The sequence below is a fragment of the Peromyscus eremicus genome, chromosome 12 (genome assembly GCF_949786415.1).
Source record: "Peromyscus eremicus chromosome 12, PerEre_H2_v1, whole genome shotgun sequence".
Taxonomy (NCBI): Eukaryota; Metazoa; Chordata; class Mammalia; order Rodentia; family Cricetidae; genus Peromyscus; species Peromyscus eremicus.
This window is the reverse complement of record NC_081428.1, coordinates 66,765,189-66,870,537: the sequence shown is the minus strand read 5'-3', so window position 1 is coordinate 66,870,537 and position 105,349 is coordinate 66,765,189. Positions and strand designations below refer to the sequence as shown.

Here is a 105,349-nt window from a genome sequence, read left to right as displayed (position 1 = left end):
CCCTATCCCCCCACCCTGCCCCAGTTTACCTAGGAGAGCTCTCTTATATTTCCCCTTCGCAGGGGAATCCATGCATCCTTCTTTGGGACCTCTTTGTTGTCTAGCCTCTCTGGGAGCTGTGGATTGTGGGTTGGTTATCCTATACTTTAATGCTAATATCCACTTATGGGTGAGTACATACCTTATTTGTCTTTCTGGGTCTGAGTTACTTTACTCAGAATAATTTTTGCTATTTCCATCCATTTGTCTGCAAATTTCACTGCTTTTTTTTTTCAGCTGAGTAATACTCCATTGTGTAAATGTACCACAGCTTCCTTATCCATTCTTTGGTTGAGGGGCATCTAGGTTGTTTCCAGGTTCTGGCTATTATGAATAATGCTCCTATAAACATAGTTGAGCAAATGTCCTCATGGTATGATTGAATATCCTTTGAATATAAGCCCAAGACTGATAAAGCTGGGTCTTTTTTTTTTTCTTTTTTTTTCGTTTTCCGAGACAGGGTTTCTCTGTGTAGTTTTGCGCCTTTCCTGGAACTCGCTTTGGAGACCAGGCTGGCCTCAAACTCACAGAGATCCGCCTGCCTCTGCCTTCCAAGTGCTGGGACTAAATGCGTGCGCCACCACCGCCCGGCAGCTGGGTCTTAAGGTAGATTGATTCCCATTTTTCTGAGAAATGACCATATTGATTTCCAATGTGGCTGTACAAATTTGCACTCCCGCCAGCAGCGAAGGAGTGTTCCACTTACCCTACATCCCCTCCCACATAAGCTGTCATTGGTGTTTTTTATCTTAGCCATTCTGACAGATGTAAGATGACATCTCAGAGTTGTTTTGATTTGCATTTCCCTGATGACTAAGGATGCTGAATAATTCGTTAAGCGTATTTTGGTCATTTGAGATTCTCCTGTGGAGAATTCTCTGTTTAGATTTCTAGCTCATTTTTTAATTGGGTTATTTGGTATTTTAATGTCTAGTTTCTTGTGTTCTTTATATATTTTTTGAGAACAGCCCTCTGTCAGATATGAGGTTGGTGAAGATATTTTCCCATTCTGTAGGCTGCTGTTTTATCTTATTGACAGTGTCCTTTGCCTTACAAAAGCCTTTCAGTTTTAGGAGGTCCCATTTATTAGTAGTCGATCTCAGTGTCTGTGTTACTGGTGTTTATTCAGGGAGTAGTCTTCTGTGCCAATGCATCTAAGGCTACGTTACACTTTCTCTTTTATGAAGTTCAGTGTAACTGGATTCATGTTGAGGTCTTTGATCCACTTAGACTTGAGGTTTTTTTTTTTTTTCAGGGAGATAGAGATGGATCTATTTGCATTCTTCTACATGCAGACATCCAGTTTAGCACTGCTTTCATAGTGTCCCATATTTGGGTATGTTGTGCATTCATTTTCATTAAAATTTAGGAAGTCTTTACTTTCTTTCTTTCTTTCTTCCTTGACCCAGTAGTAATTCAGTTGAGGTTTGTTCAGTTTCCATGAGTTTGCAGGCTTTCTATAGTCTGCATTGTTGTTGAATTATAAGTTTAACCCATGGAGATTTGATAAGATAAAGGGGGTTAGTCCGTTTTTTTTTTTTGTATCTGTTGAGATTTGCTTTGTGACCAAGCATATGTTCAACTTTAGAGAAAGTTCCATGAGGTGCTGAGAAGAAGGTATATTCTTCTGTGTTTGGGTGAAATGTTCTGTAGATGTCTGTTAAGTCCATTTGAGTCATAACATCTGTTAGTTTCCTTACTTCTCTGTTAAGTTTCTGTCTGGCAGACCTCTCCATTAGTGAGAATGGGGTGTTGAAGTCTCCCATTGTTAATGTGCAGGGTTTGATGTGTGATTTAAGCTTTAGTAATGTTTCTTTTAAAAATGTGGATGCCCTTATATTTGGGTCATAAATGTTCAGAATTTTTTCTGTGATGGATTTTTTCCTATGAATATGAAATGTCCTTCTCCATCTCTTTTGATTAATTTTAGTTTGAATTCTATTTTGTTAGAGATTAGTATAGCTACACCAGCTTGCTTCTTAGGTCCATTTGATTGGAAAATCTTTTCCAAACTCTTTACTCTGAAGTAATGTCTGTCTTGGAAGTTGAGATGTGTTTCTTGTAAGCAGCAGAAGGTTGAATTCTGTTTTCATATCCATTCTGTTAGCCTCTGTCTTTTTATAGGCAAATTGAGTCCATTTATACTAAAGGATATTATTGATCAGTGATTGTTAATTTCTGTTATATTTTGGTTTTGGTGGTGGTTGTGGTAGTGGTAGTGTGTTTTGTGTTTCCTTTCTTTGGGACTTGCTGGTGTGAGATTATCTATTGCCTGTGCTTTTGTGGGTGCAGCTACCTTCCTTAGGTTGGAATTTTCCTTCTAGTGCTTATTGTAGGGCTGGATTTGTGGATAGGTATTATTTACATTTGGTTTTGTCATGGAATATCTTTTTTTCTCCATCTATGGTGATTGAAAATTTTGCTGGATATGGTAGTCTGGGCTGGCATCCACGGTCTCTTAGTGTCTGCAAAATGCCTGTCCAGGAACTTCTGGCTTTTAGAACTCCATTGACAAATCAGGTATAATTCTAATAGGTTTGCCTTTATATGTTACTTGTCCTTTTTCCTTTCCAGCTCTTAATATTCTTTCATTATTCTGTATGTTTAGTGTTTTGATTATTATGTGGTGAGGGGACCTTTGTTTTGGTCCAGTCTATTTGGTGTTCTTCAGCTTTCTGTACCTCCATAGGCATGTCCTTCTTTAGGTTGGGAAAGTTTTTTTCTATGATTTTATTGAATGTATTTTCTTCACATTTTAGCTGGAATTCTTCTTCTTTTTCTATCCCTATTATTCTTAGGTTTGGTCTTTTCATAGTGTCCCAGATTTCTTAGATGTTTTGTGTTAATAATTTTTTGGATTTAACATTTTCTTTGAGCGATGAATCTACTTTCTCTATTGTACCTTCAATTCCTGAGATTCTCTCTTTCATCTCTTGTATTCTGCTGAAGATGCTTGCATCTGTACTTCCTGTTTGTTACCCATATTTTCCATTTCCAGAATGCCCTCAGTTTGTGTTATCTTTATTGACTCTATTTTGATTTTTATGTCTTGAACTGTCTCCTTCACCTGTTTGATTATTTTTTTCTTGGATTTCTTTAAGAGATTATTGATTTCCTCCAAGTTTTTGTTAGTCTTTTCCTCAATTTCCTTACGGGAATTTTTCATTTCATCTTTAAGGGCTTCTATCATCATCACAAAGTTATTTTTAAGGTTGTTTTCTTCTGCTTCATCTGTATTGGGATGTTCAGGTCTTGCTCTTGTAGGACCGCTGGGTTCTGGTGGTGCCATATTGCCCTTTATGTTGTTGGATGTGTTCTTAGGATGGATTTTTTAACCATCTGTGCTTTCACCTGGTGTAGATGGTGCCTGTGCCTATAGGGACTGCTGTATTTCCAGTTGGTGTGGGTGTTGTTTGTGACTATAAGGTCTGCTGATTGCCAGAGAGCGTTGTCCAGGGAGAGGATGCTGGGGTGGGTATGGCTGGGCAGCAGAGTGTGGCTTGAGGGAACAGAGTCCAGTGGGTGACAGAGGTGGTGGTGCTGCCTGCCTACAGTTCTCTCACCTGCTGGCTGGCTCGCCATACGTAAATTTTTAAACATATTTTATAGATATTTAAAATTATTTACATTCATAAATAAAAACATAAATATAAAAATAAAAGTGAATCTTACAGTTAAGTATAAAAAAGATTTTGTTCTAATCTTTAATGTAAAATTCACTGGAATCTCAATTCTCAAGGTGATTTTTGTTAATTTCCATTATTGTTGTTGCCTGTGTGAATATATGTATGAGGGTTTATGTATGTGTGTGTGTGTGCACATATGTGTTTGTGTGTGCGTGTGTATGTGTGTGTGTGCATGCGTGTGTTGCTGGATATCAAACCCACGGCTAAGTAACTAACCACTCTACCACTGAAATGCACCACAGCCTGTGAGCATGGTCTTGAAAGTTGCAAACTAATTTCGACTATGATGATTCACTTCTAAATGGATGGATTTTCTGCAGTTTTTTTGACAAACAAATATTTGATTTAGTAAGCTTAATGTAAACTCAACAATTCTTTTTTTCCTGTCTTATTTACAAGATATTGACAAAGTAAAGAAAAATAACTCTCAAGCTACATTTCATAGAGAGGAAAATGTTTTCCCAGATGCCTGAAGCCCGAGTAGGCTCATGACCATCAGATGCACAACAAACCATAAATGGAATTCATCACAATGAAAGGAAAGCATACAGATACATGGGGGTGAAAGTATGAAGTCACTATTATACAAGAAACTCACGTTCCTGGAGGTAGCATGACAATCCCTCACTATTCAACACAAAAGCACAGACAATAGCATTTGTGATAATAATTTTGACCATAATTTGTTAGATAAGACATGGTTTAAAAAACATTTAAAGTGGAACATCAGAAATATAATATAATCTGGCATGGTGTTGCATGCCTTTAGTCCCAGCACTCAGGAGGCCCACGCAGGGGGATCTCTGTGAATTAGTTCCAGCCTGGCCTTGTCTGCACACCAAGTTCCAGGCCAACCAGGGCTATACAGAGATAGAGAGACCCTGTTTCAAAAGGGGATGTGTGGTGAAAAGTGTGGTGGTTTTATTTCAAAGTTAAGTCCTAGTCATCTTAAAATAGCCTGTCATGACTATAAGATGCTGCAGGTAGCTCCTGTCATAACTACTAAATCTCTATAGCACATACCCAGGAGTTCAAGTGCTGAAGATTCATAGCACACCGCAAGGGAAAATGTTCTAATCACAGAGAAGACAAGAGAGCAAAAGAAATAAAAAAAGCTACAACACAGTTAAGATGATGACAGTGTGTGACAAGAAACCAGTCCTTTATAGTAACACCCCAAAAGTAAAGTACTTGAGTGGTCTTAACTAAGGAGGCAAAAGACCTGTACATACAAAATATAAAATATTCATTAAAGTTGATGAAGAAGACCTGTGAGGTCACAGTTTGGAAGTGTAAATGGCCACACTCTAAAGCAGTACATGGATTCAGTACAGCCCCTCAAAAGTCCAGTGACAGTTTTCTTATAAATAGTAAACAAACAACAGTGGGACAAAACAGCTGGATGTTCAGCTCATTAGGAGAAGGCTTGCCTGGCCTATGGACTTGGACTTCACACACACACACACACACACACACACACACACACACACACACACACCCACACCCACACACACAACCCAGAGGGGGCAGGAAGGAAGAAAGGAAGGAAAGGAAGGGAAGGAAGGAAAATTTATAAGGAAATTCAAAGCTCACCAAATAACCAAAGTGGTCCTGAGCATAAAGGACAAATGAGACATAACATTATCTGATTCAGAAAACTGCAAAACCCTATTAATATTAATATTAATAAATAGCCTGGGCTCTGGAGATGGCTCGGCAGGTTAGGGTGCTTTCAGATCTATTGATGGAAACACCTGGTAGGTAGATAAGAATAAAGCACAAAAACCTGTGTATTGGGTTCTGATGTTATCCGATGATTTTCTTAGCCTTGGGTTGGGTGGACACTGTTAGTCTGTTAGTGCACTCCAAAACAATTTACCTATTAGTCACACAGGAGTTAGGTCAAGCACAGAGATGGGGGATGAGCGGCTACTATAAGGGAGTACCTTTCCAATACAGGTGGCTTCGCAGTCACATGTTCTAGTCACCCTGCTAGAACTTATTTATTTAATCCATCACAGACTTACCCTCTCCTTTCCCTAGATGCTCTCCCGGTCTTCACTGCTGAGTTCATTCTTATCTAAGGGAAACTCCCTGGTTCTCTCCCATGTCACTTATCCCCATTTCTCAGTTCCTTCTTCTCTGGCCTTAAAAAGCCTGGACCTTCTCAGGCTTCAACTCTGTTCTCTTTTGATATTACCCTTCAGCCTGCTCTTAGGAGATCGTGCTTTGGATTTCTACCACCAGCCAGTGAAAACAGAATTTATTCTTCTTTTCTTACCTTTCTTTTGAGTAACAAAATTACATATCCCAAGAGGCTTGGCTACCTGGGTTGCTCATAAGCTTCTCAGTGATGCCTAAAACTGAATCTCATGCTTAGCTCCTAGTTTCTCTTTTCATTTTGTAATCACTGCTTTACTAAATAGGCCTTATTCACACGCACCATTAGAGAACCTCCGTTTTCCCATTACTGCTCATTTTCCAGTGTCACAGCATTTTCTCTTACACCTTCTAACTCTGTGAATCTTTTTATTCTCTTCTCTTTTCTTTTAAGAACCAGAAAGATAACATTTTACATTGGTACAAATAAAACACCCTCATTAACAAGTCTTCTCCTGCCTACAGTGCCTCCCGTCAATACATTTTCAAAGTCCCTGGAATAATCTTTGGGAAATGTAAATGCTCATCCATAATACATTTATTTAACACCTTTTGACATTTGTTTCATTGCCAATATGAAAGTGGTTCAATATGGACCAGAAGGTCTTGCGTTACAGTCTTCACCCACTTCTCCAATCTCATCCATGTCTATCTTTATTTGACATAACTCAACCACAGATGCGGTCTTTCATTTCTTCAAATTTTCCAAGCTTATTTCTGCCACAGAAAGTTTGCACCTGTGAGGAAGCCCCTCGCATTTCTGTCCATTTGTCTCTACATTCCTTTTTCTTTCCCTCTGCATTTTAAACTTCAGTGAAAGTGTTACTTCCTCAACCAAATCTCTTATTGATTCTTCACGATGAAGTTCATTACCCAGTCATAGCCTGTCACTGAAATGTCACTGAACCATGAGATTTTCCTGCAAATCACATATCCTCACTCTAAATCAAGTATCCGTATAGGATTTGGGTTTTTCCACAGTGTCATCTGCATTGCTTAATTTATAACTAAGTCTATCTAATGTATAACTAAATCTGTCTCAACAACCAGAATTGTTGGTCCCATCTGTCCCCCAGAGATAGGTAATGATTAAATGAATAGATCTGTGGATCTGTTTGTGCAGCACTCAAACATTACCTGTTGGACAGAATAAGTTTTCAACTATTCCATACACAGCAAGGGTATTCCAAGGAAAGTAAAAGGATAGATGTTTTCAAAATCATGCAGATCTGAAGCACTAAGTTCAGACCCAAAAAAGAAAAGGGTGATATATATATCTGTTAGCCTCCTACATAGAGGAATTATATGACCTTGGGTGAGTGAGATGGAGGGTAACTGAATGTAGTCATGATGATTGACATGGTATGACAAATAATGTTGATATCTGTGAGAAAGAACTCTATTGAGAGTTATCACAAAAGAAGATGGTAGGCCTCCCACAGAAACAGGGTCTGGAACTAAAGGAGGCTGTATAGGAAAAATCTTTTCTATGAAAATGCCATCAAATAATGAGCCTCCCTGTTAACTTGTGCACCCTTTCACCTTCTGTGTGACTTTTTGATTCGGACTACTGATTCATATAAAGCCTTTGTCCCTTCATAGAGTCTGACTCATGTGTAATGTGTCTGCACTTGGCCCCTTTCCTACCTCTATTAGATGCCGTTCTCTGGAGTCTTTTGTGCTCATCTTTAACCTCGATTTCAGCTGTTCCTTTTCTCTTGCTCAGACCTTGCCTTACCATGCAGAGCAGGTAAGAGAATGCTCTCAAGAGACCGTCCTGTGTTCCCACTATTTTTTTTTCCTAGAAAAATCCTCATCCTTTGCTCATTATGCCTAGAAAATTGATTATCTTTAATCAGGTCATACTTTCTAATTTACAAGATTCCTTGATTCTCCTTAGGGCAGAATTATTTGCTTCAACCTTCTCACACTTGCATCCTAACATCTGCTTGTCCACTTTTTGCATTCTATTAGTATTTCAGCCACTCAGCCAAACTCTGTCTCCCACTAAATTCTTGGTTATGTGAAAATAAAAATAGTAATTCCTCATTTTTCCTTGCACCATACTTCTTTCAGCTTGTCATGGAAATTACAGGGGAAATGGATGTAACATGGTGTAACATGGATTTAGCACAGTGCCTGGCAGATGGTATTGATGTGTTACCTTCCTTTCTTTGACTAATGTTCATTACTCCTTCTCTAGATGGACCCCACTCCTTTCTTGGTGGCCAACCAAGTGTAGGAACTCATGTTTTCCTTAGTCAGGCCAGAGGAAGAATTTGTCTCCTTATATCTGGAGACCCAAAGCTCTACAGGAAGTACAAGAGAGCAGCTCCAACCCAATGCATACAGAACGTTGATTTTGCTTGGTTCCAAGCTGTTCATGATGCCACCATGCTCCATAGATTCCATTTTGCCTTTGTGCCACAATATTTTTCAGGGTTTCCTATATAAAACCTTCAATGATATTGATATATTTATTAATACATGAAGTTATGTATTGAAAAATTCATATTAGTTTTATTAACAAAATTTTTAATATTTTCAGCAGTGCCTGTTTGAATGATAATGCATTAAGAAGAAATTGATGCCAGGCATGATGGCATGCACTTTAATCCCAGAAATTAGGAGTCAGAGGCAGGCAGGCAGATCTCTGGGAATTCAAGGCCAGCCTGGTCTACGAAAAAAGTTTCAGGACAGCCAGGGCTGTTCCACAGAGAAACCCTGTCTCAAAAAAACAAAGAAACAAAACAAAACAACAACAACAAAAATACTCTAATGAACAAACAAACAAAAAAGATGAGATTCCAGTTAAAAATGCCATTATTCCAACGAGATTTCTTCCTCTGAGAGAAACCATTAGAAGGAGTCCATATTCATGGAGACTTTATGCTGACTTATATAATTTGTAGTTCCTGCCTAGCTATGACTTCTCAGCTCAGCTGATCCTAAGTCCATTAATTACTGTAATGGAGTGAATTCAGATTTTTTGGCACTACAAAGAGCTTCGCTGACAGGTGGAGTTGAGAGGAATGGATTCCCTGAAAGACAGGGGTGGTAGAAACATGACAGGTGGAGTTGGGAGGAATGGATTCCCTGAAAGACAGGGGTTGTAGAAACATGACAGGTGGAGTTGGGAGGAATGGATTCCTGAAAGACAGGGGTTGTAGAAACATGACAGGTGGAGTTGGGAGGAATGGATTCCTGAAAGACAGGGGCTGTAGAAACATGACAGGTGGAGTTGGGATGGATTCCCTGAAAGCAGGGGTGGTAGAAACAATCAGTTTTGCTGGCAGTTGCAGCTCACATCTTCCTAGGGTTGAATCGACTCCTTTGAAACTTTCCTTTGTCTCTTAAGAAGGACTTGGTTCTTATCTTTCTTGAGTCTGTCTGCCCCTCCAATCTGTTGTCTCCTTTTAAGTGATCTCTCTTTCCCAGCTTGTCTCAAATCAGAGCGATTAAGGTTTACATAAACTGTCTCATGCTGAGAACTTTAAGTACTCCTCAAGCTCTGGAAGCAGGGGACCCCACAGAGCAAGACCGATCAGACCCCCACCTGGCTGGAATTGCTATACATAGCTCTTGTCTCCTCCACTCCCATACCCACATCTTTTTCCTTTCCCTGTGTAATACTGGAGCTAGTGTCAATGTGGGAAGAGACTTCTCTTAACGTGTTTAGGTGTCCCAGTTTGGGGAAGCGAAATCACTTCCTTTCCTGCTTGAGTGGGAAATGTCCTATCACAAGCTCCTGTGGTTGAGGGCCTGGTCCCCAGCTGGTGCTGCAGTTTGGGGAGGCTGTAAAACTATTAGTGGTTGAGGTCTGGTAGTGTAAGTAAGTGACTGTGTTTAGACCTGTGAGGGTCACAGCCTGTCCCACTCCTGGTCCTGAGCTCTGTTTCTGCCTAGATGCAGTGGGGCAGTTGGCTGCTGCACAGTCCTGCCACTGTAAGCAGGGCCAGTGTCTTCCCCACCACAGCAGGGTGTCACCCCTGACACCATAAGATCCCACCAAGGCAGAGTGTCACCCCTGACACCATAAGATCCCACCAAGGCAGAGTGTCACCCCTGACACCATAAGATCCTACCAAGGCAGTGTTACCTCTGACACCATAAGATCCTACCAAGGCAGAGTGTTACCCCTGACACCAAAAGATGATATGTATCTGCCTCCTCTTAAGTGGTTTTCTTAAGTATTTTGTCATATTTACTAGAAAAGTAACTCTTTCTTTCTCTCTCTCTTTATCTGACTCTTTCCCCTCCCCATTGGACTCTACAATGAAGATGCCCAAATCTGATATGAAATCCCCAGAATCAATCCTTTGGCCTGTAGCAGCTTTAGTATGAGAGAGACACTTCCAGCTCTATCCCTTACAGCCCAAGAACAGATCTTCTCTGTGAGCATCAGAATAAACATAGGAATGTGGCAGTAGTATCTAAGAATATATTACCTAAAAAGAAAAAAAAAAAAAACCTAGCAGTCCTTAAGCACCTGTTCAACCTGAAAGCATTAGCACCAGCAGCCCAAGGTTATAGAGGAGAAAATTATTGTCTGTTAATTTATCTCTTCTTGTTTTACCCTAACCAAAAAAAAAAAAAAGTATGAAACACACAATACTAACTGGATTCTGTATTAGTTCCAAACATTGCCTAATGCACTATCCTCATTAATAACAAAGTACAAAGGGCTTGGTTTGGGGTCCTTATGCTGCATGGACACCAGCCAGTCCTCTTGGAAGAGTGGGAAGGCAAGGAGGGATGATTCTCTTGCCTGTGGCTGCTGCCAGGCTTTTCACTAATTCCCTGCAGAAGCCTAATTCACTTCTGACCTTTGTCCCTCCTGACAGGGCAGAGGAGTTACTGGCAGGAGTGATGTAATTAAATGAAAGGTCCAGAAGGACTTGGGGAAGAGAGAGAACCAGCAACATCAGCTCCTCAGTTTAATTAGCTAATGAATGCCTGAGTCGTTTTTATTGATGTGAAGCCTTGTTCTTGCCACTCTGTCTGAATACATAACTGCGCATCATTGGAAGGAAGCAGGCTCTTAATCCTTAAGTCCACACTGAAAATTCTCCATGATCTGGATTTAACACAGCTATACAAAATTCTCACCAACTATGTTTCAATATGCCCTCTGCATTCTGGGTCACTCCACCTTAGCCTGAGTCTTTTAAGAGGAAACACCCTAGACAAAATTCCATACTGATGTTTTATTGAAGAATACAAAGGAATACAACACACACACACACACACACACACACACACACACACACACACACACACATATACAAAGGTGAGGAATGGATGGGAAACGGCAACCCCATGAGATGCTGTTTCACAGGAAAGTGCAGTCAGCAGTGAAGGGTAAATCTAGACTGCTGAAAGGAATGGTTCATTCACAGCGGGAAGGAGCACCAGGAGCTTTCTATTGCTCTACCGCTTCCATCATAACCTGGTGGTGTCAGCCACTCTGTTGTATTAACAAAACTGACATAGAGCCAATGAGAATGATGATGTCTATTGAACAGCTTATTGTGGTATTTCACCAAAAAAATGGAAAAAAATCAACATGCTCAGGGAACCTTAGGACTATATTACAAAATACAGTGGTAGCGGCATAGAGCCATGTAAAGGCCAACTGTATTTGTTCCTAATGAGATCACTGATTTGATAACAGCATAGCAAAGTTCCAGTGCTTAGCTCTTGTTCTTTAAGAGCGATACTATGTCTGCTGTTGGAGCCACTTTTCAGTGGCCAAGGTTCCCACCTATCTTGTGAGCAGAGGCATGGGTCCCCCTTTGCTCCAGACTATATTTTCAAGGATGTTTGAATTACAGTCAACCTCGAAAGGCAGAGTGCCTTCTCCTCAGACAAACAATAGGTTTATTTCTAGTTTAGAATAAGAAAGACAATATGCCTCACCAAGTCAAAGATCATGGAAGATAGGGCCCATTATAAAAGATTCAGGGTGCCTAAGCTTTAGGCTCCTCTCTTGTAACACATCCATTAAGTAGGTAGATACCTCCTGGCTGTCCTGCTATTACCCTTGGCGAATGAAGGCTGGGATGCTGATGGATGTTCGTTCTGACTATTGTTCTTTCTGTAAAAACAAAGCAAACAAGCAGAAATCACTCCATTTTGTCTCCTAACTCTGGAGTATTATATTTTCTGTCAACATTCATGAAATGTGGCACACTAGCTTACTGACTAGCAAGTGGAGACTTATCACAAATCCTTCACAGTCCTTGACACTTGACACAAGCGATTACGGAAGTTACAATGTGGTTGAAATTATACAAGTCTTCCCACATCTACTGTAGTCCAGTTGTTTGTTACAAAAATCACACAGGTGAATTGACTAGGAAAATTCTGGTTAACAATCCTGAGAATCGAAAGAGAAAAACCAGATCCACAATTTTGAGCCAAATTTAAAGCAAGCTTTAATTAAATACTGACCAGGATGGACTTTGGTCAGGACCACTCTCTGGAATTCCCAGTAAGTGGTAATGAGACACAGATACATGTGGTTGGGACTTTTAAGGTCTTGAAGAGACAACAGGCATAGTTGAGTCCTCGATGTGGTCTTTAATTTAGACTGTCTTCTTCTGGTAAGTGGCAAGGTCAGTTCCTCTGATAGGGATCCACTCTTTTCCTTTGTCACAAGAGGTCCATCAAGTTCACATTTATTTCTTTTCTGTAGCTCTCTCAATTTGATAATTACAATTACTGCCATAACATCAATTGTTGGCTTGCTTTGTGACAGAGATCTTACTATTTAGCTCAGGATGGCTTGAAACTCATTATACATCTGAAACTGTCCTTCAAACTTATGAAATCTCCTGCATCATCCTCCCAAGTGTTGGATTACAGGTTTGTGCTGCCATGCCAGGTTCTAAGCCAATCAACTAGAACAACCATTCACCTCTCAGTGGCTGTCCATCTGCAGTTCATTCTACTCAACCAAAAGTGAGTAATAATGGTGATTGTGCTTGCAAAGGGCCAGTCACGGCCACTTTGTTTAGGCAATAATTGGATGAATGAGTCCCTACAGCCAGAATGGGTACTGTAGTCTCAGTGTTTGAGTAATTTCTTCAGTTAACTGCCTGAAGCCAGGAGAAACCAGAAGCTGCAGAGCTTGATATACTGTAATACTGCATTGGGGAGCTTGAGGTTATTGGGAGTAAAGACACAGGACAGACAGGACAGAAAAGAGAGAAACATTAAAAGGTAATGGTTTTTTTCTTGCTGTCCATGTGCTTGCAGAATATATAGGACCATGGAGGTCAAGTATATTTAGTAGTAGGAACTGTCAAAGCCTTTCCTACAAAATCCTAGTTTCTTCAGTTGTTGCCAGGATGATCCTCTCATTGAATTACTTTGGCATCTTTATAAAACAATCTAATCAATTGAATGTCTACATAGTCTCTTTCATTCACTGACCCACTTCACCATGGCAACATGGCAGCCTTGAACACTGTAGATTTCTAGTAAAATAGGGAAGCTGTTTCTTTCCAGCGACTTTTTTATTTGTCCTTATTGTTTTTGATAAGTTTAGTGTTCACATATCTATATTAATTGTCAACTTCTACCCCAAACCCTAACTTTTAGTGGAACTGCACTGCATATACATACAGACATATATATATTTGTTGAGAAAATTGGCCTCTTAAAAATATTCATTTTTCAACTGGTGAACAAGGGACAATTCTCTACTTCAGATTGTCTTCAGTTTCTATGAGCAGTCTACAACGGTAATGCTCAGATTTGAAGCCTTGCTTACCTTTGACAAACTTCAGCCTAAAACATATGAGCCTTTTGACGCTACAATAAAGGGTGTCAATTTAAAAAAATTTCCAACTAATTGTGACTAGATGGAGATATAATTATTTATGTAGATTGACCTTAAACTTTGTTCTTGGCTTTTATTTCTAGTATTTTTTTGATTTCTTATAAGTTTATTGTTTAGACAATTATAGCATATACATAATAAAAATTACTGTTTTGAGAGATGCAATATAAAGTGTGGATAACAACTGGAAACTGGTAAGAGCTCCCTAGTACTGTCTTTCTCACAAGTGATTGATAGTATTACAGGTATGTGCCATCACACCCAACCACATTGCTTCTTATATTTTAAGCCATTTGTACACGTCTTGATTTGATTTGCTAATATTTTGTCCAAGACCTTTTTTTTATTTTTATGACATATATGGGTCACTGTTGTAATTTTTATACAATCTGTCAGGTTTTATACTTGACCTGGTACATGAAAAGAGAACTGTCCACGCTTTCTCCTCCTATGCAAATCTTCAACACTTCAACCATGGAAATTTAGTTTCATTAATGTCACTTGGTATTTGCTTTCATTATCATGAAATTTGCGTCTACATTCATTCAAATGTCTGTTCATGCCTTTTTATGTAGTTTTACTTCTGTATTGAGGTTCCCCAACCGAGAACTCACTAAGAGCATGTATTTCCCTTTAGGTCAACAATTTACATGTAATACTTGCTTATGATAATCTATTTATGTTCTTGCCTATTAAATCCAGAATTTGGGCCATCTCAGTCTCTGGACTCATTGATTCATTTTTTTTTTCACTTTTTTACATTTTTCTTTTGTGTCTACTTTTTTCACATCTAATAACTTTTAGTTCGATGTTGGGGATTATAAGGATATTTTTGTAAGAATACATTATGTGATTTTTGTAATAGACTTTCTTTTCATTTTTTTTTCTGCAGACAGGTGATTCTTCTAGATACTTTTCATTTTACCAAGCCTGGATTCAGGCTCTCAGACCATCTGCAAAGCATTCGTTGTAGAAGGCCTCTTTCTTACAAAAGCCTTGAATGTGTGGGTCATTGGTATAAAAGTTCTAGTAGTTTTCAACTTAAAGATTTTTTAAATTAAGATCTCCCTCCATACATAATTTTTAAAAGCACACAATCAAAAAAATCTTATGATTTTGGTAATAATTGCAAACAAAATTATATTTATTACTTGAACTCTCATGTTTATGTAAACATTTGAAACTTGTTTTATAAGAAATTTGTCACTTGTGAAGTCTTCAGATAGTTCTTTGTACACATATGAATTTGTGGAACTTTATTATAACAACTCTAGTCTAACAGAGATTGGAGAGCTTTACAATAGTCCTGCACCTGTAAATTATGGGGGGTCATTTTACCAATGCTTCTGTTTTCACAGTAACCTATGAGATTAATTATAAAGATCACCAAGGACCTTGGAAGTGTAAGACACGATGCCTCTTGGAAAAGGAAATTAATTTACCATGAAAATATGTATAATCAGTAGCAGATTATTTCTGTTTGTGATACTGCTATGAAAGTAACTCTGAGGAAGACTGGCAATTGGATCAAGTATATCAGTTAGGGAGAGATTATCACAATGTGATGCAGACTATAAACCAGTGAAGAAGGATGCTGGGGGGAGGGAGGAAAGTCAAGTGGGAGTAATTACAAAATGGGAGGCCAAATGGATTACAGGTTCTGGTGTGGTTGTAGAACAGTCAGAGTTGGGGTCCTAGTAACGGGAGAGACAGATGAAGGATTGTAGTATAAATAACATTGCTTCTAAATGGCTCTGGGAGTGTCTGGTTGAGGTCTGGGTGGGGTAGATCTTTGTAAGTGCTATTATGTTTGAATCCTTGCCCACTCTGTTGTGTTGTAGTTTAATCCCCACTGTGAGGATGGAAACAATCCAACTGCCTGGCTAACATGTCTAAAATATGGAGAGGTGGGAGGTTCTTAGGTTTTGATAAGGCTGTCAGGATAAAGGTCCTATGATTAAATAGTGTTGACTGCATAAGAACAAGGCGAGAAAGATACGTAAGCATGCATGTGTGTGTATGCGCACGTACACATATTCATATACATCTTACCTCTTGCCATGTGATGCTCTCCACTGCCTTGGGCTCTGTCAGCAGGAAGGTTACTATCGGATGCATCCATCTTATCTTGGATCAGATTGTAAGTGAAGTAAACCACTTTACTTTGTCCTTTACCCAGTCTGTGATGTTGTGCCGTTCGCAGCAGGGAACTGACAAAGATAGGAAGGTAGGAGATCAAAGATAAAGAGATGATGTTACCAGAAGGATTGTCTGTGGAGACACTCCTTCTGTCAGTGAGGTACAGGATGACAGGACAGTGAGAAAGGGCTATCAGTTTTGAGGGGTGAGAAGTTACCCAGAAGTACAGGTAACTGTCATGAGCGGTACAGTGAGAGATGAGTGTGAGCCTCAAAGATGCTGCAAGTACTTAAGAAGAGCTGTGGACCACATTCTGTAATAGACAATGGGGTGAAAAGAAGATCAAGAGGCACGTTTGGGTCCTTGGGTTACTGGTACTTAAATCATATGGTTACCAATTTAGGGAACTGATGTGGCTGCAAAATCTTTGGGTAACAGTCTTCATTAGGAATGGAAGGAAAAGGTGACATTCAACAGGGAGCCAAGAGGATTTTGGGGATAATGGCTGGTGGATTATACTGAAAGGGATTGGGTAGCAGGGCTACATGAAAGTCTGGTTAAGGCTCCTGAACTCCTGTTCAGTACTGTCACCAGCAGTGACAGAGGCACAGGTCCACTCCACTGTACACAGCAGCCTGAAGAGTTCACTTCTCCCTTCAAGACCTCTGTTCAGGCCAAACCAGTGACTTTGATGAAGGAAAGAATTTAAAGGAGAGCTGGAGATGAAGACATTTGTGACACAAATCTTTTTGGTTTTGTTTGTTTGTTTGTTTTGTTTTTGAGACAGGGTTTCTCTGTGTATCTTTGGATCCTTTCCTGGAACTCACTTTGTAGCCCAGGGTGGCCTCGAACTCACAGAGATCTGCCTGCCTCTGCCTTCTGAGTGCTGGGATTAAAGGCGTGCGCCACCACCGCCAGGCTTGTGACATAAATCTTAAGCACAGGGTTTAATAGAAAAAGAGGAATTCAGGAGAAGAATGAGATACTGCTGAACATGAGTATCGGCTTCTTCCAGAAGAGCTGTAATTAAGTAGTGACTTTGCAATGGTATGTGAAGGATTTGGGTGGCTCTCAAGTCACGTCTCTTATAGACTGCTAAGAACGCTTTCCACTTTATTTATTTCTTTACGGCAAAATATTTTATTTTATTTTTTAAATTATGTCTATATGTGTGCCTCTGTGTGGGTATGTACATATGAGTGCATGTGCCTGCAGAAGCCAGAAGAAGACTTAAGATCTTCCCCTAGAGCTGGGGACAGACAGCTGTGATCTGCTTGACATGGTTGCTGGAAACTGAACATAGGTCTCTGCACTTGAGATCGTGGTAGTATCTGTTCATACCTGAGTTGTGTATCTCCCCTAAAGACATATGCTGAATGGCTAACTCCGCGTACTTCCGAATGGGATTGTATTGGGGGGCAGGGCCTTTCACAGGCAATTAGGTTAAAATAAGAACGTAAGAGTGGGCTCACTCCTAACACGACTGATACTTGTGAATAAGAAAAAGAAATGTAGGCATAGAATAGACCTATTGGTTGCGTACACACGGAAAGGAGATTTCACGGGAACCCATGAATGAGGCAGACACCGGCAAGACAAAGAGGCAGAGGCTTCAGAAGAAACTAGATCTTTTATGCCTTTTGATACAGCAGGTCTAGCTTCTAAACTTGAAAAATATGTCCTTCATTTAACCCTCCTATTGTATACTGATATGGCGTCTGGGGGTGGAAGGAGGACACAGGATCTCCTTGATGTAGGTAGACTATCCTATTCACAGCATCGTTGTGGAGTAGCTCTCTTATCTCTTAGGTACATCCTCTTGATGAGGCAGGAAGAACTGATTGTCAAACAGGAGACGGGAGTCTTTTCTGCTCTGTATAACTCCATGTGCAGCCCTTCCTTCCTTCCTGTGTTGTCAAGGTCTAGAGTCATTAATTCGTTTGTCCGTGTTGTTTCCTGTTCGTCCCTTTCTATTTGTGAGGTTTGTTGATAATACAATTAGATAACCTTGTCCATTTCTAACCATAATAGTTACTGAATGCTTATTATGTATGAATGACTAGTCTAAGTATTAGTGAGGATAGTCAACACAACACATATGAGACTCTGCTGTCACAGAGTGTATTTTCTGATTGCTCCAATGTCTGTAGTCTTACGTTTTCCAAGTAGATTTCTAATGATCATTTTCTACACAGTCCAATAGGAGATTTTTTAATAATATAAAATTATTCTTGCCTTGCTCTTTTTTTTTGTGTGTGTGTGAGATGGGTACTGATAGCCCAGGCTGGTTTCAAATGTACAACCTGCTACCTCTATCTCCTGTATCTGAAATTGAATATGCCATCACACCAGCTAAGCTTCTTCAAGTTGAAAACCTATCACATCTTTTTTTAAAAAAGTAATTTTTGGTACCCATGCTTCTTCATAGATAAAAGTTCTTATGTGTTAGATTGGCATTCAAAACTGACATTTTAGGATACTAAAATACATAGTTCTGGGAATTAATCACACATTCATTCCTTATTAAATTCGTTTAAAAACATCTATTCCCTCATGTTGCTTTGAGTCCCCTGCTAAAGGTCCTCTAACCCTGAGCTTGAGTTGTTCAGATTTGGGGCAGATACAGTGTGGGTATGAGTCACTGATGGCAAGTTCAGTCAGGCCGGGGGTTTTTAAATCTTCAACTCTAGAATCTGGATGGGGAACCTAGTTCCTTTGCATTACTTTCTCTCTTAAAAAGGAGCTGATTCTTTAAGAATAGCCACGACTTTAACTTTTATGTTCGTTTCCATTTTCCTTCTGGCCAGAAATGTGGGTGTTTTAAAGGAAAGCAAAGCCATGGCCTTTTGAATACCTCACTGAATTAGTCAGCTTCTAGACAGGAAACATGTTACAATCAACACGATTTAACAGAAAAGAACACAACTGAGAGACTGTTCACAGGGGTGTTGGCAGGACCCAGGCAGCTAGCAACACTGGGAAACCATTCCACCCAAGCCCTGCAGGGCATTGGAAGGCAACATGATCATTAGAGACCTATGCCTCCCTGAAGCAATAAAAAAAGAAGCTGTCAGGCTCTGATTAAACCTGTCATTCTCATCCTCAGGCTCAATCTACAAGGCCATCCCTTAAATCCTTTTATGAATCCCAGACCACTGAGGACCCTCCCATCCTTCATCATCCCCCATCTCACCAGGGAACTACTACACACTAATTTGATAAGTCCAAATTTGTCTCCTATCTTGAGTCTCTCCTGCTCAGTGGGGGCCTCCAAAGACAAAGCAAATCAACACAAAATGAAACAAAGACCAAAACCCCAAGAAACTATCTCCTCTCCTATTTCCCCACTGCACAACCGGCTCACTCCTGCCTTTCTGCCCTTTCCCCCGGTTGGTAAAACCTTTTCCCTATGCCAAGCCTGCCGCTTTGCCTTCGTATATGCTGCTAGCTTTGCTAATCATTATTTAGAAGGACATATCCATAGTGCACCCTCTTTTACCTACCCAAAGAGAATCCTTATTTTGCTCTATATTTTTGGTCTTTGTGTCTTTCAATGGCTAATTGATCTTACTTCTTCCGAAATTAAACAAGAGTCTATGTTAGATGGCTATAAATATCTTCAGTATTAATCTGGACTTTGACCCACTCAAAACCTGCTTAACTGGGTTCCAACACCTCCTCACGTTCTCCTTTTATGGCATACCTTAACCTCATATGGGGGCAGCTGTGACTTTCACTTTTCTAACATACCATTAAAATCATCAACAACTTAGTGTTTTGTTTCTTTTTTATCTCCTGCCTCAATACTGAATGTGTCATATTTTCTTTGTGGGATCTAAACCTGTCTCTGCTGCCCAGCCAATAGAACTGAAATATGAATCTTGCCATCTATCCTCCTCAAAGTACATTTAAGGATAAGAGTATATACTCCTACAATTGTATACATCTCCAGCCCAAACAAAAAGACCAGAGGCTGTTGCAGTGTTAGTTTCTTTTGGCCTCATTTTAGCCATATAGGTACAAGAGTGGGGAGGCCTTATGAATGGCCAGAGCTCCCTAGAACTCACAAGGCAAATAACTACAATAGCCATGAACTTGCAGTAATATGGGACCAATTAGATTTACTTATAGCCATCATACTTTAGACCTGTCATGCTGTGGATTTACTTATAACTGCTTAAGCCAGAGCCTGTTTATAGACGAATGCATGAAAAACCTTTGCTTTTAAAGACAAAAAGTTTGAACAAGTACAACAAAATCTCCAAAAATATCATTAAAAACACCAGTGATTTTCAAAAGCAAGGAATAAAATGGAACCTTGGCTGGTGGGTTTTTAAAGATTTATTTTTATTGCATGTGTTAGTGTTTACCTGCATCTTTGTATGTATGTGCACCACATGTATGCTTAGAGCTCGTTGAAGCCTGAAGAGGGCATTGGATCCCCTGGAACCAGAGTTACAGACAATTGTGAGCCACCATGTGGGTGTTGGGAACCTAACCCAGATCTTCTGCAAAAGCAACTAACACTCTTAAAAACTAAAGCAACTCTCTGATCTTAACTGGTAAATTTTTAATAAATGTCTGTGGGCCTGTGAGATGGCTCAAAGTGTACAGGTGTTTGTCTCTGGTCCCTGGAAACCAGTGGGAGGAAAGAATGGGCCCTTGCAAGTTGTCTTCCAGCCCATCATATTTACATTTAGCATACAGGAAGAAGAATGTCATACAGACTCTGTCTTTTCTCTCTTCCTTCTGATTTTTATTACTTCTGGTCAAACTCAACCGAAAGCACAAACGAGTAGCGCCAAGTGGATACATCTATGGATGTCCGTCTCCCAGGGTAGAGCTTGGTAAAAAAGTTGAAATAATCTAAGGAGAAAAAAAGAAAAGAGGAAATACTGTCATTTTAAATGTTCCCTAGAACTACAGAAAATTCAAAACAGACCATATATGGCTGGGCAGCTAAAAATATCCCCAAGCCTGCTTTGCTATACTTTCCTACTTCACACTTAGTTTAAAAAGTGCTCTATTATAGGGATGTGCAAATTTGTCTTGTAAAGGCTTTGGTAGTACTTTAGACTTTGGACTTAAAAGGCAAAAATCATAAAAAGATTAGATATTTTTAGTTCTTTAAAATGTAGTATTTAAAAAAAATATAAAAATAATCACTCAAATTCAGTGCGCTGGATTTGACCTATGGGCAGCAGCTTTGTCAACCCCGACCTAATTTCTGCTCTAATTTCTGCTCTCTGATTTTAATGTCCTGACCTCTCACACTAGGATTCTGAGCTGAGGTGGAACACCAGCTCGTGCCAGTGGCTGAAGTGATCCAGTGGACTTTGAGAAGAGGCTGGGGCGAGATTGCAGAGTCTAGCAACCCTGGGAGCAAACCTCGAAGCTAGGAGGAGGAATTGTTGTGCTACCCGTGTTTCCATCAGAAAGTGCCCCTTTTCTTTGCTTTCTCCTATCCTTGGTTACACTCAGTTCAGTTTCCTTGTCTGCTAGTAAGAGTGACCTTCCACTCAGGAAGCAGAAGACTAATTTGCTACCCTGCCCTTAATGTAGCAAGCCCGGGGAAGCAGTCTGCTCCACCCGATTTGGTCTCACACCCTTTCTTTAATAAATATGCATGGCTTGTGGACTAATGGACTGAAAGATAAGAGCAGCGATGACACAAGTTTAGGGCAGGCATGTTCCCTTCAGATGAGACAGTTCCCAAAGGAAAGTGAATGCGTGTACCCACGGGGAAAAGCATATCCACACGAAAGCCGGCCCATTTCAGGGAAACACAAATGTCAGAATTACAGACCAGTGCGTGGCATGTTGGAACAGTGGGAAGCCAGGTACAAGTCACAATCTCGCCACCCCAATACCGAACATCAGATTTGGTAGACATTTATTGGTTATTGCTGAATGAAGATGACTCACTTCTCCCGGGTGGCTGTGAACACTTTTTTTTTTTTTTTTTTTTCTCAGAAGGGCCCAGAATTGTTATTAATTCTGTGTGCTTCAATTCAATGTGTGGTTCCCCCCCTTTTTTTTAAAGGTGCATATATATGCTCAAACCCTAGATACAAGAGAGGCGGCTTGGCACTCAGTAAGCATTTTATTTAAGTCTCCAATCTCAGAGAGGCTCTCAGACAGGACCGATCCCCTCGGGCTGGCAGGTGCAGCCTGCGGTCCGGTCCCGGGACCTCCAGGACAGGGAGCTGCTGCCGGCCGGCCGGGGCTGGGCGCGGCAGGCACACCAGCGAGGAGGAGGCGGTCTGGCTCGCACGCCTCTGCGTGCGGTGCAGCCCTGCAGCTCCCGCCCCCCCGCCGCTGCTGCCGCCGCCGCCGCCGCCGCCGCCGCCGCCACCGCCGCCGCCGCCGCCGCCGCCTTTCTGTCTCCTCTCTCCCTCCGTACTGGACTCCGGTGCATTTCCGGCCCGGGGGAATTTGGCTTCGACCCGGCCGGGGCGCGCGGGTGGCTGCGGCCGGCGGCCCGCGGGGTGGGCGTGCGCCGAGGTCTCCGTGCGCCCGGGGCCGAGCGGACGCCATGGCCGACGTGAGTGTGGATCAGTCCAAGCTGCCGGGCGTGAAGGAAGGTAGGCCGGGCCTGGCGGGTCCTGGGGAGCGCGGTGGCGCGGGGTGGCGCGGTGGCGCGGTGGCGCGGGGCGCGGGGCGCGGGGCTGGCCACGCGCGCGGCGACCCGGCCTGGCTCGCCCGGGGCTGCGGGAGGCCCACGGCCCGGGCCGCGCGCGCGGCCTTGTTCCGTCCAATGGACGCTTCATGTAGTAGAAACCACAGCCCAGCCAGGCTGGCCGGGGCCAGGGGGCGTTCAGAGTGGAGCCTTTGTTTTGAAACATGACCCTCTCCTTCTGCTCTTTCTGCTCTCCTCTTCTCCCTCCTTTCTTTCCTCCACTCCCTCCCTCCTTCCTTCCCTCCCTCCTCTTTCTTCGTCCTCCCCTCTCCCTCCTTTTCCTAGCCTAGTGTCTGGCTGGCTCTTTCTCACCTTCCGAAAGGTTTTAACATTGCAGGCTTGCAATGGCCTTCCATGGATGGACCCCCAACTCCTTATAAGCCTGTCAACCCTTCTTTTTAATGAAGACCAGAATGGAAGGGAGTGTTGTGACCCTCACTTTTCATGGCTCCCTACATTGAAGTCCAGGAAAATAAGATTGACTAGTCCTGGCCAGGCCTAGCACTGGAAATAGCCTTCATCACATGCCCTCGGGCCTAGCATTTTTTTTCTTTTCTTTTTTAATTATTTTGGTTACTGACTCACCTTAACCTCACTGGTTGGCTCACTAGTCTTAGGAAGCATTGAAGTTCCAGACTTAAGCATTTCAAAACCCAGACTGTTCAAGAGGGCTGTGGTAGAGCCAGAAGCTCTACAGGGGCCTTTGTTATGGATCCCATTTGTTTCTTCTGGGATCTGTGGCCAACCATGGGGAGTGTGGAAGTGATAAAGAGTTTGTTTTCTTGGGACTTGAGGTTTAATTGCTAACTTAATGTGACTCAAATGGTCTTGCTCAGGCCAACCTAGAAATCCCAAGACTATTAGTGACTGCTTGGCTGCATTTGCCCCAGAGTTTCAAAGGAGTCAGTGGCTGGTAGTCAATGATTTTATGTTCAAAGTGTAGTAGATTTGGATCTGCTCCTTTGTTTCTAAAGGGTAATAATGTCCTCAGGCTAAGCTTTTAGTGTTAGTATTTTTCCAGCGTTTAGGTTCCTAGCTTGACTTTGGTTATTACAGTTTTTAGTTCACCGAGACTGAAGAGCTGAATGTTGGGGAAGACAGATGGGTTCTTTACCATGATACCTGTCATAGAGCTTGTCTCTCAGAGGTTGTCTCTTGCCAGATAGGGGTTTTGTGTACAAGTGTGTTGGTTGGTTTTATGTCTGAAGAAAAAGTGTTCCCTTGGTAGTACTCTCATTGTTTGTGGGTGTGGGTAGTACTCTCACTGTTTGTGGATGTTGTGGAGGAGGATGAGACTTGGAGTTCAAACAAAGCCTGACACACCAAGTTTCATCTCCCTGGTGCTGTGTCTTCCCCAACCCTCCATCTTGTATCAGTGACCTGGAAAGAACTTAATGTTTGTGTGTGCTCTGAAACCCTGAGGTCTTCTGATTTCTTACTAAGACGTGCCTCATTCTTGCTAGTATCATATTTCTCCAGGAGTTCCACACTTTCCATCTAAAACTGTTTTTCATTCCCAAACACTAAGAGTTTTAATACATTCCAATTGGTTTTCCTTCTGGATAACATGCCTGGCAATCCTGTTTGTATACTCTGATAAATTGATGAGGGAATTTAGTGTGGCTCTTTCACATGTCTTTGTTAAATTAGAATTTGCTACTTGCTCCCTTGGAAGGAGTCAGAAGCTGTTGAGATCATTGTCCTTGGGAACACCTGCTTTTCTGGCTCTAAGATCATCAAAGGACATGATGGATTTACTAGGAGTACCCCCACAGCGGGGAGATTTTGATCTGGGAAGTAGTCAAGTCTAATAACTTGTATCTTCCTTTCATATAATTCTTAATTATGGCCCAGTTACCACCTAACAATATCTTCCCCCTAATTAAAGAGATCTCGAAGGTGCCCATGATGAAGCAGAGCATGCCCTGACTCTGTATAGCCTGAAAACTCTTAGCTAAGTCCAAGGGACTTAGCACTTTGCTTAATATTTTGGTTCAGGTTTTTGAATTTCATTAAGAAGATTTCTATCTGTGTTTTCCATTTATTTTTTTTTTGAGTTTAAACCTTGGTGAGTTTATGTACAATTATAGTTGACATCATGGGTGGTTCCAATAGAGGATGGGAAGAATGTGTGTGCCCTTCCCACTGCCCTTTCTTTAAGAGAGGGTAGGGCACTTTGATCTTTGATGTATCAAGAACAGAGATCAGGGTACCGGAATATTTCCAAGTCTTCTTTCCTAGGTTATGGTTTTATGGAGGTCAGAGCTTCCTTGGGAAGACCCTTTTTACACACAGCTTGGAAGTGTATATGCTCAAAACCAACAAATTAGGAGACAAAGACGTTTGAGTTTATACAGGTGAGAAGAGTTGAGTCAGCTAAACGTCAGTACATTCCTGTTTCCTAATCAAAGTAGATTTGGAACATCTATATACTTTTGTAATGGAAAACGACTCTTCTCTGTCAGTCTTCTGTTTTTCTTTCCATTCAGTGGTTCTCCAAATCTTGTTTTGTGTTCTTATTGTTCAGATGCAAGGCTCATCATTTGCCTTGTCCTTAATAATCTGCACTCTCCACCCCCTTGTGTGCATGTGAGTAGCAACATGCTTAACATCTAAAATCAGTGCACCCAGGAGTGACCTGTTTTTAGTGTATAGGCCCTGTTTATGAGCCAATGCTTTTTTATAATCAATAAAATTTAATACAGTTTTAGAAATAGCTATACAAAGAGTCATCCCTAGAAAGTGCTGGTTGATTTTCAGTCTAAGACTCCCAGGTGGCACAGTGGGGTAAATTAAATGAATGGTGTAACTTCAGAACTTCAGGAGGAAGATATTTAAAACAATCCCTGGCACGGTAAATTACCCTGTAGTTCCAGAGATCCAACACTTAAAGCGTGCCGTTTCGGCAGCTGATGTGGTATCAGCATTTGTCTGGTTCCAGGGTGCGTTTACCTTTCTTTTTCTTCAAAGATCCACAGCAGATTGTGCCATTTTTAATGAGACCCTGATTCGTCTGTTTGGAACTTTTTATTTATCTCACTGTATTCTCCTCATCTACATCTATGGCTTTTATGGAACCAGCAATTATTCAGGCAATATTTGAATATGTGATTGAATGAATAATTGAATGAGTACACATATTTTAGATGTTCCCTGTATGCTTAGAAAGTCTATGGTAACATAACTCTTTCAGATTCCTTCTCAGACTATAGGCTTCTAAAGCCATAGTTCCTTTTAGTTATATCACATACCAATAATGCCACCATTGAGTTTAGAAGGACACACACTTTTACATATACACGTGCATATATATACACATTTATGTACATATATATCTTGTAAGTAGAATTCATCTAATATAAACATGTAAAACATACAAAGAAGAAATTTCTTGCTTTATATTCTGGCTTTGGAAATAATATTGGAATAAAATTATACTAAAACCATTATTTTCTTAAGTACAAAGCAGTGTGACACAATTTGAGAGCTGTATGGACAGATTTAAAAAAAATCTTTTTTTTTTATTTTATGTATTTGGGTGTGTAGTCTGCATGTGTCTGCACTTTGTGGGTGCTTGGTGCTTGTGGAGCACAGAAGTAGGGCATTGGAACCCCTGGAACTGGCATTACAGAGGGTTATGAGCTGCCATTTGGGCTCTGGAAAATGAATACAGGGCTGCTGGAAGAGCACCCAGTGCTCTTAATATCTGAGCCATCTCTCCAGCCTCCAGATATAGATTTTTAAATAAATCTGCTCGTTGCCATATAAGGTGTGAGGGTAGCTCCATAATACAAGTGCCCTGGGCTACATGGCTGTGATCTTGACTGCATGCAGTTTATACTGCATGGAGTTACTTATGATTTTGAGTGCAGTTTATGCTTCATGGAGTTTTTTTTTTTTTCTTTTCTTTCTTTTTTTTTGAGACAGGGTTTCTCTGTGTAGTTTTGGTGCCTGTCCTGGAACTCACTCTGTAGACCAGGCTGGCCTTGAACTCACAGAAATCCGCCTGCTTCTGCCTTCCGAGTGCTGGGATTAAAGGCGTGCACCATCACCGCCCGGCACATGGAGTTGTTTGAAACAACCCCCAGATTGAGCTGTCTGTGCCATGCCTATAATCTCAACAAGCAGTGGGATTATACATTTGAGTCAGTCTTGAGCTATATAGTGAGACCTTTCTCAGAAACAAAACAAACTTGTACAAGTTACAGTCATATGTGTTCTAAAAATACCTCCTGCTTAAAGAGATAAAAAAAGCCCATCACTTTATTGCACTATGCAGGCAAGTAATAGAAAACAACAACAAACACACACACCCACAATCCTGCAGGTATAGAGTGTATAATTGCCATTTATAAAACATAAAGCTCACTGTCATTTTTTAAAAGATAGAATAGAAAGCACTACAAACTATGTATGCTGGCAAAGTATTCCTTTTCATTATGAAACTCCGGGAACCAGAGATGGGCAATGAGTAGTAGGACTGAACAAGTGATGTCATTAGTAGGATTTGCTGCTGTCAGTCATCCCCTCCTTCCCTCCCCTTCTTCCCTCCCCTCCTTCCCTCCTCTCCTTCCCACCCCTCCTCCCCATGTTTTCATTTGAATTGTTGTGTGGATGTGTAAGTTGAACTTCTGAAGTGCTTCCTGTAGTGTTATCATGTTTAAAAAGTGGAATGAAAATTATGCATGACTAGCCTGTTTCAGGGATTTTTCTGAGGAGTTATTTTGGGGTTAATTTTTCCTATGATGCTTTATAGCCTTTATTTTTTAAGTGAACATTTTTTTTTCATATTTGAGCAAATAAATTATTGCATGAGTTACTGAAAGTCACACTTCTGCCTCAGTGTTTCTCTGCTTGAAAAAACAAATACTTATATACTCAGCCTTCATGAAAGGGTTAATGTTTAAGGATATAAACTGTCTACAATTAAACTTTTTAAGGAAGTAAACTTAAGGGAAATCATAGTTCGTGGTCTTTTCTTACTTCCTATATGCATTTTCCAGATAAATGAATTTTACTTCAGTGACTGAAAGCACTTGGAAAGGTAGTCACTGTTAGTGCCATTGGATGGACCATTTTAACTGGTGACACACTTAAAGGTGTGCTTGCTTCATAAATAGACAATTAGGACACCTAGATCTCTGATAAGACCTACAAAGGATAATTGGTTTTATGTTCAGGAGGACTATATTCCAGAGATTATTTATATCCAGGAGATTATTCAGATGTTTGAAATATGAAACTAGTGTAAATGAGTGTTCAGATCCTTTTTTTTTTTAAACAGATGACAAATAAGAACTCTTCCTTTTGACACCATTTCATTTAAAAGCACATACACACTCACATACTCAGGAACATGAAGATGTGTGCACAGGGTAGTTGGTGACCATAGTGTCATGAAAACCTTACGGTTTACACGGTCCTTGTTTACATATTGCTCCTCTTCTTCCTTTTCCTTTGCTTCCTTTTTCAGTAGAGTTCATTGAGTTATGATTTACATACAGTAAAGTATCATTTGTTTTAGTATATGGTTGTGAATAGTTGTAGAGTCTATTTAAAAAGTTTGCCTAATTTTGTAAATAAACTTCTAATTGAAGTTGGACAATTCTCTATATATTCTGAATGTACATCAATACAATTTACAAATGAAGTCAGTTTTAAATTTTCATTTAATATCACAGCATTGTATGCAGCTTTATTAAATACCTATATGTAACCCTTTAAATCTAAGGTAGATCTCTTGGAGATGGTTCCAGGAAGTTGTCTTAATACACAAGACTACTTATATATTGAGCATTTGGAAAATGCAGATGGGGAATATTGTGGCAGCCACAGTCCAGGGATGCTTGAACGTTTAGAGCTTTTTCAGTGACCATATATGTGCTTTTCCAGCAAGTGAACAGAGGGTGCTTTCTGAGGTTTTAATGGTGCAAAAGAGAATTTGATTTATAAAAGCTGTAAATCGAAATTTCAGCAAGTAACATGTTGTAGGGGCAGTCATGGCAGAGATGGTTCTTTATAAAGTACAAACAAAAGATATCTTTAAGCTTAGCACGAACACTATTGTAACCTTACTTTGATATCAGACTCAGGGCTTTACACGTGCCAGGCAGGTGTTCTACCACTGACTTACAGACCTAGTCCCAGGAGACCCAGCTTTTAAAATAAATTTGCTCATTTCTCTTTTAGCTTATTGCTCAGAAATTGGCTGCTTTCAAAATCTCTTATGTGCATTTGCATAGGTGAAGTATTACTTCAGAGTCTGTGCCAGAGGTGTACCTAGACCAGTTTGCCACCAAACCTTGAAAGCTTTCCATCTGATAGACATTTGCAGAAGAAGCTCTTTAATGACAGATAGGACAGATAACCAGGGAGGACACCACTGGACTTTCATGCTTTGTCTTTGTACTGAGTCTTCAAGATGGGGTTAGTTTCCTTCAGTTTACTCTAGACATGAATATAGTAGAAGTGTGAATGGCATCGGTCTGTGCTTCCGTCCCTTCTGTCTCTGCGTCAACAGCCTAATCAGTCTTGTTTCCTGACTTGTAGAGGCACTCACATTTGCTAAGAATCACGTTCTCTAATTTTGAGGACACTGGGAAATGAGGCAGAGAAAGGACTCAGTTAAGGCTCTGTTAATTCCCTTTTGTGGTTCTCATTTGTCCTCACATCTGGGCTAGCAGCTCTTTTAGAAAGTGTCAGTGTCTTCATTTATAGGTCACATTCTGGCTTTGCCTACAAAACGTTCCTTGTTTCGTCAGTGATAGCAGGATTCTCAGTTGAAGTCTGCTTCTATTGTTTTCCCAGATGTCTGTTGTCTGGCTTCATTTTAAACGGGGCTGTATTGTATATGCAACTCATTCTTTTATTTTGTTGTTGTTTTCTCCTTTTATTGAAAATAGATTCTTTTCTCATATGTTATATCCCGGTTATAGTTTCCCCTCCCTCTACTTCTCCCAGCTCCTCTCCACTTCTCCTCCCCTCCAGACCCCTCCTTTCTGTCTGTCATTAGAAAAGAACAGGCTTCTAAGAGATAACAACCAAACGGGACAGAATAAAATATAATGAGATAAAGCAAAGAACATCACTTTGAAGCTGGACAGGGCAACCCAACAGGAGAAAGAGCCCCAAGAGCAGGCCCAGGAATGAGACACTCACTCGTTCTCACACCCTACCAAGTTAAAAGCTATAATATCTGTGTAGAGGACCTGGTGCAGACCCACGTAGGCCCTGTACTTGCTGCTTCAGTCTGAGTTCATATAGGACTTGCTTAGTTCTCCTGGTGTCCTCTATCCCCTCTGCTCTTACATTTTTTCTATCTCCTTTTCCTTGGGGTTCCCTGAGCTCTGAGGGGAGGGATTGGATAGAGAAATCCCAATTAGAACTGTGTGTTTCAAAATCTTTCTCTCTCTCTGTATAATATCTGGCTGTGGGTCTTGGCATCTCTTTCCATCTGCTGCTGGAGGAAGCTTCTCTGATGATGACAGAATAAGACACTGATCTATGAGTATAACAATATCATTCATTAGGAGTCATTTTATTGATACTTTTTTTTTTTTTTTTTTTAAAGACCAGTAGTGTTTGGTTTTCCGCTAGGTCTTTGGGCTCTCTAGTCTCTGGTTCCTGGTTACCATAGCAGTATTGGGTATGGGTTCCATCCCATAGAGAGGGTCTTAACTCAGATCAGACATTAGTTGGCCAATCCTACAAGTTCTGTGCCAGCCTTGCCCCAGCAGTTCTGCAGGCAGGATGGATTATAGATAGGTTCCCAGGTTTTGTGGTCAGGTTTGTATTTACGTTTCTCTGTTGGTAGCCTGCAGAGTACCTTCCCACACCAAAGTCACTACTTTTGGTTGCTGACATTAAAGGACTGTGGCCTCTAGGTTGCTGTTTCCTCCAAGGCTTCTGTGTTGTTCCCTCACCCATCCTTTGCTCTTGGGGCTCCAGCACCTGAGGCTGCTGCGCCCATGCATGCTGCCCATTCCCTTGCTTGCATGTGCTTTCCGGGTGGCTTGTGACGGCCTCCTTGTATCACATGGCAGGCATTCTGTATCAAGGTTTGTCGTCACTCATACCAGTTGGTGGGCCGTGCATGAGCAAGAAGATGTCCTTTGTTTTGTTGTTTTTACTGTTTCTCCATTAAAGCTCCATAGAGTTGATATGTGAAAGTTATCCACAGGAAGGGGTCATGGGATATGATGACGGAGTAGGATCCTTGCTAGAAACCCTTCCTGGCTGTGTAAATGCAAAGCTTCATTGGCTGGTAAAACCTGAAGGCTACGTGTCTCCCAAGACTGTTTTGATGGTCCTAATTTATTTTTAAGTTCATAGTTATTAATTGAAATATGAAGTGTGCACTAAAAAATGCAGTAGAAATGATTGAGACCTCATGCATTTAGTACCAGGTTTACGAAGACTTTCCTTGTCTTTAGTTAGCTCTCTGCTTGCTCTCTACTTATGGGTTTCCCTGTGTATTCCCTAAAAATGTGGCGAACAGATGGTGAACTGATTTCGCCACACAGGAGTGCTAAGAAATGTGTACGTTTCTGATTCCCCACAAGCAATATATAACTATCATTTTTCTTTTTGTTTTAAGATCAGGTGTAGGAGGCTACTCCTTTGCTGTACCCATCTCTGCTATATACTTTTCCTGTAACTGAGCCTCCCCTAGAATTACTTTGCAATATTTATTCCAATGTAACAGTAAATTCAATTTGACATCTGCTTGCAGTGTAAAATTTCAATTCTGTTGAGAAACTTCTTTGTAAAGGAAATTACCTTGTGCCTAGATCTGTAAGACCTGGTTTTGTCTTCTTTACGATTACTGTAGCAGTGTTCTCAACCTGTGGGTCATGACCCCTTTGTGGTCGAAGAACCTTTTCACAGGGGTTGCCTAAGACCATCAGAAAACACAGATATTTACACTACAATTCACAACAGTAGCAAAATTGCAATTATGGAGTAGCGATGAAAATAATCTTATGGTTGGGGGTCACCACAACATGAGGAACTATGTTAAAGGGTCACAGCATTGGGAAGGTTAAGAACTACTGCTCTAGCAACTCAGAAATGAGTCCTGTCTTCTGGTTCCCATTTCCTTATCTTTTCCTCAGAGCTGATGTTTCCTGGGACAAATCCATGAGCTTGCTGTGAGAGTTCTCCTAGAACTTGACATTTTGTGCAGTATAGTGGTGGACATTCTGGCTGTTACTGCTGTCCAGGTCACTTTGTAATCATGCCAGCATTGTTTCAGTGAGCCCTAATCGTAGCCCTCTGCCTGGAGTTGATGTCTCCACTTTGCAGATGGAGCCTTTCTCCATTCACAATCCCTAGCCTACCTAGCCTAGCTCAAGTGATTCTCTGGAAGTCTGAGCTGTCCCTTTCCCATATGTCTCCTGAGCCCCCTGTGAAGTACTTACTCCTGGAACAGCCTGCCTCATTCTCTGAGTGGTCTACTGGTCTGTTGACTAGGCCACAAGCTGACTGCTCTCACTAGGTTTTACAACTTTGTACCCTAGATAGTACTCTAGAAAATGTGTGTTTCCTGGGCAGGAAGATCTGGTGCAATAGAACTACTAGTAAGGCAAGAGCTAGGATCCTGCTCATGAATTCACTAGGGTAGCAGTGGGAACGAGGATTAAATCATGTTCACTTTTTCTTATATAAATTGTCTCATCTTTCAGATGTCTAAAGTTTTGTATTTGGGTTCATTCAAGGGAATAGTCTAACCTGTTTAAAGATTAATGTTAGCTTTGTGAGACCCTGGTAAAATATGTACATTATCCAGTAATTGATATGCCAGTTTCATTGTTGATACCAGAAAATATAGTTTTTTAGATGGTGTTGCATTTAAACTCAGAATTCTTATGTGTACTATTTTCTTCATTAGTATTATTTTCAGATAAAGGACATTAAAAAATAACATTTAAGGTAAATAGGTAAATTAAGTGCTTTTAGAAATAAAGGAAGATAATAGCAAATAATTTTGGAAGCTTTAGATAAGAACAAAAATTATGTGCAGGTTGTAAATTTATAATGGTTTATGATGAAAAGAAGGGGAAAATAATAATCCAAAGTAGCTCAAGGGTTTTTGCTTTAGTTATGTTTAATTTGTACTTATTTTAGGATGATCTCATTTAGTTTAAGTGGCAAAAGAAAACTTAGCTCTCCTTTAAAAACGCAAATGTTATAAATATATCCTTGAGAATTCCTTACATGAATACAGTGTATTTTGATCGAATCTGCTCCTTCCCCTTCAGCTCTTTTCAGATCCTCTTCCCTATCACATCCCCTCCCAACTTCATGCCTTCCTCCTCATTTCTCCTCTTCCTTTTTAAACTTGTTTCTTTTTAAAGAATTATTTTTTTATTACTTTTGACTCTGTGTATATGTGTGTGTCACTGTGTTGGTGTGTTTACATGAATACAGGTTCTGTGGAGGTCAGAGGCCTAAGGTATTTCTGGAGCTGGAGTTATAGGTGGTTATGAGCCTCCTAATGTGGGTGCCTGGAGCTGAATTTGGGTCTTCTGCCAAATCTCTTAACTGATAGCCCTCCCCTCAATGCCCTCTCCCCTTATAATAAGAGTCAAATTTCTTCTGCACTCATGTGCATGCAGGGGCAGACCAATATGTGTTGAGTAACCAATGTGTATTCATCTTTTTGCAGGGTGAGAGATGAGGATCAAGTTTCCTTCCTCTACACGTAGCTACTCAGTTTTCCGTGCATCATTTGTTGAAGGAGCTGTCTTTTCTTCAGTGTGTATTTTTGGTATCTTTGATGAAAAATGGCTGTAGATGTGTGTTCTTCTATCTGGTCCTTTGATCTGTATGTCTGGATTGTGGCTGTGCCAGGCTGTTTTTACTGCTGTAGTCGTATAGCTTGAAAACGGGGATGCAGACACTTCAAGCAGTGCTGTATTGCTCAGGATGGCTTTGGCTATCCTGGCTATCCTTTTGCTTCCCTATGGATGTAAGATTGTTTTTGTTTTGTTTTCTTTTGTGTTTGTTTGTTTTGTTTTTTATTTCTGTGAAGAGTTGTAGTTGGAATTTTGATGGATTTACGTGAAATCTGTAGTTTGCTTTTCACAATATTCTACCAATCCATAAAGATGGGAGATCATTCATCTTGTATTTTCTTCAGTTTCTTTTATTTTAAAGTTTTCATTTTATAGGTCTTTGATTTCCTTGTTAGGTTTATTCCAAAGTCTTTAATTTTATTTAGGGTATTGTGAATGGGATTATTTCCTTGATCTTGTTCTCAGTGATTTTTGTCTTTAGTATGCTAGTTTTTGTATCTGTCATTGTACTGAAAGTGTTTATCAGCTCTAGGAGTTTCTTTGGGGACCTTGGAATCTCTCACATACAGAATAGTATTATCTGCAAAGGGATACTTTGACTTCCTCCTCCTCCTCTATATCTAATCCCTTTTATTTTCTTCTCATTTTATTTCTGTAGCTGGGAATCCATGTGCTTTATTGAATAGAAGTGAATAGAGTGGACCCTTTGTCTTGTCCCTGATCTCAGTGGGAATGCTTTGATTTTTGCAATTACATGTGATAGTAGTCCTAAGTTTGTGGTATAAAGCCTTCATTGTGTTTAGATATGATTCTTGTGTTCCTAGTCTTCCCCAGGATTTTCTTTTATCATAAGTGGATGTTTTATTGTACCAAAGGTCTTTTCTGTGTCTGTGAGATAACTGTGTGATGATTTCTGTCCTTGATTTATATATATGAGTTACACCCATGTCCCTAACTTGGTCTTTTGGATGTGTACTTGAATTTGCTTTACAAACATTTTGTTGATAGTTTTGCATCTTTATTGATTGGGGAGATCATGTTACAACTGTTTAGGATGTGTCTTTACCTGGGTTGGTATTGGCTGATACTGGCTTTGTCAAAGGCTTGGAAGTGTGCCTCCCATTGCCATTTTACAGAATAAGGTTTGGAGTATTGACATTAAAGGTCTAGTAGACTTCTGTACTGAATTAATCTAGACCTGACTTTGTGTGTTAGGGAGATTTTTAATTACTGCTTTTACCTTATTGCATGTATAAATCTTTTTAAATGATTTACTTCATTCTGGTTTAGTTTTCATAGATCTCTTCCCATTTCTTTTAAATATTTCAGTATAGTGAAATGTAAAGTTTTAAAGTATGTCATTGTGATTTTTTGAAATTTTTTGGTGTCTTTTAATTTCTCCTGTTTCATTCCTGATTTTACTAGCTTATGCCTTCTCTCTGTCTTTCTTTTGGTTGATTTGTGCAAGGATTTGTCAATGTTTATCTTTTCAAAGAACCAGCTCTGATCTATTGATACTTTTTATTGTTTTCTATTTCATGAATTTCTGACCTTTTTAAAGTTTCTTTCTTGGTTCCTCAGTGTACCATTCATCTTTCCAGAGTGTTTCATTTAGTTTTCATGATTGTATACTTGCTATACTTTCTCTTGCTGTTCGTTTCTAGTTCTATCTCATTGTGGTCAGATAGAATACACGATGTTACTTCAATTTGTATGGATTTATAGAGACTTTGTTTTGTCCCATACATGATGTGCTTTAGAGGAAGTTCCATGGGTTCCTGAGAAGCATGGATTCCTTTTGTCTTCTGGTCCGGATTTTACCTTGGGCAAATTTGTTTTTGCCAGTCCTATACTTGTCTCTTTTGGGTTTCTAGCTCCATTTCTGTGTGGAGTTTTCATATGGAACACCTTGGCACAAACAACTGTGAGCTCGAGCTAGCAGATTGATGATAGTAGGGCCATCTGCCAGGATAGCTGTGTGGTGCCTAAAGAATTGTTGAGAGCATGTGTTTACTTCCCAAGGTTTTGTTATCCTTGTTGAGGCACTGTGATGACTGGCAGCAGTCACTGCAGCCCCATTTTGTAAGATCGACACTGCACTGCTTGGTAGATTGCATGGAAGCGCTCTTTTACCCACTGTGCAGTTAATTGCTAGCCTGAGTTTGCCAGGTTCTGCACCTGTGAGGCTGATGGATTTGGTGCATGCAGTCCCAGCAACAAGTAGGGTCCCTTGGTAGAGGACAGTTTTGGGTCTGGTGGCAGAGAAACTTCGTTGGGGCATTGGTCAAATGGATTCTGGGGACTAGAGAAGCAGCTGGTGGAGAGAAAATATTCCTGTTCCCTTTGTTTCCTAACAATAATCAGCCACTCATTCTGACATAGCTTCTAGTCCACTACCTTACCTGGAAAAAAATGTTATATTTCTAAGGAGAGATATAAGCCTTTTTAAGTCTCTAAATAATATTTATTTATTTTTGGTGCAGGGCATTGAACCATGGGCCTCTGTACATGCTGGGTAAACAGTGTACTGCTGACCTATCTATCAGTCCTTCCTCCAAATAATTCTTATCTTTTATGTAACAAATGACAGTGTAATTTAGTAGTAGAGTCTTGGCTCCAGTACATAAAACAGAACAAAATAAAAATACCTTTAATACTCACACTTGTACACACACACACACACACACACACACACACACACACACACACACACGGACCTGGACACAGACACACTCTAGAGCAATAAAAGTGAAGTCTATTCTCTGCATCAGAAAAGTATGTGGACATCTTGTCTTTCTGTTAAAGATGTAGGCAGCCCTTTTCTGTTCAAGATGCAGGCAGCTGGCTATTTTTGTGTCAGTTTGACACAAATTAGAGTCTTTGGGGAAGAGGGAGCTTCAACTGAGAAAATGCCCCCACCTGCCAGGCTGTTGGCAAGTGCCTTTAATCCCAGCATTCAGAAGGCAGAGGCAGGCAGATCTCTTAGTTCTAAGTCATGCTGGTCTACAGAGCAGATTCCAAAGCAACCTGGGCTATACAGAGAGACCCTGTCTCTAAAAACCCAAAAAGAAAAAAGAAGGAAAAAAGAAAATACCTTCACCAGATTGGTCTGCGGGCAGGCCTGTACTGCATTTCTTTAATTAGTGACTGATGTGTGGAGAAGGCCCAGCCCATTATAGGTGGGGCGTATAAGATGGCAGGTTGAGCAGGCCCTTAGGAATAAGGCAGTAAACAACACTCCTCTATGGCCTCTGCATTGGTTTCTGCCTCCAGGTTCCTGTCCCGACTTCCTTCAGTCATGGACTGTGTGTGACTTGAGAGTTTTTAAGAAGAAATAAACTCTTTCCTCCTCACTTCTTTTGATGATGGTGTTCATCACAATAGAAACCCTGACTAGGACACCTGTAGTGTAACTGAGCATCCAGCCCCAGGAAGCCTTTTAGCAAAAGGTGCAGTCTGCATTTGTAGTCACCAGACAGATGATGACTGATAACACGGTTTCCCTTTACCCTGATAGTGAATGCTTTGTGAGGATTGCTGGTTAGAACAGGAAAAGCTTACCAACAGAAGGTTATTTGAGGGGTCACTGGTGAATAAAAGCAAGTATTTGTTGCTTTGTTTACTGGAAATAGCTTCACAGCAGCAGTGTGGAAACAGTTATTTGATGCAGGACAAGGTTAGCACTTCAGTTAGTATATGTGGGCAGCCTTCATGTAGGCTGCAGTGGACAGATTTGTATCATTATATTGAATAACTTTGCTTCCTTCCATCTGTCTCTTGGATGAGTTCATGGGGCTACTGTAGACTTCCCTCCACAGCCGAGGCTCTTAAGAAGGAACCTGTCAGAATTCACTGTTGGTAGCTGCCAGAACTTAGACTAAAACTCTGCATGTTTTCTAGGAGCACATATACCTATGTGTTACAATAAGGTCATTTTATTTCTGCATATTGGCTAAACAATATCATGTTTCCTACAGTAAAAGATACCAAAATGGTATATAGATTATGTGGAAAGTTTCCATTATAAGCCAATTCAAAGTACAGAAATTAAGAAAATCTATCTAGTTTTAGTTATACGAAACTTTTTCCTGTACATTTTAATGTGTTACTTAGATTTTGCATAGCTGTGCTTCTCAGTATGCAATTGTAATTTATTTCAATTGTGATGCTTTGATGATTGACTATAACTGTGATTTTCATAGAGAATGTTGCATTACATTGTTAATCTTAAGCATTTGACTGTGAAAATTGGGAATGGTGAAACTAATCAAACATTTTAGACATTCTGTTTCCCCCTCAACTTACACTTACTGTTTTGGAAATGTGCTATCATTCTGTTGGGTGTTAGTTACAAAGAGGTTCTGCTTCTGTCCCCTCATAGTCATAACTGAGTGTCCAGCCTTCATTGAAAATAAAGAACTATCAAGCATCCACCCCTGGAGCTGGAGAGATGGCACAGCAGTTGGGAGCATTTCTGCAGATTATTAAAGGCCCAGAGTGACTACAAAGTCCAGTGTAGAAACCTAGATCTGAGTCACCAGTGAGTTAATAAGACCTGTCTAGAAGAGATACTTAATAGAAAAGAACTAATTATAAGACATTATTAACTTTGATGACTCCAACACTAATAATAGGCTTTATTGAATTACTTCTTGTAAAATGGCAAATATTTACTTTACCCTTCCTATGGCATAATTTATTTTAATAAAATGCCCCTATTTTAAAGAAAATATTTTGTGGGTAAAAAGATAAATAATTGTACATACTTATATCCTGTTGTTGTATACGTGGATACATAACATAATGCTTAAATCAGAGTAAACACCTGTGCAAATATTTATCAGAATCCTTTTAGCCTATGGAAATATTCATTTTATTGCCATTTTATGTGGAGTTGTACTATTCCATAATGCATCAGATTCCTGGTCCCTAGAACTTAGTACCCACTCAACTATATTTCCCAGATGAGACACAAAGCAATTAAAGGATTTGCTTAAGGTTTTTAGTTGATGAGTAAGTAATATGTGAATCCTGATCCATGTAGCTCCAAAGCTGATGTCTTGTCTTCCTTGGAAATAGTTCTGTGAAATAATAAACAAAATTCACAACATATCCATGTTGCCACTCAGTGTGCTGTTTACCTTGGATCTTAGCATCCTTACTGGAATCTATCTCTGTGAGTTTTGCTTTCTCCCTTCATAGTAATAGCTGACTTTCAGCTTTTGTTAAGAAAAGAAAGCTATCAAGACTCCACATGTGGGGCTGGAGAGATAGCTTAGCAGTTAAGAACACTAGGTACTCTTTCAGAGGACCTAGGTAGGATTCTTCTCACCCACATGGAATGGAAGCTCAGAACTATCTCCACCTTCAGTCCCAGGGGAGCCAAAGTCCTCATGGCCTACTTAGGCACAGTATACATGTATTGTATACATATTAGAAGCAATATACCCATACACATAAAAATAAGTAAAAATTTAAATAGTCATAGTAATTTGAATACCAATAAGATGAATAAGGTTTTCTTCCTCAAGAAATAAACAAAATATAAACAAAAATAAAAACTTAACCTCACTCAATTTACATAATCCCTTTCTAAAGAGCTTTGTGCATTCCCTCATTTTTTGAATTGCAGTGTTATGGTCATGCTGGGAAACATAGGCTAGTTTCTTCTTTGTAATTACTGCAGGGTCTCTATATAGACTTTATTTCTGGAGTAGAATATATAATTTTAAAGTAAGTCTCCTTGTCTGGCAGCTAGGAAAGTAGTTCTAATCTGTGTGGATACCTACATCATTGTGAGACTGAGTTGATTCTAGGAAGGTGCCAGTCTTAGGGTATCTTCTAGGTACATTTCTTATCCATGAATATGACCTATTTCTGAGATATGATGATATGTCAGAGTGAACTTGTGGGACTCTCAAGACTTGTTCATGTGTTTCTGACCTAATTTTTAATTTACGTATTCCAAAGTTACTGGAAACTTGTGTAGATTCTGAAAGTTACCAGAATGCAAATGTGAGTTTTACAGTTGATGGGAAACTTTTTTAGGGATATTTCACTGTGTTTATCTTATCATCTATATCTACACTAAGGTTGGAAGTTTTGAGTATTGGTTATTTATTTTTACTGAAATTAATTTATTAATGATAATAGGGGAAAGCATGTTATTCAAGTATATACTTCCAGAAGAGAAGTTGAGAGTATACAGTCTGGCTAAGGATTAAAAAAAAAAAAAAAAAATCTTGTAGGAGCTAGTACTTAAGGAAACTCTCTTGTTCTATGAAGCCACAACCCAATAGGGTTTTTCCCCCCTCTGGTAAGTTGGTTTGGATGTGATCTTTTGGGTTTTAATGAGCACCACTGGGTTTATTCTACAGAGGTTTTAGGAGATGAGTGGCTTTTCTTTCTAGGCTAAGGCAAACAGAGAACTAGTTGCCAAACCGTAAGAGGCCATAAAAGTGCCAGAGAAATACTCAGAGAGGGAAACAGATGGGTGGAGTTTCTTTCAAGATACATAAACTCAAAGTAGGATAAATAGATTCTTATTATCTGGATAATTTTAGAGGGAAAATGCTTTAAAAAAAAACTTTTGTATGTTACTGATTATATAATGTCGTATTCTTTTGAGGATGCCCTATAGCTAACAATAGTCTTATTTTTTAGACAATGTGACTGTTTCTATCAGAATGAATACCTTTAAAATAATGATGCTCTGTATTGCTTAAGTACTTACTGATGGTTACTTCTCTCATATTACAAATGAGCAAACTTGTGTTTACACTTAGGTGTTACCAGAACATTCAGTTAGAGAATCTAACTAACTAAAGAGGCGGTCTTGGTTAGCCCTTTCTGCTTCTTTGGGCATTGTGTATTCACTGAGTGCTTCATAGGACCAGTGTTGTGCAATATACTATGGAAGTATATGAGAGCTCCATCTTTTTTTTTTTTTTTCTTTTTTGGTTTTTCGAGACAGGGTTTCTCTGTGTAGCTTTGTGCCTTTCCTGGATCTCGCTCTGTAGACCAGGCTGGCCTTGAACTCACAAAGATCCACCTGCCTCTGCCTCCCAAGTGCTGGGATTAAAGGCTTGTGCCACCACTGCCTGGCAAGAGCTCCATCTTTTTATAAGGATGGTTAGGAAATTTCATGTTGATCTGAAAATAATGAACATTTTAAAGCAGAGATACTTCCATTTTAGTAATTATTATGATAGAATTATTTAGTTATTTTAAGTTCAAATATTTCTGAATTGTTACAAAGTAGATCAACCATATAAAATATAATTATGTGTACAGAATGCAGGGAAGACAATAACATTTAGGAGAATACTTTTTCAATTGTGATCACTTTGATTTTTCAAGGCATGTTGAAATTCATGAATATACACATTTGCTAATCTGATGTCAAGGTCCTTGGGTATGTCTTGATTGGAGCAGGCTGAGAGCCTTGCTGAGTGAGCTCCATTAACCATTAAGCTCCCTTTCCTGTTTGGGCATTGTTTACTTTAACTTTAGCTTTGTGGTTGTATGTGCACAGTGGTTGCCTTATAAATATAGAAGGACTCTTTTCCTTTTTACCCGTCTGAAGCCCAAACTATCATCCACTGCCAAGCTAAGGGACATGAGACGGGAGCAATCTCAGGGTACAAGCATCTGAAGCTAAGTTGGTGGCTAACACAAGAGCAACAATGTGCTCAAGACCCCTAATTGCTCGTAATTGCAAAGTGATTTAGCATTATTGATTAAAACAAGTGTACTCCCACATGTACCTGGATACACACATACTCACACATATCTGCACACTTGTGCACATACGTACACTTAAAGGTGGTATTGGTTTTAGACATTTATGTTGTGAAGCCTAATCCAGATTCAAGTGATCCATTTATCTAAATGAGTACTGTCCCATCTGTCCAGATATAATTATTATCTAGAACACTGTTAACACAAGAAAACTTATTTGATAGTGAAATTATTCTATATTCTGTATATTGTATGTATCATATACTATATATAGCTATTTAGTACCACCGGTCCCATGTAACAGTTTAGCACTGGAAACATGGTTCATGGAACTGAGAACTCAGTTTTAAAATTTTGATTATAATTAACCGAGGCTGAAAAGATCCATGTGACTAGTACAGTGTGAGACAGTATTGTGTCCCTAGGTCAGAGATAAATTGTACTTCAGTAGAGCCTTCAGCCTTTGGTCTTCACATGAGCTCTCACCTCATACTGTCTGCCCAGTGTTGGGCCGTGTAGACTGCACATCACTGCAGTGTTGAAGGAGCCCTGTGACTACTGGATGGACCAAAAGAAGGCAGAGCTCAGCCATCATTTTGGTGATCTTCTGATTGAACTCATCTCAGACTGTGGGTGTTCTACCAGGAGAAAGCACACGCTGTTGATACTGGAGTCTCAGTAGTTCTATCAGTCTGTGTGTCCTCATTTTCTGAGAGTAGACAGGATCTGAAATGTAGCTTGCTTAGGGTAGACTTAGGTTCATTTCTGCAACAAAGGAAGTTGATGGAGTTGTGTTTTCTAAACTCATAAGGGCAATTACCTTTGGAAAGTTGTCTTTAAAAAGTGTTACTAGTATGAGTAACAATTCTTCATCCCCCTGTTGCTTCCCCCAGAGTTTTCACTGCTGCTCTGAGCCCCAGTCGTTTTCCATCAGATGGAAATTCCTGACTCAGCGTTTTCTCTTTTAGTTCCTTACCCATTTTCTCTGTGGTCTTGATAATGAAGTAGATGGCTTGTGATATTAAAGTAGTACTTCTGATTTGATGACTTGTATCATCTCAGCATTTTCAGAACTGCTGGCCTATAATCTGCTGCGTCTGTGGTTAGCTATAGTCCTGCTTGCCAAGTAAGTGGTTGAAGTTACTGGTTTTACACTTAGCTTTGAATTTGGAGGGGGAAAAAAAAATCCCAAAACAGTGACTCAGAAATTTACTGTGATAAATTGCATAATAGTGAAAATGTTTGGATTAGATAAATTGTTTTACTTTAAAAACATCTCTCCTATTCTTAGCCTTGTGTGCGGTGTGTGTGTGTATGTGTGTGTGTGTGTGCGCGCGCGTCTGTCTCTTGGGCTTCAAGGTGTGTGTGTGTGTGTGTGCTTAGTGTGTGTGTCTTGTTTGTATCTATGTATGTATGTATGTTTTGTGTGTGTGTGTATGTGTCTTTGCATGTGTGCACATGTTTAAACTCATACATATTATCTTTCCATTTTATAATTTAAGTTCTAACATGAATTTACTTACATATTTTATGCTAATAAACGGTTTTTCCAAGTGAAGAACTAGCTTTAATTTTCTTTTCTGGTGATAAGAATGAACTACTCTTAATATTTTACCTTTGCTGCTTCAGAAACAATCAGAAAAATTTATGTAACTTTTATTTATTTGTGTTTTTTTATAAAACACAAAAGCTCTAATGGAGTAGTATATATTGAATCAATAAAACTTTCTACTGAGCTTGATTTTTTTTTCCTATTTGATGACTTACATTTAGATATTTAAATTACAGTAAAAACACATCTTATTATATGTCTATAAAACATTTTATTATAAAATGATTTGAAAGGATTATAGGTATCCCCTTTATGGAAAATAATTGGTAAATAGAAATGTCCCAAAAGGAAAGGAATTTCAGTTACATTGTAATCCTACAGTATATTACTAAGATTTTTATGCTTCCCCTTTCTGGAACGTTCTAAAAATTCTACTTAAGTTGAAAAGTCAGACATTCCTGTTTTAGTCAGAGTATTCTATAAGGCTCCCCAAGATCATTCTTGGGCTCTGCTTGTACCACAGAGAATAAATACTTGGTCTGTGCATTAGCCTCTTATAAGATACACTGATGGACATCCGTGTGGAGAATAAGCTGTAATTCATAGTGCCGGAGTGGTTCCATTGTGTGCTTTAGGGAATGTGGATGCCTTTGGGCTGAAACTGAGACCCCACTGTAGGCCAGAGGATTGTGTTTTTCTGAAGACCATTTTACTTAGTTACTTAACAGATTAGTTTGAAAGGAAGAAGGCTTCATGCAACAGAAGTATTTAAGAGGAATATAAATGATTGCTTGGATTGAACAGGGAAAGCCTTGATTTGACAACTACTGAAACCTTTTGTGATTATCACTGTTAATTAAAATTTGGTTGAGGTGATAAGTTATTTACACTTTTTTTGTGAATAATGACTGAATTTAAAAATATTGCAATGCATTCAGTCATCCAATACCTTTATTCTTGACGTTTTCTTGGGATTACAGGTTTCTGATAATTGATGCACTGGTGTTCTCACTGTGATGGTGACTCTCAGTTACATATGTGTTTGGAAGGACCTTGCCGAGGATGCTGATATAGAACCTTTGAGTACTAAAGTCGTTGTCTGTCTGTTGTCCTTATTGCAGGACTTTTACCTGTGAAGTGTCTTTTTATTACTAGATTTCTTTAAGAAATCTTTTGTTACTTTTCCTTTCTGTTTTTGTCTTGTGAACCTTGACTTGTTTTTGTTTTCCATTTGCTTTGTCTATATTTTCTAGCTTTAAGCGTATTTGGCAGCCAGCAACTTCTGAGGTCATAGGATAGATTTTCAAACCAGTGACTCAAGAAACTGGTCCGAAGTTTTGCAATTTCCTATCACTATCTTAGCACATATTACATTCTTTGCTTCAATGTGCCACCTACATCCTAAGTCTTGCTGCTTGCCATGCTTGCCTTAACGGACTTAACGACACACACACACACACACACACACACACACACACACACACACACACGGCTCTACATTTGGGCAGTATTACTATTTCATGATCTTGGAATATCAGGTTTATCATATTTTTTTTATACATTTAGTGGTATGTTTTATTATGGTCCAAGGAGACAAGTGTGGATCACTGAGTAGACCCTCTTTCTAGATGTCCTAGGATTCTGTCACATACAGCATACTGAATTTGGGTTGACAGAATTCGCTGTTGTTTGAAGAAGTGTTGATAGACATGCAGCTTCTTAACCCTGTTTTGAGTAAGGTAGAGAATGTGAATGGATATGGGTGGGAAAGTTTGTGTGTGTGTGTGTGTGTGTGTGTGTGTGTGTGTGTGTGTGTATGTGTGTAAAATGAAATCATCCTCCTTCTCTATTTAAAAAGCATTATCCAGGCATTGTTATAGAGTGGAAATAAAGTGACTCATAAGATATTCCTTCTCTTTCAGGGTTTACAACATATGCTGGAGACCGAGATGAGTGACAGTTGTGTCATGCATTAGTGCTGCAGTACCATCATATAAACCTCATGTTGATACAGCACTGAAAAAGAGCAAGCATGTCAGATGGGTGCTTAGGAGTGAGCTAGATGTGTTGGCATAAGTTTGGATTATTGGAAATGTGGTATTTGAAATGGATATTGAAAGCTGATTATGCTTTTTCTACCCAGTAGTAGTTGGTGCTTTGGCAAATAGGATAGACTTCTCCCTCCCACCATGTCCTCATCGCATATAATGATGTATGAGCTTTTCCAAACTTGCCGGGCCTTTCCTTTCTCTTTGTTCCATATATGCAGCAACCAGACCAATGAAAATGAGAACTCAAACAAGTAAGGATAGGAATCATTAATTAACCTTTTATTTTAGACTTTTAAAATTTTATATATATGACAGTTTTGTGTGTATTTATGTTTATGTACTGTATACATTCCTGGTACCTACAGAGACCAGAAGAGACACTGGATCCCCTGAAATTGGACTTACAGAGAGTTGTGAGCTTCCAGGTGGTTACTGGGAATGGAACCTGTGTCTTATACAAGAGCAATAAGCCCTCTTTAACCACCGAACCACCTCTCCAACACCAGTATCCTCAGTTTGACTATTGGTTAATATTACTTGATCCTTCAGTATACAGAAGTATACAGAAATAAAAGGTTTTAGTTTTTCTGATATTCACAAAGAAGTTTTAGAAGTCTTTTTGTGCTTTGTGAGTAGTTCAGTAGAGTATGATGACATACTAACATAGACAGATTTTTCTTTGAGCACCAGCTCACAAATAATGAGATGGAGACTTATTATTAATTATGAAAGCTTGGCCTACAGTTTATGATTTCTCCTAACTAGCTCTTATAACTTAAATTAACCCATTTCTATTAATCTACATTTTACCATGTGGCTTTTTGCCTTTCTTTCTGTATGTCAGACTCCCTCCATGTCTTCTTGTATCTTTCTTGCTCCTTGATTTACCTCCTATTTCTTCTCTCTTTGCCCGGAAGTCCCTCCTATACCTCCTGCTTAGCTATTGGCTGTTTGGCTCTTTATTACAACCAATCACAGCAACATATCTTCACACAGTGCACAAATATCCCACAACATACTAAGGATCATGTGTGACTCAATTATGGATAGATGTGATTGAATTACACACACACACACACACACACACACACACACACACACACACACACAATTATATTGTGGATCTTGGGCAGGAAGGATCATCTATTTCCCAGGCAGGTGGAGCAATATTGTAAAGAATAGGATTTGTAGAGTTGGTCAGAGAAACAGTATCCCTGACTTTGTTCTTTTGACCTGGAACAAATAATGCAAGATGGAGCACTTGTACATTTCATCTCTTCAGCACCTGCCAAAATTACTCGTTCCCTTCTTTCTAGCCTAACATAGTTTGAATTGGTTAGTTTTATGTGAAGGGATTTTTAGGCCACTAAAAGAGAGAATCAATGACTTCAATCACCCTCCATTCCACAGCACAATAATTGTTCAAACATCACTTAGACATTTCTTTGTTTTCAACTTTCTCTTGTCAGTTGTTAGAGAAACCAATTATCCAGAGTTTTATTTGCTATTTGAGGTTCAAAATTGGCCAGATGGTGAAGAGAGCAGTGGATGAAGGTCTCTTACGGTCTTCTGTTTCAGCCAGTGGTTGTACAGGTGATGGTGGGTTGGTGTGGATGTAGGTGCTGGCGATGCTGAAGTCATCTTGGTGTGTGTGTGTGTGTGTGTGTGTGTGTGTGTGTGTATACATACATATATACATACACATGTGATATATATCTTAGACCAGTGTTTTTCAACCTTCGTAATGTTGTGACCCTTTAATACAGTTCCTCATGTTGTGGTGACCCCCAACTATAAAATTATTTTCATCATTATTTCATAACTGTAATTTTGCTACTATTGTGACTCAATGTAAATATCTGTGTTTGGCAGTGATGTTAGGTGACCTCTGTGAAAGGGTTGTTCGATCTGCTGTCTTAGATATATTAGTCTAAAATTCTTTAGTACTATCTCTCCCCTGAGGGGAGATTCTTTGATGTGAAATGGAGGACCAGAGTGGAGGGGGCTGGGTTTGTAAGGTCCCATAAGGGAAATTATCCTTGATTTTTCTGCTCCAATAAAAAATGACTACAATGTTCTACTGTCGGTTTCCTAACAAGCATGGCAGATGCCTTAACGTTACTGCTTTTCCAGAGTGAATTAATTGAGGCGGAGTCTCGCTGGTGGTAGAAGCCTACTCCAAGTAAGCTTGGGAAAGTAAATTACCTCCCATTGGTTCTTCTGGGGCACTGTATGAGTAACATATACATACCATCTTTCCTGAAATTTAATTTCCTTCTTCATTCCAAAAACCACACATACATTTGTATTATTCTAACTAGCATTTAATACTACCACTCCTTTATGACATTCTGAAATGCATATTATTTATCTCAGTTCAAATTTTAGCACACTAATATTTGAGACCAGAAGAGGTGAATGTAATTAATAATGTTTGTTTGTTTGCTGGGGGATCTTCCTCAAGCCCCTTCTTTTTGTTTCAGTTTCTTCATAAATCAAAAGAACATGTTGATAAACCATGATATTTAGATGATTAGGAGAAATAAACAGGCAAGTCTTACAGATGTCAACTGTGACTGTCACACATTCTCCATACAGAATATGTTTGGAATATCCTCATTGAGTGAATAAAAGCAAACACAATGCCACACTCCTCTCTCTGAGGAATCAGTGAGTATTCCATCTGATGTTAATAATATTTACATGAAAAAGGACAGTACATAAAGTTCGACCATTTCATAAAAGGAGAGTTGAAGGAAATAGTCTCTAGTGAACACATTAGTACTCTAGGCATTTGTATATGGCAGTGCTTCTGGCTTGTGTTGGATAGCTTGATTAGTGCGCGCGCGCGCGCGCGCGCGCGCGCGCGCGCACACACACACACACACACACACACATTTACTATGTGTATATTAATTCTGTAGCTACACTGGAGTGAAAGGAAGAGTTCTTACCAAAAGAATATAGTTTAACTAAACATTTGAGTGGAATTAGTTTAGCAAAATGTTACTTTAAGCTTTTGAACCTTACTAAGACTTTTTCTTACAACTGTAAATAAACTGATGTTAAATGCTTGGTATTTGGCTAAAGTTTGAGAATGAGTTCATTTGTTGGAAAAGGAAACAGAATTTCTGCTTGCACTTGGATATGTTCATACATCTGTGCATGCTTGTAGAGGAGCTATGAGGGACACTTCTCTTTGTCTATACAAAAGGTAGGAGAATCCAATGACTTAGGCTCTGTCACTTCTAAATTTCTCAGTAATAAAAAAGGTTACATCCTCAAAACAAGTTTAAAGAGAGTACTTGGCTCACAAGCAACAAACATATTTTGAATGTGCTTTTTAAACCAACACTTTAAAACATTTTATGTAAAATACAGACTAATTTTTTTTCTTTTATTGGTAAAAAACTGAGGTGGTCATAATATGTTATTATTAATGACTAAGAAAGCATTTTAAAAATACTATTTTAAGACCTTACATTTGTTTTCTTTGGGTTGGAATTCTAATCATTGATAGTCAACTTTTCTAAGTTGTTGATAACTAAAGAATTATAGTTTCTCCTTTCCGACTGATTGGCAAGAAGAGGATGGATGGGGTGCTATTTGTGTAAGAAGTAGTTCTGTAATTATGTGTGTGGAAAGGCCCACAATTATTGTAGGGAGAATTGGGAGACAGGCAGTGTCTGAAGCTCAGAGGTGAAGCTGCTGAGCAGATCTGTTTGTAGGGACAAATGATGAGAAAACGTAAGAAACAACTTAGTGTTTGAAGAAGAGGAAAAGAAAGCCATAAAGGACAGTTTTGGATTGGCTAGTGGAGTCTGGTGTAAATAGCAGAGGTTTTTTTGATGCATTTCTTTTAGAAACTGCCCCGGGACTGCTGTGGGGTTTGCCGATGCATATGCTAGCATCCGTAGGGTCTTTGCAGCTCACTCCACTTGCTGTGATTCCTAGACTTCTGTACTTCAGGACACTGAACTTGAGGAGATCTGAAGCAATTTTGTGTTTTGCATTTGTTTTTATTAATTAGTTTTAACTTTCCTTTGACACCCATCTCTACATGTTAATTTAGAGTTCTTTGGTTTTATACACAGGAGTAGTATAGCTACTTTACATGACAGTACATTTTTAGTTTTCTGAGGAATTGCCACTTATTTATAGGCTGTACATACATTATTACATTCTTTTTCTGAATGAATCAATTTTTCATACACTATTCTAATCACAGTTTCCCCTCCCCTTTGGTCATTGACTCAACTAGATGTAACTCATTCCTGGCACTGGAGGTTTCATTTAGTGGTGAAAGATGTCTAGTTGGAGCATTGTCTTCCCTGGTCTTTGGTGACTCCATTCATAGTTATTCTTATATGTGTACATTATAAAAAGCTTCTACAGTAGTAGATTTCCATATCACCCCTCAAATGACCCTCATTGTTAGTTATCTTTCTTCATATTCACTTCCTTACCCTGTCGTGCATCTCCCTTCCCATTTAATCTTCTTATCCTTGTCACACCCCTCACCGCATCTCTCCAGTATGCTATTATCCTCTTCTTGGGGGATCCTCTTTCCCTCCTCGTTCCTTACTCATACCTAACCTTTGTGATTATATGGATTGAATCACGCTTATTGGAGACTTAAAAGCTAATATTCACATGTAAGAGAAAGTGTACAATATTTGTCTTTTGGGATCTGGGTTACCTTACTCAAGATGAGTTTTTCTAGCTCCACCCATTTACCTGCAAATTTAAAATTTTGTTTTTTCTTTAAACTGTTCACTAACATTCCATTGTGTAAATGTACCACATTTTTATTAGCCACTCATCAGTTGATGGACATCTAGGCTGTTTCCAGTTTCTGGTTCTTATGAATAGAGCAGCAGTGGACATGAATGAGCAAGTTTACATTCTTATTGACACAGTGATAGAAGATTATTTCTTGTCCCCATCTTCACCATCCTTTATCATTTGTTCTCTTGATGACAGCCATTCTGACAGGTGAGATGGGATCTCAGACACAATTACTTTACATGCCTGCTGGCTAAATAGTCAACAATGTTTCAGCTCTTTGTTTTCCTTTTAAAAGGCATCTGTTCAGTTCACTGGTTCACTGGTTTATTTATTGACCCGTTGACTTTTTTTTTTTTTTTTGTATTTGCTTATGTGTTTAGACATGATCTCGTGTACCATAGGCTTTCCTCAAACTCATGATGAAGCAGAAGATGACCTTGAATTTATTGATCATCCTACCTATATTTCTTGTGCTTGGATTACAGATGTATGCAGTGGATAGAATCCAACACTTGTGAATGCTAGGCAAGCACTCTACCAACTGAGTTCTACTGCGAGCCTTTTTGGTATTATTTGTCACTCTATCTATTCTGGACATTAATACCCTGCTTGAGGTATACTTGGTGGAACATTTTCTGTAGGCAGGGTTATGTTCTCCACTGTTTTCTGTTGTTTGCTCTTTTCAATTGTCACTGCCTACTTAGGGCAGTATTTCACTCTGGGGTGGTGGCAGGTTATTTTCATACACCTGACTTCTAGGTATATTCTGCTTTCAGGCTCCCACATCTCAGGATGGTGCCTACTCATGGACCTTGAAGTCACACAGTATGACAGAATAGTTCCTCTCCACTGCAGACCCATCCTTCAGTAGGATTTGAGTGTGTGACTGTTATGGGCTTGTTCTGAGTCTGGTCTCTTCACCAGGTCTCCAGGGCTAATCCTTTGGATGAGACTTTTATTTCCCTTGCTTCTGCCAGGGAACTAGCTGCTAGAGGTGTTTGGCTTGGCTGCTTTGGGCTGTGTTGCCTTTCTTATTTCCCACATATTTGAGCTATTGTGTCACTCACTGCCTGTGTGAATATTGGAAGCTCTTCCTCTTCTGTCTTTGGAATAGTCTGCTCTTTCTTACACTGATTTTATTAGCTGGATCATATGGAGTGCCTTCTAGTTAGCCATCTTTCCCAAAACTATCAACGTTTGCATTTAATCAGCATCCATTAGTTTTTCTGTGTGCATACATTGTGTAGAGAAGGTGTGGAGATAAGCCCCACAAAGTCCCTGCCCTTAAGATTTTGAAACACATGGAAATGCCTGGTGAGTGAAAGTGAACATAGCAGTGAAGAATAATTTGAGAAGTAGGTACATTAAATTCAGTTACCAATGCTTTGTCATGTGTGCCTTAAGATGAGCTAGAATGCTAACACTGCTCACTGGAGTAGGTTAGAGAAGGGTCAAAGGTCTCGTCCATCTGCTGAACTTGGCCAGGCTGTGAAGTGTTTTCTGCAATGCCATTCTGGTTACTGATTTACGAGGATGCCTGCATTTGTAATGCTTCAACTTGCTTTAGAGTAGTGATGCAGTGAACTCAGACGGAGGCCTTAAATAGAAATGCAGTTGATACAGAAGAGTTGTGCATCAGACTAATAATATTTCTGTCTAAATGAAATTATGTATTTGGAAGCTGTTAGAAAACTCAGTAAACTTCGGAATTTTATGTCAGTCAGTGTGTTTGACAGCATACACTTCCTATGATCGTCTTTCCCAGCCAAAGTCCTAATCATACTTTGTAGATACTGATTCAGCCTCTGCAGTAAAAAGACTTCAGGCCAGTTATCAGTGATTGAATATGCTTCAGTCCAGCAATTTTGATAATTGAAAAAATCATTAAAAAGAAACAGTATTCAGGTGAACGGTAATCCTTTGGACTGTTACAGGCCTAAGTATATCTTCATTTTTGAAGATCAGCAAATATATACTATCAAAATGAGTGAATTTAAAATTGTATTTAAAGAATCTGAAATTAAATATCTGAAGTATAAGAAATACATTACAAAAAATTTAAGAAATACAGAAACCAAGTATCTGGTACGTATAATTTAGGTACATGTATATTTATTTATATTTGTATCTGTAATACTGAAAAATAGTTTTTCCAAAGCCTAGTCCCATGTACTATGTATTATAGACTTTGTTTTTTGTTAATTATTATTCCTGCTTTTATATGGAATCCCACTGTGTACCTCATGCTGGCCTGAACGTTCAATCTTTCTTCATTAGCCGCTGAGTGCTGCGATTACAAACTTGCCATTCTTCCTGCACCCACTCTTCTCTTTTCAAAATACTTTCCTCAGATATAGTATTCAAAGAGTAATGTAAAAATCTGACTTATTTTAGGAGCGAAAATGTTTTCATTATTACTAGAGTAAAGGTCAGTAAATAAGGCTGTGCATTTGGTTATATTCGTCATTGGCAATACATTGAGAAAACTTGTTTCCTGTAAGTTGAAAGCACACATGGATTAGCCAAGAAAAATTCTGTATGAATTAGTTGAAGGGTTTTAGAGACTCCATGCTAATTAATATAGATTTTTTTTTTGCAGTCTTGTCTTTTTATAGTTTATTGGGATTAAGAAGGGCTGTCAAATTGTCAGGGAAAGAATGAGCTCTTACTGATTAACATTGACTTTAATTCCAGCTTTGCCACCAATGACCACATTGTAGAGTCCTAATGTGGTTCATCTGTTTGTCCCAAGACATAATCTGAAAGCACTTTCATTCTGTGAGCTAAAGAGTGACTCAGACTGGTCTTCAAGTCGTTAGAATTTTCTAAGAATATGCCTGATGAGAAGAACACATATTTTAATGGGAATTACTAGTTTAACAGTTACATTTGAAAAGGGATACGTGGATTATATTCAGTTTAACATGTTTATTGGGCAGAAGTGATTCCTGTGCTGTGAAACCGTTTCAAAATCATCTTGATAATCTCCAAGAACCCCCTACATGTTTTCACATGATCCATGGCTGTTAAATTAGGGGCAGATCCCTGGTCTCGAGGATTCCCGTTGTCTTTGGATTGCAGATTATTGGGGAGCAGCTCTTGGCTTACACAGAACTAGAGATTCCATTCTAACTTACGTGTACAGCCACTAATGAAGGTGACTATCCTCAGAGTAGAGATCTCCAACCCTGAGAAACTAACAAGGTGAGATTCCCCCCAACCTGCCCACCCCCCCACTGAAATAGGCACAACTCTGTAGAAGAGGATCCCTGAACTATAGGTTGAGGTGTAGTAAGATGCTGTGACTCTTGACCCTGCCAGAAACCAGCTTTTCCTTTGCAACAATGTGTAAAGCATTGTTGACTCTGGTTATTTTAACTGCACCCTACAGAGGTGGATGGGAATTTATAAGACCTTTGCGTTCTGAGGCAAGGGAGGAGACCTAACCATTGTTTTGTGGCACACTTCTTTCATGTTTAGCAGGCACAATTTTTTATTTTATGATTTCTTCATTTTCGTTTTCTGTGTATGAGTGTTTGTCTGCATTTATGAATGTGCAACACGTGGGTGCCTGGTGCCTGTGGAGCCTGAAGAATGGGTTGGATCCACTGTTGTAAGCTGATATATGAGTTGCTGGGATTCAAACCAAGGTCTTTTGCAAGAGCAATAATTGTTCTTAACCACTGAGCTATTTCTCCAGCCCCATCACTAGGAATTTTTGTGAATGATGAATTAATAATTTACTAGACATTTTATGCATTGCGATTTATTTAAACTAAAAAACTGCGAAATATTGAAATTGTTTTGAAGTACACAGAATTATTTTTATGTAGAAGTGCAGTAATACTAATAAGTTCTCCATTCTGTTCTTCTTCAGTGTGTCGAGATTTTGCTGTCCTGGAGGACCACACCCTGGCTCATAGCCTGCAGGAACAAGAGAGTGAGTACCAGTTCTAACTCATGAGCCTGCAGCTTTCTCTTTAGCGGCAGCTTGAGGCTGGTTTCTTCCTGTGAGGTAAGGAGAAAGTCAGTAAGTAGACCTCATATCTACCCTCAAGGATAGGTCTTGGCCAATGAGAAGGGTAAATAATGAATTCTGCATGTTTTGAAGTGAGTCAGGGTAAGAATAGTGTTTACTGTCTGGAGGAAAAGGACACACAATCCCTTCCTTAGGAGGGAGACAGTGGTTGTAAATATATCTGTAGTATGTCAGAGGCTTGCCTTTGGACTAGAAACAGGGACATTTTCCACAGGCAATACTAGTGTCTATGTTAAGTCACACTGTGGATTTGTTTGTTGTTTGAGATAGGGTCTCCTGTAGCCCAGGCTGATCTGAAACACCCTATGTAGTCTAGGGTGATCTTAGAAATCTGATCCTCCTGCCTCTGTGTCCCATGTGCTGGCATTACAGGCATGTAACACCACCCACCCAGTTGATGCCATGCTGAGGATAGGACCCAGGGCTTCCTGCATGCTAGGCATGCACTCTGCCAACAAAGGTGTAATCCCAACCCCACATGGGGAGTTTTTCTGAATACTTATTTAGTCTTTCAGTGGAAAGTAAAACTCAATTAGATGGCAATTTATGAATTCATGATTTGTGAGTTCTTGGAATGGCAAGAGAGTTTAGTAGAAAGATCAAAAAGAGCAGTGGCCAGCTTAGAGTGTCTATATAGACATCCTGGCATTGCTACTTTTATGTCACATGATCAAAGGCAGTGACTTACTCCTTTCGGTATTTTTATTCAGTGGAGTAATTTCTAAAGTGCTTTTATCTATTGTTAAAAGCATAAAATGGAGTGGTGGATATATGGCGAGGTTCTTCTTCAGTTAATTAGGAGTTTATTAACCCGTCAGCATGTTGTAACTCCTCTTTCAATGGTTCTGTCCAGTTGAGCATCACTTGGCATCAAACATTCAGCGGAACCGTCTGGTCCAGCATGACCTGCAGGTGGCTAAGCAGCTCCAAGAGGAAGACCTGAAAGCCCAGGCCCAGCTCCAGAAGCGCTACAGAGACCTGTGAGATCTGGGGACGGTGCTGAGATGAGGCCTGCCTATGGGGCCTGTGAGATCTGGGGAACGGTGCTGAGATGAGGCCTGCCTATGGGACCAGTGAGATCTGGGGAACGGTGCTGAGATGAGGCCTGCATATGGGACCAGTGAGATCTGGGGAATGGTGCTGAGATGAGGCCTGCCTATGGGACCAGTGAGATCTGGGGATGGTGCTGAGATGAGGCCTGCCTATGGGACCAGCAGATCTGGGGATGGTGCTGAGATGAGGCCTGCCTATGGGGCCAGCAGCTAGCCAAGGAGGGCCCTCCTGGCTCGGTTTCTTTTCTGGCTGCGATTACAAATTGGGTGGTGGCTGTCCGGAAATTTTCTTTGGAAATTTTTTTTGTTACTGAAGTATGCATTGGGTAGTGTTAGTCACAGTAGTCCCACTTTTAGCTCTATGACTTGGAGCTGATTGGTTGGTCTCTTTCAGTTGAGTCTTTGTACCCCTGTCATGAAGAAAATAGTCTCTTCTCTTCTGACTGTAAGCTTGTTTGGGGAAAGCACTGGAACAACGGGCACCAATTCCTTGTGTGCCGTCCTGGGCTCCGTTAGTTTTCGTCGCCATGTTTGCTGCCCCATCTTTCGTTGATTGCTTTGCTTTCCAAGACGCTCAATGTTCTAGAAAGCACTGAGTTGTAGTATGATAGGTTATAAGTGCTAAATGTGAGAAATGCCACATTTCTTCATGGGACCCCAAGGGTGGGGGCTCCTAGGAAGCTAGAAATAGTGACTTTCAGCCTTTGCTTCCTGGCTAGCTGGCACAGCAAACATTTTAATTAATGGTACCTTTCACTCTGATAGGGACCTTCAGCTACTTCTGAGCCAGGGTGACCAGTATTGACCTCTCTGTGCTCAGGTAGTCCTCCTTCCCCATGGCTCTGTATTTAGCCCACTGAGCCAGAAGTAGCCCTGCCTAGAAGCCGGCTTTGAAATTGTGAAGCTAAGCCTGAGCTACACTTTCATGTCTTCTGTGTCATTTGTGACCTTTGGAATTTTGATCGGCTTTCCACACTGTGCTTCTGCCTTCTTCATGTTCCTTATCACCTTGTTTAAGGTTATTCCTTTGTTTTCATGGGTAAGATCCTAACGTACTTGACCTGGAACATAAAAGTCTAACTCATTTTTTATAACTTCTTCAGTGGCATGAGAAGTCATGGCATAGCTCATGTCTGACCGAAGTCAGGTCTGTAGACTTTTCATTTAGGGATTGTTTCTTTGCTACCGTGTCTTAAAACAAAGTCTGATGTGAGCTCTTATACTCCATTGCTTGTTTTCTACTGCCTTTTGTGTGTATACACGTTAGTGTGTGTAGACACATTCCTACTTTTAGATACATCTACCAGTTTCCAAGATTATTCAAAACCAACATTTTGTGATATAATCAAAAATGATTTTTATCTCCTTGGGTTTGTTAGAATCCTTGGGTTTCGGTTGCTCCAGAGAAAGTTAAGGTTCCCCTGACAATTCTTTCTAATGTAACATGCTGACTCTGAGTATTGAGTATACAACCATGTCTGAGACTCAAAGAATATTCAAAGTTCAGTTATTAGAGGGAAAATGAGGAGAGATGTATTTTTTAGCAGTTGAACTGCACATTATAGTTTGAATTTTTTCTAGCTTGTTTTGAAGTAGTCATTTCTAAGCATAATTTTGTTCATCTTTCCTAGATGGTTACTTTGTACAAGAGATAACTGCCCAGAGTTATCACATTCTGGAATTTAAATACTCTCATTTTTCTTAAAACCTGAAATCAGAAGACTTTGTACCTAGGATCATACTTTATAGTTACTTCTGAGAGAATCAGACTTCTTCAGGATGCTAAGAGAGATGGCTCAGTGGTTAAGACAACTTGCTGCCCTGGGAGCAAGCTCACATCACCTTCTGTACCTCCATTTCCAGGGATCTGATGATGTCTTCTTGCCTCCTTGGGTACCAGACGTGTACGTGGTGCCTATTCACACATGCAGGCACTGAACACATACACATAAAATAAATGAATATATCTTAAAGGTGCTATTCTAAAGGTTCTTTTTCTCTTACCAAAACGATTGCCTTGCTTTCTCCCATCTGAATATATAAAAGACTTACTTTTTTTTTTGTTTCCTCTGTACTGAGCATCGTGTTGGGTCCATAGTAGTATTGCTTTAATTTTTGTTTTATGTATTAATATGAAAATCAAACAAATAAGCAGAAAACTTAAAAACAAGAAACAGTGATAGCAACAGTGTTTCTAATGTCCAAAGCATTGAGAAAACTGATATTTTCCAAAGAAGTCTCCAATGAGAACCACAGTTAAAGAATGCAAGCTCTTTTTGTCCTTTTAAATTTTAACACATCTTTTAGTGTTTATTTCTAAATTTAAAAATAATGCAGATCATGTTTATTTATACAGCACTTTTAAAATCATACTATTACCACTGATCACAAAATTATTGATGTTTTCATGAGCTTGCTCACATTCTTTTTCTGTGTGCTCTGTATTTGAATATTGGTGGGTATTGATCTCCCGGGCTATACAGCTTCTGTAGAATTCTGGAAGACCCTGTATCTTCTTGTACAGTGGCCCGGCCCAGTTGGCTGAAGCAATACAGCTTTCACTACAATATCTGAGGGAAATGGCAGTTTTTCACACAGTCAGTTTGTGACCCAGCTTTCTACTTGGTTCAGTTGGACATTGGTCCTTTTTGTCACTGTCACACAAATTGATTAAAATATGTAACAGCTTGCAATGAATATTCAGTAAACGTTTCTGCTTAACAACAGTGTTCCTTTGTGTTCTTTGTTTATATCACCTTTGCCTTTGTTTTATAGTGAACAGCATGATTGTGAAATTGCCCAGGAAATTCAGGAGAAGCTGACTATTGAGGCTGAGAGACGACGCCTTCAGGAGAAGAAGGATGAGGTATGACTTTGATGAGGGTCTACATCCATGGGAGGGGTTTAGCTCAGTGCAGCCTTTCTGGATGGTAGCAGGACTCTGGATTGCAGTAGGGCCTAGTTGTTGTTTTCTGTGGACCACTGTTTATGGCCTCTTGATGGCTTATGTTCCTGGGGAAGTCTTGTCGTAAAATCTGAGTTCGTTTTCTAGTACTTCTGAAAGAAGTTATTTCTAGCCTGATGACTTAACAGGATAGGAACTTACTCTCAAAAGCAGGAAGTCTGGCATGAGCTTCTCTGCCCACATCAGCCTCCATCATCATTGGCATAAGCATGAAGCCCATGACTGGTTCGAGGACCCTGTCGTATCCTACATTACCTTAAATGATTATATCACAAAGGCCTCCAACGGCCACATTCCCAGGCTCTGAGTAAGTGAAATGCTGGGAGCATTCCTCAGCTTGTTAAAACTGTGCATCTAGGTTGCAGCTTTTTCGAGCAAGCCTAGAGTGCAGCTCACACTAGAGTGAGGAGTCAGTTCTTGTGACCTGGCATTATTCTCCCGGCCTTTATATGCTGACCTAATGCATTTGATTCCTCCATCCTTTTTAAGTTTGTTTTTAAAGTTGCAATGAATACAGTTGACAATAGTGCTTCGACTATGAGAAGAAGGATTTAATTTGCACATGTTTGCTGTTGTATTGTTTATTTGTAATACTCTATCCTGAGAATTTCATTTGCACTAACTCTATGTCTACCTTCTTTAACACATCTTAGGCTGTTGATGGTCATTGTAATGACTTATAGCACTGTAGAAAACGATTGGTCAATTTTAATGGCAGGTTTATAGTCTGATTTGTTATATATCCAGAAACACCTTTCATAGCTACAGGGGGTGATGCTAATAATCACATACAGTGGGACTGTTCTGGGCTACTTGACATGTGTCACTTTAGATAGATCAGGGTCATTAGTAAATTAGCCTACATACAAAGAGTCACCTTTGCTTCTTCAGTATCGTTCAGTGTCACTGAGTGTGAGATATCTAAGTATATTTAGCTATTTGTTAAAGAAATAAATTATGATTATCTGATAAATATAGCTACAAGTAAGAATTAGGGTTGACTTCTTATCTACTCTGTTAGTATCACAAGAAACCTTTTTTTACTGCAGGATGCCAAGCCTCTTTATAGTAAATGCTTTCCTTTGGGATGAAACCAGGCTGAAATAAGTAATTGTATTTTATAGACAGGAAGCTTCTGTCTGTAAATTAGCAGATGGATTGACCTCTTATAAATGCTTACTTATATTCTCTGACCCTACCTCAATTCAGGAAACCTGGGATAGAAAGGAAAGCCAAACACTTGATTTTAAGTATGTGGGTTCAGGTAAGCAAGGTAGTAATTAATTCCAGTTTGCAGAGCAAGAAAGTGAGTCTTAAGCAGTGACTTGGTTCCAAGTTATAGTAAGAGGCAAGAGGAACGTGTTTGTTTTTCCTGTTTAGTTCTGACTGATATGACTGTGGCACAATATAAAACGTGGTTTAGAGTTGGGATGCTCAGGCCTAAAGTTTAGCTTTTTTAGCTTTTAACTGTTTGGTGTCCACCTGTTCAGTTAAGTCTGCAGTCTTAGGTTCCAGAGTGGCCCGTCATGTCAGTTGATAGACCTTTGCAACTGAAAGGCTGTGGTAGGGTTTCAGTGAGGTGGGATGTAAGAGGCCTCTGCTGCTTACCAAGTTGATAATTGCTTTCCTTCTAGCTTTTGGCTGGTTGGTTTTTCCACTTCCATCCCTTGTAACAATATAGACTCCCTTTCCAGAGTATATATGCAAAATTGGGGGAAATTAAATAAGTCTGTTCCATTGTGGTGTGATTTAAGGCTCTTCTTTTCAGACCTTCCACTTGCTTGCCCTCCACTACATTTTGACCTATCTCTCCCCTTACTCTAGTAGAGTCAAAAGTGAACTGAGAAACAGTTGGGGAGATTTCAGCAGCTAAGTCTTTATGATTAGAAATAAAAACAGCCTTCAGATTATTCACTGCTCAAACTCCTGCCTTAGATCAGGGTGGCTGCTGTGGAAAGAGAAAAGTGTGACTTAGTGATTACTGTGTCATCAGGAGTGAATGACCGGTTACATTATTGTCACTGGAGGATGGAACAGCATTCCTCAGAAGCAGAGCAGTAGTTCCAGGTCTCCAGCCTGGCTTTGACACATTTCCTGTCACTAATGAGCTGTCCTGTTTTGTTCTCCTCTCTCCTCCACTTCCCTTTGTCTTCCTGTGGAGTCTCTGAGTCTGCTTGGTTCATTTTTCAGTAGCGTGGCTATGGAAAACTAACTCCTCTTTGGATTTTCACCAGGAACTTTAGAGATATTGTGTCAACTCTCCTGAGTAGTCTGCCCCTCCTCAAAAAGTAGTAAGATCAAAGCCTCTTTCCTCTTGGATCAGAGATTTTTTTTTTTTTTTTTTTTTTTTTTGGTTTTTCGAGACAGGGTTTCTCTGTGTAGCTTTGTGCCTTTCCTGGAACTCACTTGGTAGCCCAGGCTGGCCTCAAACTCACAAGAGATCCTCCTGGCTCTGCCTCCCGAGTGCTGGGATTAAAGGCGTGCGTCACCACTGCCCAGGCAGAGATATTTTTCTAAATATTGCTGGTCATGAGACATAATAGAAGTATGCAATTTTGTGTATGTGAATGGACATTTTCAGCTCTTAGCGTGTTTATGACTGTTGGATGTGTTAGCAGAGCAGATGCAAGCACAGTAGCCACTGTGCAGGGAGACAGGTGGAGAAAGGAGGGGCAGGGAGGTTGCTGGTTAGTCTCCATTTCCCTCCCTCCTCCTCTTTTCCCTCCCTGTCCTGTGCATCCTCCTCCTCCATTTCCTCCTCTTCTCTCCACTCTTCCCCTCCCCACAGTCCTCATACTTTTTTCTTTTCTGTTTGAAAACAAAACTCTTAGGTCACATCTTAAATACACTAGTTGAGTTTTCCCTAGGTGCCCAATGGAAAGACTTGCAGCTTTGGGTTGTACTGCACTAGTAGGGTTTGAGGTTCAGGCATATGGGTTGGTTCCATGTCAGGGGGTATTATCACTTTGGTCACAGTAGGGGCATTTGTTGGTGTTTTTAAAATGAAGCAAAAGAATGTATATTTAGTTGACTTAACTTGGCAATTTTTATAACTCAGTGTGTATATTTGACATGTATGCTCTTCTCTGTCTCTCTCTGTCTCTCTCTGTCTCTCTCTGTCTCTCTCTCTGTGTGTGTGTGTGTGTGTGTGTGTGTGTGTGTGTGTGTGTGTGTGTAGAGGCATACCATATTTTGTGCATTTAAAGCTTGGTCCAGATACATGTGACGTGCAACTATTTTAGGCAAGATTTTTTTATTTATGTAAATATTAGCATGGCTAACCCTGTCATGCAAGATTATGGGTGTGGTCTAACAGTTTGAAGCCGTCTGTACTATGAACTGTTATAAACTTAGTAACCAATTTATAATCAAGACGAATCCAATGTGATGTGCGCTATCCATAGTACTGTCAGTGTATTGAGAGCCCATAAAAGTATATTTATATAAGTTTGTTATTTTGAGAACAGCTCAAATGGCAATAGATTTTGTTAGTATACTTTTCTGTGATTTGAACTGTAAACTCCTTTATACATACATAGCAATAAGGCTGGGAAGGGGTCTTCTAGTTGAGAAAACCCTGCTTTTTATATTTGCAGTTTTCCTAGCTTTAAAGGGTAATGCTTGGTATTATATCTGCTTTGTGATGCCTCCTAGGTTAGGCATTCATATGTTAAATGCTAACTAAGAAAGTAGACTAGCAATCTAATTGAGTGTTTTGGTGGCCCCACTTTCCCCCTTACTGACGTAATTTAAACCTCATATTTTTAGATCTCTTTTCATTTTTAAGTTAAAAATTTCTTTCATTTAAAACTTATGATGCTTGGAGGACAAAGGCGAAAACCTTAAGGGAGAACTAACCCTGCCAGATTCCTGTGTATGTGTAGTGTAGAATTTCCCTCCAGTGCTCGGTCCTGTGATTAATAGAGGGTTTCCTCTGGGAAAGCTCTGAGGGCTACCGGAGCTGCATTAGTGACTGTCCTGGAGCACTGAGCCACCGTTTCCTACGTTATTCTCCTGTGCTGTGGCCACTTGATAGGTGTTGTTAAGGATCCTGGCCTGTATCCGGATTCGAACTGTCCAGAGTGTGATATTTGGCCCCTTCAAGGGAATCTGTAAATGTGGGCAGAGTTTTCATTGCTTTCTTCCAGCATTCTAGAGATTTTGAACAATGTCTTTCATATGGTTGTCACTAGAAAAGGGAGAGATGAAGTGTAATAGCAGACTTACATTCTAACTAATATGCTTACTTACCACATGGTCTTCTGTAAATGGCTTATTTCTGCAGATTGGCCCAAAGTAAATCTACCTGATAAATTAAAGCCTGAGTTCAAAAAGGGTTAAGATTTCTTAAAGATATGTTTGCTCATTTTGTTTTATAAAGCATGAATTCTATAAGATTCATTTTTTTTTAATTTAATAAAACAACTGTCATAAAAACAAAACTGAAAAATCCTAGGTTACTTCTTAAAATATTTCTTCTATCCAGTTTTGAAAATGTTAAGATGCATTTAATTTAATTTATTTATTTTGGGAAGCAATACTGTTGATTGAACTCAGAGCTTTGGGTATGTTTGAGATACTTTTCCACTGAGCTATACCCTCAGCCTTCAATGTGCATTTTAAAGAGTTAACTTCTACAGTGAGTGTTTTGAACTGAGTGCTTTATATTTGGAGGATCTGCTGAGACCGTGTGCTCTGTTCTATATGATGTGTTCACAGGAAGGGAGCTGAAGATCAAGAAGACTGTACATAGGCAAGGTGATCAGTTGACTGGCTGCATCCAGCTCACTGACTAATACCAGCTGCCTTTAGTTTCAGAGAAAAGCGCTTTGTTGTTGGTCATGCTGTCCAGGAGTGCATCAGGCTGTGGTATAGCTGGAAAGCAAGAGGGTGATACTTTGGGGGCTTGTGATCTGGGTATAGAGGCAGTTATTCAGTCCTGTCCAACTCTTCAACTTTAGAAAGCCATTTCTTCTGAAGAACCTAGAATCACTGAGAGCTTAGAAGAAAAGAATACTTTTGCTGGTTAAGTACCTGACATGTGTTCTCTTGCTCACCAGATAGGCCAGCCAATGCAGTTGTAAAGGAGGTCGTGATTCTTGTTCTGCTATTCCTCAAGGAGTAGACTGTGACTGCTTTATCACCAGGATTGAACTCAGCACCAGGAAAGCAATGAAGAGTTTCTGGAGTGTCGTTTAATGGTGTTTACTGGCAGTTGGGCCTGATAGTTTTCTCTTGTATTCTTTTCTTCAGAGGCAGCATCCATGCTTACTATAAAGCACAGCAGGCACTTAGGGAAATGCTATTGGGGTGCGTAGGAAATAATGTAGCTCAGGAGGTATTGTGCTTCTTTCGGCTTCTGGGATCAGCAATGTAAGAACTTGGGAGAATATGTATAGAGCATGACAGTTATGGGGTACAAACTATCTTATGCCACCCCCACCCCCCCTTCTTGGTTTGAGTATCATTTAGTAAGATATAAGGCAACAGTTCTGGCTCACTGGTACAGATGAAAGCAGGCAGATTTACTCAGATGATTGTTAAGTTCTCAGAAACAGTTGTCTTAATTTAAGGTTGAGTAGCTTATACTTTGTATCATACCAAGCTTAATTGAAACCTTAAGAAGTTTGTCTTAAATAGTTACTGTTTCTCTCATGTCACTTTTAGACAGTCTGGCTTGAACTAGACTGAGAACAGAATCACCAAAGGGACATTTTTCTATCAGTACACTAGAAATTCACTTTCCTGTGTAGGAAAGCATAAAGTGGGATTGTACCCATCTCCTTTACCACTCACTCTTAACTGTGGCATCATGTGAGTACCTGCTCAAGGTGCCTGGCATTGTATAATCTGAGAGTTTAAAAATTTACAAACTTTTCTCAGGGCTGTGTGTATATTTTATATGTATAAGTTGGTTAAAACCATTTGTTAATAGCATATTTAAAGTTTGAAACTGGACATTGACATCCATATTATCAGAATGATAAAAAATATCTATGTTACAGTCATTACTAATTTTATTTCCTGGTGGCATTAGCATCTAACTTATATTCATTTGTTCGTTCATTCATTCATTTATTTATTTTTTTCAAGACAGGATTTCTCTGTAACAGCCCTGGCTGTCCTGGAACTGACTCTGTAGAGCAGGCTGGCCTTGAACTCACAGAGATCCACCTGTCTCTTCCTCCTGAGTGCTGGGATTAAAGGCCTGGACCACCATGTCTGGCTCTAACTTGTTTTTTTTTTTTTTTTTTCATGTATGTGAAACAATTCTGATTCCTTTGAATGAGTTATTTCAAGTTTGTTTTGTTTTGTTTTTACAGTCTTTTACTATATTCTTTTGGATACATTTAGAAAATTTTCGAAAGAAGAAAGGTACTTTTTTGCACCATTAAGATCTGAACATTGTTTATTCCATATATAAAGAGCTACTTCGAGTTACCATGTTCTTACCATCACTTGTTTGATGAGCTCTCTTGCCCTGTTATCTGAGCCTTGAAGAACCTGATGGGGCCTGGAGCTTCTCTCCAGAAAAGTACACAACATGCACAAAAGTCTTCATTTCGTGGGCAGAGTCTTGACGTCCAGAATATCCCACCCCAAGCAGAGCTATTGATAACCTTCCATCTTTTTATATAGTTCAGACCACAGAGCCTGAAGATGTTCAGGAGTGCCTATGACCCACCCGCCATCTTTTGCTGCAATATTTCACATCTTGTGTTCTTTAAGCTTTTGGCCATTCCTTGTACCAATTAGGACCTCGACAGCCTTGCTCATGCTCTGTTCTGCATGTTGCCTGCTGAAACATCATTCCTTGTCTAAAGCCTACCAGTGCAGAGCTGCAGTAATTCCTTTAAGCATAAGAAGTATTCCTTCTGTGGTGTCTCTGTAGGTATTCAGTTGTCTTTCAGGTATCGTCTTCATGTTATTGTGGTTGTTTGTAATATTTGGGGAGAGAATTGGATTCCATAGCAACTGCTCAGAATGGAGCCTATGGGTACCAGGCACAGGCTTAATCTTTCTGTTAATACAGCAGTATTCCTGTGAAAAACCAGCTCAAAATCACCACATGATTATTTTTACAATTTTTATAACTAAATTATAAGCCAGCTTATTAAGTTTTGTAGCTTGCTATTTCCTTGCAAATCCAAATCTATTTGGATGAAAGACTTCAAAAGACAGATTTTAAAAATTATGCCAGAATTAGCTTTAGATAAAATTGCTTTGACTCTCTTCATAGATTTAGCTAGCTTTATGTTTTAATTAGGGAAAAAAGTAAAGCCCAGAGTGCTTTTCTAGATTATGCATCCCTCTTGCCGAGCAGTCATGTTGGCATTTGAATGACACTTCATGAGTGCATGGAATGCTGCAGAGCCTTAGACGGCAGAGGAGAGCAGACAGGAGGAAGTCCAGTTCCCCTGCGTCAGCCTCGTTTACTTTCTGGTGACAACACTGTTTTGACTTCCTTTTTGTTTTTGTAGGACATAGCACGTCTTTTACAAGAGAAGGAGCTACGAGAAGAGAAAAAGAGGAAGAAGTATGTTCCAGAGCCTTCTGGGGGCAGTGCTTTTGGAGATGGCTGCTATTATGATGATGGAGGTAACAGCCAATGCCTGTGCCATGACCTCCCCTGTCCTTAGCTCAGCTCCAAAACTCCCTTTTCAGTTGGTCCATAGAGTCACCTGAGGGATTACGGGACACGACCTGTATTCCAGACCCTGGGTGAATTTAGATTTGTGGTAGTGCTCTGTTTGATTTTTAAATTTATATCCTATTTTATTTTAATGAATGACTGCATTTCTAAATAAGAAATATAGGATGGCCATGTTTTTACTTAGAACTTGAATATGCCTCATATGGCTTTGTAACACTTACGCACTCTTGTGTGCTGAAGCCATTGTAGTGCTGTGTTATCATCTGAGCACAAAATAATGTAGTGTGGAAAGTGCTGGCTGCAGCTCTGGATTTGACATTTTCCCCAAACAGTCTGAGCAGTGCTGGTTGAGGAAAGAAGGTGCCTCATGCAGCAGTCACTGGGTAAAAGCTGTCTTTGCCCTTCTTTCCCCTGTGATTACTTGCGGTACCAAATTTATGGTCTTGATGATTTCCCTGCCATTTGATTGGCATGTAGAATAACCTGTGAGGGAACGAAGCCCCTCTAGAGTCCCAAGTGTCTGGTGCTGCTTTTCATTGTGGTGGTGATGGTGTGGTGTGGGTATTATCTCAAAGTGTGTTGGGAACAGAACATTTGCAAACAGAGAACACAGTTCAGCTCTCTCAAAGATTTGTCAAATGAAGGAAATTTCTTCTAGCTTCATGACTTAGTAATTATTGAGGTTCGATTTCAAGACTGTCCTTCCAGGGATAGCAGTGAACACAACTAAAGACAGCCTAGACAGTAAACATTGTCACATCAGTCATCCTAGAAGGCCTTGAAAACCAGTATCAGCTGCTTAAAAAAATTCTATCACTCAAAAGTGTGTCTCTGCCTTTACTGAGCAGACTCAATGTATGTATAGGTGGTAAGATTGTTGTAGTTTGAGAATAATATTGCCCAGGCACTTTTTTCTTGTTTTCCCACACATGACTGTAATTGGTTAACAGTCAGCTCTCTGGCCTGTTTGGGAAGTAGCTTGATTTCTTCCTCCATAAGCTCAACTCTTTTTAAAGAGCTATTTCCATTATGCTCATTTTTCTCCCGAATTGTATATTCCATCTTACACAAAGAAAAAGAGTTTGTTGCATTGTTTTCTATACTTGGAACCAGAAGGTATAGAGTTTTTTTTTTTAATTATTCTTTAGTGTTGAATAAAATCTTAGAAATGCAGAACTGGTGGATTTTGTTTGTTTATCACTATAATAAAAATAACTTCAAATTTTTCGTTTTGTTTTATGTGTATGGGTGTTTTGCCTTTACATATGTCTTTGCACTGCATGTGCCCATGGAGGCCAGAAGAGGGTGTCAGATCCTCTGGAACTGAGTTACAGATGGTTATGAGCCTCCTTGTGGGTGCTGGAAATCATCTAGAGAAACAACTACTTGAGCCATATCTTCAGCCCCTCTATTTTAAATTTTTAATTCTAAAAAACATTAGGATAGAGGAAGAGTCAACTGAAATGTCCATTTTAGGTACTTGTATTAAAACCCATACTAACTGGAGCTGGTACTCAAGCCTGTGTGTTTAGATTCCAGTACTGGTATCCTGATGCAACTTTATTATAGGAGACTATGTAAACTTTTTGTGGTTTTTCTTTTTTTCTTCAGGAATACCTACAATTATATTTATTTTAGCTAGAGAATGGCGTGGAATAAATGCTTGTTTCAAGGTGCTAAGAGAATATTAAGGAATAGAAAGTGTTGGCCGCTCTGAGCTTGTATAGACACTGGTATTTCTTCGGCTTTGGCAGTGATGTGTGTTGTTGACTATACAGTTCTCATTACACACCCTTGAGTTACACCTGGTTGGTTTCCATAGGGACCGTGCTATTCAGCTTGTCATTACAAAGCAGTCATTATGCTCTGTGTGAGGATTCTTTCCCAACACACGTGATCAATTCTTGGATTCTGCTTTAACTTCTTTTAAAATCTGATTTTTGCCTTAGTTATGTAATAATCACAGTCTATCATTATGCTTGCCCTTTCAACTTTTGCTGTACATAAGCTTTAATAAATCTTAAACAACGATCTATAGATTATAAATTTGAAATTATCCAAAATATTTGTGAAACATTCATAGAAAAAATAGCATAAATTATTCCTTTGTGAATCCATGTTTATCTTCAAAGCCATTTGCCTGGTGCCATGTTCATATTTGTGATTATTTCTTAATACATGAATAACTTTTGAAGACTATCACTTTAGTCCCTTAGGACAATTTGTAGTTTGACGAAGTTATTGACTCTGACTTCTCTAAGACATTTTTCTCATCTCTAAAATGAAGTTATAAAAATATGTTTCTCATATAGATTTTGAAAAGATCAAATAATGTAATATTGGTGGGTGACTTATAAACTTTAAAGTAATATATATGTGTACATATATACACATATACATTTGTATTTTGTTTAAACAAGATCTTACTTTGGATGACAAACATGGAGGTGCACACTTAAAATGTAGATACAAGTGTGTGTATGTGTGTGTGTGTGTGTGTGTGTGTGTGTGTGTGTGTGTGATACACACCACACATAGATTGCCAATAAAGGCATTAGTTGTATTTGCCAAATAACTTGGTCTCAAGAACATCCACATGTCTTTCTGCATCCAGAAGGGGTTGGAAAAAATTCAAGCAGAATCCCCCACTGTGGTCTCTCCTACCTTAGATTTAAAGATGCCATTATAGGTAAACGATAGAAAATAAAACTACTATCAATTAACTGTTTAGGAAGAATTAAAAAACAAATCATAGTCTCGTAAATTCATCTCTAAGCAAAATCCTTTGTGTTTGCTCTGTGCTTAATGATGATTCCATTCATCCAGTCCATGAGCACACTGGTATAGACTCTGTAAACCACCTCCCTGAATGTGCTCATCATTAATAGCTTGTCAGTATTACATTAATTCCAGTAGCCAGTGAGTTAATGAGAGTTGAAAGAGCAGATGTTTTTGTCATAGAAACTGTTAGGCTTCACTTTTATGTCAGTTACAAATTAGGCTCTGAACTATGGAGAATATAGTTTTATAACTGTGTGTGAAGAAAGCAGATTTTACTCTAGACCCACCTTTGAAGGAAATGTAAAAGGAAACTGAGGTGGTTGAGGGTTTTTTTTTTTTTTAATCACTGTTGAATTTAGCATATCCTTTCCATCTTTATATACATGCAGTACTCTTACATACTTCTTACATACTCATATTAGAGTCAAAACACCCAACCCAACCAAGACTCCTTCACTCTGCCTACTTGTGGAAGCTGTTTCAGAATTCAGCAAATGCCTGATTAGAGCAAGGAACAGCTTAGTTAGCCGAGCAGTTTTTTCATGGCACGGAAATTTGTTTTTACCATTTCTAAAGTGTAGTAAAAATGCTTTAGAAATGTTAGAGTTACTATGGTCTTGCAAAATGCTTACTAATTTGCTTTCTTGTTTTTATAATATGCTTGGGCCTGATAAGACCCTATAAAAGCATGTATGTATGTTTCTTTTCTTTTGAACTGGGGAATTTGTATTTATAGCTTATATTTTATTTTTATACATAGAAGACAGTATAGATTATTTTAAAATATATTTGGAAAATGATGCCAGTATATGTATTCCATATGTCATTCCTTTTTTAGCTTTTTCCTTGATAGGATTCAACTAAAATGAGGAACAGAATTACCTCAATATAACAAGTCATTTATTCCTTTACATTCTGCTCTACTCTGTCCTCCTTCTACACCAAACTAGAACCTAGGCTGTCCCAGAAATACCTGAGAATGCTTGTTTTGGACACATGGTGGGATGGACGTGGAGGGTGGAGACCTGTGGGTCATTTTTGAACTGAGCAGAAGTTAAGAACATTGTACTGTATCTTTACTGTCACTTCAGTGAGAATGCTCGGAAATCTACGACTGAAACCTCACCCTGTTAGAAAACATCACTGGTTTACAAGACTTTACAGCCTCTAATTGTTAGTACCTATTCTCGCTGCAGATTGGCTTTATAAAGTAGAAGTTGATGTCTTAGTTAGGATTTCTAGTGCTGTGAAGAGACACCATGACCATGGCAACTCTTATAAAGGAAGAACATTTAATTGGGGCTGGCTTATAGTTCAGAGGTTTAGTCCATTATCATCATGGTGGGACATAGTGGTGGGCAGGCAGACGTGGTGCTGGAGAAGGAGCTGAGAGTTCTACTTCTGGACTTGCAAGCGACAGGAAGTGGTCTGAGACATTGGCCTTGGCTTGACCATATGAGACCTCAAAGTGTCCTTCCACAGTGGCACACTTCCTCCAACAAGGCCACATTCTTAATAGTGCCACTCCCTATGGGGGGCATTTTCTTTCAAGTTATCACACTGTCCATCGTTTTGTTATTGGCCTTATAAAGTAGGATTTGATGGTAGTTGTCCATCATTTTGTTATTGGCAAATATGAATGTGCTGAGTTCTTCCTAATCATGATCAGATTCTTTATGATTCAAATGATTTCACTTAAATTTTGCTTTTTACCTATTTGGCTATGTATGCATGGACCATTCCAGTCAGTATTCATCTCCACATCTCAATTTGTGAGGTTTCAAAGCAATTTTATCCACCTAAAAATGTGTTAGTATTGAGTCCCAGATTCCCTGTGTAATGAATTTATACTTGTATTAAGCTATCAATTTTTATTTTTATACCCTCTACCTCCACTAAGACCAGCCAAGGTCAAGGAGGGCCAGGGAATTGGGTTCTGGATACTCAAGGTTTTCTAGACTCCAAAATGATGGGAAGACTATAAAGCAGAAGAAGGAGAAACCAAGACATCTGTTGGAGAACTTGGAAGAGCTGGAGGAACCCTGTTCTTCAGAGAGATCGGGCAGAGGGAGGGATGCCCAGACTGCCATTGATCAGCATGAAAGAAAGCGGGCTGGTCAAGAGAGGCTCTGGAAACCTCCACTTCCAAAGATCAGCGGTGAGGTATTTCTGAGCACTGAATCTGATGACTGGGAAGCTAACAGTAGCCCTCGAACTCGGCATTGGGACAAACAGTCCCGGCACCATGGCAGACTTTCACCCAAGTCTTCACAGAAAACAGGGCTTCCCTCTAAGGAAATTGTGTGTGGGAGGGACCTTGGGCAAAGTGACCACAGAGAAAGGAGACGTAAGCCCAGGACTCCTCCCTTCTCAGAGGATGAAGAACTTCACCACCACCATGATGCAGGTAATGGATCGCCCTGTTGGAGGTCCTATGTGTAAAGTCTGTCAGTTTAAAAAGCATCGTAGGCAACCTTTGTCTCTGTTCAATTTGAACTTCTATCTTTAAAATAAATCTTGGAGCCAGGTATTGTATGAGGTTCCCATTGATCTTACGTCTCTAGGAAGAAGGAAAAATCTGTACTGTTCTCCTGTAAGAGCATGCTGAGTTGGAGGATTCTCCAGGACCAGGTTGCCAGTATGGGTGCCCATCCCAAGTACTAGTCATTGTTGCCACAGCCTTGCATCAGATACTCTGATTCTAAATTGAAACTTCTTGGATTTTTGGTTTTATTAAGCAAACCAAGAAGATCTGGTTTAGCGAAGGCTTTTAAGGACCAGCCTTAAAGGCCTTCTCACAGGGTCCAAAAGAAATGCTATAATAAATGAAGGAACTAGGATCTGAGAGATAAAGAATGAATCCACTCACACTATATTCTTTCTATCCATGTCTCTTCAAAAAGTAAGTTTTTTTCTACAGCGAGGATACCGGCTTATATACATTTACAACAGTAATTCTTTTGGCAATGCAATGTGAGTCTTGAATTTCTCGGGATCACCAAGGCAGATAAGATTCACACACAGAGCAAGAACTGTCAGCTTTCACTCATGGAGTGGTTAGTGGAGGCTCCTTGATAAGGTCAACTAGAGATTAAATCATCAAGGGAATCTAAGAGAGGAATTCATGTGCTTAAACTGTATTCCTAAGTGTGGCTAGGTAATAAGCTCAAAGTCTATAATCAGTGAAAGTCACGAAGAAGGTAAAAACTGTCTTTTTCTTCATGCGCCGCTTCCAAGTGGCTCCAGTGCTGCTTTTCCAGCGGGCCGGGTCACTGTCCTCAGTAGCTAGGCAACCTGCGTAAGCAGCAGAGGAATAATGCAGCAGTGTTGGCTGGCTCAAAGGAAGCTCTCAGATCTTAGGGATTACAACTTTTGCCTTAAGTGGTTAAAAGGAAGGGAGGATCTAAGCCTATTCTGCACAAGAAACAGAACCTGGCACCTTCCAGCTGCTCTGGCCACTGTGGCACAGGTTTTCAGCATGTCTGTGGGAAAGTTTACTTTCCTTCAGGAATGAGCAAATCTGATTACCTTTCCTGTTATTTCCTCAGGGCAAAGCAATAAATCTCTAAGCCAAAATCTTGTGTTAATAAACCAAGGTGAAAGTAAGTACAAGGAGTTAAGAATCTTTTAGTGCGAGGTTAGTCTAGGTCATTGCTTCTTTTATCTATAGGTGTGGTAAAACTAGGGCATGCTTGTTCTCTAATTGGCTATGAATTATCATTTCAGACATGTAGTAACTCTATGTCCTTGGTGTGTCTGGAAATGTCTCAAATGAGATACTTTTGCTTGGACCCTAAACACTGACCAAATGCCTGCCAATAAAGATAATTGCAGGAAGGCAGATCTCTACGTTTACATTGGAGAAAGGAACAAAGGCCAGTTGTGGGAAACAGGTTTTGATTATCTGACTATTTTTACACATAGCTAGTGGATATTATCAATATATCCCAAATGCATAGGGGAAATTGTGCCCAATAAATGATCAAACACTTTTTTTTTTTTTTTTTTTGGTTTTTTGAGACAGGGTTTCTCTGTGTAGCTTTGCGCCTTTCCTGGGACTCACTTGGTAGCCCAGGCTGGCCTCGAACTCACAGAGATCCGCCTGCCTCTGCCTCCCGAGTGCTGGGATTAAAGGTGTGCGCCACCACTGCCCGGCGATCAAACACTTCTAAACTGTGGGAAATAAAACTGAAATTTGTAACAGATGGGAATAAGCTATGACTTCTGCAGCAAGACATCTATAGCAAGAAACAGCCAATTCATTCAAAAGTCAGTAACTCCAATATGACTTATATCTTGGGTCTGGGCTTAATCCTCCACCAGAACCCTTGGTTCTGATTGGTTGACCTTTACCAATGATGGCTGAATCCCTACTGCATAATCCTGCGGCTTCCAGCACTGGTTGTAATTGACTTAAATGTTTATCTGCCAGTGGGACTAGAAGTATTTTATCCTTTAGACCTCATCTTTCTCGTCTGTAAGTGAGACATCAGAGAGGCAGTCTTTTTAAGTACTTTCAGATTATGGACATTCAGATCATTTTTATCAGAGATAGCTAGGGTAGGATATTTTCTAAAACTGGAAATCTCTGAGTCAATTTGGAATATTTCAAATCTATAAGTGGTACTTACATAATTAAAGCTTAAAAATCATTGTTTTAAGTTACCTTTTCTGGTTTAATGTGCAACTCTTAATTCTGAAGTTCTTCTAAGTGCCAAGATACCCAAGTTCTCAACACCTGTAAAGAAACCAAGAGGGTAAGGGCTGAAGAGTTGGCTCGCTTACTACATGGTATGAGAACCCAGACAAAAGTCAGGCAGCCTTAGCAGATGCCCATAATCCCAGTACTCAAAAGACAGACAGTGGATCCCTGGAACATGCTGGATAGCTACCCTGGCCAGAAATGGTTAGTTCTAAATTTAACAAGAATGAAATTGAGAGGGAGCAAGAAAAACACTCATTAACTACAGGCGTCCATACACACATGCATTAACACTGCACATTCTCACTTAGTCAAGCCTCAGGGTTTTTAAAGAAGTTTGGGGACCTGAAACTAAGCATCAACTTAGTCTTCAGTTCTGGGGCTGTAAGTAAATGTTTGCTCTGTTAATACAAGGGTTTAGAGAACACGGCGGTTATAGCTACTAAAATGATTACAATGAGTACTGCATAGGGCTTACTTATCATTTTATACTCAGCCTGCTTTAGACCTTGTACTTCCCAGTTCCTATTGGCATTTGATTTTGAACCTTCTCAGTGTGGTCAGGAGATTACACTAAGAAATAGTAATCAGGCACTGGTGTCAGCTCTTGCTATTGAAGACAGTCACAGTTCTTAAAGGTGTGGTTGGTATGTGCGAGATTCCTGTCAGTTATCGGTGAATGAACCAGCAGGACGACAACACTGGGTCCAGGAGTGTTTGCAGAAGAGGGGTGCAGGAAGTCAGCTGAGAATGGACCTGCTGGATTCCAGGGAGAGTCGACTGACTCTCCGTAGAACACTTAAACGGCTCTCTCACTCTGAGAGGAACGCACTGTGCTTACATCTGTGACAGCTTATTGGTTACACAGGTTAGCTTCTCACTCTCCAGGGCCTTAACTACTGCACTTATCTGTTGTGAATTCTGACTCAGATGCATTAGGATGTGCCCTAAATGTCAAATGACTTCTTATAAAATATGCGTACGTAATACCAAAAACTCATCAGTTACATTTTGTTTTAAATCATACTTAGTGTAAATTTATCTCCAATACTAGCATTTTTAGTTTTTCTTGGTTACAGGTGCATACCTCTATTCCCAGCACTTGGGAAACAGAATAAGAAGAATCTCTGTGAGTTGAAGTCCATTCTGGTCTACATAGTGAGTTGTAGGTCATCCAGGGCTGCATGGTAAGACTCTGTCTAGTGAGGTCTCCACTCCCATTTATCTTACTATATCAAATTTTATTTAAAGAGAACAGTTCATTTGTGTTTCTTTTGGGAAGTCTTTGCATCTCTGACTGTAGGATGTTAACTGGAAAGGGTAAGAAACAGGTTAACTGTATGAAAACTGGAGGTGTTGCTCTGCGTAGAGCACTTGCCTAGCATGGCCATCTGCAGCACCACACAAAAAGAACAAGGGAGGAAGGAGGGAGATCAAGAAAGGGGAACAGCTGAGATGTGGCTGATCTATTTAAGAGCAGTTTCTGGATTGTCTTTAGAGAGCCAAGATGTACAAGTCTTCTCTGTTTTTATAATGACAGCTTTCCAATGCACTATATACTTAAAACACCTTTTATTGCTTCAGGTCTAGAGGACACTGTAGTTGGGGAGGCAGTCCTGCCTGTGCTGAAATCCATTGTCTTAGGCTGAGTGTTTCTGTGAAATGAGAATTGCAAATGCCAGTGATGTGCAAGAATCTGAGTAAACTGTCATCATCTGTGTGGTTGGGCCTGAGAGACAGAGTGGTTCAAATTCTGACTTTATTAATGGAATTGTATTTCTTTTAAACTGATAGTAGTTGTGTTATCATCCTGACAGCTTAATAATACTGTTCATTTGACTGCACCTCTGTTAGTATTTAAAGTGATGTTTCCATAGTTAATTTTGTTGCATAGAATAGAAGACCCCACTAGTAAAAAATGTTGGGTATTTTGAAAGCTGAATATATCTACATGTAGCATTTCACTAGGTGGAAAATCAGGCATAATTTATCATCCTCAGCGAGGCTTTAGGCTGTTCACTGAACTTGTTTCTTTTCTATAGATTGGAGTATGGTACAGCAATTTATCCATTCACTGACTTTACCCAGTGTCAAGTTCCCTACTTAAGTTTAGTTGTTTTTTCTGAAATCTGACTTTCTAAATACAAATCATACAAATCGTAATTCAGACAAGTATATTTATTCAATTGCATATGTCCTGTTCTTGAGAATATCCCAAACAAGTCAGAAATCTGTTGTAAACCAGGCCAGATCAGCATAGGATTCAGTACCACTAGAGGTGGTTTGTAGTGATCTGTAGAGTTAGGTCCTGGGAAGTGTGAGTTAAGAAAGACAAGCTTTCTCATCATTTTTATGATAAGATATACACACACATGAGTCTCTATTTTAAATTTACCATAATGTTAGGTAGAATGTCTATAAAAGTAGATTTTATAAGGTAAACCAGATTCTCCAAATACAATTTTATTTTCATGTATGTATATGTGTTAGCAGCTTATGAATCAAATGTAATGAGGTATTTTGCTAGCTATTTTAACTTATATTTATCTTGATGGCCCACTGTGCTGAGCCAATTGCTCCCATGTTGCTTGAAGATAAGAATCCATTGGAAATGCTTAAAATAGATGCCCAATGCAAGAGCTCACCCAGGCTACTCAATTTAGAATACATGGTGTTGGAGACAGTATCTTAATATTGGTCAAGTACTCATAAGTGATTCAGGTAGGTGATAGGGGCTCTGAACAGTAGTGCAGGGAGAGCTTATCAGAATAAATTTTGTATTTCTTTGGTGTCCATTTACTGATGATTATACAAGATGCCTGGTCTATGAATTCCATGAAAAGATTTTATTATTTCTGAGGTAATATATTCACCCTGTTGACTAACTGTAACTTGTAAAGGTAAGTAAAGCAAGTATTCACAATTTTGAAATGACATTAACTTTTGCCTTGTTTGAAATTTATAGAAGGCTGTGTGTTCCTTTAACATCACAAAGTGACAAAGCATAATTGTCAGTCAGTTCTCTTTGTCCCTTTCTCTCTAGAGGAACACAGTTCTGAGGTCATTGCACTCTCTGATGTTTTCTCTATGTTGTGTTTTCCATAAAATTTTGTAATGTCAATAACAGATGGGTCAAAGCTGTAGGAAAGATCTAGAGCAAATGGTTTTGTGTATCGACAGAGGGTAAGCAGTGTCATTTTTGACACGTTTTCACCCCATTTGTAGATGGCCCTGTCTGTTCTGCAGGAAGATGCGTAGGCTGCAGGGCCTGAGAGGAAGCCTTTCTCTTGGGTGTCTAAACCACAGTAAAACTGATCCTGGAGCTGCCTTTTCTCTTCAGTCTTTTCGATTTTAGTGGCTTTGTTTTTCTTCTTTTCGGTTTCTGCTTTGAAAACTTGCTTTCATTCTAGTATCTTGTATGACTATTTGCTGTAGAAGAAATTGTGAGAAATGGTTCTACCAGGCAGATTTGGGGAAGTAACTTTGTTAAAATGTTTGAATTGTGTGTTACTATTTCCATGCCCAGGAAAAATTCATTTCAATGTACCTCTCACTGAAATCTCCAATGTACAATCTATAATCATCAGTGTTAAATATTAAGAGAGAATGCCCTCTTCCTAATATTTTTCATCTTTTCAGAAAACAGCCACAGTTACCTCATTAAATTGAGATTTTTCTAGGAATGAAACCAAGGGGAGTAAAAGAAGCTGTCTGTCCTTCTGCCCGAGCGACCCACAGGGACCAGGAGTGGTATGATGCTGAAATTGCCCGGAAATTGCAAGAGGAAGAACTTTTGGTGAGTACATTTAGGGTAGAGTTCAAGGGAAGTGGTAGGACTGTATGTGCAAGCCAAATCCTAATTCAGTCTGTAGTAAACATTATAGAGTTCCATTGTTGGCATTATGGTTCCATCAGTTGAAATCTGGTGTCTTTCTAATGGTCGGGGAAATCAAGACAGTGAAAGTGGAGTCAAATATCATCCCACTTACCCACGGTTTACTTTCTGTCATTTTGGTTATCTGTGATTAAAAATAAGTACTTTAAGTACAATATTATTAAAAGCGGTGTCTTTCATTATTGGGGTTATTGATCTCTTCCTGTGGCTGATTTGTAAATTAAACCATTTTGAGTTTGTACGCATAGACAAAGCAGTCTCTGTAATGTCTGCAGTTTCAGGCATTCACTTCGGCTATAGGAATGTGTCTTATTTGATACGGAGGCCTTTTACATCCACTGTGTATTGATAAGCATTAACAACAGAACTCCGTATCCTGATTTTTGTGTTAATAAGTTTTGGTAGCTGTCTAAAATATCCTGTTGAATGAGTTGCAAAGTCCCTTCATTCTGCCTGGTGAAAATATGCCCACTGACCATCAACTTCAGAGATTCAGCTACAGCTAATTTCAAACTCCAATGTATTTTATATAAGATATTTTAAATGGACAGCACATATTCCAGTTATCTGTTGTGTTTCTGATCCACAGGCTACACATGTGGACATAAGAGCAGCTCAGGTTGCCCAGGATGAGGTGAGTTCATTTTCATGAGATTGCCCTAGATTGTGAGAAACAACCTCAAATCTGTGACTCATGATATTGCCCATATCTTAGGAAATTGCTCGACTTTTGATGGCTGAAGAAAAGAAAGCTTACAAGAAAGCCAAAGAGCGAGAAAAGTCATCTTTGGACAAAAGGAAACATGACTCTGAGTGTAAGGTAGTGTGGGGCCTTTTCTGTTTTGCTTCGCTTTTAAATGAGAGATGAAAACAGGACTCTGCTTTTACGATGAGCTCTGAAAATCCGTTTTGGATATGTAAAACAAATACCTGCATTACATACATAACTTATATGTCATGGTTGTTTCACAATGAAAAACGTCATTGAATTGGTACTGCTCAGATTGCAAAACTCACTTTGATCATTTGCAGGCTGAGACTCAGGGGCAGGGATCTGTTTTCATATACTTACATTGTAAAAGGATGCATAGTTTTCCCCTGCTTTCCATCCTTCCACAGTGAGCTGCAATTGCCCTGTTTTCCCTGTGTGCCTCCCTTGTCCGTCTGCCCTTTCACACAGCTGTTTGTGTTTGATAGCTGGGGGACTGGCAAGTAAATTCATATCCCTAGCAACCATTGCTTATGTCTCAGTACAGGAACACTTTAGCAGGACCTGGGACTATTATCTTTTCCTCCTTAATCAGAAGTAGCTGCGCATCATCATTCCTCTATAAGTTAATCTAATTATTGTGTACACTGGTTGCAGGTTCAATTTAGCAATCAGTATTTGTGTGCAACGTACCACTCCGACCAGTGTGGGAACACAAAGGTATCCTTTCCTGACAGTGAGAGGAAGAGAGCTAGTTGTGTGGATGCTGACAGGAGGATACGCTGAAGAGGCTGAGCAGGAGGGTCACTGGAGTAGGACAAATTACAGACAGCTAAGGATGCAAAGCCAAGTAGTGTAGGAGAGCATGCAAGGAGGAAGAGAATTATTGGAGTAAAGAAGTAAGAGTTTCTACTAGCTTAGGAACATGCAGCCTAGAATATGTACTCGTGACACACCTAATCTCTGCACTGTTTTCTCTGTATTCCTCTTCTAGGTCTCTGGTCCTGCCTCAGTTTCTGTAATTATTGTGAGAGAAAATAACCCTGAAACTGTACTGATAATATCACTTAACCTTTTCCCTTTACTTACTTGCTAAGTACCAGTCTTAAAACAAATGGAAGTATTATTTTTATATGAATTATATCTCTTTAGTAATTTGAGATGTGTACTAATTAATGTATTTATTTCCTGAGTTCAGCATCTCCAAATGTTTCTGCTACATAAAAGAAGCTACAGATGTTCAGATTCTTTGACCAAGTAAAGATAGTTTAGCTACCTAGCTAGGGAGTGTCTTGCCTTTTACAGTCTGCATATTCTGTATTTTGCAACTTGCCATATTTCATATTTCCGTTTTACTGGTACAAATCCTTTCTTAGAAAATTTGACTTGAAATGTGCTTTACTTGGCTGGTTGGAAAGTTTTCACCCTGAGTCAGATATACGGAAAAGAACTTAAGAGCTCAAATCCAGATTCCATCCGCTGTGTCTTCTGGATCTGGTCAGCTGTGTAGCTCTTTCGTTACTGATTTCAGCTGTGAAGGCCCGTGAGGACCACAATGTGTATAGTGTGTAGTGTGTGTGTGTGTGTGTGTGTGTGTGTGTGTGTGCCTGTGGTGTGTGACCCACTAATCTGGTGGCCCAGGCAGACTGCACCAGACCATTGTGTTTGTCAGTTTTTGGCCCGAATGACTGCATAGAAAAATATTTTGTTATTCAGTTAAGTGTAGCCTGAATTTCCTAAAGGAAAGCTTGTTGGGGAATAGATATTTTCTAAAGCTCACCTTTCCTGTTGTTTGTGTTTTGTTTTTCTGTCCACAGTCAAAAGCAAAGTCAACACACACAAAGTCAAAAGAGAGTGAAGAAGCACACCGTTCCAAGATTGACAGGCCGTCACGGTAAGATGACCCCTAAAAAGGAGAAAAGGAAGTTAGCTTTGGGGTAGTGAGCATCAGTTGTCTGAGAAGACTATTCTTGCTAGCAAAGAGCCAAAACTCTGCAATTGAAAGGTAGTTTCAAGTATCACGGGGTTATTTTCAAAACCTGTTCAGAGTCTTACATTGGATTGCATAAATTATTTATAATGGACACTGGGATAGAAGGAGAATTCTTTCTTGTTTTTTGTTAGGACTACCTCTTCGTATTTAAGAAGTTGTGCCCTCAACTAGAGAGAGATGAGATTAACCAATTTCTAAATTAAAATCTCAGATTTTAAACTTTTGTTGGGGCTGAGAAGATAGCTCACTGGATAAGAGCATTTGTGTGTGTGTGTGGGGGGGGGGGAGTTGGTGCACCCGCGCACGCGCACCTGTATGTGCATGTGCAGTTAATTGTCTTGTTACAGACTGAGTCTCCCTGTAGCAGGTAGCTGGCTGTGCTCAGTGTTCTTCCTTACACACACAGTCACAGCATCGAGGAGCTGCTGTCTGGAGAAGCAAGTTCTTTTTTCTTTATTAGTTTGTATTGCCTTTTCAGAATGTTTGATGGAAATGTGAGAGAAACAGTGAATACAGAAGGATGGCATGGAGAAAACGGGAGATGAGTAAGGGAAGTTTGATCCACGGAAGTTAATCTGTAAATAGGAACAAGAAGCTTCAGTATTTAGCAGGAGCAAAACTATAAATAGCAGTTGTGATATGTATATTTCAAGAATGCATAGGGGCTGGAGAGATGACTCACAGAGGACCTGGCTTCAGTTCCCAACCACCCACATGGTGTCTCCCTACCACCTATAATTTCAGTTCCTGGGGGCACTGAGTATACAAGTGGTGCATGCAATATATGTAGGCAAACACACATGCACATAGATAAAAATAAATACACCTTTTAGAAAAGAAATGATGGGACTGGAGCAGTGACTCAGTGGCTCAGTGGTAAAGAGCACTGGCTGCTCAGAAGACATGGCTTCTATCCCCAGCACCCACATGGCAGCTTACAATGATGAGTAACTACAGTCACATGGGAGCCAACACTGTTGGCCTTCAGGGGCACTGCATACATGTGTTTCACAGACATGCATGCAAGCAAAAACACCCATGTGCACAAAGAGTAAAATACAATAAATATTGTAATAAAAGCAATAATAAAACAGGAGCTAGATATGTTTAATCAGACTTGAGTGTTAGACAACACACATGAGGGGTGAATTATGTTACCTTATAAATAGGTTCTATTTTTATGTTTTTATGTATGCATTCAAACTGGTTTAGATGAACCAATAGGGGCTGGGGATACAGCTTGGTTTGTAGAAATGTTACCTAGCATAAGAGAAATGCTGGGTTTGGTCCCAGCACTGCAGAAACTGGATGTGGTGGTGCTTGTGTGTTGATCCTAGCAGTAGGGAAATGGAGGAAGAAGGTTAAAAAGCCAAGGTCACTGTTGTCTGTATACAGGAAACCAGGTCTCCAGGAAAGAATAAAACAGAAAAGAAAGAAAATACACTAGTAATAGTTCAACCACCCTGAATTAATAAAACCTTGACATTAATCATAACTTAATAGTTATTAAAATTACTGGGCTTTAAAGATGGCTTCCCTTGTAGACATGAGTCCTGATCCCCAAAACTCAGGCAAAACTATCCTGCGTGGTGGTCACTTGTAATCCTTGCACCTGGGAGGCAGAGACCACATCCTCAAGGCAAACTGGTTAGCTGGACTAGCCGGGGTTCAGTGAGAGGCTCTGACTCAAAAAAAAGTAAAAGGCTATTGAGGGAGACATCAAACATTAATATTAAACCTCCATGTGCACACATGTGCACATGCCTCAGCACACACATGTGCACCAACACAAGTTTGAACACATACCCATACAACATATATATAAGTAAAAGTTATTTTTAAAATGTGCATTTAAGCTTATGTGATTTCAAAAGATAAACTCCTTTCAGGAAAGGATACTGGAAATAAATTGCTCTGGTGACAGTAGGAACATAATCTTATGTAAAATCTGTTGTTCTTTACCTTTGCTTAAGCACATATAGAATGTTTACATTTATAGTTCTGTACATTCCTATAGTATCCACGCAAAGGAAGAGACAGTCTGTTCTCGGGAGGTAAATATCTGGTTTTTATTTAGTCACATAAGTTCAAATGATTTTTAGGGGTGTTTTTGTTCAGCCTTCAAAGTTGTTTGACCCTTTTGAACACTAATATCTTTGACAGCAGATAAAACAGGGCACTCTGGGATGGCTGTTCCTAAAGGTTCATTAAAATGGAAAACAAGTTTGCAGAATATAAATAGGTCCTCTGAAGACTCGTGGGCATATTGAAAGTGAACAACCAAGTGATCTTTTACAGTGGCTGTTAAGAATTACTGTGGAGTCAGTTGCACAGCCATAGATCCATATGTCTTCTGTGTACTGAAAGGAATACTTGTTCTAATTACTTGCTAAAATATTGTGTATATGAGAAAATAAATGAATAAGGATTTTATGAAACTATTTCCTAGTATAAACCTCACATAGTTAACAGGTTTGTGAGGGTGTGCATTTTGCATAGCATCTGCTTCCTCTTTCACATTTAATCAGGATGGAAAGGTTGGGTAACTATTTGCATAGATAGAGTTAGTGTAAAGGAGAGAACATGAGCTTCCATGGTCCGTCTGTGTAATGCTTCAGCTTAGCAGTGGCATCAGTTAACAACAATATCAACAACAAAACAAACAGCAAGTTCTCATGAGGAGCTTGGAGTATCCACTGTCAGCATTCCAATTTCTTTTGTTATTCCAAGTTTTTTTCTCTTCCTTGTGGGAATTAAGGATCAGTCAGTAGCGTGGATTAATTCCAAGTCAGAAACTGCAGAGGGTGTGCTTGTGCACTCTACAGAAACTGCAGAGGATGTGTTTGTGCACACTGCAGAAACTGCAGAGGATGTGTTTGTGCACACTGCAGAAACTTCAGAGGACGTGTTTGTGCACACTGCAGAAACTGCAGAGGACGTGTTTGTGCACACTGCAGAAACTTCAGAGAACGTGTTTGTGCACATTGCAGAAACTTCAGAGGGTGTGCTTGTGCACTCTACAGAAACTGCAGAGGACGTGCTTGTGCACACTGCAGAAACTTCAGAGAACGTGTTTGTGCACATTGCAGAAACTTCAGAGGGTGTGCTTGTGCACTCTACAGAAACTGCAGAGGACATGCTTGTGCACACTGCAGAAACTGCAGAGGGTGTGCTTGTGCACACTGCAGAAACTGCAGAGGACGTGCTTGTGCACACTGCAGAAACTGCAGAGGGTGTACTTGTGCACACTAACAGCCCAGTGAGGCTGAGGCGGAGGAGGTTGTCTTCTAAGCCACTTGGGAAGAAAACTTGTCTAAGGAAAGAAAAACAAAACAAAGTTCCAACCCCAGGATTTTATACTGAAAATGCCAGTGACTATTTTAGTTCTTACCATAGAAAAGTTTAGAACATTTACAAGTCTCTTTTACTTTCTAGCACATTCACATGAATATCATGATATTCATCTGTACTCAGTCATCTTTTGATTATCTCATACTTAGACAGACCTAAGAGAAACAGTCTTTAAAAGTGAAGATTTCTTTGTTGTTAGGAAGCTTACAATCTAACAGATTATTAAGTGACATGGGTCAAAACACTGGGTATGAAAAGCCTAGCGAGCCGCTTAGCCTGACTCAGGTGCAGGCAACCAGAGGATGAGGAACTCTTAGCAATCTTACTAATTAAAAATATAATTTTATGAGAAGAGAAGGAAGCAGGTAATTGTAACAGAACTACCGAATAAACTCTTGATTAGTAAGAGTTTTCCCATCTTTAACAATAAATATTACTAACTTGGAAACAATCCTCTCCATTGCAACATGATTGTGTAGGAAACAGTAAGTCTAGATGTGTTCCCTGTACCACCCAAGGAAGTGCGCTGGGAAACAGTCTCTCCTAAAAGTGGCTGCAAAAACAAGACCTGAACAATAGCAATAGCAATGGACATGTTAACATGGAAGGGAGGGGGACTCTTTGCTGGGCTCCACCCCTAAACAAAGAACTGTAGGCAGCTATTGACTGCTGGGAGGAGGGTTAGCCTCGCCCTGGGATGAGCCCTCTGCTGGTTGTCCAGTGCAGGGTAGTCAGCTGGAAACCATAAGCACAGAAACAACACAAATGGACTCAGCAGGTTGTATTGTATATAGGTGCGTGCGTGCGTGCGTGCGTGCGTGTATTTGTGTATACATTCTACGTGCGTTATATATGTATGTAACAAATATAAGCAAAGGAAAAGTGACTACCAACTTGAGAATGGGGAGGGGTGTGTCAGGGATTGGAGGAATGAAAGGGAAGAGGAAAGTGATGTAATTCTATTTCAGTTAAAGTTAAAATATATAATATTTAAAAAAAAGCTGAACAGAGCAACATAGCAAGAGAACTGAGGGTATCTTAGAGTGACTTGCTTGTCCCTGCATGAATGTCCAGTGCTTTTGTCTTCAGGTTTGGGGTCCCTGGTGAGATTTAGGAAAAATTAAGGAGACCTCTCTGCTCCAGTGATAAACGATACACTTTTCTTGGTCTTGGCTCTCATCTTTAGGCCCTTGTGTCTCAGTTCTTCCTAACATGTCTCATGTCACTTTCTAAGGTGTTAGGTTGTCAGTTAACATTGAGAAAACAAACAGACGACAGAGACAGTGTTTGTAGGCACATGATTCGGAAGGAAAGTATTGCTGTGCTTACTGTGTTTTTATACATGTAGCAGGGACAAACATAAAAACATACAATTAAAAATGTATTTTCAGGTGACATTTGAGTGTTTGCAATACAAGGATAAAGAGATCATTCTAGCTGGCCCTTGGTTCTCGTACTGTGTTCTGTTGGGTTTTGGGCTGCACAGAGCACAGACTTTGATTTACTGCTTCCATTTGAGAACATACAGACACACATTTCATATGTGCAGGCTCTGCTGTTCCTGCTGATAAACATGTCAGAGCACTGTTTCTGGACAGTGCTGATTGTTAACAACTGTGTTGTCTGTGCTTAACAAGTGTATACACTTGGGTCAGCCCCTCACCTCACCTGCCATGCTTCCATGCACAGCTATGCTGTAGATTCACACTGAGATATGTGGAGTTCTCCTGTGCATACCAGGTGTCATTTCAAGTGATTTCTGCTAAGGATAAGTGGAGAAATTCAAACGCAATTGCTTTAATTTTAGATTCCCAGTCAATTTTGTACCAAACTGGCTACAACTTTTCAAACCTCAATGTACTTATTACACCTTATTATTAGACAAAAGATCCAATAGTATGGATATACTATTAATATATTTTAATCTGGCTCAGTGTTTTAATGCAAAATTTTGACTATGCCTTTGGAAAATTAAATGGAATTAAACTGATCTTTTCATTTTTATCAGTGCCAACTATTTGCAAAATTCTATATTAAATGATTAAATTAATAAATATTTAGAATTTAAAAATTTCCTTTTTTGACATTGTTTCTCTTTGACATAAAACCTTGTACGTGGGCTGCACAGAAAGTACCCTGTGTTTTTAAGATGGACTTTGCCACCTAGTGGATAAAGAGCCCCATTGTTCATGAATGTTCTCCCATTCTTGATTGGCTCTGCCCTTTCTGACTCCTTGTTTTCTTCTTTTCTTAGCTTTATTAAGTATTTATTTAGTCACTTCTTTGTTTCCTTGGTAAAATCTGGCAAAATGAAGTAAATGGCAGACCGTATCTCACTTACATTTGCTTCTGTAGCACACTGCCACACACGTTAGATACTGGGAAAATATGCTTAGTGAGTTACAGACAACAAGAACAGTAAGGCAGAAATAATTTGTTCAAGGACATGCAGCTGCCCAGGAACTAAGCTGAGAATTCTGAAGCACAGTGGCGTTCCCACTCTACGAAAAAACTTTTGCCATGTTGCTCAGTGAGAGATGGAACTGTAGAAAACATCACTTAGAGGTTTTACATTCTGACTCCCTGCAGACCACCACCACCTACAGTGATGGGCCCTGAGGATCTGGACCATACCCATTTTACAAACCAGCACAGTGCCACTCGTCATTTCTCAAAGTCAGAGTCCTCACACAAAGGTAAGAAAGGAATCACAATCTGTGTGATCAAGCTGAGCTTGTTTAATAGGAACTGAAATGCTGTCTTCTAGTTCTGGGAGTGGGAAAATGTGCCCTCTTCCTCTCAGCAGTTAGTGAAACTCCGGAAAGCCAGCAGTAACTCACTCTAAATTCCATGCCTGGTTGCTGCATCTGCACTCTTTCCTCCACTTGGAAGTCACTGCCATTTCATCACATTAGTGGAGGGAACTGCAGCCCCCACTTAGATTGGTTGGCTGCTTTATCCGCACAGTTGAAACAACTGAAATCTGAAGGCTGAAGGTTTCCATACTGACACATTCTTCAGTTTCAGATTTTGGAGCATTTCAGATGTAGACTTTTCAGACTAGGGGTGCCTCAACTGCCAATCTGTAGTCATATTGATTAGAAGGGAGAAATTAAGGATAGTCTATACATGTGTTTCAAAGAAAAGTTCTGAAACCTAAAACAGTTTTGATTCAAGCATGTTGATGATATACATCGCTGACAGTAGGAATGAGGTTTCCAGTGTGTGCACATACATGCCACACAGCTTCTCACAGGTGAAAGGTGCAGTGAAGAAAATGAGGGAAGAATTGGAGAACTGTGATGGGTTAATAACTATACAATGGAAGCATAGTTGGTTTCATTTGCTTTTCTACACACACACACACACACACACACACACACACACACACACACACACACTCACATTTGTCAGTTATTCAATGAGAGGAAGAGTTCCTTTTTTAACTTCCTTGTCTACAAAAGATTGGTAGTAAAATAATAAGTCCAGAATTGTCAGTTATGAAAGAAGTCTCTGTGTGTGGTGCTCTGTTGTAGTCCCAGCACTCCAGAAGCAGAGGAATGGCAGGCAAATGTAGTGAGACCTTGGGAGGTGGGGGAGTAAGTGAAAGATGATCGCAGAACAGGTTACAAACATTAGGTCTGAATATTTGATGGAACGTATATGAAGATTTCTTAGGTGATATTTGTATATTCTTTTTCATTTACTGATAATTTCATCATCTCTGGTGTAGCTGGTTGCTTGTGGGTTTGCTTTTTCTTCAAGCTGACTGTATATCATTTGGGGGCAGAGTGTGTTTTTCTCTCCTCCACATACATTTGATGCCAAGTATTACAATGACAGTATGGTTCTATACATGAGTATTTTATAAACATAGACTTTAAAAAGAAAAAAACAAAGAGGAACCACTTAGAGTATATAGAGATGAAGATAAATCTTGGGTAGGGAGACAATGTTTCAAAAATTTTATCTTTCTTCAATTTACTAAAATTTATTATAAATAACTTACAAATGAAAAAACATTACACAGCAAAATTAACCAGATCCAATATTTGTACATTTCAATGAAATCTTATAGTTAGAAAGCTTTCAGATGTGGAACTTCGCATTGGAGTTTGTACTTTCATTCTCAGGTATTTACTTTGCACTTTGGCACCATCAAGAAATGAAAAATCCATGACAAAATTAAAACTAGAAAGACAGCTTTATATTCTTCCCTGACTCAGGTGCCCATTACCTACATTTTAATTGTTTTTCCTTTTTCTCCTTTCCCCAGGTTTCCATAATAAGCAGTAAAACAAAACAAACAAACAATGGGATCTGCCTTGAAAATGGACTTGCTGTAGCAGATATTAACTGAATGATACAAAATGCATTCCACGTTGGCTGTTCTCCTTCTATGTGCCATTCCTGGGAGTTACTCTCAAGTGTTTTCCTAACTATAAAAAATTTCAGTTCACTTCAAATATTTTGGTTATTCTGGTCACTTGGGCAGTGTAAGGAAATATAGCTTCTGAATATTGGCCACCTCTTCTCTGAATAGATTTCCTGGGATGTAATTAGAACTGTGTGAAATGACACTTGCTAGGTATAGGATATTGGCATCTAGGGACTAGGGTTTATTAAGCAATTAGAAGTGTACAGAGATACATTATCAAGTAAATCATAACATTTTGATCAAAGAAAGTATAGTTAAGTGTATGAATAGCCACTTAGTTGTTTATTAGTATGATACTTTGAAGGATATAGTCTTTGGTTTTTATCCTCCAGAAAAAGTAGAATCACCACAGTAAAATATAGGGAGAAATGCCCAGAGCAGTGGAAGTCGTCTGTTATTCTGAATGCGTGGATTGGAGCAGGAGAGGCTCTAGATAGCTGTGTGACCCGTTAGGAAAGTTGCTCTGGTGTCGTTCTTGAGCACTGTGCTGCTATTTCCTCAGTAGCAAGTCTTTCTGAAGGCTTTAGGCAATGCATCACGTGCTAATATTTACTAGTAAAAACCTTAATTATCTGATACTTTCACTCAGGTTCATGAAGAGTCAACTGAAAATTAAAGAAAAAAAAATAGCCTTTCATAGCCTTGATTTTCTAATTTAATTGTGGAGCCAAAGGAAATAGAACAGTTTTCCTAAGAGTTGATGCCATCAGTCTTACTTACTGTGTCCATCAAGCGCCTTGCTCCTAGGATGGAGCAGTTTTGTTGGCAACCACTCAGTGAGGTTTTATGACCTGTCATAATTAGACTAATTCAACATGAAGTTGAATTTGATGAAGTGAGTCATTATCCAGGTATATAGTTCTGCTTTTATGTTGATGGCCGTTGTATTCCTTTCCACAAGACCTTTAAACTCCCCTTTAAAACTTCAGTCTTTGTCTGGCTGCTAATTGATAGAAGTGTTTATTTGTCCATACCACGTAGTTAATATAAATGCCAGCCAAGCTACGTCTATATCTGATTGACATTCTCCCAGCTGGACTTGCTGTTCTTTTCATTGTATGGATTTTTTTTTTTATTGTTGTTGTCATTTCAATAAGCTGTTTTTTTAGGAAGGAAGAAAATAGGTTGCTGAGAGAGAAATCATTTAGGGACTGCCTGCCTTCCATTTGCCTTGTCTTTCCAGAGGATTTTAACCTTGGGGAGGATTCTGGGAGGCTGCTCCCAAAAGATTCTGATCTCTGATTGTCTGCCTTTGGTTTCATAAAGTTACATGTGATAGAAATTTCAGTGCAAAGCAGCTAAGAGTGAAGCTGTGGGTAAGTGTTAATCTGAGAAGACAGAGACAAAGCGGTGCAAACATTTTGGGAGAGTGGAGAAGAGGCAACTTAGAGGCCTGAGTGCGGCCATGAAATACATAGAGGAAGGTCTTCCTTCAGACAGATGGAAAGCCCAGCCTTAAGTCAGAGTCTGCACAATGGTTCCCATAGCAAAGCTTAGTCTTGTTGCCTTTGCTAATCTCTATCTTTCTTTATCTGCCCGGTGATTTTACATCATATTTGTTAAAGATATTTTGTAATGGAACCTTAAAAAGTATTGTTGCATTTTTATTTGATAATTAGACAAAACAGGCAACCTCTTTTGCCATATTTTTGTTTTATAAATGTTTATTTTTCTATCTCATGAAATGGTCACTTTTACTTTAAAAATGTTTTTTTTTTGCTTTCATGTACTTCAATTCATCATATTTATTATTGTAAAATGGACATGTTTCAGTTTAAAAATTCCAAGCCAGAATGCTATAGGCTTACCTGTTGTGGTGGATGGCCAAAGGTGGTGCTGCCCTGGAATAGCCAGCTTAACATCAGTATTGGAAAACTTCTTACTTTTTAAAAGTTTTTTTTTTTTAAGAAGTAGAATTTTAAACTATTTTGTTTATTTTTTGTAAAGTAAACAGATTTTTAAGAGTATCAGTAATTATTTACCTATGACTAAGAAGATAGAAAAATGTTCTGAATTATTCTTAATGTTCTCAAATTTTTGCTATCACTCAAAAATAATGCATCTTTGAGATGATAGGAGCACCTAATAGTTCTTAATGAACTGCCACTTTTCACTGTGGTTTCTGCTTTTTAATTTGTCCTTTTGATATAAAAATGAAAGCATTTATTGTGTTCCTCCTGTTGTTGAAGTACACACAGCTGAATCATTAGGTACAGACTGTATTCTCTTTTGCTGTCAGTATATAGACTTATTCTTCTGGCCTTGAGAATTCTTTTGTTTCTAAATTTCTCTGTAGGTCATGCCCTTACAACACCAGTATTGCTGAATGAGCACAGTACGTCAAGGAGCCGCATCACAAGGCTACTTGACATGATAATCTCTCCTTCCCTTTCTTAAAGTTTTGTAACTGTTACTTAGAAAAGAGGGTAGTTAAAAGTCAGATTAAATATGCTGACTTGAAAGAAAATTGATTCCAGTATTCAGGGTACTGTATTCCAGCTACTGTTAGTCATATTTGCTTTGTTGGGAGAATAGATAACTGCTTCTTTTGTTCTCAAAGAATATTGAGAATTTTTAAAGTGACTCCGTCATTGAAATGCTATGGGTCAAGTGATTCTATGACAAATGGCAGTATAGTAATGAACTAAAAAACAAAACATCAACAACCAAACTATAGACTTTAGATGTCTTTGAGAAAGATCTAAAACAGGAAGAGAGATGTGCATAGATAGACACTAGAAGAAACCTTTTCGTAGTGGCATTGGTCACAATGGCCTAGATAACCATATTCTAAAAATGTAACCTGTGTTCCATTGGACTCTTCAACACTGTCGTAGCTTCTCGAAATCTGTTTGTGCCAAATTGAAAAAAAAAAAAAAAGCCAAGCTACTATAATATGGTGCATTAATTCTGTTTACTACCTAAGTGGTTAACATTTTAGAGCCTTGATTTTTAATGAGTAATACCTTTGTATAAAACTCACTTTGGGAAATATGAAGATCTAGTATTCTTGATACTTTGTTTGTTTTTTGAGACAGGGTTTCTCTGTAAAACAGTTCTGGCTCTCCTGGAACTCACTCTGTAGACCAGACTGACCTTGAACTCACAGAGATCCACCTGCCTCTGTCTCCCCAGTACTGAGATTAAAGGTATGTGCCACCACTACCTGGCTGTTCTTGATACTTTTAAAAGATAACTTCTGATTGGCTGAGATCATCAGCCTAATGAAGGGATGAGGCCCATGCAGAAATAACTCAGAGAACAAACAGAATAGAGCTTGAAATAAATGGCTTCTTCCATTTGGGGAGGACAGTGTTTGTAGGGGAGCACTAATACTGAAAGGAAACATTGCTCACCTTGATTTCACTGCCTATGTGTGCCATGGCATGTTCTTTTTAGAATAATCTCTAAAAAAACCTCAAAACCTGATCTTTCAGAGGAAAAAAAAAAGATTTTTAAAGTATATAATGTGTGTATTATATGCTGTTCATAGCAAAGATGTGTCACCCCATCTCTCTCCCTATCTGTTGATGCCTGTGTGCTTTAGAGCCATAGCTGTGTATCTGACTGGTGACAGGATGCTTATTTCTTCCTATGCTGTGGTAGGGCAATGTAGGCAGAGAGAGGCCTATTATCTAGTGTCCTGTTAATGCTGCATGGAGCAGTAGTATCCAGATATGTTGTGGAAGTTTTTTTGTTTGGCTGGTTTTTATCATGTAAGACAATTAAAGGGAAGACTCAGAGGCTTTTGTTGCTTCTGCTGTGTAAATCATCAGAAATGATCACTTTACTTGTGGGTTTCCAAGAAAGTAAGACTAAGCTCGGAAAACATTAATAATAGAGTCATGTTTCTGATGAGCCCTGCACTTTATTTCAGCAATGTCTGTGAAGATCAGTTTTGCCTTAAATTACTTTAGCCCAACTGAGGCCATTGTGTTTGGTATATATAAACTCCTCCTGTGAGTGCTTCATTGGCATACAATTCATAGAAGAGCCTCAAACATCATCATCATCATCATCACCATCATCTGGAGCTTTGAACTTCTCGCACTGTACTTGGGTTGACTTATAATATTAATAGATGCATTTCTCAGTTCCCTGAGTAGCAGAGGCATGGCCAGAAGCATTGCAAAGGGAGAAGTCCCTGGCTGGAATATTCATACGCAGTGATAACTTTCTGAACAGTTGAGAGCTTCCTGTTCCATTTTATGGTGACTGTGCAAAAGATATTCTAAGGGTTATATGGTTCAGTGACAACATTAGGATTATTTTTCAGAATTTTAACAATTATCTTTGTGCATTGGAATGTTTATTTACCATTAACAAAAATAGGAGAAAACCAAACAAACTGGAGATACTTATTTGACATGGTGATGTGAAGAGTGTTGGAGTTGATTACTTATAAAAGAGATTAAGACAGAGAAGCTAGAAGAGCAGCTTTTAGAGGCCGTGTTTGATGCCACAGACGAGCACAGTCATGTAAGTAATCACACAAGTGTTTGCCACTGAAAGCCATTCTCTTCCCTTAGAAATCTGAGCACTGCTACTGAACATCTTCATCAGTGGTTTAATATGCCTTTGTGTGTTTGGAGAAATAGAAAGTGGTTTTCTCTTTAAGTTGCTTTTCATGGTATGCTGATTTCAGCATTCTAGATCAGGGCAGAATTAATTATGTAACTGTATTGTGAGGTTCAAATATGAAGAAAGGTTTGAGTAACAAATCAGCAAGAATTGCAAACAGTAAAGAGTAGGCATTGAGAGGCTATATGGTGATGAATTATATACTTGGGGTATATTCTGCTACATTGAATTCAGACTGTAATTGCTGAAATTGATTCTAGCTAAAAATTTGCTAAGAGCATTGGGTATTAGAAGTTTTGTACTTCTGAGTAAATTTTCTCTAAATTCCCACAGGCTGTAGCTTTAGCTCTGCTGTAATCCAAAAAAGCAGATGTCCTTTCTCAATGAAAGCTGTATTTTTCATGTAGCTTTTAATGAGCAACCAGATATTAATTTCATGAAATAATGTAAATATTAGAAAGTGGAAGGGGGAAATGGCATATAAAATTGACATTCTAAAATGACAAGTCTTTGTAATGCTGGGCATCTCCTAAGAACAATCTATCCCTGTAAAACATTTGAAAGGTGCTAGAATTGAAAGTACAAGTTTGTTACATAAATCAAGTTTCTCAGGAAATTTGAGGTGATACTGCCATTTGTCTTATAATTTTGAGAGATAATCTCTTGAGTTAAGCTCTGCAGGAAGCACACACTTCATTTGGTAAGAGCCTTTTAGGTATGGTGAAGTAGATATGCTTATGAAACACATGAAATGAAATCCCAAGTGCTGGTCGGTTTATAGTCCGGGGGGGGGGGGGGGGGGGGGGGTATAAAGGCTGTGAAGTACGTATTTTATGGAGCTGATCAGAACCTCAATAGAATATTGTCTCTTGTGTGAAGAAAGAGACCACCTCAAACCACATGCCTATCTAGAGATTGAGTAAAACTGTGAGGGACACTGTGTGAATGCCTTAAGGTGACTGGTGGAGGTACTGGTGGGCATGTATGCACCCATCTGAATTAGGCTGTGGAAAACAGTCTATTCCAAACCATCTTCGTACAGCCCGAGTTGCTCCTGTCCATAACCTTGTTGAGGAAGATGAGAAATATGGTGCTGGCTCCTTCATGTGTCTGGGAGGCTGACATCATTGGTTAACATCACTTAGGCACTGTCCAGTGCCCACGCCTTCCTTCACTACCACTGTACATCTACATCAATTCATCTATGCAAGCTTGTGTTTCTGTGGTTTGTATTTTACACCTGAACATCAGGTTTAGCATTGGTATTATAAATAATTTTTAAACCAAAGTATTGTATGAGTAAATCTGTGTGCTTTGTTTCTGTGGGTGGTTTGAGGTAATTACCTATCCTGTCTTCTCTTAATAAAGTCATCCGTTTATCAAGTCAATGATGGCCTCCTGTTTTCATCACTACACTTGGAGTCTGCGAAAGTGATAGAGGTTTATTTTATTTTGCTTTACTTTTTGATTGAAGAACTCCACCTAGATCTTTTTAAACACTAGTAACATTTTACCACTTCCATGCTCTTTGGTTGAACTCACATAACATAATACTGTAACACTGTACAGTAAAATTTTCCAAAAATAGTCCAAAATATACATCATCAAAGTAGCCCTGTTTTGTGTGTGTTGGTTTGTTGACAGAATTGACATATTTTGTGAGGGGGTGATACAAAAAAGGTAGTCTGTGGTTCACACAGTAACCCTGTGACTAAATTTACTCGTACAACTCACTCTGTCTGGTAGACATCTAAGTGAATTTTGAGAAAATAGAATTATTAATGGACATTTATTTAGTATTTTTATCTTTATATGGATTGTTCTTACTGTTCCAATAACTGTGATGTAAAAACATTCTGCGGAAATAAATTTATCTCTTTTAAAAATATAATGCTATTATCATTTACAACTGAATTTACTGTTGAAGACCCCTGTTGTGTTGGTTAACTTTTTGTCCACTTGACACAAGCTACAGTTAGCTGAGAAGAGGGACGTCAATTGAGGAAATGTCCCCATCAGATTATCCTGTAAACAAGTCACTGGGGCATTTTCTTAGTTGATGCAACCTGGCCCCGCTCCCTGTGGGCATTGCCTTCCCTCATAATCTTGGGGTGTATAAGAAGGCAAACACTCCTGTATTAAAGTCATCCATGGATTAAGTCAGCGATGGCCTCATGTTTTCCTTATTGAATGACCAAGAATATCACAGCAGCGCCCCCCCCCCCTTTGATGAAATGGCACCAATAGATCTTTTTTAAAAATGCTAGTAGAATTTTATCACTTCAGTGATTTTTGTTGTTGTTAAACACATGCTATGCTGTACAGGGAAATTTTCAACAAGTAGTCCAAAATATAAATCAGGAAGGTACTATTTTGTGTGTGATGTTTGTTTCACATCCGAGACATTTGCAGAACTCTGAACTTTCAACTAGGGTTGAGATTTTGAAGTTATTTCACCTCCGTTTCAGGGGACAGACACACTAGTTATTTCCTCTCCACATTGCGTTCGGGTCTCATGTTTTGACATGCAAACAAAAAGAAAGCAAAAGCAGTGTACTATAGGAACCTATAGCCCCCGAATCTCTTTAGTGTTGCTTCTACGTGTAAGACTTTAGGGCTGACCATATAATATTGTATAACCCATCAGGGGTGCATCCCATTTGAGGTTTCTAGTCATGGTGTGTGTTCTGACAGATTTATGTTTCTACATTTCTTTGTGAGGAGTGGAATTCACAGTTGTCCTACTTCTGGCACCATTCTTATTCATTTGTTTTAAGAGAAATGTGGTGTTTTCTGTATCTGGGGCTGAACTTTTTTATTACATAAAATAACTTAGGGAATTAATATACTATCAAATACTTGTTAGCCACTAAATTGATGATTTCTTTTTTTTTTTTTTTCAATACAGGGTTTCTCTGTATTTTTGGTGCTTGTCCTGGATCTCATTCTGTATACCAGGCTTGCCTTGAACTCACAGAGATCCATATAGCTCTGACTCCCGAGTGCTGGGATTAAAGGTGTGCATTACCACTGCCCGGTGTTGAGGAATATCTTAACTTCAGCATGATCTACAGGATATATTAGAAGAATACGTGGTGCTGTCAAGTGCCACAGACTGGCCCATCGGGGGGAACCAGAGCTTGGGTAGTCAGGAAGGCAAGGATTGGGCGAATGACAGACAACACACTCAGAAGTGGTTTGAATCTGCTGCAATTTTACTTAGTTTATATACAGAAAAGAAAACTATCAAGTCGTACAAGGAGCAACAAGAGCTTGGCAATAATTCAATTACATCATCTTTTAAAAAAACAGCAAGCACACAATTATTAATCGGCCCTAGACATATCCCTTCACCCACAAGAACTTTATGACCCAAAGAGTGGTCTGTGTTTTTTAAACTTAGTACAGTCCCTAGACTTGTGTAGGCTTCTTGCAGCTGTGTCCTTCATCTTTATCTCAGCCGCTCGCTAGTTTATTAATCATTTTTACTTTTCTGGTTCTCATGACCCATTTAGCCAATTAGGATGCTGCAGATCCTCCCTAAGTCTTTCTTTAGTTCTTTTATCACATATCTCTTTTAATATAAAACATTTTTACCTGCTGAAATATGGACTCTTATACTTTTACTCCTGTAAGGGGAAGGGGTTCTGCTGTAGTCCTTAAGTTTCCCATGCTGAACTTCCTCAACAGAGGGGCCCGCCATCTACCTCCTATGAGATAACGTTTTCTGCCATAAATCACTTTACTTGGGATTCCTAAAGGATTCCTAGTGGGTGAGTGTTCATTCCCTAGAAGTGCCTGAACTATTATACTTTCTATTATCTAGCAGCTTGGGGTCTTTAAGGAATAGCTCATTTTGCTATATCTAAATAAGGTCCATGTCCAGCTTCCCCTTTCCTTCATAGTTCACAATCCAAGCATTCATTAATTTTGGCTGTGTTTTATAGATTAATTAGAACATTATCAGAAAAGCAGTTATACAGAACCCATAGCCCAGAGAGCTCATGATCTGTGAAGCATGTCTCCTTCAAGAAGGAGGCATAACACGGGCACTCTGCCAGGGACCTCCAGGGAGCTTAGTCCCGTGGGACATGTATCTCCCGTCTGCTATTATTGACATAATTGTTCATGTCACACTTACGACACTGGAGTTGGTGTGGCAGTCAAGATTATCTATTAGAGCTGAATAGAAGGATGATGCTATTATGTACATATAGTATGAAAAGTTGATAATGAAAATTTTAAGTTAACTATAGAGAGGGGAAATTGTGTTTAGGAATTATAGAGGCTATATAGAGAATATTCTTGATTTTGAAAATTCTGTTAGATTTAGGTATTCTAAATAATTATGAAGCAAAATTTTATAAATATAGTAAACTTCATATACAGTAAACTATTTCAGCTCTCCACATTTATGTAACTATATATTAGCCCCAAAATTCTCTGCTTGTATCTTTGTAAGTATGTTTATTGCCTCACTTATTTTTCTGCCTATATGTACCTATGTATATTTCATCCCTCTATTTCTCTGTCTGCATTTATTTATGTTATGTATCACTTCTCCCATCTATATCTATGTACCTGTGTATGTATCATCCCCCATTTCTATTCCTCTGTCTATGTAACTATGATTCTTTGCCCCATTTCTCTGCCAATATTTATGTACCTATTTATTTAACCACACCCCTATTTCTCTACCTGTTTCTATATACCTATGAATTTATAGCCCCCTAGTTTCTCTATTTCTGTGTATCACCCCTGCCAATTCTCTCTCTCCATATACTCAAATATTTTAAAAGTATATTCAACAGTATCACTTCACTAATAATACCAAGAAACAATGAATGACTCAGTAGAAATAACTCCCATTCATGGTCATATTGTTATTTTATATAATACTTCTATGGGGCGTTTACCCACCAACCCCACAGTTCCCCAGAGTTTTCTTGAGTGCGAGCAGCAGGAAACATTAGATAGAAGGATTTATTGCAGAGAATCTTGTGGAGATAAACAGATAGAAAATAAAGGATAGCCTTGAGAGGGCCTGGAACCTATTCCAACGGCCCCGACTGTGTCTGCCCCAGGGTTTTTATAGAGAAGCCAAGGGGTGGAGCAAAAGACCTCCTCCCCCAGCACAGCCAAGTACAGACCATCTCAGACACCTGCACTCAGGCCCGTGGTCCTGATCATCCTCTATGAGGACCTGCTGGGTAAAGCCACGAGGAACCTGAGAATGGGCTCCCACAGGTCCCCCTTTCTTAATATATATAAAAAAAAAACTATAATGGCTTACAGCAATCTCCATAGCTGTTACACCTCCCAGTATGGGAGTAGAGGATGATAAAGATGGCATTTCTCTTTTGAATTAGGTCCAAGGTGACTACAGCAGTCTTAGCTGCCTCAAGCCCTTTCTAAACCAAAAACTCTTATGGCGACTACAAACTTAAAGAATCCCTTAGCTTCATCATTACCATTAACAGGTTAACATAAATATTGCTATACATAGTCACAATTCTCTCAATCTTACAACTCAAAGCAAACTCTTAACAGAACCATTTGAATTAGCATATATGGTGCTATATATAGTTAACAATTTTCTCCGTCTTACAACTTTAACTCAATTATTTGAATATTCTTGCTAACAGAACATAGGAAAAACTTGATGTATTCACATCAAACTTAAATATTTCCTTAACTCCACAAAACCAGGGTGCATTAATATCAATAGGTTTCTGCAAACATAATTCAATTTCATAACTCCTCCTTTTCTTTATAATTTTTTAAGCAAAATCTCAAACCTAGTTAGAAAACCCAAACTTTTCTGTTTAAACAGTTCCATTTGTAACACAAAACCAGTTCCATAAGTAATTCCATTTTTACATAGACAGTTTCACAAAACAATTCATGAATCACCAGTTAATAAAGCATATATGCATGCACAAAACTGCATCTTGATTCTAGGTAGAAACAATAAATTTCTTCATTTAAACAGTTCCATTTTTAACCCAATTCCAGCAAACGGTTCCTAGGTCATTACTATGAATAAACTCAAAACTATCCCATTGCAATGAAATCTCTAGTGTTTATTTCATTTCTTAAGTCTTAAAATTCAAATGATAAATTCTGGTACTAGCCTTCCAAATATGAAGAAATCCATAACCAAAATCTTTTTGTAGTTTTATCTCATTTTAAGTTCAAAAAGTTCAAACAAGAAATAAATTCTGGTATCAGGCTTTCACACTTCAAAATATGAAGAGACGTTTTACAACCAAAACTTTTTGCAGTTAACAATTTTAGTTCAAACAAGCATCTCTGCAACTTTTGTTCTCACAGAGACCTTTTTAGGTACAGTAGTAGTCTAAACTGCACCGTTTTTTATGTTAGCTCAGGTTTTTCTGTGTTGCGTTGATTTTCCACAGATCTCAGCTGCGGATGCCTTGTGTTGGTTCTGGTGTCCACCATTCTTAGCTTCTTAGCGGCTTTTGGAGCTTTTGAAAACCGCTCAGACTGCCTGTTTTGAAGTCTCCTAGGACACTAACTCTGTATCTCAGGTTTTTTCATCATATACATTAAGCATAGACTCACACTTAACATTTACACTTTTTTACAAACTCACATATAACATTTTGCCTTGCAAAGCATTTAGACTCACATTCAACATTTACACTTTTTTACAAACTCACATATAACGTATTAATATCTACTTATTTATACTCCTTAAGGAAACTATAGAACTACTTTAGCAAATATATTTCTTATTACTTCTTATATACTTATATTCATTCCATCTTATTTCTTCTTTAAACTTACATTTACAACTAACATCTTTACTTCTTACAAGCTTATTAATACATGTCTTAAGACTACCTTAGATACTTCTTGCAAGCTTATATTCTTAAAGGATCTATAGATTTATTTTACAAACTTATATAGGGCTACCATTTGCATATATTTAACTTAGCAAACACCCAAAGATTTCTTAACACAGAGATCTAACGAGAATAATTTCTACAAACTCACATATCTTATTTTCATCTTTTTTTACTTCTTACTCTTAATTATCACTATCTCTATTAGAAAGATTCTCTTAACTAGACAGGAAGTACGTACATCATTTCTAAAGTTTGGAGTTTATATTCAGCTTTGCTATACAATACTGGGATTTAGTGAGTGTTGTTATAGAGTTGTGATACTTGTTGCTAGGGGACTGTAACATTCTCAGGACGAAGCCACACCCCAAAGTTGCTGAGTTCTCTCAGCCATCCCGGAACCAGCAGAGATGCACTGTCAGCTGTAGACAGTTTTTAACTAGAGGCTGTCCCTCCACCCAAATTCATAATAGCTCCCCTAAGTGCTTCAATTCAGACAAGTGTTTCTATTACAGCAGTACTTCTGGTTTGTTCTACCGAAAAACTTCTGAGGGTGAAATTACCGTATTTAGCTGCTGTAAAGCTCTTCGCCAAATACTGCACAGCTATTAGGTGATATAAAGTGTTTTTCTAAAGGAGCTAGTAAAGCCAAAAGCAGCACAGCTCTGAACTCTGTTCCTCACTGTTTGCATTAACCAGTGACAAAACCTCAGAAACACTGATCGAGCCACTTTCATTCTGGTTCCTTTGTAGGAATGTCATTGGAGGTGACCTTTCTTAGTTCCACACTTCTTAGGAAATGCTCCGCTAACCACCGAGCTTCATTCTCCTCTTGTGAAAAAACACAAACATGGCCTCAACCCCATATTAACACAGGATCGGGACCCTTCCATAATCCCGAGCAGGGATCTTTCCATTTTGCATTACCCTCAGCTAAAGGACCAGGAAGATTGGAGTGAGCTCTAATATGGCCCACAAAGCATGGCAGCTTTCTTTTGTGAATAGCATCTTGAATTTATTGAAACATTTTGACTTGGTTGTTGTTAGTTCCAATATTTTCACCAAAACTGTTACCATTCAAAGGAGTCAAGAACATAGATGTTCTTTCATGAAACATATCCTTCATTAGCTTACTCTGAGAAAAAAGTATTTTCAGGATTTAGTATTTTCACCTCATTAGCTTTAACTCCTGATGGTATTAGCAGCTGTGTATTTAGCATTGATTTTTTTATAAGGAACTTTCAGGTGAAGCTTTTTTAAGACAAATTTTTCCGAAGTTTGTTTCCCATCTATAAAGCAGTCATTTCTTTTTGAATGCCTGTTACCTTGTCTCCTTATTAGATTTGCAAAGGAATTACTCATGGCAGGCAGTTTGTTCAAAAGGCAAAGAACTTTTTTAATTTCAACATAAGTTTCTTCATATCTAAGACAACGTTCAGTGTATAAACTGCTTTCCCTTGTTTTAAGGATTGTAAAGTGGCTTGTTTGCTCTTAAAGGTAGCTTTTTGTCATCCAACTACTGTAAAAACTTTGCACAGCTATTAGGGTAAATAAGGCATTTTACCAACGGAGCCCCAAACTGTGAAGCACCTAGTTCCATACTTAAACTCTTAGATGATTTTTCTCCTTGTTCTTTTAAAAGCTATATTTTAAGTTTACCATGAACGTATTTTTGAGCTGACAAAAGTGTTTCAGGGCAATGTCGCCATCTTTAATGGAAAAACTACCTTTCCCAGAATGCATTTCCCTTATATCTGTCCATAATAATATCAGTCCCTTATATCATTTTCCTTATATCATTTCCCATCAGTCATTTCCCATAGTTCTTTTCGGGTCTGAGAGTCAACTGGTTCTCTTTTACCAGACTTGCTTACAAATTCTTGCCTGGGAGGTTTGAACAAAGTTTTTTGCTTTTGTAATGGGAGATTTGAACAAGCATTTTACATTTTCAATTATGGGACATTGGGAGGGTTCTGGTCTCTCCTCAGCTGGCTTTAACAGGTGTCTCTCCTTCATTTGACACTGGCCCCGGATCAGAACCGCACCTGCCTCATTAGCGCGCATTGAGGTGGGCAATTTCTGATAGCAACTTTCTTTGGGGCTTGTGTTTGCCTTAGCCAGTCAGTGATCATTTACAACAACTTCACCATAGCTCTTTCAGAGAGATTTTCTCCCACTGATTTTATTCTCATTTTGTTTGTTCCTTCCCCCCCAGATGCAGAGCTTCAGGTATCTGTCTGCGGCTCTGTACCTCTGCTAGCTGCCTTTGGAAGTAGGGGCTTTTTTTCTCCCCCTGAATCTGCCTCAAACTCCAGCAGCTTTTTTCAGGTCACATATTTTCTGGGGAGGATTATGTCCCTTCTCTGTTTCTTCATAGTCTTTTTCCCAGACAGTTCCCAGTTTGGTCTCAGTTTATCCCCTCTACCCCAGAAACAGTTTCCGACACTACAGTGGTGGCTTTCCCTGCTCCTGAAGGTAGGGGCTTTTTGTCCGTTTGTTTTGGGGTCTGTGTGGTTTGCATACAGACTGAAAATCTAACAAGGGAGGTTTTTGCCATTTCTAAACTCCCATTAAGACAGGCGTTTTGTTTCATTAGGCCTTCACCTGGCCCAGTCCCCCAGTGGGTTTGTGTTTGTCTGGGTGCTCAAGGACAGAGCTTATGCCAGAGGCAATCACCCTTTAGGGCTACACTCCCCCTCATCTCACAAGAGTCAGTTGAAACAAAGCTTTCTCTGACAGAAAAGAAAGCTTTACTCCTGGATAGTTCTGTTCTGCCCTGGCTGGGCTCTTTCCCCAGACAGCGTTCTGACTCAGCAGCACAACTGCTTCAGACACAGTTCAGCTGTACTGTTTTCCCAGAAAGGTCCTTACTTTGATAGAAAAGCTTTTTTCTCAGATTTCTTTTCAGCTGTGGACCTATCAAACCGGGACTTGTAGGAAAGCGAGCAACTGTGCTGTTCCCACTGGCTTTAGTTTTGTTTGTTCATTAGCAGTTTTCCCTTGGGTCCTGCACCTTCCTGCCTCGGCTCTGTGCTCCAGGAGGTTTACAACTGCAGGAAACCTAGTATCCCCGAAATGCACCCCAACTCAGGAACGCTGGCCAGTCGCCTCTGGGTTTTTGCTCAGAAGTGAGGATACAATGCTAACAGTTTGCATTGCTTCAGGGGATCTTTGCATTAGGATTAGGAGCACCTTTTCATTCTGAAACGCTCAAACAAACCTTTGATACCTCAGCTTGGCTGTAACTGAAAAGCTTGGCTTTTTTTGCTTTTCTCAGGTAGTTTCCTGCCCCTTTTGGGCTCTCTGTAGCTCTCTACCCACACTCCCCCAAGCGTTTCCCTCAGGGTACTCTGACCCACTATCTTTTACTAGCTTGAAGAGACAGAGCTTAGAAGAGGTTTTAAGGAACTTGTCCCTGCCTCCTGCATTGCAGGGAGGATTTTTAAAGCTTGAAAGAACTTAGGTTTTGCTGTCTTCAGAGGTTTGTTGTTTTCCCTTTGAGCTAATCACAGATGGTCCCCATACTAATATCTTCAGGTGATTCTAATTTTTGTCCTTCTGAGAAAGTTAAAGGCTTTAGTTTTTAAGTTTAAGAGCTTCTGAGAAAGATGAAGGCTTTTTAGAGAGATTTTCCCCAAATTTTCCAAGAAAAGCTTTTAAGAGAAAGATTTTTTTTCCCCAAGAGAGAAAGACCAACTTTTCCCAAAACTTCCCAACTTTAAACTTTTTGGCTTTTTATACCCCCATTTTTGCCTCAGGGAGAAAACACTTTCTCCTGCTGCTTGGACTTAGCATTTCAGCTGTCCCCAGGACAAAAGCTTCCATAGGAAACTTTTTCTTCCCCATAAGCTCAAAGAAGAGCTTTTTTACTACCCGTAAAGCCCAAAGAAAGATTTGTTTCCCCAGTTTGCGCTCATAGCCCCCAAAGTTAGAAAATTGAAAAGCTCTTCTGTCTAATTGCCTTACTTATATTTTCCTACACAATCTTAGACTTCTAAGTTTTTCCTACACTATATTACTACACTATACCTTATACTTATTCTTCACAGATAGAAATTGAGAAAGGGATAGAAGATAGAAAATTTTGACAGAAGAGAATTTCGCTGCAGCATCCGACATCCTTCCAGTCTGCTTTCCTTTTCTCTTGAGGATAAAACTCCTGCCTCTCAATTATATATATATATATATATATATATATTTTACATAACACCAGCATGCCTTTCCACTGGCAGGGCTGACTCAGCACTTTCGCCAAAAAACTCTGTAATAAAACTATTATTTTCCTTTATCTTTAGTCCCTATTACTTTGTCTTTAGTCCATGTTCATTTGTCTTTAGTCCCCCCTTTTTTTAGTCCCCCCTTTTCTTTAGTATCCTTTTTTCTTTTTTCTTTAGTCCCTGTTCATGGCGCCATTCTGTGGGGCGTTTACCCACCAACCCCACAGTTCCCCAGAGTTTTGAGTGCGAGCAGCAGGAAATATTAGATAGAAGGATTTATTGCAGAGAATCTTGTGGAGATAAACAGATAGAAAATAAAGGATAGCCTCGAGAGGGCCTGGAACCTATTCCGATGGGCCCCTACTCTCTCTGCCCCAGGGTTTTTATAGAGAAGCCAAGGGGTGGAGCAAAAGACCTCCTCCCCCAGCACAGCCAAGTGCAGACCATCTCAGACACCTGCACTCAGCCCCGTGGTCCTGATTATCCTCTATGCGGATCTGCTGGGTAAAGCCACGAGGACCTGAGAACCGGCTCCCACATACTTCCTACAAAAAAGGCAACAAGCCTTTACACACACACACACACACACACACACACACACACACACACACAAGGCTGGTCAGTTTTGGCTTTTAAATATACAAGATGAACGTAAAAAAAATTGCACTTCTCAAAAACAAGCAGGGAGCATGTCTGGAGAGATAGCTCAGTAGTTACCACACTTGACTTGCAGACCTGAGAACTTTAGTATGGTTGCCAAGAACCAGTGTGGAAGTAGGAAGCAATAATTGAAATGCTTATGATCCCAATATCCCCTGCCTGAAAATAGGAGGTGAAGACAGGAGAATAGCTGGAAGCTTTCGTGTGAGCCAGCTTGGTGTAAGCAATAGTGAAAAATGCCTGTCTCACACTTAAGATTATCTCTCTCAACAAACATGCAAAAGTAAAGATAGTGCCTAACTGGAAGCTTCATTCATACTGACTAGCATTCATGGAGTTACAAAGTACTTTGCATGGATCAGAGAAGAAAGATAATCCTTAATCCAGTTACTAACCTGTAGCTAGAGTTTTCCTGCCTGGCCCACAGTCAGGACAAATCTCTCTCACCCGCCAGTCCCACAGCCACTCAGACCCAATGAAGTAAACACAGAGACTTATATTGCTTACAAATTGTATGGCCATACCAGGCTTCTTGCTAACTGTTCTTATATCTTAAATTAATCCATTTCTATAAATCTATACCTTGCCATGTGGCTCGTAGCTTACTGGCATCTTCACATGATGTTTGTCATGGTGGCAGCTGGCAGTGTCTCTGACTCAGCCTTCCACTTCCCAGAATTCTTCTCCTCCTTGTCCCGCCTATACTTCCTCCTGCCTGACTACTGGCCAATCAGTGTTTTATTTACTAACCAATCAGAGCAACACATTTGCCATACAGAACATCCCATAGCACTAACCCTACACAACATTGACCTCCCTGTAAGATACACTGGTGCAGTCCTGGCACAAATATTATGGTAGTAACCAATCACTTTATGATTGAATTCAAGTCTCCATGAGTCAGAATGATCCCATGTTTGACACTGTTGAAGTGGTCAAGAACCTGAGACTAGGTAGGGCATGGGCTAAGGGGAAAACCAAATACATTATTCTGCCAAAGGAATATAGCTATCATTAGAGAAGTTGCTTCTTGCAGTAGATAGGAACTAACATAGACAAACAACAACTGCAGAGAGTGAGAGACTTTGGAGCATTCTCAAATGGGATGTCTTTTACCAAACCGCTCCAAGGCTCAGGGTGTGGAAGAGGGGATGGAAATATTGGTAGAGCCAAATGTGGTGGATGATTACAGGGAAACAGTGTCTTCATACACAACAGACCCGATGCATAGATTAACTCACAGAGACTGTGGCAACACATATTAGGCCTGCACAGAGGGGGTCCCAGCACTGAGAGTGGAAAGGGAGTATGGGTTCCCACACATAATGAAGAGGCTATGTGCAGTTGATACCCACCAGAAGAGGAAAGTTAGTCTTCTCCACTGGATTCTCACTGGGTATATTAACCGCTCCTCAGGGCAGCTCCATGCCCAGGAGTAAAAGACTAACACAAAACCAATTAAATGGTGTTTTTTGGAGATTTGTTTCATTTTGCTTAGTTTGGGATTTTTAAAAATCTTATTAGTTTCTTGTTTCTGTATTTTGGTTTTTGTTTTTGTGGAGATATTCTGTGTACCTGTGTGTAGGTGGTCTGTTTCTTGGTTTTGTTGTCCTTTAAAGAGAGAAAAAGAACAAATATGGGTGGGTTAGAGAGGTAGAAAGGATCATGGAGGATTTGGGGGAATGGGAAGATGATCAAAGTACATTGTATAAGAACATTTTTCAGTAATAAAGAAAAGGAAAAAAAGTGTCTGTCTGAACAAGGTGGAAGATTAGACCAACATCTGAGCTTGTGCCTTTCATCCACATGCTCACCGTGGCATGTGCACACCCACACTTCAAACCCGACTCCCCACATACACAGGTCATGCCACAATAATATTTACTAATCCCCTACAGCATGGGCTGTAGACCAACTCATTGTTTTGAAAACTTACAAATAATGTAGATAATTGAATAACTATCCTG

General features: G+C 39.4%; 1 protein-coding gene across 2 annotated transcripts; it reads left to right on the top strand.

Moving 5' to 3' along the window:
- The first annotated feature begins 22,255 nt into the window (after positions 1 to 22,255).
- On the top strand, positions 22,256 to 87,083 carry Ccdc50 (coiled-coil domain containing 50). Of its 2 annotated transcripts, XM_059277809.1 has the most exons (12): positions 22,256 to 22,454; positions 53,354 to 53,416; positions 54,369 to 54,495; positions 57,343 to 57,433; positions 65,014 to 65,131; positions 69,868 to 70,374; positions 76,350 to 76,465; positions 77,154 to 77,198; positions 77,280 to 77,384; positions 79,091 to 79,167; positions 85,207 to 85,313; positions 86,894 to 87,083. In XM_059277809.1, exons 1-12 carry the CDS (start codon positions 22,406 to 22,408, stop codon positions 86,911 to 86,913), a joined length of 1,425 nt encoding a protein of 474 aa, XP_059133792.1. In that variant the 5' UTR covers positions 22,256 to 22,405; the 3' UTR covers positions 86,914 to 87,083. The 2 variants fall into 2 exon arrangements, with proteins under 2 accessions (XP_059133792.1, XP_059133793.1); XM_059277810.1 differs by lacking the exon at positions 69,868 to 70,374.
- The last annotated feature ends 18,266 nt before the right edge of the window (positions 87,084 to 105,349 follow it).

Bases quoted from the DNA above. Each gene is read 5' to 3' on its own strand.
- Ccdc50 (XM_059277809.1), top strand. From the start codon at position 22,406: ATGGCCGACGTGAGTGTGGATCAGTCCAAGCTGCCGGGCGTGAAGGAA. The intron at 22,455-53,353 runs GTAGGCCGGGCC...GTTCTTCTTCAG, and splicing joins GCTGCCGGGCGTGAAGGAAG to TGTGTCGAGATTTTGCTGTC. The intron at 77,199-77,279 runs GTGAGTTCATTT...CCCATATCTTAG, and splicing joins CTCAGGTTGCCCAGGATGAG to GAAATTGCTCGACTTTTGAT.